The 144,179-nt window shown below is 44.6% G+C and overlaps 1 protein-coding gene across 1 annotated transcript; it reads left to right on the top strand.

The window, feature by feature from the left end:
* Nucleotides 1-37,182: 37,182 nt before the first annotated feature.
* LGR4 (leucine rich repeat containing G protein-coupled receptor 4) lies at nucleotides 37,183-120,170 on the top strand. The gene is made up of 18 exons (XM_073658064.1): nucleotides 37,183-37,639; nucleotides 71,482-71,553; nucleotides 87,721-87,792; nucleotides 88,442-88,513; nucleotides 98,613-98,828; nucleotides 99,106-99,177; nucleotides 105,392-105,460; nucleotides 105,570-105,641; nucleotides 106,173-106,244; nucleotides 107,619-107,687; nucleotides 109,604-109,675; nucleotides 109,762-109,827; nucleotides 109,976-110,047; nucleotides 112,202-112,273; nucleotides 112,714-112,839; nucleotides 115,170-115,291; nucleotides 115,678-115,755; nucleotides 116,671-120,170. The coding sequence occupies exons 1-18, from the start codon at nucleotides 37,434-37,436 to the stop codon at nucleotides 117,945-117,947; spliced, it is 2,877 nt and encodes a 958-aa protein (XP_073514165.1). The 5' UTR covers nucleotides 37,183-37,433; the 3' UTR covers nucleotides 117,948-120,170.
* The last annotated feature ends 24,009 nt before the right edge of the window (nucleotides 120,171-144,179 follow it).

Genomic DNA, 144,179 nt, shown 5'->3' with positions numbered 1-144,179 from the left:
TGATGAGGTTGCGGATGGTCTCCTGTGGGATCTCCTCCCAGACCAGGACTAAAGTATAAGCCAACTCCTGGACAGTCTGTGGTGCAACGTGACGTTTGTGTATAGAGCGAGACATGATGTCCCAGATGTGCTCAATCGGATTCAGGTCTGGGGAACGGGCGGGCCAGTCCATAGCGTCAATGTCTTCATCTTGCAGGAACTGCTGACACACTCCAGCCACATGAGGTCTGGCATTGTCCTGCATTAGGAGGAACCCAGGGTCAACCGCACCAGCATATGGTCTCACAAGGGGTCTGAGGATCTCATCTCGGTACCTAATGGCAGTCAGGCTACCTCTGGCGAGCACATGGAGGGCTGTGCGGCCCTCCAAAGAAATGCCACCCCACACCATTACTGACCCACTGCCAAACCGGTCATGCTGAAGGATGTTGCAGGCAGCAGATCGCTCTCCACGGCGTCTCCAGACTCTGTCACGTCTGTCACATGTGCTCAGTGTGAACCTGCTTTCATCTGTGAAGAGCACAGGGCGCCAGTGGCGACTTTGCCAATCCTGGTGTTCTGTGGCAAATACCAAGCGTCCTGACGGTGTTGGGCTGTGAGCACAGCCTCCATCTGTGGACGTCGGGCCCTCATACCACCCTCATGGAATTGATTTCTAGCCGTTTGGGCAGACACATGCACATTTGCGGCCTGCTGGAGGTCATTTTGCAGGGCTCTGGCCGTGCTCCTCCTGTTCCTCCTTGCACAAAGGCGGAGGTAGCGGTCCTGCTGCTGGGTTGTTGCCCTCCTACGGCCCCCTCCACATCTCCTGGTGTACTGGCCTGTCTCCTGGTAGCGCTTCCAGCCTCTGAACACTACGCTGACAGACACAGCAAACCTTCTTGCCACAGCTAGCATTGATGCGCCATCCTGGATGAGCTGCACTACCTGAGCAACGTCTGTTGGTTGTAGAGTCCGTCTCATGCTACCACGAGTGTGAAAGCACAACCAACATTCAAAAGTGACCAAAACATCAGCCAGAAAGCATTGGTAATGAGATGTGGTCTGTGGTCCCCACCTACAGAACCACTCCTTTATTGAGGGTGTCTTGATAATTGCCAATAATTTCCATCTATTGTCTATTCCATTTGCACAACAGCATGTGAAATTGATTGTCAATCAGTGTTGCTTCCTAAGTGGACAGTTTGATTTCACAGAAGTTTGATTCACTTGGAGTTATATTCTGTTGCTTAAGTGTTCCCTTTATTTTTTTGAGCAGTGTATATATATATATATATATATATATATATATATATATATATATATATATATATATATACAGGGTGGTCCACAAGTAGGTGGACAGAAAGTGTAATAAGGTTATGAAGGGGGAGATTTATCAAACATGGTGTAAAGTGAAACTGGCTCAGTTGCCCTTAGCAACCAATCAGATTCCACTTTTCATTCCTCACAGACTCTTTGGAAAATGAAAGGTGGAATCTGATTGGTTGCTAAGGGCAACTGAGCCAGTTTTACAGATCTAGTTTTCACAGATAGATCTCCCCCAAATCTGTTTTCTTTTCAGATAATTCAGATAACACATAATGGCAAATAATTTAAATACAGATCAAAGAAAATGGATTTTAACAGAGTATTGGAAATCTCAAAATGCTGAAACTGTTAGAGCAAATTGGGTGTAAACATTTGGTACTCAAGCCCCAAAGAGACAAACCATTTACCGCATTTGTGACAAATTCAATGCCTCTGGCTCAATCCTTAATGCTCCAAAAACTGCTCGACCCAAAACTGTCTGTACAGAAGATAATAAACAACTTGTTGCTGAAACATTTGTTCAGAGTCCAAAAAAGTCCACTAGAAGAGCCTCTTTGGAATTGGGAATTTCACGAGCTTCTATCATGCGAATCCTGAAATCTATTGGGTGGAAAGCTTATCGTCCACGTCTAATTCATGGTTTATTAGAGGATGATCCAGACAGGCAGCTGCAATTTAGTGTTTGATAAATCTCCCCCTTCATAACCTTATTACACTTTCTGTCCATCTACTTTTGGACCACCCTGTATGTATATATATATATATATATATATAAAGTACAATGCCAAAGATTTCACTTCTTACATTATATGACTGATATCTATTGTAAATTCCACAATAGCTCAGAAACCTGCTAATCACTCCATACAGAATACTGGCCCCCATAAAATGCTCCATACAGGATACTGGCCCCCATATAATGCTCCATGCAGGATACTGGCCCCCATATAACGCTCCGTACAGAATACTGGCCCCCATATAACACTCCATACAGGCTGTGCACCCACATAATGCTCCATGCAGGCTGCTCCCCCCCACATAATGCCTCATGCAGGCTGCTCCCCCCACATAATGCCCCACGCAGGCTGTTCTCCCCACATAATACCCCACGCAGGCTGTTCCCCTCACATAATGCCCCACGCAGGCTGTTCCCCCTTATAATGCCCCATGCAGGCTGTTCCCCCCATATAATGCCCCACCCAGGCTGTTCTCCCCACATAATGCCCCACGCAGGCTGTTCCCCTCACATAATGCCCCACACAGGCTGTTCCCCCCTTATAATGCCCCATGCAGGCTGTCCCCCCCCCATAATGCCCCATGCAGGATGTCACCCACCCTTATAATGCCCCATGCAGGATGTCACCCCCCTTATAATAATGCCCCATGCATTATGTCACCCCCCCTTATACTGCCCCATGCAGGATGCCACTCCCCCCCTTATAGAGCCCAATGCAGGATGTCATCCCCCTTATAATGCCCAATGCATTATGTCACCCCCCCTTATAATGCCCCATGCAGGATGTCACCCCCCTTATAATGCCCCATGCAGGATGTCATCCCCCTTATAATGCCCCATACAGGATGTCACTTCCCCCCATTTTAATGCCCCATGCAGGATGTCACCCCCCCTCCCTTAAATGCCCCATGCAGGATGTCACTCCCTGCCTTATAATACCCCATGCAGGATGCCACTCCCCTCCTTTTAATGCCCCATGCAGGATGTCACTCCCCCCCTTATAGTGCCCAATGCAGGATGTCACCCCCCTTATAATGCCCAATGCATTATGTCACCCCCCCTTATAATGCCCCATGCATTATGTCACCCCCCCTTATAATGCCCCATGCATTATGTCACTACCCTTATAGTGCCCCATGCAGGATGTCACCCCCCCTTATAATGCCCCATGCAGGATGTCACCCCCCTTATAATGCCCCATGCAGGATGTCATCCCCCTTATAATGCCCCATACAGGATGTCACTTCCCCCCATTTTAATGCCCCATGCAGGATGTCACCCCCCCTCCCTTAAATGCCCCATGCAGGATGTCACTCCCTGCCTTATAATACCCCATGCAGGATGCCACTCCCCTCCTTTTAATGCCCCATGCAGGATGTCACTCCCCCCCTTTTAATGCCCCATGCAAGGCTGTTCCCCCCATATAATGCCCCATGCAGGAAGTCACCCACCCTTATAATGCCCCATGCAGGATGTCACCCCCCTCATAATGCCCCATGCATTATGTCACCCCCCCTTATAATGCCTCATGAATTATGTCACCCCCCTTATAATGGCCCATGCAGGATGTCACCCCCTTATAATGCCCCATGCAAGATGTCATCCCCCTTATAATGCCCCATGCATTATGTCACCCCCCCCTTATAATGCCCTATGCAGGATGTCACCCCCTTTTAATACCCCGTGCAAGATGTCACTTCCCCCCCTTTGATGCCCTATGCAGGATGTCACTACTCCCCTTTTAATGCCCCATGCAGGATGTCACCCCCCTTTTAATGCCCCATGCAGAATGTCACTCCCCCCTTTTAATGTCCCATGCAGGATGTCACCCTCCCTTATAATGCCCCATGCAGGATGTCACCCCCCTTATAATGCCCCATGCAGGATGTCACTCCCCCCTCTTTAATGCCCCGTGCAGGATGCCACTCCCCCCCTTTTAATGCCCCATGCAGGATGTCACTCCCCCCTTTTAATAACCCATGCAGAATGTCACTTCCCCCCCTTTTAATGCTCCATGAAAGATGTCCCCCCCTTTTAATGCCCCATGCAGGCTGCTCCCCCATATAATGCCCCATGCAGGATGTCACCCACCCTTATAATGCCCAACGCAGAATGTCACCCCCCTTGTAATGCCTCATGCATTATGTCAAACCCCCTTATAATGCCCCATGCAGGTGGTCACCCCCTTATAATGCCCCATGCCATTATGTCACCCCCCTTATAATGCCCCATGCAGGATGTCACCCCCTTTATAATGCCCCATGCAGGATGTCACTTCTCCCTCATATAATGCCCCATGCAGGATGTCACCCCCCTTTTAATGCCCCATGCAGGATGTCACTCCCCCCTTTTCAGTGCCCCATGCAGGATGTCACTTCCCCCCTTATAATGCCCCATGCAGGATGTCACTCCCCTCCCCTTATAATGACCCGTGCAGGATGTCACTCCCCCCCCTTTTAATGCCCCATGCAGGATTTCACTCCCCTCCCTTTTAATGTCCCATGCAGGATGTCAGCCCCCCCTTTTAATGCCCCATGCAGGCTGTTCCCCTCATATAATGTCCCATGCAGGATGTCACCCTCCCTTATAATGCCCCATGCAGGATGTCACCCCCTTATAATGCCCCATGCAGGATGTCACAACTCCCCTTTAATGCCCCGTGCAGGATGTCACTCCCCCCCTTTTAATGCCCCATGCAGGATGTCACCCCCCCCTTTTAATTCCCCATGCAGGCTGTTCCCCCCAAATAATGCCCCATGCAGGATGTCACCCACCTTTATAATTCCTCATGCAGGATGTCACCCACCCTTATAAAGTCCCATGGAGGATGTCACCCCCCTTATAATGCCCCATGCAGGATGTCAGTTCCACCCCTTTTAATGTCTCATGCAGAATGTCACCCCCCTTATAATGCCCCATGCAGGATGTCACTTCCCCCCCTTTTAATGCCCCATGCAGGATGTCACTCCCACCCCCCTTTTAATTCCCCATGCAGGCTGTTCCCCCCATATAATGCCCCATGCAGGATGTCACCCCCCTCATAATGCCCCATGCATTATGTCAAACCCCCTTATAATGCCCCATGCAGGATGTCACCCCCCCATTATAATGCCCAATGCAGGATGTCACTTCCCCCTCATATAATGCCCCGTGCAGGATGTCACTTCCCCCCCGCTTAATGCCCCATGCAGGATGTCACCCCCCCTTTTAATGCCACATGCAGAATGTCACTTCCCCCTTTTTAATGCCCCATGCAGGATGTCACCCCCTCCTTTTAATGCCCCATGCAGGATGTCATTTCCCCCCCTTATAATGCTCCATGCAGGATGTCACTCCCCTCCCCTTATAATGCCCCGTGCAGGACTCACTCCCCCCCCTTTTAATGCCCCATGCAGGATGTCACTCCCCCCTTTTAATGCCCCATGCAGGATGTCACTTCCGCCCCCTTTTAATGCCCCATGCAGGATGTCACCCCCCCTTTTAATGCCCCATGCAGGCTGTTTCCCCCATATAATGTCCCACGCAGGATGTCACTTCCCCCTCATATAATGCCCCATTCAGGATGTCACTCCCCCCCTTTTAATGCCCCATGCAGGATGTCACCCCCCCTTTTAATGCCCCATGCAGGCTGTTCCCCCCATATAATGTCCCACGCAGGATGTCACTTCCCCCCCATATAATGCCCCATGCAGGATGTCACTCCCCCCCTTTTAATGCCCCATGCAGGATGTGACTTCCCCCCTTATAATGCCCCATGCAGGATGACACTCCCCCTCCCTTATAATGCCCCATGCAGTATGTCACTCCCGACCCCTTTTAATGCCCCATGCAGGATGTCACCCCCCCTTTTACTGCCCCATGCAGGCTGTTCCCCCCATATAATGCCCCATGCAGGATGTCACCCACCCTTATAATGTCCCATGCAGGATGTCACCCGCCCTTATAATGTCCCTTGTAGGATGTCCCATGCAGGATGTCACCCCCCTTATAATGTGTAAACAAAAAAGGATATAGACGTTCATTTCAATATAATGTATTAATATCCTTTAAACAAAATGAGGAAACCCAAATACACTAAACTATTTCTCATTCCTCATTCTACATTAATAATTTAAATAAGGAGATCAAAGTACTCAGTAAATCTGCTATTTCAAATTTTTATTTATGTTATCACAAGACATACAAACACCCCATAAAATCATGTCAAAAACCCCTTAGACATAGAAAGCCCCAATAAAATTGAGGCAGTGTGGTCAAAAGATATCACTGTAAGCACAAAAAATAAATACAGTTCAGAAAGTAGGGATGTAAGACTCTATCAGTAAAGTTCCAAACCTCTTAGTTTCGTGGGATATGCCCCATGTCCCTGCCATTAGATTATCACAAAACATGTGTAAATAGAATACATACCCGTATATATAAGCCATAAAAATATCATATGACATGTACAGAAAAATACAAATTCTCACATTCTGAGGGATATATTCTCATATGGGATTATCATATAACAATTATAGACAAGGTACAGGTCCTCACAATTTGAGGAAAATATCCTCCTGCACAAGTCATAAGATTATCGTGTAACACATGTAAGTAAAGTATAAATCCTCATGGTTTGAGGGATATCTCCCATATACAAGCCAGTAGAATAATCACAGTGGTTACATCAATTACAGCTTACATATGGAACACATAAGCTAGTACATAAACCCGGGTGCATATCACCAATCATAAGGATCATATCAGAATCCTTATCAGCAATCAAGTGATATCAGCATTATAGTACCCCCAAGGCAGGCATAATACAAACCAATGCCAGAGTGTTATAAGACCACACTGCCTCGTACTCCAACGCGCGTTTCGCGTGCTGCTTCGTCGGGGGGTACAGAGGCAGTGCCACACCTGATATATTTATATAAAGAGAGGAGTGAAGCACACCTGTTATTCCCTCTGTGTATTAGGGCGCACGCATGCCGTCCAGGGCGCGTCGCCATCACTCGGCCGGCGTCCAGGAAGTCGACACGCGCATGCGCGCATATCGGTTCCTGATAGGACGCCAGTCGAGGGAGGCGAGGCCGCCATGACACGTCACGCGCGCGCACCACACCGGGTCCGTGCACACACCATATTAAGTCTGGGCAAAGTTGCCCTCAAACCCTATCCATACATTAACAACACAATTTGGTAATACATAGTAGATGCATCTTTAAGTCCATCACGATGACGTTATCTTTCCACTTGATGATTCACATTTTAACCCATCCTGCATTATTAAAGAAAATAGAAAAGTAATAATATACATTCCAGACGAGCAGAAAGAAAATAATAAATGCAGAGTTCTACATCAGAATGGTATCTACATTGAAATAATTATAGAATTCTCCTGATATTATTATATAGAATGTACATATCATCACAAATAAATATAAAAATATTGTTGTAAAATTATATTAAAGTAAAAAGTCATCTTGATGAAGTATAAAGTATCAATATACATATCTAAGTAGATAAATAATTATATTTCATAAATGGTCGACATCCCTATAATAACCATATTGTAGGTATAAAGATAAATGATCACAATGATCTAAGTGACATATCGAGATAGGAAATATAGATAACCAGGAGTAGCAGCATAGAAGGTACAGTGTAGTGGGACAAGGCATGACCGCAACAGTGCCATCATATTCCATCCCATTAAAAAAGATCACACCAGAAATGGCACAAAGCTCACTGAATCATTTAGGCCCTTCGGTTTAATTGTATCAAGGATAGTGATCCATTTTACTTCAGTTTTATGTAACAGATTTTTAGCATCTCCGCCCCTTGCTCCCAGTCGGATCTGGTCAAATGCTCGAAAACGTAAAAGGCGCCAATTGCAATTATGCAGTTCGCGAAAGTGCTTAGGGATGTTTTTGAGTTTGGCTATTTTCTCCGGGTCTATAATTTTCGCCGCATTTTTTATGTCTCTCAAATGTTCCAAGACTCTCACACGGAGCTCTCTTGATGTTAACCCAACGTAGATTAACTTACATGGGCAAATCGCCCAGTAGATAACGTCAGTAGAGCGGCAAGTTAGCCACTTAAAGATTTTAAAGTTACGAGTATTTTGGGAGTCGTGGAAGGAGAATGCTCTATCTACCTGGGGACAAGCACTGCATGCGCCACATGGGAAACAACCCCATTTAGGTTTTACATGACCAAAATTGAGGCCCCCAGATGCAGGTGGTATATAGTGACTTCTCACTAATATATCATTTAGATTTTTTGATCTTCTAGGGGTCACTAGGGGTCTTGAGGAGATTATGTTTTTTAGGATGGGGTCAGATAAGAGGACAGGCCAGTATCTTGTGAAGATTGCCGACATTTCCCTCCAATGTGTATGGTAGGGTGTAATTAGTCTCACCTGTTCATTTTTTTCTTTTGTTTTCTTCTTCAGAAGTTGATCTCTTGAAGTTACCATTGCTCTAATGTAGCCCTGTTGGATGACATCGGGGTTATAATTACGGACCTTAAATCGTTTTTTTAATTCCCTAGCTTGACCCTCAAAAAGAACATCCGAGGAACATATTCTCCGAGCCCGGAGGAATTGTCCCGTGGGGATTGATTTAATTACCTGAGGGGGATGAGAAGATTTAGCATTTAGTAGCGAATTCACAGCTGTTTTTTTCCGGTAGATGTCAGTTGAAATCTGGCCATCCTTCCCCCTTTTGATATGTAAATCTAAGAAATCTATCTCATCAGGGCTCGAGGAATATGTCAGTCTTATGTTCTGCTTGTTCTGGTTCAATTTGTTAAGGAAACATTCAAGCCGACACTTCTTGCCCTGCCACAGCAGGAAAACATCATCAATGAAGCGGACCCAGAGTTGGACCGCTCCATCCTCATGGTCCGGAAAATTGAGGTAATGTTCCCAATATCCCAGGAAGAGGCACGCATATGAGGGGGCACAAGACGCCCCCATAGCCGTGCCCCTCTCCTGTAGATATATACGATCCTTAAACAGGAAAAAATTGTGTGTAAGGACGTATCGTAGTAAGTGAAGTAACAGTTCAATTAAACGTTGCTCAATGTTGGTTGAGTCCAGAAAGAATTTTGCTGCTGTTAGGCCGTCATTGTGATTGATAGATGTATAAAGGGACTCCACGTCCGCAGTTACCATGATGATGTCCTCCTCTAATGTCATATCCTGCAGTCTCACCAACAAATCTGTTGAGTCCCTGATGTATGATGGTAGATTCTGTACTATTGGTTTAAGATAATAGTCCAGGAATCTACAGACAGGCTCACATAGGCTATTTTTACCGGACACTATGGGGCGCCCGGGTGGTTCAAGAGTATCTTTATGAACCTTCGGGAGAAGGTATAGTGTGGGTATAGTAGGGTTTTTAGTGATTAGGCCTTCATATATGGATTTAGGAATAATATTATGGGCCACCGCGGTTTCCAAGATATTGACCAACTCATTACAGAATTTCAATGTAGGGTTTTGCTCAAGTCTCCGATAACATGAAGTATCAGAGAGTTGTCGAAGGGCCTCTTTTTCATATTTTACAGTTGGCCAAATAACAACATTACCCCCTTTGTCTGCCCTCTTTATGACAATGTCATTCATGGTTCTTAATTCCTTAAGGGCAATCCTTTGTTTGTAATTAAGGTTATCATGAGATCTTTGGCTAGGGAGCGTTCTAAGATCTTGTATTACCAATTTTGTGAAAAGCTCAATTGGGGCACAGGCAGACAAAGGGGGGAAGGCTGTTGATTTTTTCTTACAAAAGGGTGGAAAATTGGGTATGTCTTCCTGCTCTTTAAGTAGGGAGTCCAAGACTGAAATAGCCTCTTTCTCCTCGGCAGTTGCATTGCGACGAAACTCGTCTTGATATTTGGAAAAATGTCTCTTAAGCATTAGTTTACATCCAAAAAGTTGAACGTCTTTAATGGCCGTAAAGCAATCAAAGTTAGCCACTGGTGAAAAGGTCAGCCCCTTTTCAAGTACTTCCAGTTGCTCAATGCTAAAAGCTTTATCAGATAAATTAATTACCTTAAGTTTATCCTGCGTTATCGTTTCTTCCATTGAGGTCCCTGCTTCCTTTTGTAATTCCTGGAGGCTATATAGCGAGTTTCCATTCGCCCTCCTTGTTCTCTTGGATCTGGATCGTCCTCTGAAGTCTGGCGCATGTCCAAAAAATGGACCGCAGAAGAACAATCACTGGAAGACATTGAATCGTGTCTAGATTGGAAATGAGGTTTTTGGGCAGATGGTTGACCATGATGCCATTTATAGACACGTCCATTTTTATAATCAGTTGTATCACGATGGAATTTTTTCATCTTGAATTGTCTAATTTCTTGCTCCCATTTATCCAGATCCTTCATAAGTTCTTTATCTAGAGCATCCCATGCCTCTTTAGACAATGTCTTTTTCAGTTCTTTTTGAATAGTATCAATTTCTATCTCCTGACCGTCCAATTGTTTTTTATCCTGGCCAATTAGAAATTCAAGCATGGTGCGTGAACAATTCTTACTCGCCTCCTCCCATCGTAATTTAAAATTAGCATCGTCTATTGCAAAAGACGGGAATACCTGTATCCGAAGTCCTCTAGGGATAATGTCTTTGCTGAGGTATTGTTCTAGTGAAGCCTTGTTCCACCAGGTTCTGGTGCGCTTATATAGGAGTTTTTTAAGATTATTCTGTAATTCATGACACTGTTGCGATGATGACTCACCCACGGCTGTATCCCCATTACCAAAAATGTCTGTAAGCCTTGTAGACCAATTGGCATCTCGACTACGAAAGTCCATTGCAGAACCTATATCCACCAAAAAGACAATTATTTGTAAACAAAAAAGGATATAGACGTTCATTTCAATATAATGTATTAATATCCTTCAAACAAAATGAGGAAACCCAAATACACTAAACTATTTCTCATTCCTCATTCTACATTAATAATTTAAATAAGGAGATCAAAGTACTCAGTAAATCTGCTATTTCAAATTTTTATTTATGTTATCACAAGACATTCAAACACCCCATAAAATCATGTCAAAAACCCCTTAGACATAGAAAGCCCCAATAAAATTGAGGCAGTGTGGTCAAAAGATATCACTGTAAGCACAAAAAATAAATACAGTTCAGAAAGTAGGGATGTAAGACTCTATCAGTAAAGTTCCAAACCTTAGTTTCGTGGGATATGCCCCATGTCCCTGCCATTAGATTATCACAAAACATGTGTAAATAGAATACATACCCGTATATATAAGCCATAAAAATATCATATGACATGTACAGAAAAATACAAATTCTCACATTCTGAGGGATATATTCTCATATGGGATTATCATATAACATATATAGACAAGGTACAGGTCCTCACAATTTGAGGAAAATATCCTCCTGCACAAGTCATAAGATTATCGTGTAACACATGTAAGTAAAGTATAAATCCTCATGGTTTGAGGGATATCTCCAATATACAAGCCAGTAGAATAATCACAGTGGTTACATCAATTACAGCTTACATATGGAACACATAAGCTAGTACATAAACCCGGGTGCATATCACCAATCATAAGGATCATATCAGAATCCTTATCAGCAATCAAGTGATATCAGCATTATAGTACCCCCAAGGCAGGCATAATACAAACCAATGCCAGAGTGTTATAAGACCACACTGCTTCGTACCCCAACGCGCGTTTCGCGTGCTGCTTCGTCGGGGGGTACAGAGGCAGTGCCACACCTGATATATTTATATAAAGAGAGGAGTGAAGCACACCTGTTATTCCCTCTGTGTATTAGGGCGCACGCATGCCGTCCAGGGCGTGTCGCCATCACTCGGCCGGCGTCCAGGAAGTCGACACGCGCATGCGCGCATATCGGTTCCTGATAGGACGCCAGTCGAGGGAGGCGAGGCCGCCATGACACGCTACGCGCGCGCACCACACCGGGTCCGTGCACACACCATATTAAGTCTGGGCAAAGTTGCCCTCAAACCCTATCCATACATTAACAACACAATTTGGTAATACATAGTAGATGCATCTTTAAGTCCATCACGATGACGTTATCTTTCCACTTGATGATTCACATTTTAACCCATCCTGCATTATTAAAGAAAATAGAAAAGTAATAATATACATTCCAGACGAGCAGAAAGAAAATAATAAATGCAGAGTTCTACATCAGAATGGTATCTACATTGAAATAATTATAGAATTCTCCTGATATTATTATATAGAATGTACATATCATCACAAATAAATATAAAAATATTGTTGTAAAATTATATTAAAGTAAAAAGTCATCTTGATGAAGTATAAAGTATCAATATACATATCTAAGTAGATAAATAATTATATTTCATAAATGGTCGACATCCCTATAATAACCATATTGTATGTATAAAGATAAATGATCACAATGATCTAAGTGACATATCGAGATAGGGAATATAGATAACCAGGAGTAGCAGCATAGAAGGTACAGTGTAGTGGGACAAGGCATGACCGCAACAGTGCCATCATATTCCATCCCATTAAAAAAGATCACACCAGAAATGGCGCAAAGCTCACTGAATCATTTAGGCCCTTCGGTTTAATTGTATCAAGGATAGTGATCCATTTTACTTCAGTTTTATGTAACAGATTTTTAGCATCTCCGCCCCTTGCTCCCAGTCGGATCTGGTCAAATGCTCGAAAACGTAAAAGGCGCCAATTGCAATTATGCAGTTCGCGAAAGTGCTTAGGGATGTTTTTGAGTTTGGCTATTTTCTCCGGGTCTATAATTTTCGCCGCATTTTTTATGTCTCTCAAATGTTCCAAGACTCTCACACGGAGCTCTCTTGATGTTAACCCAACGTAGATTAACTTACATGGGCAAATCGCCCAGTAGATAACGTCAGTAGAGCGGCAAGTTAGCCACTTAAAGATTTTAAAGTTACGAGTATTTTGGGAGTCGTGGAAGGAGAATGCTCTATCTACCTGGGGACAAGCACTGCATGCGCCACATGGGAAACAACCCCATTTAGGTTTTACATGACCAAAATTGAGGCCCCCAGATGCAGGTGGTATATAGTGACTTCTCACTAATATATCATTTAGATTTTTTGATCTTCTAGGGGTCACTTCCCCCCCTTATAATGCCCCATGCAGGATGACACTCCCCCTCCCTTATAATGCCCCATGCAGGATGTAACTCCCGACGCCTTTTAATGCCCCATGCAGGATGTCACCCCCCCCCTTTTACTGCCCCATGCAGGCTGTTCCCCCCATATAATGCCCCATGCAGGATGTCACCCACCCTTATAATGTCCCATGCAGGATGTCACCCGCCCTTATAATGTCCCTTGTAGGATGTCACCCCCCTTATAATGCCCCATGCAGGATGTCACTTCCCCCCCTTTTAATGTCCCATGCAGGATGTCACTTCTGCCCCCTTTTAATGCCCCATGCAGGATGTCACCCCCCCTTTTAATGCCCCATGCAGGCTGTTCCCCCCATATAATGTCCCACGCAGGATGTCACTTCCCCCCCATATAATGCCCCATGCAGGATGTCACTCCCCCCCCTTTTAATGCCCCATGCAGGATGTCACCCCCCCCTTTTAATGCCCCATGCAGGATGTCACTTCCCCCCTTATAATGCCCCATGCAGGATGACACTCCCCCTCCCTTATAATGCCCCATGCAGTATGTCACTCCCGACCCCTTTTAATGCCCCATGCAGGATGTCACCCCCCCCCTTTTACTGCCCCATGCAGGCTGTTCCCCCCATATAATGCCCCCTGCAGGATGTCACCCACCCTTATAATGTCCCATGAAGGATGTCACCCGCCCTTATAATGTCCCTTGTAGGATGTCACCCCCCTTTTAATGTCCCATGCAGGATGTCACCCCCCTTATAATGCCCCATGCAGGATGTCACTTCCCCCCCCTTTTAATGCCCCATGCAGGATGTCACCCCCCTCCCTTATAATGCCCCATGCCTCCATACATTAAAAGAAAAAATCAAACACTCACCTCACTTCTCACTTGCTGCCACTGTTCAGCTCTGGACTCCAGCATCGCCGACGACTCAGGAGAGAGCGCGGTGGAAAGACATTACTGCGCCCTCTGACCTGAGACGTCAAAGTGCAGTAGCCGCGGAAGAGACCAGAGCTGCTGCGGAGGCACGGGGAGAGGTATGTATTGTGCCGGCTGCAGGGGCCCTGAGCAAGCTCTCCTCCACTCACGGGTCCCATAGCGCGGCAGGGTCCCCGACAGCGAGTGGGTCCCCCCACCTGCTCAGGGCCCCGGCGCTTGCCCGGGTGCGCCGGGTGCTGACGCCGGCCCTGCCCTTATCTCACACCTCCACACACCCTTATCTCACACCCCCTGCACCCCATACATCCCCTTATCTAACACCCCATGCACACCTCTATCTCACACCCCCTACACCCCTCTATCTCACACCCCCTGCACTCCCACGCACCCATCTCTCACACCCCCTGCGCCCCCTTATCTCACACCCCCTGCATCCCCACACACACCCTTATCTCACACTCCCTGCACCCCCACACACCCCCTTATCTCACACTCCCTGCACCCCACAGACACGCTTATCTCACACCCCCAGCACCCCACACACCCCCTTATCTCACACCCCTGCACCCCTCTATCTCACACTCCCTGCACCCCCACACACACCCTTATCTCACACTCCCTGCACCCCCACACACACCCTTATCTCACATCCCCTGCACCCCTCTATCTCACACCCCCGGCACCCCCACACTCCCCCTTATCTCACACTCCCTGCACCCCCACACACACCCTTATCTCAAATCCCCTGCACCCCTCTATCTCACACCCCCTGCACCCCACACACCTCTCTCTCACACCCCCTGCACCCCCACACACCCCCTTATCTCACATCCCCTGCACCCCCACATCCTATTATCTCACATCCCCTGCACCCCCACACACCCCTTTATTTCACACACCCTGCACCCCTCTATCTCACACCACCTTATCTCACACCCCTGCACCCCCACACACCCACTTATCTCACACCCCCTGCACTCCTCTATCTCACACACCCTTACCTCACACCCCCTTATCTCACACCCCCTGCACCCCTCTATCTCACACCCCCTGCACCCCCACACACCTCATCTCACCCCCCCTCTTATCTCACACCCCCTACACCCCCTTATCTCACACCCCCTCTTATCTCACACCCCCTTATCTCACACCCCCTGCACCCCCACACACCCCCTTATATCACACCCCCTGCATCCCTCTATCTCACACCCCCTGCACCCCTCTATCTCACACCCCCTGCATCCCTCTATCTCACACCCCCTGCATCCCTCTATCTCACACCCCTAGACACACCCTTATCTCACACCCCCTGCACCCCTCTCACATGCCCTTTTCTCACACCTCCTGCACCCCCACACACCCCTTTATCTCACACCCCCTTATCTCACACCCCCTGCACCCCTCTATCTCACACACCCTGCACCCCCACACACCTCATCTCACCCCCCCTCTTATCTCACATCCCCTGCACCCCCTTATCTCACACCCCCTCTTATCTCACACCCCCTCTTATCTCACACGCCCTGCACCCCCCCACACACCCTTATCTCACAACCCCTGAACCCCAACACACCCCCTGCACCTATCTCACACCCACTTATCTCACACACCCTCTGCACCCCTCTATCTCACATCCCCTGCACCCCTCTATCTCACACCCCCTTATCTCACACCCCCTGCACCCCTCTATCTCACACCCCAAAGCAGGTGAAATTGTGCATTGTGATGAAATATTGGACGGTAGGGCCCATATAGTGTCCTTTCACAGGGGCTTATATAGTGTCCTTGCACAGGGGCTTATATAGTGTACTTGCACAGGGGCTTATATAGTGTCCTTGCACAGGGACTCATATAGTGTCCTTGCACAGCGGCTCATATAGTGTCCTTGCAGAGGGGACCCATATAGTGTCCCTGCACAGGGGCTTATATAGTGTCCTTGCACAGAGGCTCATATAGTGTCCTTGCACAGGGGCTCATATAGTGTCCTTGCACAGGGGCTCATATAGTGTCCATGCACAGGGGTCATATAGTGTCCTTGCACAGGGGCTCATATCGTGTCCTTGCACAGGGGCTCATATAGTGTCCTTGCAGTGGGGACCCATATAGTGTCCTTGAACAGGGGCTCATATAGTGTCCTTGCACAGGAACTCATATAGTGTCCTTGCACAGGAACTCATATAGTGTCCTTGCTCAGGGGCTCATATAGTGTACTTGCAGTGTGGACCCATATAGTGTCCTTGCACAGGGGCTCATATAGTGTCCTTGCAGTGGGGACCCATATAGTGTCCTTGCACAGAGGCTCATATAGTGTCCCTGCAGAGGGGCTCATGTAGTGTCCTTGCACAGGGGCTCATATAGTGTCCAAGAACAGGGGCTCATATAGTGTCCTTGCAGTGGGGACCCATATAGTGTCCTTGCACAGGGGATCATATAGTGTCCCTGCACAGGGGCTCATATAGTGTCCTTGCAGTGGGGACCCATATAGTGTCCTTGCACAGGGGCTCATATAGTGTCCTTGCAGTGGGGACCCATATAGTGTCCTTGCACAGAGGCTCATATAGTGTCCCTGCACAGGGGCTCATATAGTGTCCTTGCACAGGGTCTCATATAGTGTCCCTGCACAGGGGCTCATATAGTGTCCTTGCAGTGGGGACCCATATAGTGTCCTTGCACAGGGGCTCATATAGTGTCCCTGCACAGGGGCTCATATAGTGTCCTTGCAGTGGGGACCCATATAGTGTCCTTGCACAGGGGCTCATATAGTGTCCTTGCAGTGGGGACCCATATAGTGTCCTTGCACAGGGGCTCATATAGTGTCCTTGCACAGGGACTCATATAGTGTCCTTGCACAGGGGCTCATATAGTGTCCTTGCACAGGGGCTCATATAGTGTCCTTGCAGTGGGGACCCATATAGTGTCCTTGCACAGGGGCTCATATAGTGTCCTTGCACAGGGGCTTATATAGTGTACTTGCACAGAGGCTCATATAGTGTCCTTGCACAGAGGCTCATATAGTGTCCCTGCACAGGGGCTCATATAGTGTCCTTGCAGTGGGGACCCATATAGTGTCCTTGCACAGGGGCTCATATAGTGTCCTTGCACAGGGGCTCATATAGTGTCCTTGCACAGAGGCTCATATAGTGTCCCTGCACAGGGGCTCATATAGTGTCATTGCACAGGGGCTCATATAGTGTCCTTGCACAGGGGCTCATATAGTGTCCTAGCACAGAGGCTCATATAGTGTCCTTGCACAGGGGCTCATATAGTGTCCTTGCAGTGGGGACCCATAGAGTGTCCTTGCACAGGGGCTCATATAGTGTCCTTGCACAGAGGCTCATATAGTGTCCCTGCACAGGGGCTCATATAGTGTCCTTGCACAGGGGCTCATATAGTGTCCTTGCATAGGGGCTCATATAGTGTCCTTGCACAGGGGCTCATATAGTGTCCCTGCACAGGGGCTCATATAGTGTCCTTGCACAGGGGCTCATATAGTGTCCTTGCACAGGGGCTCATATAGTGTCCTTGCACAGAGGCTCATATAGTGTCCCTGCACGGGGGCTCATATAGTGTCCTTGCACAGGGGCTCATATAGTGTCCTTGCACAGGGGCTCATAGAGTGTCCTTGCACAGAGGCTCATATAGTGTCCTTGCACAGGGGCTCATATAGTGTCCTTGCAGTGGGCACCCATATAGTGTCCTTCCACAGGGGCTCATATAGTGTCCTTGCACAGGGACTCATATAGTGTCCTTGCACAGGAGCTGATATAGTGTCCTTGCACAGGGGCTCATATAGTGTCCTTGCACAGAGACTCATATAGTGTCCCTGCACAGGGGCTCATATAGTGTCCTTGCACAGAGGCTCATATAGTGTCCTTGCACAGGGGCTCATATAGTGTCCTTGCATAGGGGCTCATATAGTGTCCTTGCAGTGGGCACCCATATAGTGTCCTTGCACAGGGGCTCATATAGTGTCCTTGCACAGGGACTCATATAGTGTCCTTGCACAGAGGCTCATATAGTGTCCCTGCACGGAGGCTCATATAGTGTCCTTGCACAGGGGCTCATATAGTGTCCTTGCACAGGGGCTCATATAGTGTCCCTGCACAGGGGCTCATATAGTGTCCTTGCAGTGGGGACCCATATAGTGTCCTTGCACAGGGGCTCATATAGTGTCCTTGCAGTGGGGACCCATATAGTGTCCTTGCACAGGGGCTCATATAGTGTCCTTGCACAGGGACTCATATAGTGTCCTTGCACAGGGGCTCATATAGTGTCCTTGCACAGGGGCTCATATAGTGTCCTTGCACAGGGGCTCATATAGTGTCCTTGCAGTGGGGACCCATATAGTGTCCTTGCACAGGGGCTCATATAGTGTCCTTGCACAGGGGCTTATATAGTGTCCTTGCACAGAGGCTCATATAGTGTCCCTGCACAGGGGCTCATATAGTGTCCTTGCACAGGGGCTCATATAGTGTCCTTGCAGTGGGGACCCATATAGTGTCCTTGCACAGGGGCTCATATAGTGTCCTTGCACAGGAGCTCATATAGTGTCCTTGCACAGAGGCTCATATAGTGTCCCTGCACAGGGGCTCATATAGTGTCCTTGCACAGGGGCTCATATAGTGTCCTTGCACAGGGGCTGATATAGTGTCCTAGCACAGAGGCTCATATAGTGTCCTTGCACAGGGGCTCATATAGTGTCCTTGCAGTGGGGACCCATAGAGTGTCCTTGCACAGGGGCTCATATAGTGTCCTTGCACAGAGGCTCATATAGTGTCCCTGCACAGGGGCTCATATAGTGTCCTTGCACAGGGGCTCATATAGTGTCCTTGCATAGGGGCTCATATAGTGTCCTTGCACAGGGGCTCATATAGTGTCCTTGCACAGAGGCTCATATAGTGTCCCTGCACAGGGGCTCATATAGTGTCCTTGCACAGGGGCTCATATAGTGTCCTTGCACAGGGGCTCATATAGTGTCCTTGCACAGGGGCTCATATAGTGCCCTTGCACAGAGGCTCATATAGTGTACCTGCACGGGGGCTCATATAGTGTCCTTGCACAGGGGCTCATATAGTGTCCTTGCACAGGGGCTCATATAATGTCCTTGCACAGATGCTCATATAGTGTCCTTGCACAGGGGCTCATATACTGTCCTTGCAGTGGGCACCCATATAGTGTCCTTCCACAGGGGCTCATATAGTGTCCTTGCACAGGGACTCATATAGTGTCCTTGCACAGGGGCTCATATAGTGTCCTTGCACAGGGGCTCATATAGTGTCCTTGCACAGAGGCTCATATAGTGTCCTTGCACAGGGGCTCATATAGTGTCCTTGCAGTGGGCACCCATATAGTGTCCTTCCACAGGGGCTCATATAGTGTCCTTGCACAGGGACTCATATAGTGTCCTTGCACAGGGGCTCATATAGTGTCCTTGCACAGGGGCTCATATAGTGTCCTTGCACAGAGGCTCATATAGTGTCCCTGCACAGGGGCTCATATAGTGTCCTTGCACAGGGGCTCATATAGTGTCCTTGCACAGGGGCTCATATAGTGTCCTTGCACAGGGGCTCATATAGTGTCCTTGCACAGAGGCTCATATAGTGTCCTTGCACAGGGGCTCATATTGTGTCCTTGCACAGGGGCTCATATAGTGTCCTTGCAGTGGGCACCCATATAGTGTCCTTGCACAGGGGCTCATATAGTGTTCTTGCACAGGGGCTCATATAGTGTCCTTGCACAGGGGCTCATATAGTGTCCTTGCACAGGGGCTCATATAGTGTCCTTGCACAGGGGCTCATATAGTGTCCTTGCACAGAGGCTCATATAGTGTCCTTGCACAGGGGCTCATATTGTGTCCTTGCACAGGGGCTCATATAGTGTCCTTGCAGTGGGCACCCATATAGTGTCCTTGCACAGGGGCTCATATAGTGTTCTTGCACAGGGGCTCATATAGTGTCCTTGCACAGGGGCTTATATAGTGTCCTTGCACAGAGGCTCATATAGTGTCCTTGCACAGAGGCTCATATAGTGTCCCTGCACAGGGGCTCATATAGTGTCCTTGCACAGGGGCTCATATAGTGTCCTTGCAGTGGGGACCCATATAGTGTCCTTGCACAGGGGCTCATATAGTGTCCTTGCACAGAGGCTCATATAGTGTCCCTGCACAGGGGCTCATATAGTGTCCTTGCACAGGGGCTCATATAGTGTCCTTGCACAGGGGCTCATATAGTGTCCTTGCACAGAGGCTCATATAGTGTCCTTGCACAGGGACTCATATAGTGTCCTTGCACAGGGGCTCATATAGTGTCCTTGCAGTGGGGACCCATATAGTGTCCTTGCACAGGGGCTCATATAGTGTCCTTGCACAGGGGCTCATATAGTGTCCTTGCACAGGGGCTCATATAGTGTCCTTGCACAGGGGCTCATATAGTGTCCCTGCACAGGGGCTCATATAGTGTCCCTGCACAGGGGCTCATATAGTGTCCTTGCAGTGGGGACCCATATAGTGTCCTTGCACAGGGGCTCATATAGTGTCCCTGCACAGGGGCTCATATAGTGTCCTTGCAGTGGGGACCCATATAGTGTCCTTGCACAGGGGCTCATATAGTGTCCTTGCAGTGGGGATCCATATAGTGTCCTTGCACAGGGGCTCATATAGTGTCCTTGCACAGGGACTCATATAGTGTCCTTGCACAGGGGCTCATATAGTGTCCTTGCACAGAGGCTCATATAGTGTCCTTGCACAGGGGCTCATATAGTGTCCTTGCATAGGGGCTCATAGAGTGTCCTTGCAGTGGGCACCCATATAGTGTCCTTGCACAGGGGCTCATATAGTGTCCTTGCACAGGGACTCATATAGTGTCCTTGCACAGGGGCTCATATAGTGTCCTTGCACAGAGGCTCATATAGTGTCCGTGCACAGGGTCTCATATATTGTCCTTGCACAGGGGCTCATATAGTGTCCCTGCACAGAGGCTCATATAGTGTCCTTGCACAGGGTCTCATATAGTGTCCCTGCACAGGGGCTCATATAGTGTCCTTGCACAGGGGCTCATATAGTGTCCTTGCACAGAGGCTCATATAGTGTCCTTGCACAGGGGCTCATATAGTGTCCTTGCAGTGGGCACCCATATAGTGTCCTTGCACAGGGGCTCATATAGTGTCCTTGCAGTGGGGACCCAGATAGTGTCCTTGAACAGGGGCTCATATAGTGTCCTTGCAGTGGGGCTCATATAGTGTCCTTGCAGTGGGGCTCATATAGTGTCCTTGCAGTGGGGACCCATATAGTGTCCTTGCACAGGGGCTCATATAATGTCCTTGCACAGATGCTCATATAGTGTCCTTGCACAGGGGCTCATATACTGTCCTTGCAGTGGGCACCCATATAGTGTCCTTCCACAGGGTCTCATATAGTGTCCTTGCACAGGGACTCATATAGTGTCCTTGCACAGGGGCTCATATAGTGTCCTTGCACAGGGGCTCATATAGTGTCCTTGCACAGAGGCTCATATAGTGTCCTTGCACAGGGGCTCATATAGTGTCCTTGCAGTGGGCACCCATATAGTGTCCTTCCACAGGGGCTCATATAGTGTCCTTGCACAGGGACTCATATAGTGTCCTTGCACAGGGGCTCATATAGTGTCCTTGCACAGGGGCTCATATAGTGTCCTTGCACAGAGGCTCATATAGTGTCCCTGCACAGGGGCTCATATATTGTCCTTGCACAGGGGCTCATATAGTGTCCTTGCACAGGGGCTCATATAGTGTCCTTGCACAGGGGCTCATATAGTGTCCTTGCACAGAGGCTCATATAGTGTCCTTGCACAGGGGCTCATATTGTGTCCTTGCACAGGGGCTCATATAGTGTCCTTGCAGTGGGCACCCATATAGTGTCCTTGCACAGGGGCTCATATAGTGTTCTTGCACAGGGGCTCATATAGTGTCCTTGCACAGGGGCTTATATAGTGTCCTTGCACAGAGGCTCATATAGTGTCCTTGCACAGAGGCTCATATAGTGTCCCTGCACAGTGGCTCATATAGTGTCCTTGCACAGGGGCTCATATAGTGTCCTTGCAGTGGGGACCCATATAGTGTCCTTGCACAGGGGCTCATATAGTGTCCTTGCACAGAGGCTCATATAGTGTCCCTGCACAGGGGCTCATATAGTGTCCTTGCACAGTGGCTCATATAGTGTCCTTGCACAGGGGCTCATATAGTGTCCTTGCACAGAGGCTCATATAGTGTCCTTGCACAGGGGCTCATATAGTGTCCTTGCACAGGGGCTCATATAGTGTCCTTGCAGTGGGGACCCATATAGTGTCCTTGCACAGGGGCTCATATAGTGTCCTTGCACAGAGGCTCATATAGTGTCCCTGCACAGGGGCTCATATAGTGTCCTTGCACAGGGGCTCATATAGTGTCCTTGCACAGGGGCTCATATAGTGTCCTTGCACAGAGGCTCATATAGTGTCCTTGCACAGGGGCTCATATAGTGTCCTTGCAGTGGGGACCCATTTAGTGTCCTTGCACAGGGGCTCATATAGTGTCCTTGAACAGAGGCTCATATAGTGTCCTTGCACAGAGGCTCATATAGTGTCCCTGCGCAGGGGCTCATATAGTGTCCTTGCACAGGGGCTCATATAGTGTCCTTGCATAGGGGCTCATATAGTGTCCTTGCACAGGGGCTCATATAGTGTCCTTGCACAGAGGCTCATATAGTGTCCCTGCACAGGGGCTCATATAGTGTCCTTGCACAGGGGCTCATATAGTGTCCTTGCACAGTGGCTCATATAGTGTCCTTGCACAGGGGCTCATATAGTGTCCCTGCACAGGGGCTCATATAGTGTCCCTGCACAGGGGCTCATATAGTGTCCTTGCACAGGGGCTCATATAGTGTCCTTGCATAGGGGCTCATATAGTGTCCTTGCACAGGGGCTCATATAGTGTCCTTGCACAGAGGCTCATATAGTGTCCCTGCACAGGGGCTCATATAGTGTCCTTGCACAGGGGCTCATATAGTGTCCTTGCACAGGGGCTCATATAGTGTCCTTGCACAGGGGCTCATATAGTGCCCTTGCACAGAGGCTCATATAGTGTACCTGCACGGGGGCTCATATAGTGTCCTTGCACAGGGGCTCATATAGTGTCCTTGCACAGGGGCTCATATAATGTCCTTGCACAGATGCTCATATAGTGTCCTTGCACAGGGGCTCATATACTGTCCTTGCAGTGGGCACCCATATAGTGTCCTTCCACAGGGGCTCATATAGTGTCCTTGCACAGGGACTCATATAGTGTCCTTGCACAGGGGCTCATATAGTGTCCTTGCACAGGGGCTCATATAGTGTCCTTGCACAGAGGCTCATATAGTGTCCTTGCACAGGGGCTCATATAGTGTCCTTGCAGTGGGCACCCATATAGTGTCCTTCCACAGGGGCTCATATAGTGTCCTTGCACAGGGACTCATATAGTGTCCTTGCACAGGGGCTCATATAGTGTCCTTGCACAGGGGCTCATATAGTGTCCTTGCACAGAGGCTCATATAGTGTCCCTGCACAGGGGCTCATATAGTGTCCTTGCACAGGGGCTCATATAGTGTCCTTGCACAGGGGCTCATATAGTGTCCTTGCACAGAGGCTCATATAGTGTCCCTGCACAGGGGCTCATATAGTGTCCTTGCACAGGGGCTCATATAGTGTCCTTGCACAGGGGCTCATATAGTGTCCTTGCACAGAGGCTCATATAGTGTCCTTGCACAGGGGCTCATATTGTGTCCTTGCACAGGGGCTCATATAGTGTCCTTGCAGTGGGCACCCATATAGTGTCCTTGCACAGGGGCTCATATAGTGTTCTTGCACAGGGGCTCATATAGTGTCCTTGCACAGGGGCTTATATAGTGTCCTTGCACAGAGGCTCATGTAGTGTCCTTGCACAGAGGCTCATATAGTGTCCCTGCACAGGGGCTCATATAGTGTCCTTGCACAGGGGCTCATATAGTGTCCTTGCAGTGGGGACCCATATAGTGTCCTTGCACAGGGGCTCATATAGTGTCCTTGCACAGAGGCTCATATAGTGTCCCTGCACAGGGGCTCATATAGTGTCCTTGCACAGGGGCTCATATAGTGTCCTTGCACAGGGGCTCATATAGTGTCCTTGCACAGAGGCTCATATAGTGTCCTTGCACAGGGACTCATATAGTGTCCTTGCACAGGGGCTCATATAGTGTCCTTGCAGTGGGGACCCATATAGTGTCCTTGCACAGGGGCTCATATAGTGTCCTTGCACAGAGGCTCATATAGTGTCCCTGCACAGGGGCTCATATAGTGTCCTTGCACAGGGGCTCATATAGTGTCCTTGCACAGGGGCTCATATAGTGTCCTTGCACAGAGGCTCATATAGTGTCCTTGCACAGGGGCTCATATAGTGTCCTTGCAGTGGGGACCCATTTAGTGTCCTTGCACAGGGGCTCATATAGTGTCCTTGAACAGAGGCTCATATAGTGTCCTTGCACAGAGGCTCATATAGTGTCCCTGCGCAGGGGCTCATATAGTGTCCTTGCACAGGGGCTCATATAGTGTCCTTGCATAGGGGCTCATATAGTGTCCTTGCACAGGGGCTCATATAGTGTCCTTGCACAGAGGCTCATATAGTGTCCCTGCACAGGGGCTCATATAGTGTCCTTGCACAGGGGCTCATATAGTGTCCTTGCACAGGGGCTCATATAGTGTCCTTGCACAGGGGCTCATATAGTGTCCCTGCACAGGGGCTCATATAGTGTCCCTGCACAGGGGCTCATATAGTGTCCTTGCAGTGGGGACCCATATAGTGTCCTTGCACAGGGGCTCATATAGTGTCCCTGCACAGGGGCTCATATAGTGTCCTTGCAGTGGGGACCCATATAGTGTCCTTGCACAGGGGCTCATATAGTGTCCTTGCAGTGGGGATCCATATAGTGTCCTTGCACAGGGGCTCATATAGTGTCCTTGCACAGGGACTCATATAGTGTCCTTGCACAGGGGCTCATATAGTGTCCTTGCACAGAGGCTCATATAGTGTCCTTGCACAGGGGCTCATATAGTGTCCTTGCATAGGGGCTCATAGAGTGTCCTTGCAGTGGGCACCCATATAGTGTCCTTGCACAGGGGCTCATATAGTGTCCTTGCACAGGGACTCATATAGTGTCCTTGCACAGGGGCTCATATAGTGTCCTTGCACAGAGGCTCATATAGTGTCCGTGCACAGGGTCTCATATATTGTCCTTGCACAGGGGCTCATATAGTGTCCCTGCACAGAGGCTCATATAGTGTCCTTGCACAGGGTCTCATATAGTGTCCCTGCACAGGGGCTCATATAGTGTCCTTGCACAGGGGCTCATATAGTGTCCTTGCACAGAGGCTCATATAGTGTCCTTGAACAGGGGCTCATATAGTGTCCTTGCAGTGGGCACCCATATAGTGTCCTTGCACAGGGGCTCATATAGTGTCCTTGCAGTGGGGACCCAGATAGTGTCCTTGAACAGGGGCTCATATAGTGTCCTTGCAGTGGGGCTCATATAGTGTCCTTGCAGTGGGGCTCATATAGTGTCCTTGCAGTGGGGACCCATATAGTGTCCTTGCACAGGGGCTCATATAATGTCCTTGCACAGATGCTCATATAGTGTCCTTGCACAGGGGCTCATATACTGTCCTTGCAGTGGGCACCCATATAGTGTCCTTCCACAGGGTCTCATATAGTGTCCTTGCACAGGGACTCATATAGTGTCCTTGCACAGGGGCTCATATAGTGTCCTTGCACAGGGGCTCATATAGTGTCCTTGCACAGAGGCTCATATAGTGTCCTTGCACAGGGGCTCATATAGTGTCCTTGCAGTGGGCACCCATATAGTGTCCTTCCACAGGGGCTCATATAGTGTCCTTGCACAGGGACTCATATAGTGTCCTTGCACAGGGGCTCATATAGTGTCCTTGCACAGGGGCTCATATAGTGTCCTTGCACAGAGGCTCATATAGTGTCCCTGCACAGGGGCTCATATATTGTCCTTGCACAGGGGCTCATATAGTGTCCTTGCACAGGGGCTCATATAGTGTCCTTGCACAGGGGCTCATATAGTGTCCTTGCACAGAGGCTCATATAGTGTCCTTGCACAGGGGCTCATATTGTGTCCTTGCACAGGGGCTCATATAGTGTCCTTGCAGTGGGCACCCATATAGTGTCCTTGCACAGGGGCTCATATAGTGTTCTTGCACAGGGGCTCATATAGTGTCCTTGCACAGGGGCTTATATAGTGTCCTTGCACAGAGGCTCATATAGTGTCCTTGCACAGAGGCTCATATAGTGTCCCTGCACAGTGGCTCATATAGTGTCCTTGCACAGGGGCTCATATAGTGTCCTTGCAGTGGGGACCCATATAGTGTCCTTGCACAGGGGCTCATATAGTGTCCTTGCACAGAGGCTCATATAGTGTCCCTGCACAGGGGCTCATATAGTGTCCTTGCACAGTGGCTCATATAGTGTCCTTGCACAGGGGCTCATATAGTGTCCTTGCACAGAGGCTCATATAGTGTCCTTGCACAGGGGCTCATATAGTGTCCTTGCACAGGGGCTCATATAGTGTCCTTGCACAGGGGCTCATATAGTGTCCTTGCACAGAGGCTCATATAGTGTCCCTGCACAGGGGCTCATATAGTGTCCTTGCACAGGGGCTCATATAGTGTCCTTGCACAGGGGCTCATATAGTGTCCTTGCACAGAGGCTCATATAGTGTCCTTGCACAGGGGCTCATATAGTGTCCTTGCAGTGGGGACCCATTTAGTGTCCTTGCACAGGGGCTCATATAGTGTCCTTGAACAGAGGCTCATATAGTGTCCTTGCACAGAGGCTCATATAGTGTCCCTGCGCAGGGGCTCATATAGTGTCCTTGCACAGGGGCTCATATAGTGTCCTTGCATAGGGGCTCATATAGTGTCCTTGCACAGGGGCTCATATAGTGTCCTTGCACAGAGGCTCATATAGTGTCCCTGCACAGGGGCTCATATAGTGTCCTTGCACAGGGGCTCATATAGTGTCCTTGCACAGTGGCTCATATAGTGTCCTTGCACAGGGGCTCATATAGTGTCCCTGCACAGGGGCTCATATAGTGTCCCTGCACAGGGGCTCATATAGTGTCCTTGCAGTGGGGACCCATATAGTGTCCTTGCACAGGGGCTCATATAGTGTCCCTGCACAGGGGCTCATATAGTGTCCTTGCAGTGGGGACCCATATAGTGTCCTTGCACAGGGGCTCATATAGTGTCCTTGCAGTGGGGACCCATATAGTGTCCTTGCACAGGGGCTCATATAGTGTCCTTGCACAGGGACTCATATAGTGTCCTTGCACAGGGGCTCATATAGTGTCCTTGCACAGGGGCTCATATAGTGTCCTTGCACAGGGGCTCATATAGTGTCCTTGCAGTGGGGACCCATATAGTGTCCTTGCACAGGGGCTCATATAGTGTCCTTGCACAGGGGCTTATATAGTGTACTTGCACAGAGGCTCATATAGTGTCCTTGCACAGAGGCTCATATAGTGTCCCTGCACAGGGGCTCATATAGTGTCCTTGCACAGGGGCTCATATAGTGTCCTTGCAGTGGGGACCCATATAGTGTCCTTGCACAGGGGCTCATATAGTGTCCTTGCACAGGGGCTCATATAGTGTCCTTGCACAGAGGCTAATATAGTGTCCCTGCACAGGGGCTCATATAGTGTCCTTGCACAGGGGCTCATATAGTGTCCTTGCACAGGGGCTCATATAGTGTCCTAGCACAGAGGCTCATATAGTGTCCTTGCACAGGGGCTCATATAGTGTCCTTGCAGTGGGCACCCATATAGTGTCCTTGCACAGGGGCTCATATAGTGTCCTTGCAGTGGGGACCCATAGAGTGTCCTTGCACAGGGGCTCATATAGTGTCCTTGCACAGAGGCTCATATAGTGTCCCTGCACAGGAGATCATATAGTGTCCTTGCACAGGGGCTCATATAGTGTCCTTGCATAGGGGCTCATATAGTGTCCTTGCACAGGGGCTCATATAGTGTCTTTGCACAGAGGCTCATATAGTGTCCCTGCACAGGGGCTCATATAGTGTCCTTGCACAGGGGCTCATATAGTGTCCTTGCACAGGGGCTCATATAGTGTCCTTGCACAGAGGCTCATATAGTGTCCCTGCACGGGGGCTCATATAGTGTCCTTGCACAGGGGCTCATATAGTGTCCTTGCACAGGGGCTCATATAGTGTCCTTGCAGTGGGAACCCATATAGTGTCCTTGCACAGGGGCTCATATAGTGTCCTTGCAGTGGGGACCCATATAGTGTCCTTGCACAGGGGCTCATATAGTGTCCTTGCACAGGGACTCATGTAGTGTCCTTGCACAGGGGCTCATATAGTGTCCTTGCACAGGGGCTCATATAGTGTCCTTGCACAGGGGCTCATATAGTGTCCTTGCAGTGGGGACCCATATAGTGTCCTTGCACAGGGGCTCATATAGTGTCCTTGCACAGGGGCTTATATAGTGTACTTGCACAGAGGCTCATATAGTGTCCTTGCACAGAGGCTCATATAGTGTCCCTGCACAGGGGCTCATATAGTGTCCTTGCACAGGGGCTCATATAGTGTCCTTGCAGTGGGGACCCATATAGTGTCCTTGCACAGGGGCTCATATAGTGTCCTTGCACAGGGGCTCATATAGTGTCCTTGCACAGAGGCTAATATAGTGTCCCTGCACAGGGGCTCATATAGTGTCCTTGCACAGGGGCTCATATAGTGTCCTTGCACAGGGGCTCATATAGTGTCCTAGCACAGAGGCTCATATAGTGTCCTTGCACAGGGGCTCATATAGTGTCCTTGCAGTGGGCACCCATATAGTGTCCTTGCACAGGGGCTCATATAGTGTCCTTGCAGTGGGGACCCATAGAGTGTCCTTGCACAGGGGCTCATATAGTGTCCTTGCACAGAGGCTCATATAGTGTCCCTGCACAGGAGATCATATAGTGTCCTTGCACAGGGGCTCATATAGTGTCCTTGCATAGGGGCTCATATAGTGTCCTTGCACAGGGGCTCATATAGTGTCTTTGCACAGAGGCTCATATAGTGTCCCTGCACAGGGGCTCATATAGTGTCCTTGCACAGGGGCTCATATAGTGTCCTTGCACAGGGGCTCATATAGTGTCCTTGCACAGAGGCTCATATAGTGTCCCTGCACGGGGGCTCATATAGTGTCCTTGCACAGGGGCTCATATAGTGTCCTTGCACAGGGGCTCATATAGTGTCCTTGCACAGAGGCTCATATAGTGTCCTTGCACAGGGGCTCATATAGTGTCCTTGCAGTGGGCACCCATATAGTGTCCTTCCACAGGGGCTCATATAGTGTCCTTGCACAGGGACTCATATAGTGTCCTTGCACAGGGGCTCATATAGTGTCCTTGCACAGAGGCTCACATAGTGTCCTTGCACAGGGGCTCATATAGTGTCCTTGCACAGAGGCTCATATAGTGTCCTTGCACAGGGGCTCATATAGTGTCCTTGCACAGGGGCTCATATAGTGTCCTTGCAGTGGGCACCCATATAGTGTCCTTGCACAGGGGCTCATATAGTGTCCTTGCACAGGGGCTCGTATAGTGTCCTTGCACAGGGGCTCGTATAGTGTCCTTGCACAGAGGCTCATATAGTGTCCCTGCACAGGGGCTCATATAGTGTCCTTGCACAGGGGCTTATATAGTGTCCTTGCACAGAGGCTCATATAGTGTCCCTGCACAGGGGCTCATATAGTGTCCTTGCACAGGGGCTCATATAGTGTCCTTGCAGTGGGGACCCATATAGTGTCCTTGCACAGGGGCTCATATAGTGTCCTTGCACAGGGGCTCATATAGTGTCCTTGCACAGAGGCTCATATAGTGTCCCTGCACAGGGGCTCATATAGTGTCCTTGCACAGGGGCTCATATAGTGTCCTTGCACAGAGGCTCATATAGTGTCCTTGCACAGGGGCTCATATAGTGTCCTTGCAGTGGGGACCTATTTAGTGTCCTTGCACAGGGGCTCATATAGTGTCCTTGAACAGAGGCTCATATAGTATCCTTGCACAATGGCTCATATAGTGTCCCTGCACAGGGGCTCATATAGTGTCCTTGCACAGGGGCTCATATAGTGTCCTTGCATAGGGGCTCATATAGTGTCCTTGCACAGGGGCTCATATAATGTCCTTGCACAGAGGCTCATATAGTGTCCCTGCTCAGGGGCTCATATAGTGTCCTTGCACAGGGGCTCATATAGTGTCCTTGCACAGGGGCTCATATAGTGTCCTTGCACAGAGGCTCTTATAGTGTCCCTGCACAGGGGCTCATATAGTGTCCTTGCACATGGGCTCATATAGTGTCCTTGCACAGGGGCTCATATAGTGTCCTTGCACAGAGGCTCATATAGTGTCCTTGCACAGGGGCTCATATAGTGTCCTTGCAGTGGGCACCCATATAGTGTCCTTGCACAGGGGCTCATATAGTGTCCTTGCACAGGGACTCATATATTGTCCTTGCACAGGGGCTCATAGAGTGTCCTTGCACAGGGGCTCATATAGTGTCCTTGCACAGAGGCTCATATAGTGTCCTGCACTGGGGCTCATATAGTGTCCTTGCACAGAGGCTCATATAGTGTCCTTGCACAGGGGCTCATATAGTGTCCTTGCACAGAGGCTCATATAGTGTCCTTGCACAGGGGCTCATATAGTGTCCTTGCAGTGGGCACCCATATAGTGTCCTTGCACAGGGGCTCATATAGTGTCCTTGCACAGGGACTCATATAGTGTCCTTGCACAGGGGCTCATATAGTGTCCTTGCACAGGGGCTCATATAGTGTCCTTGCACAGAGGCTCATATAGTGTCACTGCACAGGGGCTCATATAGTGTCCTTGCACAGAGGCTCATATAGTGTCCTTGCACAGGGGCTCATATAGTGTCCTTGCACAGGGGCTCATATAGTGTCCTTGCAGTGGGGACCCATATAGTGTCCTTGCACTGGGGCTCATATAGTGTCCTTGCACAGAGGCTCATATAGTGTCCCTGCACAGGGGCTCATATAGTGTCCTTGCACAGGGTCTCATATAGTGTCCCTGCACAGGGGCTCATATAGTGTCCTTGCAGTGGGGACCCATATAGTGTCCTTGAACAGGGGCTCATATAGTGTCCTTGCAGTGGGGCTCATATAGTGTCCTTGCAGTGGGGACCCATATAGTGTCCTTGCACAGGGGCTCATATAGTGTCCTTGCACAGGGGCTCATATAGTGTCCCTGCACAGAGGCTCATATAGTGTCCTTGCACAGGGTCTCATATAGTGTCCCTGCACAGGGGCTCATATAGTGTCCTTGCACAGGGGCTCATATAGTGTCCTTGCACAGAGGCTCATATAGTGTCCTTGCACAGGGGCTCATATAGTGTCCTTGCAGTGGGCACCCATATAGTGTCCTTGCACAGGGGCTCATATAGTGTCCTTGCAGTGGGGACCCAGATAGTGTCCTTGAACAGGGGCTCATATAGTGTCCTTGCAGTGGGGCTCATATAGTGTCCTTGCAGTGGGGCTCATATAGTGTCCTTGCAGTGGGGACCCATATAGTGTCCTTGCACAGGGGCTCATATAGTGTCCTTGCACAGGGGCTCATATAGTGTCCCTGCACAGGGGCTCATATAGTGTCCTTGCACAGGGGCTCATATAGTGTCCTTGCACAGAGGCTCACATAGTGTCCTTGCAGTGGGGCTCATATAGTGTCCCTGCACAGGGGCTCATATAGTGTCCTTGAAGTGGGGCTCATATAGTGTCCTTGCAGTGGGGCTCATATAGTGTCCTTGCAGTGGGGCTCATATAGTGTCCTTGCACAGGGGCTCATATAGTGTCCTTGCACAGGGGCTCGTATAGTGTCCTTGCACAGGGGCTCATATAGTGTCCCTGCACAGGGGCTCATATAGTGTCCTTGCAGTGGGGCTCATATAGTGTCCTTGCACAGGGGCTCATATAGTGTCCTTGCAGTGGGGCTCATATAGTGTCCTTGCAGTGGGCACCCATATAGTGTCCTTGCAGTGGGGCTCATATAGTGTCCTTGCACAGGGGCTCATATAGTGTCCTTGCACAGGGGCTCATATAGAGTCCTTGCAGTGGGGCTCATATAGTGTCCTTGCACAGAGGCTCACATAGTGTCCTTGCAGTGGGGCTCATATAGTGTCCTTGCACAGGGGCTCATATAGTGTCCCTGCACAGGGGCTCATATAGTGTCCTTGCAGTGGGGCTCATATAGTGTCCTTGCAGTGGCGCTCATATAGTGTCCTTGCAGTGGGGCTCATATAGTGTCCTTGCACAGGGGCTCATATAGTGTCCTTGCACAGAGGCTCATATAGTGTCCTTGCAGTGGGCACCCATATAGTGTCCTTGCACAGGGGCTCATATAGTGTGCCTGCACAGGGGCTCATATAGTGTCCTTGCACAGGGGCTCATATAGTGTCCCTGCACAGGGGCTCATATAGTGTCCTTGCAGTGGGGCTCATATAGTGTCCTTGCAGTGGGGCTCATATAGTGTCCTTGCAGTGGGGCTCATATAGTGTCCTTGCACAGGGGCTCATATAGTGTCCTTGCACAGAGGCTCATATAGTGTCCTTGCACAGGGGCTCATATAGTGTCCCTGCACAGGGGCTCATATAGTGTCCTTGCAGTGGGGCTCATATAGTGTCCTTGCAGTGGGCACCCATATAGTGTCCTTGGAGTGGGGCTCATATAGTGTCCTTGCACAGGGGCTCATATAGTGTCCTTGCACAGGGGCTCATATAGAGTCCTTGCAGTGGGGCTCATATAGTGTCCTTGCACAGAGGCTCACATAGTGTCCTTGCAGTGGGGCTCATATAGTGTCCTTGCACAGGGGCTCATATAGTGTCCCTGCACAGGGGCTCATATAGTGTCCTTGCAGTGGGGCTCATATAGTGTCCTTGCAGTGGGGCTCATATAGTGTCCTTGCACAGGGGCTCATATAGTGTCCTTGCACAGAGGCTCATATAGTGTCCTTGCAGTGGGCACCCATATAGTGTCCTTGCACAGGGGCTCATATAGTGTCCCTGCACAGGGGCTCATATAGTGTCCTTGCACAGGGGCTCATATAGTGTCCTTGCACAGGGGCTCATATAGTGTCCTTGCACAGAGGCTCATATAGTGTCCCTGCACAGAGGCTCATATAGTGTCCTTGCACAGGGGCTCATATAGTGTCCCTGCACAGAGGCTCATATAGTGTCCCTGCACAGAGGCTCATATAGTGTCCCTGCACAGAGGCTCATATAGTGTCCCTGCACGGGGGCTCATATAGTGTCCTTGCACAGAGGCTCATATAGTGTCCTTGCACAGGGGCTCATATAGTGTCCTTGCACAGAGGCTCATATAGTGTCCTTGCACAGGGGCTCATATAGTGTCCTTGCACAGAGGCTCATATAGTGTCCTTGCACAGGGGCTCATATAGTGTCCTTGCACAGAGGCTCATATAGTGTCCTTGCACAGGGGCTCATATAGTGTCCTTGCAGTGGGCACCCATATAGTGTCCTTGCACAGGGGCTCATATAGTGTCCTTGCACAGGGACTCATATATTGTCCTTGCACAGGGGCTCATAGAGTGTCCTTGCACAGGGGCTCATATAGTGTCCTTGCACAGAGGCTCATATAGTGTCTTGCACTGGGGCTCATATAGTGTCCTTGCACAGAGGCTCATATAGTGTCCTTGCACAGGGGCTCATATAGTGTCCTTGCACAGAGGCTCATATAGTGTCCTTGCACAGGGGCTCATATAGTGTCCTTGCAGTGGGCACCCATATAGTGTCCTTGCACAGGGGCTCATATAGTGTCCTTGCACAGGGACTCATATAGTGTCCTTGCACAGGGGCTCATATAGTGTCCTTGCACAGGGGCTCATATAGTGTCCTTGCACAGAGGCTCATATAGTGTCACTGCACAGGGGCTCATATAGTGTCCTTGCACAGAGGCTCATATAGTGTCCTTGCACAGGGGCTCATATAGTGTCCTTGCACAGGGGCTCATATAGTGTCCTTGCAGTGGGGACCCATATAGTGTCCTTGCACTGGGGCTCATATAGTGTCCTTGCACAGAGGCTCATATAGTGTCCCTGCACAGGGGCTCATATAGTGTCCTTGCACAGGGTCTCATATAGTGTCCCTGCACAGGGGCTCATATAGTGTCCTTGCAGTGGGGACCCATATAGTGTCCTTGAACAGGGGCTCATATAGTGTCCTTGCAGTGGGGCTCATATAGTGTCCTTGCAGTGGGGACCCATATAGTGTCCTTGCACAGGGGCTCATATAGTGTCCTTGCACAGGGGCTCATATAGTGTCCCTGCACAGAGGCTCATATAGTGTCCTTGCACAGGGTCTCATATAGTGTCCCTGCACAGGGGCTCATATAGTGTCCTTGCACAGGGGCTCATATAGTGTCCTTGCACAGAGGCTCATATAGTGTCCTTGCACAGGGGCTCATATAGTGTCCTTGCAGTGGGCACCCATATAGTGTCCTTGCACAGGGGCTCATATAGTGTCCTTGCAGTGGGGACCCAGATAGTGTCCTTGAACAGGGGCTCATATAGTGTCCTTGCAGTGGGGCTCATATAGTGTCCTTGCAGTGGGGCTCATATAGTGTCCTTGCAGTGGGGACCCATATAGTGTCCTTGCACAGGGGCTCATATAGTGTCCTTGCACAGGGGCTCATATAGTGTCCCTGCACAGGGGCTCATATAGTGTCCTTGCACAGGGGCTCATATAGTGTCCTTGCACAGAGGCTCACATAGTGTCCTTGCAGTGGGGCTCATATAGTGTCCCTGCACAGGGGCTCATATAGTGTCCTTGAAGTGGGGCTCATATAGTGTCCTTGCAGTGGGGCTCATATAGTGTCCTTGCAGTGGGGCTCATATAGTGTCCTTGCACAGGGGCTCATATAGTGTCCTTGCACAGGGGCTCGTATAGTGTCCTTGCACAGGGGCTCATATAGTGTCCCTGCACAGGGGCTCATATAGTGTCCTTGCAGTGGGGCTCATATAGTGTCCTTGCACAGGGGCTCATATAGTGTCCTTGCAGTGGGGCTCATATAGTGTCCTTGCAGTGGGCACCCATATAATGTCCTTGCAGTGGGGCTCATATAGTGTCCTTGCACAGGGGCTCATATAGTGTCCTTGCACAGGGGCTCATATAGAGTCCTTGCAGTGGGGCTCATATAGTGTCCTTGCACAGAGGCTCACATAGTGTCCTTGCAGTGGGGCTCATATAGTGTCCTTGCACAGGGGCTCATATAGTGTCCCTGCACAGGGGCTCATATAGTGTCCTTGCAGTGGGGCTCATATAGTGTCCTTGCAGTGGGGCTCATATAGTGTCCTTGCAGTGGGGCTCATATAGTGTCCTTGCACAGGGGCTCATATAGTGTCCTTGCACAGAGGCTCATATAGTGTCCTTGCAGTGGGCACCCATATAGTGTCCTTGCACAGGGGCTCATATAGTGTGCCTGCACAGGGGCTCATATAGTGTCCTTGCACAGGGGCTCATATAGTGTCCCTGCACAGGGGCTCATATAGTGTCCTTGCAGTGGGGCTCATATAGTGTCCTTGCAGTGGGGCTCATATAGTGTCCTTGCAGTGGGGCTCATATAGTGTCCTTGCACAGGGGCTCATATAGTGTCCTTGCACAGAGGCTCATATAGTGTCCTTGCACAGGGGCTCATATAGTGTCCCTGCACAGGGGCTCATATAGTGTCCTTGCAGTGGGGCTCATATAGTGTCCTTGCAGTGGGCACCCATATAGTGTCCTTGGAGTGGGGCTCATATAGTGTCCTTGCACAGGGGCTCATATAGTGTCCTTGCACAGGGGCTCATATAGAGTCCTTGCAGTGGGGCTCATATAGTGTCCTTGCACAGAGGCTCACATAGTGTCCTTGCAGTGGGGCTCATATAGTGTCCTTGCACAGGGGCTCATATAGTGTCCCTGCACAGGGGCTCATATAGTGTCCTTGCAGTGGGGCTCATATAGTGTCCTTGCAGTGGGGCTCATATAGTGTCCTTGCACAGGGGCTCATATAGTGTCCTTGCACAGAGGCTCATATAGTGTCCTTGCAGTGGGCACCCATATAGTGTCCTTGCACAGGGGCTCATATAGTGTCCCTGCACAGGGGCTCATATAGTGTCCTTGCACAGGGGCTCATATAGTGTCCTTGCACAGGGGCTCATATAGTGTCCTTGCACAGAGGCTCATATAGTGTCCCTGCACAGAGGCTCATATAGTGTCCTTGCACAGGGGCTCATATAGTGTCCCTGCACAGAGGCTCATATAGTGTCCCTGCACAGAGGCTCATATAGTGTCCCTGCACAGAGGCTCATATAGTGTCCCTGCACGGGGGCTCATATAGTGTCCTTGCACAGAGGCTCATATAGTGTCCTTGCACAGGGGCTCATATAGTGTCCTTGCACAGAGGCTCATATAGTGTCCTTGCACAGGGGCTCATATAGTGTCCTTGCACAGGGGCTCATATAGTGTCCCTGCACGGGGGCTCATATAGTGTCCTTGCACAGGGGCCTCCTGTCTTTGTCCGCCATTGGATGACAGGTTCCCGTTTACATTACAGCAGTGTAAAAGGTGTATAAATCCACTACTGTATATGTAAAAACCGTAGGACACATAACACAAGCAGTGTGTACACCGCAGAAGTGCCTCATTGCCTTTCTGTGGCTATGTGTGGGACACTGCACCGTATATCCCCGTCCCTCTGTGTTGTCCTTAGCATGGGGAGGCCGGTCGGGCAGTGGCCACCAGTGTGACCGCAGCAGTCAGGGCTCGGTGCACACGGAGCGGACGCCCCCGACTCCCCAGTCACACATCTGACCAGCAGCCCGACCCCTCGTCGTCCCACGGCTCCGCCCCTAACTGTAAGCCAATCAGAGCGCGGGCTGTTGTGCCTGTGCTGAGATTTGCATATGAAAGAATGTCAGCCAATCAGAGCAGCCGTCCTTATTAGCATGCACCTTGGCTCATTAGTATGAGGAGCAGGCAGCGCGCGGCGCCAGGAGGGAGCGGAATGGCTGCAGCGGTTACATTGTGTCCGAGGTCTCAGTGATTGGCGCTGCTGCTGCTGCTGCTGGAGGAGGCGGCGGAGGCGCAGGCTCTTGTTTGTTTAGCGATCGCCTGTGAGGCAGAAGTGCGGACTCCGGGAGCGGGATTGTCACACGGTACAGGACGAGGGGCTCCGGCTGCTGCTGCGGAGGATGACGAGCCGTCCCGGGGGGCTCTGGGCGCCCGGCGCCTTTCTGCTTCTGCTGCTGATCTGCCGCTCTTCAGGTGGGCCCAGCGGGGTCTCCTCACCGCCCCCCTGCCCAGTGCCATGTCGCTGCAACGCGGACAGAGGAGTGGATTGTTCCGGGAGAGGACTGGTGGCCGTGCCCGAGGGGCTGAGCGTGTTCACCAACATGCTGTGAGTATGGCAGGCTGGAGGAGGTGGTGGTGCCCCCAGTACGCTGGTGCGGTGTCTGGTGCCCCCAGTACGCTGGTGCGGTGTCTGGTGCCCCCAGTACGCTGGTGCGGTGTCTGGTGCTGTGAGTATGGCAGGCTGGAGGTGGTGGTGCCCCATCCACCGATGCGATCTCTGGTGCCCCCAGTACGCTGGTGCGGTGTCTGGTGCTGTGAGTATGGCAGGCTGGAGGAGGTGGTGGTGCCCCCCGTACAGTGGTGCGGTGTCTGGTGCCCCCAGTACGTTGGTGCGTTGTCTGGTGCCCCCAGTACGCTGGTGCGGTGTCTGGTGCTGTGAGTATGGCAGGCTGGAGGTGGTGGTGCCCCATCCACCGATGCGATCTCTGGTGCCCCCAGTACGCTGGTGCGGTGTCTGGTGCTGTGAGTATGGCAGGCTGGAGGAGGAGGTGGTGGTGCCCCATCCATCGATTCGATCTCTGGTGCCCCCAGTACGCTGGTGCGGTGTCTGGTGCTGTGAGTATGGCAGGCTGGAGGAGGAGGTGGTGGTGCCCCATCCACCGATGCGATGTCTGGTGCCCCCAGTACGCTGGTGCCGTGTCTGGTGCCCCCAGTACGCTGGTGCCGTGTCTGGTGCCCCCAGTACGCTGGTGCCGTCTCTGGTGCCCCCAGTACGCTGGTGCGGTGGTACAATTGTCAATCTTGACTGCTTCTGATTGATGCTTGGCCATGGAAATACAGAGTTGTGCCCAGTGCTCCACAGAACAATGCCCATTTACAAATGAAAATTTGTTTTGCTTTCTGTAGGGGCACACAGCATGAAGGTGGCACATTGCTGGGCATTGTGTGGCACATGTGACGAGTTTTTTTGTGGGCTTGTAATAGATGGGTTTGGTTGAGTAACCATTGCTATAACTGACCTCAGACGGAGGGTTGGAGTCCGGCCGATCCGTCGTGTGTCAGATCGTCCATATGACCTCTTCAACCATCAGACTGGCAGATCGGAGGGCTAAACCCAGATCTGTGTCAGAGTAGTTGGCTGATCATTTGTGACCCTCGTGTTTCCAACCTGACAGACTGACTCTTTAGCAAGCAGTAGTTTGCCATCTGCTGTAGCCTCTTATTGTTGGTGTATAATTTACAAATGATGATTGGTAAAAATTGGTAATTTAATCCAACTTCTATCTCATGGGCAGTTTATATTGCTTGTTGATGTACAGGTGAGCTGGATGGCATCTACCGAACACTGACCCAGACGTTGAGGTCCATCAGTCATGATCTTTAGGACCACATTGGTACAACCAGACATTGGCACCACGGTCATATCCCGGAGAAGTCAGATGACACTTGTACCGGCATAATGTTTTCATTGATGGTACTATGGGGACAAAGGCCATTGATCCCAGTTCTGGAACTCTTACTTTGTACTATGGGGTACGTCCATATCCCACTAGCTGTACCTTGACTGATTCTCAATCCACGGCCGACCGACCTAAAATAATGATGATGTGTCTTTAAGAATGGATTGTTTTATTGTGGGCTATGGCCCTGTGTTCTTGTACGTGGCGGAGGGTCCCAGTATCGGCAGGAGGAGTTATTGGGGTATGTTTTATTATAGATGCCATAATAAGACTTGGCACCAAGAATAATATTACTACTTCAGTTTCCTCTCTGGCATTAAAATAGATTGGCAATATAAAAGCTGCATTCACTATATTACACAGCCATGGTATCTTGCATCCGTACGTTCCTGTCTGATTCATCAGGTGGTCCAAGTCTTGTGTTAAGATGTGAACAGTCTTATTTGGGTTTTCCTTTTCTGCACATGAGAACTGGATGATGATCCATATCCTCGGCATGGCGTCCCCTGGGGCCGTAAGCAAGAAGCTTAGAAAAGAGCAGAAAAAGTGTTTAAATATAAAAAAGTGTGTATGTATGTATATGTCTAAGTCTAAAATCCTTGTTGACCCCCCTCTCCCTGTTGCAGTACCCCCATCTCCGTTTGTGGCTTGGTCAGTGGTCTCCCCATTACCCGACTTACTAACTAGTTGGGTGACAGCTGCTGTGCGAGCAGTAATGGGGGGAAGAGTGTTAGGTTGTGGATTGTCTTAACCTTATCAAAAAGACAAAGGGGGTATGTGCGTTACTGATGCTATGGTAATGTTATATCCGGTACCTGGTGCAGACGGTGGGCTATCACTGAGACACGAGGAGGCTTTCTGTAGAACACAATATTGTTGAAGTCCTTCTGCGATTGCCCCCGGTGACCCTGCTTCCCACCCAGTTGCTGTGCAGGTGGCTACTTCAGCCAAGCTCTGCAGACCCCCGATAGACAGGAGCACATGGGCGGTGGTATACAGCTATTGTAGACCGTGATTGAATATGTTGTTACTTGGAGAATTCCCACAATTGATCATATCGCAAACTCATCTACTCCTTCTTAGCTTGTTCCAGTCTGATTATTTTTGTTATGGTTTTGTTGTCCCTCGCATCATGGATCTATAGCTATGGGGGACGTTCTGCTCGTGTTTCTTACTTCTGGTGGTGTTGGCTATTTTTCGCTTATTTCTTGTGGTGGTCTATCTGTGTGGTGCTATTCACTGTAGGAAACAATCCAGATACAACCCTCTGAACTGTCACACAAACACTATTATCAGCCTGCCCCTTACAAAGCCATGACCAGTGTCCTGTTTCTTTGCCATACATGTGAATGCTCAGCTTCGCATACAAGAAAGTGTGGTTAATGTTCCTGGACAGAATCTTCCAAACCTCCCAGGCTCTGTCACATCACACAGCCCACTCTCACTCATCTTTTCTGCTCTTTTACATATGAGAAAAAAATCCCTGTTCCACCCATCCTAGTTTGCTGTTCTGGTGATTTTTACAATTCTGGTTGCATCCATTTCTTACATGTTGGTGATGTATGGACAACACACAGACCATTGAGCCGTCCTTTTTCTTCTCTGTCCCACTGACGTGCATTGGCAAGTTTGATCCACAACGAAGATCCAAGCAGGACAGCTCAGTTTTGTTTTTTGTTTTCTTGCAATCTATCACCTCCTTACCCAAGAAAGGCACATTCATTGTAATGGGTCCATGATCTATCCGTAAAATTTTTCAATCACAAGCATATCAAAAGACTGCTGCAGTACACTGCATGTACTAACGTATATACAGACACATCCGATGTGATAGCTTGGGGTCCTGCCGTCTTGACATGGCTGGTGGACACTTGTGAACTGGCCAATTTGTGCGCGAAGTACTTAATTTTAGAAGTATGTTCTGTATGGCAGTAATGCAGTTTACAGTCCACATTTAGGCTTTTAATGTAGCAGATTTTCAGCTTCTATTATGTAAATTAGATTACTTGCGGTTTTTGACTGTGGTTTACATCTCTCGTTGATATATCCTTTAATTAAACCTACTTTGTTTTTTATACTCCCTGGCATTTGTCTTTGACAAAACTTTGACCGTCATGTGTGGATAAACACGTGTTTGGTGTGTTTCCTCTTTGGAAAATATACTAAAACGTGTTTTGTTTTTTTTTGTTTTTTTTGTTTAAACCTGCGGAATTTCCTCATTTATTTCAAGTTTATGGGAAAAATCTGCACAGAAAAATTGTGTCCTCAAGAGAAATTGACAAGTTTTGGACTTGAAACGCGCACTGCAGGTCCGTGTACGCTGTGTAATAAAGAACAGTGGGCATGAGATCTGTATTAATCCCATCCACCTTGCTGCATAGAACTGTAAGACACTGCGTTTTTTTTGTTTTTTTTTTCCATTCATAGCCGCTTGCACCTGTTCACACTTGCTTTATTCTTAGGAGGTGCTAGTCATTTTCTATGGTGTTATTGTAGTGTACCAAAATGTCTGTGTAAAACCAGTGTAAGAGGTATACATTGGAGATCTCCAGATGTCTACATCTGGCAGGAGACTGTGCTGTATCCCACTGTTCAGGCTAATAGGCGGAATTGTAAAATCAGACAGTGCAGCTTGGTTATTTTCCTGCATGTAGTAATTTAGTCAATTCTTCATCTCCAAACAAAAAAGTCAGCCTATCTGAAATGGTACTGGTTTGGCATAGGCAGAGTGTCTGTGAAATGTCCATTTGTCAAGAATTCCAGCTATGTTCAGAGCACACACTGGCAATGCATCTACCAAGCGTATCGCCAATATCGGCGGTGAACAGACATTAATGTGTCTGGGAGACCCCTGACTGTCCCCATGAGACCGATGGTACATTTCATCTTGCTTGGTCCTTTCTTGTGGTGTTACTCTATTATGAGCTGCATGTTGATGGGGATTTGGGAGAAGTAGCTGTTGGCTGGACCGCTGTTCCCCCGTCTGGTGTATGGCCAGCTGGAGCCCTGTGGGGTGGTGGACCGCTGTTCCCCTGTCCGGTGTATGGCCGGCTGGAGCCCTGTGGGGTGGTGGACCGCTGTTCCCCTGTCCGGTGTATGGCCGGCTGGAGCCCTGTGGGGTGGATTTCTAGGTTGTGGCTGACTAAGGTAGTGGGAAATGTTCCATGACTGCTGCTGAACCACAGGGGTCTGTGAAGGAAGGCAATTTTACTGTGACACTTTCTTGGGGCTCTTCTATCTCCTGTGTCAGTTCACTTCCTCCAAGTGCTGTGAAAGAGCATCTATAAAAGCTTCACTTTGTGTCTGTGACATACGGTATACTCACTGATGTGTTTCTGGTGTTTGCACTCGCTGTTGGCTCATGGTGGCATGATATTAAGACTGGCCTCATAAGGGGCACAGACGTTGTGTTACGGCAAATGCAAATTCTTCACCTGAAGATTGCCCAGTCTTTTATATTATTGTATAAATATCTACATTTTTAATGTTTATATGTAGCTATTTCTTTAATCTGTAGGGCCATCTAAAAGAACTGGATAAAATTGTAACCTAGCTGTATGATCTACTACAAGTATTACCATGTCTGAGACCTGGAGTCCATAAATCTACTAACTCTGTGATTCCCAAAGCTTTAGGGCAAACTAGCCCGTTGACTGGAAATGGAGACATGGCAAAGAAAGCGGCTCCAACCTGTTCTGGTCAAACACCAGTTACCAATCTTGCGGACCTCACCGGTGTTCCCTTTTGGCATGGAAAGTTGAGTGGAAGGAAAAAGTGTGGTAATAAAAGGTGCACAAGCAACCGGGATAACCGCAGCCTTGAAACGGTCAAGAAAAGGCCATTCACATATTTGGGTGAGATTCACAAGGAGTGGACTGCTGCTGGAGTCATTGCTTCAAGAGCCACCATACACAGACTAGTCCAGGACATGGGCTACAAGTGTCGCATTCCTTGTGTCAAGCCACTCATGACCAATGGACAACGCCAGCAGCGTCTTACCTGGACCAAGGAGCAAGGAGAAAAAGACCTGGACTGTTGCTCGGTGGTCCAACGTGTTGTTTTCAGATGAAAGTAAATTTTGCATTTCATTTGGAAATCAAGGTCCCAGAGTCTGGAGGAAGAGTGGAGAGGCCACAATCCAAGCTGCTTGAGGTCTAGTGTGAAGTTTCCACAATCAGTGATGGTTTGAGGAGCCATGTCATCTGCTGGTGTAGGTCCACTGTGTTTTATCAAGACCAAAGTCAGCGCAGCCGTCTACCAGGACATTTTAGGGCATTTTATGCTTCCCTCTACCAACAAGCTTTTTGGAGATGGAAATTTCATTCTCCAGCAGGACTTGGCACCTGTTCACACTGCCAAAAAGACCAATACCTGGTTTATAAACAAAGTATCACTGTGCTTGATTGGCCAGCAAACTCGCCTGACCTTAACCCCATAGAGAATCTATTGGGTATTGTCAAGCGGAAGATGAGAAATACCAGACCCAATAATGCAGACGAGCTGAAGGCTGCTATCAAAGCAACCTGGGCTTCCATAACACCTCAGCAGTGCCACAGGCTGATCGCCTCCATGCCACGCCGCATTGATGCAGTAATTGATGCAAAAGGAGCCCCGACCAAGTATTGAGGGCATTTACTGAACATACACTTCAGATTTTAAAAACATTTTTCAAGCTGTTGTTATAAAGTATTCTAATTTACTGACATAATGACTTTTGTGTTTTCATTGGCTGTAAGCCATAATCCTCAACATTAACAGAAATAAACACTTGAAATAGATCACTGTTTGTAATGACTCTATATAATGAGTTTCACTTTTTGTAACTTTTTGACAATATTCTAATTCAGTAAGGTGTGTGTGTATTATTACATTATACCATTTACTACTGCCAGTCAAACTGATCCTTCCCAACTTCTCATCAGACTGCCACTAACCTCTACTGAAGACATTTTATATTGGACATATCTTCTTTCAGTCCATGCAGGAGTCCAAATCCTCACCCTTTTGACTTTGCCAGTGGCCACAGTTTTGTCCGTTAATGGACAGCAATATTGAGACCATTGTACATATTGGATGAATTCTTGGTGACTATCTGTTATCATGGCCGTTGACATTTGTATGAGGGGTCGTGTTTAATTTCAGTATTCCTGATCCTTTGTTCTCGGGGAGATAGACCCCTCTAGCTGTGGCTTATCAGCAGCCTGTTGGGGTTGGTGGATAATGGAAGCGAGCGTTCAGCTGACAGTGATCTGAACTGTGCCCATCTTCATGTCTTACATGTACATGCCATTAGTAGCGCACAGTCTTTAGTTCTGAGTGGAGAACCCATTTGGGTATGTGCACTAAACTTCTTTTAGACACCAGTATACCCGCCAAGTGTTTCAAGCAGAAGCCACCTGGGGTATGGTCGGGTCACTACTTTTAACCATTTGGTGTCTTTGGAAACCTGAAGTGGTTAGAAAAAAAAAAAGCTCAAAAGCCTGAACATAACGAACAGCAAGTTATTTTTGCATTGCAGTGCGCATGTTCATTCCCCCACCAACAGGGTATGCACATCCAGATCAGCGCTCGTGTGGGGCTACTCACAAAGCTCTGCATTTTGACATCTCTTAATGTTTGCCAGACATTGTGCTAATGCACCAAGTGGCAGACAACTGCGAGCCACACAACATAGCTCTGCAAGCAACATGTGGCACCCGAGCCACAGGTTGGGGGACCCCTGCCTAAAGCATTACGCAGACGTCCGTCGATCTTGGACTGCAATGCACAGACTGGCCGCGGGCCTGCCAACCGGATCATGACCACGTCCTATGTCTTGGGCTATGATGGTCGGGAAAGCTGTGGCCAGTCCAAGATGAGACCAAGTTGCACTGACATCTGAATGAGCTCTTCCTAGGCTTACTTCATATCCTATCCGGGCACATCCCAGACCCGTTCATATGGAGCTTTGTCTGTAAATTGGACCAGACTCTGACTTCTATGTTTTTTTTTTTTAGATCTTTGGTATGAATGAACCTATAATATAATATACTGTTAGTTTAAAAAACCCGTGTGGGGTCCTTGTAGGATCAGTGTGTGACATGCTGACCTTGGGTGTTGAATACTTTATGGCTGGCAGCAGAGCCATTCTCTGCATTATATGGCACAATACCTACCAGAGCCTTCCCCCGAGGATACAGCAGAGCTGGCCTTCTCATGGTCAGACGTCTTCTACCCTACCCCGGCTATAAATGAGTTGTTCCTTACCCCAGATGTGATACAGGTCAGCAGTTTGGCAGCAGGGAGACTTTTCTCTTTCCCCCTTTTCTTTCCATTACGAACAGTGCTGTTAATGATCCTGTGGTTTTTGCTCTTTCCATTTCTATGGGTCTCCGCAGCCCAGTAATGCGAGCTCAGACTCTGAATAGAAACCTGAATTCCCTTACTATCTCATAACGAAGCTATGGATTTAGCTGCACAAAAGACGCTTCCATTAAATCTATAATTGGCTGGAAAGTCATCTGGCGGTATTATTGGCTGGTCTTAAATGGGATTTAATGCCTCCATACACAGATCTATGGTATATTGTGTGTTTGGATTGACTTGATATGAAGCCTCCAAGACGACGTTTTATTAGAGTCCAAAACTTGGTGACTGGCATCCTGTGTAGAGGAATTGCCGGCCTGACCATCGGTAATGATTGTAGCTGTTGTCAATCATTCTGAAATTCCTGCAGCTTTTTTTGACAAATTTGCGCAGGAAAAAAACAATAAAAATGCAATAACTACTTAAAGGGGTATTCCCATCTCTACGATCCTATCCCAATATGCAGTAGGTATAATAGCAAATACCTCAAATTAAAAATGTAGTATAGTTCTTCTGATTAGCTATGTCTCTTACCCCATGCGCAGGCATTGCAGCAGCTTTAGTTTCCATAGTTATGACCATTCATACAGTGAGATAGTTGTTAGTAGTTTTAACAATGGAAACCTAAGCTACTGCAATGCCTGTGCATGGGGTAAGCGACATAGCGAATCAGAAGAACTATACTACATTTCTAATTGGATATTATTTATTATTATTATTCACATAGTCTATTGTTACAAGAACAAAGGGATCAACTGTGCAAAATCAGACAGGTCGTGCCGATCTCCCCGGACCGTGTCTTGTCAGGGAAGAGTAGGGAGCCCACCGCCATACACATCCCGGTCAGCAGAGCCCTGACATTAGTACAAGAGCCCCATACACATTAGACTAATGTTGGCCCTGTAGTGTGTAGTCGGTACAGACCGGCTACTGGTTGGGGGAAAGATGCACAAGATGTAAATAACCGGCCCACCCTTTACAGCCACGAGCTGTGGTTCCATCCAAACAAACCAGCTCCAGCTTTAATTAATAAATGACAATATTTTTTAATTTTCATATACATATTTTCTTTTCTAAAGTCCCTATTTATCTAAATAGGCTGTCACTAGAGTAAATGTGTAATGACTGGCTATGAGCCGTTTCTGGAGTAGTCAGTCTTCCCTGGCTGTATACAGGTCCAGTGTATAGTAGGGAGTTGCTATTTAAGCAGTTGTAGTTGCATCTTTTCTTTCTCTGCTCCTGGCACAGATCCTGTGAGCTGTCTCCTGCCATCTTGGGTCCTACCTTGTATTTATCCTGCTCATTCCGTACATCTTATTCTTCACCTTGCTGTGTGTGGTCTTGGCTGACACTTGGCTTTTTTTTTTTTTTTTTAACTCTTGCGATCTGCCATATTGATTCCTCCTGCTAGCAGGTCAGATTAATCTGCACTTTATATACAATGGCCGTGGCTTTAACATCAGGGATTTTCTGGCTTTCTTAAAAGCCTCAGCAACAAAAGGCCGGTGCAGAGAGGCCTTATGTAATTGTGTGTCCTCCTAAACGCTGTATATCTTGGCGATTTCTCCGACTTGGTTGATCACTATTGTAGCAGAGGAATTTCAAGGTAAACAAGCAAGCAGCAACAAGTCAGGCACTCGTCAGCGCTCCACTCGTCAGCCGCTCACCTGGAGAACTCGTCTCCTGCTGTCACGTTCTGTCTATAGTTACTAAGGAGGCGATTGCCGGGATCACACTGCACAAATCTCGCCTGTTCAGTTTTGCTACAAATTTCGTTTTCCATTAAAACAAATCCCCATTCTATATAAATCCTTTATCATTTTCTGCTAATTTTCAAAGCCTTCTATTCAGCTTTGCATGAACAGAAAACGAACATGCTTGCAATGTCCTCCCCAATGCAGTGGTGACCCAGCTTTATTACCGGGGACCCTGACCGCAGAATCATGCTCCCCGAACCAAACATTGGCTGCGTTATTGTAGCCATGTAATCTAAGAAGATACGTGGCGCTCCTATATGGGTGCTCGGGTAGGATTCCACTCCGTATTAAGTAAAATTGAGAACTCAGCACTCCAAAATTTGTTGCAAAAAATTCAAAAGAAAGTCTTTAGTGAATAATATAAATTTGCAAAATTTTAACGTTTAGGCCTGATCAGCTTTCATCAGAACTATAAAATAAACAGAAAAAAATATATGTATGTGTGTCCATAGAATATGTCTACATGTAGTCCATTATGCAAAACAGAAATTTACACAGAATTCAATTTACATGGGGAAAACACTAATTGTCTACAAGGATTATCCATATATTTTTAGTGTAGCCGTGTACCTCACACTGTGAAATACCGACGCATTTCAAGAAAAACCTACTTTGAAAAGCCGTCCAGGGACTATGCGTCTCACGAGAAGTGGCAGGTCTCTGATGTCTTGTCCACCGCACTTCCTATTGCTGAGGGGTCTTTCCCTGTTTGTATAGGGAGAGTGCTGTCAGTCTATGGGAAATGGACAGGGAGAAGCTGCAGCTGGCGGCCTGCCTCTGACTAGTCATCTGCAGAATATATTGGTGCTATATAAATAAAATGATCTGCGATGCATTGTTGTGTACAGGGCTGAGATATCGCTGCCTGTGGCTGGGGCAGCGTGAATTGGCTGACAGGTTCCCTTTAAAGGGAATCTGTCATCCACTGGGCGATATCAGACCTCTACTATGGGCATACAGGTGATAGAAAAGTAAATCTATACTTGCCTGTATGGGCCACAGTAGAGGTCTGATTGCAGAGAAAAGTGTTTTTAAAACCTCCGTTTTCCAGAGGCTTGGTGTTCCCTGGATGCCAAGAAATCCCCACCTATGTGTTTATTCTCCCAAATCCCCACCTATATGCCTAGTTACCATTTCCCTGTAATGTGCAGGGGTGGGGTGGGGGTGGGGGATATGGTAACTAAGCATATAGGCGGGGATTTTGGGGAATAATAAACAGATAGGTGGGGATTTCTTGGCGTCCAGGGGACGCCAAGCCTGTGGAAAAGTGAGTTTTTAAAACCAGATTTCTCTGCAATCAGACCTCTGCTATGGGCCTTACAGGTAAGTGTATATTTACTTTTCTATAACCTGTATGCCCATAGTAGAGGTCTGATATCTCCCAGGGGGTGACAGCTTCCCTTTAAAGTTCTGAATAGCTTTGTCAAACCATGCGGAAATATAGAAGTGTAATAGATATTTTTCTCTGTAAGCAGCCAGATAATCCAGAATATTTGATATGTTAGATTATCGGAATTCTTTTTTTTTTTTTTTTTAAAGTTCTTCTTAAAGGGAACTTGTCACGTCCTAGTTGCCATGTACACTGCCCCTATAGCGTTTTTAGTAACACAATGTGCATCACTAACAAGCTGGTTTCATGACAATCGGTGGTAGTATAATGAAGTTATATCGTTTTATATACTTTGTCCTACCTGCTGTATTCAGTCATAGGGGTGTGATTCGTGATTCTCAGATTCAGTCCTGGGCGGTCGCTGCGTTCAGTTAGTGCTGACGCCACAGGTCACAGCGTGCGCGCTGAAGCTGGTAATCACACAGCCTCAGTGCGCATGCGCCCCTCAAACCTAGCGAATGCCAGGAGCAGTATTCAAATGTGATGGGCGGCGTCGGCACTAACTGAGTTGGGATAGAGCACATTTGCAACAAATTTTGCAACTTTGCTAAAAGTCACAAATGATTATGAATCAGGGGAAAGAATCTGTAAGCCCTAAACCTCACCCACACTGGCAAACTAAAGTATAATAGACCGGCAAACACAGATCTCCTTATAAAAGACACAGAAGGTGATTTTTGGTGCAATAAAAAGTGTAACACACAAAAAACAGGCATAAATGCAATGATGATTCTGGTCCTAAATATTTTATTAATGTTGTCCCCAGCTACACAGATACAAAGTTTACTACTAAATCTGATGCATTGAAAAAAAGAAAAACCGGATTTGCCTCACACAGATAGAAATGTACAATTATCTGCAAATGAGTCTTCTTGCATCACCTGCCTTTATAGTAGGGAATCAGACAATGGGACACAAGGTGCCATGAAATAGTTTGTGCAACTACTACTGTGCCAGAGGCAAACCTGCCACCCAAGTGTTACAGGCCTGTCTGCACAGTATGGCTGTAGCATCTCACCTCCTATCCATATTGTATAGCTATGGGCAGCCTTAGATATTTCTGAATATGTGACTGTCCATTTGGCTTCTGTCCTCTTGGGAAGGATGAAGACATCAAGATAATCATTTGTTAGAAGGAAATGACTTTACAAATGGAACAAAAATGTCCTCGGAGAGCAAGTTTTGTTCTTATACAAACCTGTTCTCCCATCCAAGGGGGTCAGACCTGTCAAAGGCTTTTTGTTCCTGCAGCTCACCTGGTTAGCGAGAAAAATAGTCTAAGGCAGTGTTCCCCAACTCCAATCCTCAAGGCCCACCAACAGGTCATGTTTTCAAGATTTCCTTAGTATTGCCCAGGTGATGGAATTATTGCCTGTGCAGGTGATGGAATTATCCCTCCTGCAATACTAAGGAAATCCTTAAAACATGACCTGCTGGTGGGCCTTGAGGACTGGAGTTGGGGAACCCTGGTCTAAGGCACCACTGTCTGACATTGCTAGATAACTCCAATCACTTGAATTTGAGTGCGCTGTAATACCAGACACAGCCAATAGGCCAGAGTGGCGCACTTCCTGATATAGAGTGCCTGTACAGATATTGTTGCAGTGAGATTATGGCAAGGGCTTCATGAAACTGTGGCTTGAGGTTTTGCAACTATTTTTTAGTCTTCTGATTTAGCTGTAAATAAAACGGACACGTTTCATGTCATGTGTGATGTCAATTGCAAGCACGATGCTTGCGACCAGCGACTGAAAATCCAACCTCTTTGGAAACATTAGGGACCCTGTGTCACAGGAGGCTGCAGTGCGTCACCATAGGAAGTCACTAAATGCGATCTCTCTGCAACACTACAATTTCAGTGTTGTGTGACGTGTAGCTCTAGTTTAATGCAAGAGCGGGATGTGACCAGGAGGCATGTGTCGGCCATGCACAGACTGGGCTACGGCCTGTGGCTTCCTACCCTAGTACATCAGACCCACTGATCAAAGGAAGCCGGCCAGGCTCAGACACACCATTACTCCAATGCAGGTGGGATGTAATGGTGTATCCGCAGCCCCACGTAGGGTCTTACTCCTGCCCCCCATAGTCACTTGTTTGTACGGCTGATGAGGGTGACTGTAAACCTTTTGAGCTGTAGAGCTGTCGTTGTTGGGTTTTGTGAGTGGCTCTATGTCATGGTAAATGGCCGCTTTAATCTTCCCCTCCCCTTCAAAGTTGCCTATAATCGGTGGAGATGAGCTGTGATCAGGGAAGGTCCGAGCACCTCCGCACATGGGGGGCTCAGGGTGGGTACATGCTTCATTATTATAAAGCCTTCCCAAATAACGTGCCCGCAAATGTTTTTTTTTGTGGGACTTGCAATAAATTGTAGTCAAACCTCCAGGAATCTTGTACTGATGACCCCGCACCCACCGCCACCGAGCAGCTTCATGGCTTACCAGGCACGGCTCTACAACGTGTAGTGGCCGGACCTTACCTTTTGGCTTTTTAGGCCACGGCCCCACTATCAGTATTTGGTCAGTATTTTTTCTCAGGAGTGGGAGACAAAACCAGGAATGGGTGATAAATGCAGAATTGGTGACTTGTTTCTATTCTACCTTTTCTCTGATTGTTCCTCACCTGGTTTTGGCTCCCACTGCTGAGAAAAAATACTGATAGTGGGTCGTGGCCTTAGTCTCATTTGCTTAAATGGGACTAAACTGGAAAGGGCTGTGATACAAGATACAGCCATTACTGCTTTACTATTTCTGGCACCCCCACTATGATATTATTGGTGTAGAAAATCCTTGAAAATCCCCTTTTTAAATGCAAAATGTTCTGTAGAGCATACCTCTGTGGGTATGTTCAGATGTTGGGGTTTGTTGGAAAATGTAAGAGATTTATACATTTATTTTCTCTTGATGTCCTAGATATTCTGCAGCTTGTCATTCATCTTCAAAATGTTTGTCTTTCTCTCAATACCACGAAGTTTGAGAGCAAATGTACATGGCTGCAAACGTGAAGATTGAGCCAGATGTGGTGTGCCGGACGGCACGCGCGCACCTGTTCTTGCCGTATGTGTCCTATGCATACGGCGTACACATTCGTCTTGTTGCTGCAGCTCCTTTCTCCTAAGATGCAATTTCTGCTTTGTTTTCGCCTTTCCATAGCCTCTTGGTTACACAGGACTGTCCTGACCCGGGCCCTCAGTAGGAGGCTTATGTGGCTTTGCATTCATTTAGATGTCTTATTTGCAAAGCAAACACATGGCATATTCCATTGCTGCCCATCCTGGCAGAGCCTGGGGCTGGGTGAGAAGGCATGCAGCACTTTCTTACAAGTGGTTACTTAATGTGCCAAGGATTTTGGTACAAAGAGCACTGGCTGTACATGCCATATAGTCTACATTCACACATCAGTTTGTTATTCACTGTGCATTGGTGGTTACTACATAAAAGGCTTCAGGGGGGATTTTCTAATGGCTCAGTGGTCAATACCATGCTACGCCTTTTTTTAAATTTTTTTTTTTTTTTTTTTTTTTTTAATACTTGCGTTTAGTACTGGAGGAAATCCACAGAAAAGTCTTATTCAGGATTCCCATCTATTACAGAGAGCTTGGAACAAATGCAAAAAAGTCGTATTAGCTCTGTAGGGCCTGGGTAGTACATGGACTGCCCATTGATGAGAATGAGAGCTGTGTAATGCTCTTGTTTCCCCAGCAGTGGTGCTACAGGGACAGTGAACACTAGCTGCTGGGCTCCATCCACAGAGCAGCTGATCTTTGGGGTCTCGGCAGTAGAATCTGCTTTTCGTAGGGAACATCCATACATCTATGTGTTACCATTCAAGAGAAACAAAACCGTGGTTTATTTTTATTTATTTTTTATCCATTGGCACTTAACAATGGATCAGTTAAAATGGCAAAATTCAGATAGAACGCTGAAATACAAAGTCTGTCCATAATGTCGTGTTTTTTTTTTTTTTTGTTTTTTTTTTATATACAGATCCCCTTTGGATGGGCTTTAGAACGGTTGTCCAGGCTTTTCACAAGTCTGCAGTCAGTGCATGCTGTGAGGACTCTCCAGTGGCAAGACCCATCAGTTATGTGACCACAAGTATGCAATATGCATACTCCTGGCCACATTCTGACTAGACGTGCATTGCCTTGCTCAATGCAAGTGTATTGAGCAAGGTCGCAGACGTCTAGTCTGAATGTGGTCTTGAGAATGTATATCTCATACTTGCAGTCACCAGTGTCGGAAAAATCTCTCAGCACATGCTGTTTTGGATTCACAATTCTGCAATCACATGGTGACTGCAGACTTTTGTGAGAAGCTTGGACAACCCCTTCAATAGCCAAGTGTCATCTTTAAAACATATGTGAATAGGACATATTCTGGGCTCCATGGACTAGAGACACTGATCTGTTTTTAATTCTGATGTGAAAACTCTGGATAAGAAAAAGCCGACCGCACACGGATGTGTGAATGTAGCCTAACAGGAAAATTTTTTTTAAAGTCGGGTGACCCCCGTTAACAATTTTCCAGATGATGTCTTAAGGGGAGGTTTCCTAGCACCTGAAGTGATCAGATGTTATCCCTGTTGATGGATTTCTGTTTCTAGTGATGACTTGCTATCTGCATTTTCCATTTAGCCCAAATCTAGGTTGGACGAAGTGTCAGGACTCCTTTATTCCAGTCCCCTCCCTCCAGCCCGCCAATTGGCGCCTTGTATTTTACAGCTATTAGAATTGTCAGATTGTGTCAATGTCAAGTCCAGTGGTTGTGAAACGTGCAGTAGCTGTGCTTTGGGAAGGGCAGCATATGGCCACAGGTTATACTGCTGTTTGCTCTGTGCACCATGTGTTCTGCAACCTGTTAATATTTCACGTACGTTGTGTAGGACAAGTGTATCGTGACCTCCCTCTGTCTCCCAGAATGCTGTGCATGTAGTGTGTGTTTTTTTTTTTTTTTTTTGTTTTTTTTTCCTAGTTACTTGTAATTTCCTAATGTCTCCGTCCTCGTGCAGTCAGGAGCTTTCTCCAAGAAGCCTTATAGACAAGGATAGCTCAGCGTGCAGCCAGAACGGTGGACAACCCAATGCCCCCCGATACAAGGCACTGTGTGCGATGGGTGTGACATGGCATCATGACAGACTACACACATTGTAGTGCACCAGCTGTTGTCCATAGGCATGACCGCACTTGTCATGTCACCGATATATATGTCTATTTTATTGTGAAGCGTTGTACAGAGATTGTCATAACATAGAGCTGTGCCTGTCCCCCATGGGGCATACATTAAATTTCATATTAACTTTTCGGTTTATTTGGGAACTTTGGCTCCTCCAACACTACAAAAAGGAACGCCACTCAAATAACCTGAGGATGACCTAAAAATAAAAAGCCTTTCAGATGGTGTCCTTTAGTCAAATTCAAACCCAGCGCAGTAGGATGGTGGCTTCAACCACTGAGCCACCGGCCTGCACTTTGGCCTTCATTTCTCCCAACCATCTACAAGATACTGTCTTATGCTGCCCTATTCAACCAGTCCGAGTCAGTGTGTCATCTTCCCGATGCAGTCTGGCAGTTGTAAGCTGAATTCTAATTGGCTGTTGTGGACTAATGAAGTTCTGAGGCGCTTTTGGTACATGTGGCCTATTATATGGCCACGGTCAATATTTGGTCAGTATTTTCCATCAGTATTTGTAAGCCAGAATCTCAGGAGTGGGTGACAAATACAGAAGTCGTGACGTGTTTCTATTATACTTTTCCTCTGTTCTTGGTTTTGGCTTACAAATACTGAGGTAAAATACTGAAGGTGTGAACGTGGCCTCTAGATGGAAGTTGTAGAGGCACAATGTTCTCCTTGCAGGCAGTATTTCCCCCATTACAATCACATCTCCTCTCTAAGGCTCAGTGAGACATTTCCTCACCATAATTACCTTCCCTGCCCTTTGGCCTTTGTAACATTTGTTTGGAGAAACGTTGTTGCTCCGTGAGCGTCTCCAAACAAGGCAGCGCCCCAGGCCGTCCCCAGCCGTGATTTATGGCTCTCCACAGCGCTGGGCCTCGCTGCCTCACACATTCTGCACCGGCTGTAAACTCCCCTTTGTGAATAGACCACAAGCAAATCAATTTTAGTCAAATATCTACCAAAAGCAAATACCCGGTGTCACGAGGCAAGCGTTCCCCGGCTGCTTCGCTCCCTGCAAATCTTGTTTGAGGCCAATCAAATTTTTATGGCTTCTAATTTTTTGGGGGAGTTGGGATTGATTGGGGCCAAAGGCAGCCTCTTATAGCCTCACTGACAAGAGGCCGACCTGCAGAGCCCTGAATACCAGAGCGCTGGGCATAGACGGGACTTCTCTGTAGCAATATTTAGGGCTTCACAAAGCATTTTTTTATGTTCTGCCTTATTTGTAAGATGAGGTGTGGGTTTTTTTTTCTTAAGCATCATAAGGCCCCCCCAAACAGATTAATTTTATTTTTAAGTTTTTATATTTTGAAGCAACATATGGGTCCCCCGCCTCTGAGGGAATTTGTGAATCCAGACTCGTCACACATTTCAGGCCGTTTATTTGTGCCGATGGCTACATTAAAAGCTGTGGGGAAAAAAAAGTGCCTTCCATTGTTTTATAAGGGGGGAACAACTCCTATCAGACGAGCAGAGATTAAAAAAATAAAGGTTTAGGTCACCCCTTACTTAATAAAGCTACTTATACTCTGAGACTGGGTTCACACTAGCGCATTTCACAGTCCATAGACGGACAGCAAAATGCTCAGACTGACGCCCGGGTCTCTCAACCCAAACTGGCCGCCTCATAGACACACGAGTCTGAAGTCTGGAGACCCACGGTCAGTCCAAATACTGCTGAGCATATACAGACCATGACATACACTCGTGTGAGCCCAGCTATAAGCTGCAGCAACTAGCCACACAAGGATTGGCCCTATCGAATGGGGCTAGTCTGTGTGCAAACCTGTATGGATGTCAGGTTCTCTTCTGATCCGTGTTTGCTGATCAGACTTGGCCACACAAGTCATTGAGATCATGGGAACATGCCAGCGGGAGTAAGATGGTCGTTTTTGAGATTATTATTTTATTTTTTTCAACCTTGTTCTATCGAGTGCTGTCAATTTTTAGTGGCTGAAAGCTTTAGCACTGAGCTGTGTGAAATGTGACTTCTTACTCTATAATTAGCATGTTTGTGGGTTCTTATAAACCCAAGAAACCATATAGGGGTCAATCCAGGCTAAATTGTTTCGCACTCATTTACCCTAGTTCCAGTCTAAGTATAGAGTCATCAAGGTGTTTTGCAACAATTTTCTGGAGTAAAACATTGAAATTCTCAGACTCTGAAGTTTTACAAGAAAACTTTGACTTTTGGCTTTTTTTTAATGGCCTAATCAAACCCCAGCAAATGCATCAAAACCCGCACCCCATGGTCCCCAATGTGATTCCGCAAGTTCTATGCACATGCTGCGGATTTTTCCGCAGCGTTTATGATAAACACGCGAAAAATGCGCGATAAACGCGTGCGGAATTCCGCATGCGTTTTTCCGGGAGAGGACTTGCAGAAATGAAGCAGAAATTTTCTGCTTCATAAATGCAACGTGGGCACATAGCCTTAAACCGATTTGCATGTGTGCAGATGGACAACTTCAGCAACATCATCAGAGGGTGATAACAAGCGGTTCTGACTAATCCAGGGTAATCTAACTTGGGGATCTAATTTTATTATTTTTGCAACTTTTTTTTGTTCTCTACACCCTTTTGTCAAGGATCTAAAAATGTATTTGGAGTCATACCTCCTTGAGTATACGTTTTTGAGCGGCATGTGGATAAATGGACAAGCAAGTGATATTAAGTGCACATGTGTATTCAGGCACAAGTTCACAAGGTGTGTCTTACATCGAAGCATTTCTGGCATCTGCCCTGCTGGTTATTGATGAACTCTTTGCTTATCTAAGGGTAGATTTGTAACAGAGCGCATCATTAGGACGCTGTCCATCTCCAGAAGACCTTCTTCAGAACAAATGTTCTTTATAGAAGCCAAGACAACCCGAACGAAAAAAACAAGTCAAACGATGCAAAAAAAAGTCTATTATTGACTTGGTAACACACTCACTACCTGTAACTCAAATCTCTGTAAGATCAAACTCTATACTCCATGGTAATCGGCTACGAAGAAGGGACCCCCCTGTACTTATCAAAAACCCTACATCATTCATAAATTTTAAGATTAATCCTGGAGCCTAGGAATTGAGAGGACTGTTCCAATGTAAAAAAAAAAATTGAACTTTTATTTGTCAGTATGAACTTTTATTTCAGTATCAAGAGGTGTGTGTGTGTGTGTGTGTGTGTGTGTGTGTGTGTGTGTGTGTGTACAGACCAAAAGTTTGGACACACCTTCTCATTTAAAGATTTTTCTGTATTTTCATAACTATGAAAATTGTACATTCACACTGAAGGCATCAAAACTACGAATTAACACATGTGGAATTATATACTTAACAAAAAAGTGTGAAACAACTGAAAATATGTCTTATATTCTAGGTTCTTCAAAGTAGCCACCTTTTGCTTTGATGCCTGCTTTGCACACTCTTGGCATTCTCTTGATGAGCTTCAAGAGGTAGTCACCGGAAATGGTTTTCACTTCACAGGTGTGCCCTGTCAGGTATAATAAGTGGGATTTCTTGCCTTATAAATGGGGTTGGGACCATCAGTTGTGTTGTGCAGAAGTCTTGTGGATACACAGCTGATAGTCCTACATGAAAATACAGACATTTCTTTAAATGAGGTGTGTCCAAACATTTGGTCTGCACTGTGTATGTAGATAGATATTTTTTTTTTTTTTTTTAAAAATATCTAAGTATTCCCAGAATGAAGCAGTACCCCCCCCCCCCCATGTGCAGACCTTCACTAGGTCAGTTTAGCCTATAAGGGAATGTGAGACTTGCTTAGGCTACAGATAATCTATGTCCTGGTTCTACATTCCCTGGTGTCCTGAGTTGTGGGGGGTATTATGAGAGTTTTTGTAGCCACATTACAAAACTCTGCATACTTCCAGTGTTAAGATGACGTGTCTATGGTGGGATCCCTAGATCATGGTGATCAATTCAAGATGCTCAGGTTAGTATTCCTTCAAAAATAGTATTGACCCATGTAAAAAAAAAAATCACTAGACCTTCTTAAAGGTGATTGAAAACTTTCTTTGAGGGTGTATGGCCAGAGGCTGATCAGTAGCATGTCCCTGTAGGGTTCCAGTGATCATTCACATCTATCGTGTCCATGTGGCTCTTGTGAACATGGAATTGGATGCATGTCTGTCCATGGTGAGAAATTTATGTTCATGGTTTAAAAAAAAAAAAAAAAAAAAAAAAATGTAACTGTGGGTCCTGAGGCTGTTCACACTGGAATGTTGTAGCATTTCTGCCTTTTTTTTTTTTTTATTTTCTTTTTTATATTACTAGAAGGATTGCGCTTTCTTTTTAGGACTATACCATTGCGTCGTAGACTATGGTTTTGTGTTTGCTTAAAGACACCCATGCCAAAATGGAGGCCAATCTGCTCCATTATACAGGAGGAGTGTGTGTGGTGGTGGTGCTGGGGGCCTCGTCTGTCCACACTCTGAATAATAGGATTCAGAATCCTTGATTGCCGTTCTTTTGCCACAGATTGCAGGATCGGACTGTACACAGCCCTTCTGCAGAGCAATGTGTCCCTATGCTGACAGACTCCAAGCAATGTGTAAACAAAACAATGGGGCTTTAGTTAGAATTATAGAGGCAATAAGAGGTAGCCAAAGTGCACATGCCCTTTCTTGCACTGATCCGGTTTTCAGCCTTTATTGCACAGATGCCACCTGTGCGGCCATTGTTTTCGGGAATCCTGTGCCATTGATAGCAGGGATATTGGCTTGTTCACAGGTTTAGTGTAGGTTTGAGCTCATTAGCTGCAGAGAGGTGTTAATCATGCTACTTCCCAGTCATATATACATCAGGACTGACTGAGACTGAAGGGTGACATGTCCCCCAGTGATGGCCCAGAGCTGTTTAGGCCTTGATTTATGTGTGGAAAGTCAACTTTGTTGTTGTCAGCTTTGAGTGAAGAAACCTAACCCCAGCGTTGCTGTAATTTGAAACGATCTTCTGGACTTTTTCACATAGCTATCGCTCAGTAGGTGCGGCGAGCCTTTATCTGATGGTGGAGCCTGCAGTGTAATGTCATAGCCTGCGGCAGTGGTTCTGCTCAGGGGTAATGTAGTATTACACCTGCAGTCCTCATCCGAGGGTCTGCATCTCCACTGTCAACGCTTTGTCGGGGTGTTAGTTAATTAATGAGGTTGTCCAGGATTAGAAACAGCACCACTCCTGACCATAGGCTGTGTCTGGTATTACAGCTTGGCACAATTGAAGTGAATAGAGCTGACCTATGGTCAGGGGTGGTGCTGATGCTGAAAAAGTGGACTTGTTTTTTGTAGTCTTGGACAAAAAAGAAAAAATATTACTTGATGCGTTTAAGACCTTGTGCACATAACCAGTTTCTCGTACGCTTGCTATCTGTGGTTTCTAGATTTGAGTGGTCCGTGGGAAAAAAATCAGACATGTCCAATTTTGGTCTGAGGGGTTGGATCAAAGGATAAAGTGGAGAAACTTTCTGGTATGTGGAGAGAAAAAACAACTGTTGCCACTCTGATCAGTCATAGGTCCACTTTTGACGTGTGTGGCTAAATATCGTGTGAACCTTACCCTACGGTACATTTGTATCTGTCCAAATCATCTGGAATCTTTGCCGCATCCAGATGCAAGGGATTATTAGGACCGTTTTGGCCCACAGGTGATCAATAAAGTATTGTCAAGCTTCATAGTGGTAGAAATGGTAATTTTTGGGTCTTCCAAAATGTACCTCCAGATTTCTATTTCTTTGCTATGGCCGTGTTCCCGCGTAGCAGGAGTGCTGCCTTTTTTGTGTGTAGGAAATGTACAATTAGCTGGCCAATAAAGTGATTCCATGAATACTCTTGCCCACTGTGAGCTGTAAAGACACTGTTTAACTGCGCATGTTTCTCTATATATTTTTCTATGGGGAGTCTGTAAGGAAAAAAAAAAAAACACATGTAAAAAATGCAGTTGCGTTTTTAAGTTCAGGATGAAGGCTTTTCTGTACATAAAGCATTAAAATGCTGCTTCAAATCTGCACACAAAGGCCTCAAAGGGGAAAATGCATAAAAACCCCACATCAACAATCACAGAATTTTTATTGTGGCTGTTGATGCAGAAAAACTGCAACATTGGTGCTAGGTGTGAACGTGGCCTATGTATGAATTAACATCTAGAAATAACTGATATCTGCAGTTAATCACCTGATTGGGTGACGGCAGTGAGGTGAGTGGTGAAGCCTCGGAGCGTAGCCTGCTTGTGAGCATGCTCCAGGTGTACAGGCCGGCATTCCACCGGGTAGATGAGGCGAGCGATGTGTCACACCCTCCAGGAAGAGCCAACCTGTTACCGGCCCGCAAGTCCCCAAACAAAATAGTGCTCACATTACAAGTGTACTACAGTTTTCAGTTTTTTTTTTTTTAATTTCCATATCTGTCATAGAAAGAAATATTCCATCAGAGGTAAGTGGTGTTCAATAATACAGCCTGTTCCTATGACTTCTTGTCCCTGTATGACACTGTCTGATACCTTAAACACTTGATCACCTTGAAAGGGGTTCTCCAGCCATAGGATACATTTGGGATTTGGCAGCCAGTGAGTTAAAAAAAAAAAAAAATAATAATTGAAAAAAGCGTGCGCTTACCACTGCTGCACTCAGATCTGCACTGCTACTTGGCTGACAAAAAATTCCCTAAAAGTCAAAATGTATTATTCCAATGGAAAAAAGATCCAACAAATGTTAAAAACCCACCACAATGAGGAGGTGTACCATCTCCAGTCTACAGATGGGGAAACTATCAGATATATAGAGTAATCTCCACAAGTCCCTAATCATAAGTACTACCTGGCCGTGGAGGATGGCGCCCCTTCTTATCGTAGTCTGTCCCTGTTAAATCCTGGACTACCTAGTTAGGTGTGTGTATAGTGATGCACAGAATACACCTTTCACCAGAGCCAAAACACTAAATATTGCACATAAACAAAAACCCAGATATGTATTCCCAAATAATATGAAGGTGTAATGTGGTCACACAATCAGACATTAGATGAATCCTACTTGTCCCTAAATACTGCACTTCCTCACCCTCGAGGCTGGCACCCTAAAGATAGACGCAAGTGGCGCCCCTACTCAGTGTAGTCTGTCCCTGTTAAGCCCTATAAAAACCTAAAAATAAAGGTGCTTTCATGTCTAAGGCACAATAAGCCCATTATTAGGCCATAATCAAGCATGGGGACATGGGATGTTCCATAGACTAAACACAGAACCAAGAATATCTGGATACAGAGTGGTGAACAGATATGCTATATAATGTCAATATATACCTTTGGTGCACTGCCACTTGGGGATCAGTGATGTCAGACCACCCCTGACCATGGCGCTGCAGCCGCTGATTGGGGGCCTGCACAGTGCTGCTGTCAGATCAGCACAAACTGCTGGAGCGGGAAGCCAAGGGAATTCTTGTATTTTTAACCCCATGGCTGCCTACTGCTGAATTTACTCCCTGATCGGGGAACCCCCCTTTAACATCCTCTTCATAAACCTTAAATCTTATGTAGCAAATTTGTATTCTTCTCATGTTTATCAACGTAGCTTAATTTTTGATGAAACACTCCTAACCATAAAATTTAGTTTTAATTTCTTCACTGCATAAATGCTGATCTTTTACTGCAGGCTGTCATATATTGGTGTTTTCTTTTTAAATATTATAAAGAATTGTGTTACCATATTCTAAAATATGTGTATAAAATCCTACGTATACTCCCTGTTTTTCGAGACCCTTGCAATTTTTCTCCCCTTTCCTTTAAATTCAGCAAAACAGGCGTGTAATTCGTTATTGAGCAGAGCCGGTGGGGGGGCTTTGTGTGCTCCTTAATTAAGGGCTTTGTGTGCCTCCACAAAAGAGGGTGAAGAAAAAGTCTGATTCAAGCCCATTGTTGGCCGTCCCTATTGGCCGGCTTTTCTGGCCGGCTATTGGTGCCCTAAGTGCTTTCTGCACATAACTGACACTTTTGTTCGTGGTTAACGGAGGTGAAAGAAGCCAATTATTGGCTTTTTTTTTTTTTTTTTTTTTTTAATTCTGTGAAAGGCAGCTGCAGAGTGATGGGGAAAAAAAGGCAAATATTCCTGGATTTGTGATTTTTGGCTGAACTAGTTTTTCTTATTTTTATATATTTCTTTTCATACTTTGTTTTTAGATTGAAGAATTATGTTCTATATCTTGAGCCTTGTAGATCTTGAATTAGTGGCCGTGGTATTAGTTTGCTTGTCAAACCAGAATAATGGGGGACTTATAAACCTCATTAATTGTTATACACTGGCAAACCGGGTATGCAAGACTTCCATTATACTTCATCTAAATACTATGTTATATTTTCTCGTTCCCCTCAGTGAAGAACTTAACGTTTCACAATTTTCTGGCTTAAACATGTTGTTTTTGAGTAAAGACAGGCTTGTAATAGAAAAAAAGTGTGCACTGGGTGTACATGGAATTATTCGGGTGAGGGGAACCCTATCTATTACTAGAACCCACAAACTTTCAATTTCATAGGACGTCAGCTTTACGTCTGGATTTTGAGGAGGCACTTATGCGAGGTCAGAAGCTTACAGACTTAAAGGGGTGTGTATAATTAATATATTTATTATATGAATTTTTCTTGCATTAGTCATGGCTGAAGATGAAATATTTTTCCCGGAAAATTATTGCAATTACACAACTTTTGTTATACACGTGTTTTTATTTCCTTTGTGTGTAATTGGAACAACACAAAGAAACAGAGGAAAAAAAAGTCAAATTGGACATAATTTCACGCAAAACCCCTCAAAATGGTCTGGACAAAATTGTTGGCACCTTCCCAAAATTGTTGATAAACAAACAACTTTTGTTTCAAGTATGTGATGCTCGATCAAACGCACCTGTGGCGAGTAACAGGTGTGGGCGATATGAAAATCCCACCTGAAACCAGATAAAAAGGGGAGACATTGACTCTAAGATAACCCAGCTGCTTGTTATTATGCCTGTAAGACCCTGACTGGATCATGGAAGCAACTTTTCCCACCTCTTTCGGTTTCTCCTAAATCTTGGACCCAAAATCAAGTCAATTAAAATTCCTCTCCATAGCATAGTGTTACTGGTGCAGACTTCCTTGGACTTGCATTGGTGACACATACCTGGCATCTAGGACCCGACCTCCTGCTTTCTTATATAATCTATTCATGGATGAGTCTGTACTGCTCCTCCCAGTGTCTTAGATTGGCTGTAGTGCTGACGCCATGTAGACTGCACGGCTGCCAGTAAGTTTGGCTGCTTTACCAGTGTAGATGGCGTGCCCACCTCTGAGCACTGGCTGAAATTTGCTGGTGCATTTGGGGAAGGGGAGTACAGCACTTATTAATAAATAATAGAATTTTCTATTTTTTACATACCAATCTGTACTTTGGGACTAAATTTTAAGTGCAGGGGAAAACCCCTTTTAAAACGGTTTCCCTTGTCTGATTTTTTAAGCTATAGCTCTAAAGCCGTGCAGAAGTAGTAGTGACCACATAACCTCCTAGATGACTCATGTGCCTAATAAGCTAATGCTTGGAGCAAAGTTTTTTGGGAGTTGTTGTTGTGTGTTTTTTTTTTTTTTTTTTTTTTTTTTTTATTGCTGTCACTGGTCAATATCAATGTAAAGGGGACCTTGAAGTGGTCTCAACTGCCTGAGTTTTGTGTGTGTGATGCCAATGGTATGTGGTAGCTACCCATTCTTATCTTCCATAAAATTATACTTTCCTAATTGGACAATTGGCCACTTTTTTTCCTCTTGTCGCTATGCCTTCTTTAGAGTTTTTAGATTTTTTTTTTTGATTTTTTTTTCTCACTTCTTTAGAAATCTTAGAGGCCAAAATCTACTAGTACAATGCATCTAGTTGATGGCTCCAGCCACAGGGCGGATCAGCCAGGTAGTAATTGAGGCTGTGACTTACTCCCCTTGACATTGTTTGCTTTGCACTTTGGCTTGCAGTCTGCTGCTCTGTACACCCTGCACATGCCAATATTTATCTGCTCTTACCATCTCTGCCATCCTGGACACTTGTTAAGCTCTTGGTGAGTCAATAGAAGGCGAGCAAACTGTGGCACACGGGAAGTGGCAGCCAACGGATGTCAAAAGCCACTCTGTTTGGCAGCTGCTCGTGCTTCAGTCTCATGTCATGTGGCTTCTAGTTTGTCTTTACTATAATAATTGCATTGAATTTGTAAGCAATTGTCTGAATGGTTTGAATATTTTCATTGTTGGCCACAAGTAGCAAATTACAAGGTCCACACCTATAGAAGGATTGTCAGTCACACACTTTAAAAGCTAGGGACATCTCTGTTTTACAGGTTATGACCATTTTACTTACTAAAGGTAACTAAGTTTCAAACTTTAAATTCTTTTCTTCATTTACATCCCCCTCATATGCACTTGGCTGACTCCTCCCAAGCTTTCAAATTGTGGCGTTATCCAGGTTTGGCACTCTGACTGCAGACTTGTAAATCCTCACAGTATGCACATTGCATGCTGTCAGGATTTTCTGGTGCCAGCGATATTCATACTCCCATTCCGACTAGCTGTGCACGACCTCGTTCAATTGACTTGTATTGAGCGAGACGTCTAGTCGGAATGTGATGGCCAGGAGTATGCCTATCACATCCTTGCGGTCACTTGACCACCCGCTCCCGATACTAGAGAAGCCTGGCAGTGTGCAATGTGCGTGCTGTGAGAATTCACATGTCTACAGTCACATTTAACATTGCACAGAACTTAATTTTAGTTTGAGTTGGATTTAAGATTTCTGCTTTGAACTTGAACAAAAAAAATTCTGCAGGGTTTTGGTAGAAAATATTGGCGGAAAGTTCATCAGTCCTGAGGTGGCGTAAGGTGGAGGGCGCTATTTAATGCATGTAATTAGTTGAACCAGTTGTATACCACATGCACTTTTTTAATTTTTTGCAAATATTATTAAATGGGGTATCTAGAAACTGCTTTAGTCCAGATTCAGATGACCATCAGCACACTGATTAATAACTGGTGGGAAGCATTTTTTCACACTGACCAGTCGCAGTGTGGAGCTTTAGTACGGCAATCTGGACCTGGCCTTACTCTTGATCTGGTCATTGCAGCTTGATCCTATACACTTGAATGGGGAAGAGTTGTAAACCAAGAACAGCAGCTGCACTGTTTCTGGACAAAATAAAATTACAAAAGTGTGTGCTTTTTTTCTTATTTTGTGTAAAACTCATTTTGTATAGAACATCCCTGTTTCTAAATTGTCGGTCACATCTGAGAAGTATTTAGAAAAGAATCTGGCACTCACTGATAAAGATGATTTCTACTTAAAATCATAAATGTGGTCCAAATTCAGTGTACATATAAGTGACGTTTCAGGCATTTAGACCTTTATCAAAGATGATTGTGCAGCAAAAAAGCAGAATTAAAATAGAACTTTTACTAGATTCATTAAAGGGTTATAAACCAGACGCACACATATAATCTAAAAATACAAAACAGCCCTTACCCCTGTATAGGGAAAATAGCCCTATACAGGGGTATAATAGTGACCACTGCCACTATTTTCCCTATACAGGGGTAAGGGCTGTTTTGTATTTTTATATTATGTGTGCGTCTGGTTTATAACCCTTTAATGAATCAAGTAAAAGTTCTATTTTAATTCTGCTTTTTTGCTGCACAATTGTATTGACTAGCAGTTTTTGGCCTTGGGGCTGTCGTTGTATTTATTGCTTCTAGTTTTCTTTATCAAACACACTCTAAAGTGTGGGACCACGGGGGTAGATGCAGAGAGATGGCGCAGGAGAAAGTGCGACTGATATGTGCAGAAATAAAGTCGCACTGTCTTTCTGCATCTACCGCTGTGGTCCCACACTTTAGGCTATGTTCACACATGTTGGGTTTTTCAGCGTGACAAATCTGCAGCAAAACCCAATCTATGGCAGGAAATCGGCTGCATTAAAAATGCAGATTTTTCTTATATATTTTTTTGTTGTTGTTTTTTGGAGGAGTTCTAATCCTATATGTGACACAGTAGTGAAGTGTGGATCTTTTTTTCATGGAGAGTGTCTTCTCCTCCAGCAATCCTGTAGAGAATCATTTGTAATGGTAAAATCTGTCTTTCCTTTTTTTTCCCCTCTGGGGGTATTTAGTGTTTTTCTTGACCCTCTCTTGCTAGTCTAGTAATGTGAGTCTTATCTTAAATACCTGACCCCTGAATTCATTATCTCCAACCTTTGCAGAAACAGAGTGTGGTGTGAATGGAATACATTCACTGTGGGGCTCACCAGGGTAATGGATCGGGGTGGAGTCCTCCCTTTCACATAAATGGGCATTTAACCCTTGCATAACCAGATGGCAAATATTACTCACTTTATTTTTTTATTTGCACGTGATCTTTTAAAAATACCATTTGTTCTTCTAAGTTGACATTCCTTTATCCACACCACTTTCTCAAGTAGGCTGAGCATACACACCTTTATATACATGTATCCGATTTAATATCTGAGATATTATGATGCAGCAAAGTGCCTGTTGAAGGAGCTGGTCTACACCTCCCATTTTTTTTTATTTTTTTTTTCCGCCTGTGTCTTTGAGGTTACAGAGGTATTGCATTGTTCCTCAAATTCTTTGTTAATAAAGCGCTGATGGAACTTAGTGTGAACATACTTTACTTGTGTGGATTTTGAAGCAGATCTGCTTTACTCTGCCGTGGTTTTTGAGAGGGTCTGCGTATAAAAAAATATATATTTCCCCTAGAGAAGCCCTTATCAGAAAATGACCTATTGTTTCTTTTCTGTTTAATAAAATAAGGTTAAACACTCTTGACTGTATATGTAGTCACAAAGCATAGAGGCTTGTTAGTCAATCAGGAGGAGGCGACTCTGGGTGTGGAGTAGATCTGGAGTGACAGAGGCTGCCATAACTCTTCAGTCTCATTTACATATCTATTCAAACACTGCGCTGATTTCTTAGTAATGGAGGAACAGCCTGACCATGTAAAGGTATTGCTGGACTAAGAGCTACATGTAAATAGTTGTGAGGGGTGAAATCCTGCTGACAGATTCCCTTTTTAAAAATAAAGATAGAGATAGAAATCTAGTAATTTTCACACTGGCTTCTGAGGCTTTTTTAGATGTTGTTTCAAGAAACAAAACATGTAGATAGCCACAAAGGTCAGACCCCGACCTTTATCATTTCAATAATATATAAATAAGTGTCTAATGAGCGTGTGCAAAGGTCACTGAAGAGTGAGAAGGGGAGCTGAGACATCTCCTGTGATTGGTGGAGCCTGTTATCAGCAGGGTATAGCGGTGTAACCTGTCATTGTTGGGCTATGTTCACATGTCCAGTAGGGATGAGTTAGAATGGATCCAGCAGCTATCTGTTGGCAAAAAAGTTGTGTAGATACAACATTTTAGACCATTTTTAAATAACTGATCTCTGCTGGATTTTTTTTTTTTTTTTAACATTGAAGTCTATGGAAAACTGATCCGTTAATTAGGCATCAGTTTTTCTTTCATTAGTAACGGATCTGTTTTTTACTTGCTGGATTCAGTACGCAAAACACAGACCCTGGAGGGGTCTCTGCATGCATGTATGTATAAGGGGAGACCGGGTGGGGAGAAGCTGCCGGGGCCTGGCCTTTCTGACTAGTCACCATGTGGTCACTTTCTGTTGGCTTGCCTTTAAAGGTTATCCCCTATACACAATTCAGTTCAAAGCCTTGGGGTGACATTGGTTATCTAGTGATTGCTGTATGGATTATGCCAATATTAGACTGGTCATGAATGGGAGGTTCTTTCCAGAGTTTCCCAATGCAGCAATGGTAATCATTAACCAATAATACATTTCAAGCAGGTCCAATAAGTTCTTGTACTGTGAGATTTGTGCAGGTTATTTTCGGGATGCAGAGTCCAGGCTTATTTTGGGCTAGCCCGGGGCAATATCATACCATCCTTTTTGTAAATAAATTAATCCCGAAGAGTCTGCTGCCAGGATGCAGGAAACCATCAAAACACAATAACTGCCCCAAGCGCAATAATTACCCCAGTCTTTACAATCTTGTAAAACATATTTTTAGGAAAAAATAATAGTGCCAAATTTATTGCATACTTTCCATTTGAAGACTGTGCTCCTTGTGCTATTTCCGCTCAGAGCTTGACATTTACAAACTGTCATGTCTAATTTAACAGTGGCAAAGTAATACCCGGCTCGCCTACGCGCGGTGTTTTATAAGTTATCTATTCCCAAACTTCTGCCTGTTTTTGTTTTTTTTTTCCTTTTTTTCTTTCTTTCTTTTTGTGACTTGCATTTTTCTTGTCATGTTCTTCTCTTTACAACTTTCTCAATACTATGAAATTATTTTCTAATATGTTATGTCTGTAATTCTGGTAATGCACAGGTATATTCATTTTACTGTTGGCTCAATAGTCTGTATTGAGTATTTGTGATAGAAATTGATTCTCTGAGAGACATATGCATGTTTTGGAAAATAATACCCTGAATATACAGCTTGTGTGTGTATATATAGCACTAATAATAATTTTCTTGCCTTGTTCATACATGGATGGCCAAGGGAAGAGTCTTCCTACAATAAACAATCCATACTGGTATCCTATGGACAATATGCAGCAAAAATAATGTTTCATCATAAAAAGTGCCACATTTGGATGGGTGGTTGGCAGGACGGGCAGAGTCCTTCTAAAATTTGATCATGTAAAACAAATGTAGTTTTGTAGTACTCGTACAAAGGGTTACTGGAGCCCATATAGTCTCCTCACACACTGCTACCAGTCAGTGGTTAGATTGAAGTGGACTTCTCTTTATGATTTGCTGTTCTTAATTATATTGCCATGGAGGTACAATGCTTCATAATTATGGTTGTTTATGGTTACTTTTCTAGGTATAGATCTATGAATATGACTGACCAACTTTTAGATCATACCAATTCTGATTAAATAAGACGTGCGTAGGGGTGGAAGACCATCACCTACAGTCTGTCTTTTAGATTGTGTGCAGTCTTCATGTCACAGACCGGCTCCAGGACAGATGATCATGAAAATGTTAAGAGCATTCTGACTAGGACCATGGCTGTCACAAACAGTAACTTTGTTTAAAGCCCATTGATTATCTACATTTCTAGGGTTATTGGGCTCTGTGGTGTATGGTTTAGCGTTCCTGGTAGTTTTTTTTTTTTTGTTTTTTTTTTATTTATTTTAATTTTCAGCATGAATCGTATGCTTCATCTTTGTCTGGTACACAGTTGAGACTGAATAAAATTTGAGCTCCACAATATATGAATTTTTAAACAAATCAGCCATGTAGGTTTCCACACGGAGAATGCAGGGTTAAGGATTGTTGGTGCTCTTAAAAAAAAATAAAAATAAAAAAAAGGTGAAAAATTAACTAAAATAATTGAAATTGTCCATGTCAATAATTTTGGAGCTTTTTCTAATTTCTTCTGAAATTCTACGTGTGTAGTGTTAAGCTGATTACGGCCAACTGTTTAATACTACCAGTACTATATGAGGTAATGCCAACCCATTATTGCACGTAACTAAACCATTGTTTTGTTTTTTCCCTAAATGATGTTCAGCGTGGTTGTGACTGCATTAGCTGAGAGTGTAAAACGGATATGGCCTAACTTAAAGGATGTGCTTACCCCTCCTATGCACTCCTCCTGAGTAGCCCAACCTCTGAGTTATCATCAATCGAAGTGTAAAATTCACCTTATGGTTCTTTGCACTCTTTTTTTTTTTTCTCCTGTCTGCCAGATTTTTATCTTCTGCCATCTACATCAGTATAGCTGCCTGTGTGGTTTTGCATAATTAACTGTTCTAGCAGAACTCCACTCTTCTTTTGCACTCATCGGCAGTGCAGAACTGTTTGTTCCCTGTTGCTGACATATCAGTGATGTGAAATTATCAATGCTGCTCTTTTGATGCATACAGCAGAAGATAATCCTCTGCAATGTGTCAATGGAGCAGCATTTCACACCATTCTCCCAGCAGCAGGCAGGAAACATAACTCCACTTACTTCAGCCACTGTGTACAACCCAATATCATTCCTTTTAGTCCTCTCTCCCTATCTATCTAGCCTATCTATCTAGCCTATCTATCTAGCCTATCTATCTAGCCTGTCTATCTAGCCTATCTATCTAGCCTGTCTATCTAGCCTGTCTATCTAGCCTGTCTATCTAGCCTATCTATCTAGCCTATCTATCTAGCCTGTCTATCTAGCCTGTCTATCTAGCCTGTCTATCTAGCCTGTCTATCTAGCCTGTCTATCTAGCCTGTCTATCTAGCCTGTCTATCTAGCCTGTCTATCTAGCCTGTCTATCTAGCCTGTCTATCTAGCCTGTCTATCTAGCCTGTCTATCTAGCCTGTCTATCTAGCCTGTCTATCTAGCCTGTCTATCTAGCCTGTCTATCTAGCCTGTCTATCTAGCCTGTCTATCTAGCCTGTCTATCTAGCCTGTCTATCTAGCCTGTCTATCTAGCCTGTCTATCTAGCCTGTCTATCTAGCCTGTCTATCTAGCCTGTCTATCTAGCCTGTCTATCTAGCCTGTCTATCTAGCCTGTCTATCTAGCCTGTCTAGCTAGCCTGTCTAGCTAGCCTGTCTAGCTAGCCTGTCTAGCTAGCCTGTCTAGCTAGCCTGTCTAGCTAGCCTGTCTAGCTAGCCTGTCTAGCTAGCCTGTCTAGCTAGCCTGTCTAGCTAGCCTGTCTAGCTAGCCTGTCTAGCTAGCCTGTCTAGCTAGCCTGTCTAGCTAGCCTGTCTAGCTAGCCTGTCTAGCTAGCCTGTCTAGCTAGCCTGTCTAGCTAGCCTGTCTAGCCTCCTCCCATCCGGCACTCTGCTGCTTTATGGTATGAGCGCTGCTCTGTAATGAAGTCTCTGCCCCTTTTATGTGACAGAATCTGTTATAGTAGAAGCTGTGTTCCAGAAGTGACACTGATGCTGGCAGGAAGCAGCTGGGGAAGCCTGCATTGTACATGATGGACCAGGGCCCCTGTAACTACAGGACGGTTCCAATGGCATCTGGATGGTAAACAGAGCCTGAAGGCTCACCCTTTGGGGGTGATATATACAAGACAAGGCAAACTTAAAAATTCGCTATACTGGCACAAATGAATATAAATGTGTACACTACTCTAAGAACATGTTGTGATTTTTGGGAATAACCCTTTTAAATGTTTTGCTGGAAATGATCGTGAAAGTTCTGACTTGGCACCGTTCTGCTGCTTATGTGGAAACCAAAAATACCAACACATTTAGGTTTTCATGGCACTAAATTCAACACGGCAGCCCTATATTTACTTGCGCTATAAATCATAACTGGATACTAATTTAAGATACTGAACACATGTTTGTCCACAGCTGACCCTGTTCTTATGTTTAGGTTTTTTTCACGGTCCGTAGATTGCTGACATCTAGACTTTGTGTTTTGGGAATGAAAGCCTATTTTAAAAGTGTTGTGTTGGCAACTTTTAAATGGTATCTTTAAAACGTAGATTGACTTTTTGCTAGTATATAAATGTTTGCTTTGTGGTTTCACTTTTGGCAGCTTGGCATGCAGAACCATTCTTCCCATCTCATCAATGGTCACTTCGATCTACACTTATAGATTTGCATATGTTTTGGTTTTATTTCACTTTTAAGGAATTGTCTTGCTTGTGGAAAGAAACACAAAATAATGTACAACTTGGTAATTTTTTTTGGTAATGATTATGTGTATGATCTTTTTTTCTTGATTAAAAGAAATTGTATATCTTGTTTAATTATTTAGATCCTAATAGTTTGTTTTTCACTGTGTATTTTTAGGGATGTCAGCATGAACAACATAACCAAGTTGCCAGAAGGTGCATTTAAAGGCTTACCCTATCTTGTAGAATTGTAAGTATATATGTTTTTATGATACCAGAATTTTTATTTTATTTAGATTGAAACTCTCCCACATTTTACAAGTTTGGTAATGCATGAAGTGCCTACTGCACTGTATTCTTTATCCCTAGGCACTTAATGTACCATAAATAGAATCCTAGAATGTTAAGGCCCCGTCACACATAGCGACGCTACAGCGATCCCGACAACGATACGACCTGTCAGGGATCGTTGCTGCGTCGCTATGTGATCGCTTGTGAGCTGTCAAACAGGCAGGCTCACCAGCGATCAGGGGAGCAGCGACATCGTGGAAAGAATCTTTCCACAATGTCCTGCTCCTGGTTACCAGCCTGCTGAAGCAGGAGCAGGCTGGTAACCATGATAAACAGAGCGTTACTAGGGGCACACACGCACCTAGTAACCCGCTGTTTATCATGGTTACCACTCTGCTACGGTGAGCGGGAGATTACCGCTCACCGTAGCAGAGTGGTAACCATGATAAACAGCGGGTTACTAGGTGCGTGTGTGCCCCTAGTAACGCGCTGTTTATCATGGTTACCAGCCCGATCGCTGGTCCCGCTGGTCACACACAGCGATGTGTGCTGACCAGCGGGAGGGCAACGACCAAAAAATGGTCCAGGACATTTTGTAGCGATCAGCGACCTCACAGCAGGGGCCTGATCGTTGCAAAGTGTCACACATAGCGACATCGCTGGTGAGGTCGCTGTTGCATCACCAAAACCGTGACTCAGCAGCGATCTCGCTATGTGAGACGGGGGGCTTTAGATTTGGACGGGACCTCCAGGGTCATTGTGTCCAACCCCCTGCTCAATGCAGGATTCGCTAAACCATCTCAGACACATGTCTGTCCATCCTCTGTTTTGAAGACTTCCATTGAATGAGAAGTCACCACCTCTCGTGGCCGCCTGTTCCACTCATTGATCACCTTCACTGTCAGTTTTTTTTCTATTTAATCTAGATCTTCTCCCTATAGAAACATAACATACATATAGTTAGAAATTTAAAGTCAAAGCCCTTAAGTATTATTCTTGGTCGAGCAGTAGTTCTTATAAGCTCACGTTTGCCTATTACGTCCTTAAACTGTAATTTTTCTAAATATTGACCCTAAAGGCAACAAATCAGAGCATTAGTTTAATGTCTCAACTCCCCATACACATTAGATGGCTGTTGGGTGAATGATTATTCGAGCGATCATTGGATGAACAGCCATCTCAGCCGAAGCTTCCATACACAGGAGCACTTGCTCAGCCGAGCTCTCCTCTGTTCTTAGAAAGCCACCTACTGACAGAGCGACTGGTGGCTTATCTCCATTCGATTCAGTCCGAAATCGAACATCCTCGAATAACATCTCTCCCGACAGTCAGTCAGCAGGCGCCCACATACACATTAGTGTCGTCGAACCCATCGACATCGGCGGGTTCAGCCAAAATTAGTCAGTCTACGGTCCCCCATACACAAACGTCAGCTGAACCCGCCGATATCTGTGGGCTTGGCTGACAATCTGATGTGCATGGGGGGCCTCCCTTCTCTCCCTTGATGGATGATGTCTGGGAAGATAAAGACATGCCATGTCTGATTTTGGACAGCTGATCATTTTATTCTTGAAAAGATAAGCTTCCGCCATAGTAGTCTGTCAGGCTTTCTCATAGAGACCACGAGTGCTCGACAGCGTGAGCGCTCTGGTGTATGGAGGAGTCAGATAACTGTTGAACCATCTTTCGACAGCAGCCATTTCTATTTGTTTGAGGCCCTTTTTATACTTGTTTTATAAGAGGTGTAATCACGTTTGGAGCAGGCCGAAACATTGGACCTTATTTCTCAAACTAGTAGTAGAATTGCTTCATTTACTATTCGTAGACTCTGTGGATTCTCAACATTACAGGCAGTAACTTTTTTTTTTTTTTTGTTTGTTTCATAAGTGGGTAATAAAATTTCTCCATATGTATCGGCAACTGGATGTACTGAGCCATAGCACTGTCTATGTTGGGCCAATTCTGATTGTTTTGTATTTGTCCATGTGTGTTCAAAATGGCGTAAAACGCAGCTAATTGGTGTTTACACGATCTAAGTGGGTGGGAGCTCTGAACTGCAGGCTGTGTATATGGAAAAGTTTGTAAGATTGCTTTCCCAACTGATTCCAATTAGCCCGTCCTGTCATTGTATTCATACAATGAGAATGTTGCTTCATTCTGTCAAAATCAGATGAAAAATTAGCTTCTTTGATATTTACACAGTGTATAGGAAGCGCACTACAATTAGTGCCACACAAATGGCTAAAATGTGATTTTCTGTTTTTCTATACTTTCAAGGACGAGAGCCTTCTCGGCCATGGATGGTGTTAATGTAAGCTGGACTGGTGTGACCTAGTTAGAGCATTTGGAAGTATCATACAACAAGTTGTGAGAAATCCACTTTCATGCATAACAAAGGGTGTGACAAGGGTGGAATTCTTAATTAGCACCTTATTAGTGGAACAAATCTCTGAGCACATTGAGTTGTTGGAGGAAGCAAAAGATGTAATGTACTGGTTATTATATTAACTTAACGGGGTGGTCTCTTTTAGGAAACCCAACTTGTACAGTACATCTTATTAGAGAGTTTTCACCCTTTTTTTTTTTTTTTTTTTTAAAGTGAACCTGTTGTTTAATACAAACTGCGGGCAGCATTAATCAGATCCTGGCTGCATAATTGCAGCCAGATATACACTGCTCAAAAAATAAAGGGAACACTTAAACAACAGAATATAACTCCAAGTGAATCAAACTTCTGTGAAATCAAACTGTCCACTTAGGAAGCAACACTGATTGACAATCAATTTCACATGCTGTTGTGCAAATGGAATAGACAATAGATGGAAATTATTGTCAATTATCAAGGCACCCTCAATAAAGGAGTGGTTCTGCAGGGGGGACCACAGACCACATCTCAGTACCAATGCTTTCTGGCTGATTTGGTCACTTTTGAATGTTGGTTGTGCTTTCACACTCGTGGTGGCATGAGACGGACTCTACAACCCACAGAAGTTGCTCAGGTAGTGCAGCTCATCCAGGATGGCACATCAATGCGAGCTGTGGCAAGAAGGTTTGCTGTGTCTGTCAGCGTAGTGTCCAGAGGCAGAAGGCGCTACCAGGAGACAGGCCAGTACACCAGGCGACGTGGAGGGGGCCTTAGGAGGGCAACAACCCAGCAGCAGGACCGCTACCTCCGCCTTTGTGCAAGGAGGAACAGGAGGAGCACTGCCAGAGCCCTGCAAAATGACCTCCAGCGGTCAACAAATGTGCATGTGTCTGCACAAACGGTTAGAAACCGACTCCATGAGGGTGGTATGAGGGCCCGACGTCCACAGATGGGGCTTGTGCTCACAGCCCAACACTGTCAGGACGCTTGGCATTTGCTACAGAACACCAGGATTGACAAAGTCGCCACTGGCGCCCTGTGCTCTTCACAGATGAAAGCAGGTTCACACTGAGCACATGTGACAGACGTGACAGAGTCTGGAGACGCCGTGGAGAGCGATCTGCTGCCTGCAACATCCTTCAGCATGACCTTTTTGGCAGTGGGTCCGTAATGGTGTGGGGTGGCATTTCTTTGGAGGGCCGCACAGCCCTCCATGTGCTCGCCAGAGGTAGCCTGACTGCCGTTGGGTAACGAGATGAGATCCTCAGGCCTCTTGTGAGACCATATGCTGGTGCGGTTGGTCCTGGGTTCCTCCTAATGCAGGACAATGCCAGACCTCATGTGGCTGGAGTGTGTCAGCAGTTCCTGCAAGATGAAGGCATTGAAGCTATGGACTGGCCCGCCCGCTCCCCAGACCTGAATCCGATTGAGCACATCTGGGACATCATGTCTCGCTCCATGCACCACAGACTGTCCAGGAGTTGGCAGATGCTTTAGTCCAGGTCTGGGAGGAGATCCCACAGGAGACCATCTGCAACCTAATCAGGAGCATTCCCACGCATTGTAGGGAGGTCATACAGGCACGTGGAGGCCATACACAATACTGAGCCTCATTTTGCCTTGTTTTAAGGACATTACATCAAAGTTGGATCAGCCTGTAGTGTGTTTTCCCACTTTAATTTTGGGGGTGACTCCAAATCCAGGCCTCCATTGGTTAATAAATTTGATTTCCATTGATGATTTTTGTGTGATTTTGTTGTCGGCACATCCAACTTTGTACAGAACAAAGTATTCAATGAGAAGATTTCATTCATTCAGATCTAGGATGTGTTATTTCAATGTTCCCTTTATTTTTTTTGAGCAGTGTATATTATATTTTATTTTTTCTGAAACGCTCTAAGTTTATCTCCTCTGAAATGCTAAAGATCTCTGGCCGTCTCTTCCCAGCGCTGCTGCAGGTGATTTCCAAGTCTTTCCCTATGTACACATGACGGAGACCGCTGGGGGCTGCAACAAACTATACTGGTCTCCGGCTATGATCCCCGACTGGATTTTTAAAGTCTCCTTTCTATGAAATGGAGCAATCATGCCGCTAGAATCTGATTCTTGTCCTCACTTTGGGCATCATGAATGAGATGACCAGTTTGCTTTAAAGAAAACATTTCCCATATGCCCAGTCCATTGGAAAAAACAAGCTGTGCTTTACTTCCCTGAGCTCCGCAGTCACCCATGCTGCCTCGGTCTCCGTTGTTTGGCTGCAGCAGAAACATCTGGACAACATCTCTGCAGCCAATCTGTGAGCTAAGCGGCTCTGTCCATGTAGACTGGACAAGCTGGTCACAGAGCTCAGTGATTGACTGCAGCGGTGCAACATCTCTGGAGCCAAACAGAAACTGCAGCAGCATCTGAGACACTTGCTTGTGTCGAGGAGGGTAAGTTAAGTGCAGTATTGTGTGTTTTTTAAGAATGAACTGTGCATGTAGGGAGGTGTTTTCTGTAAAGAGACAATCCCTTCCAATAAAAGTAGGTCCTCTGTTCAGGATCCTTACAGTACTTCTTGGCCATAGTGGAGAGCGGTTACAGAGTGTATCTCTGTGGACGACCCGTCCTGCATGATACCAACAAGTCACTTATATTGTTACCACAATGTAATGCTTAGTTTCTCCCTTGGTGGCGCTGCTGGGAAATAAAACACTAATTGCAAGGCTTGTTCACAAATTACAGCTAATCGCTGGAGATGCTTACAAGGGCGCACTGTCCAACCTGCTAATTACAAAGTGAATAACCCATCCTAATCTGTCTGCATTTGGGAATTCTTTATTTCTGTAGTGTGCTTCCCTCTTTACATATCGAATACATTATTGATGACCATCTAAACCACCCAGAATAGATTTAACTCTTTGCTGATCCAATACTTAAGCATTGATGATAGCATACTCCCAGTTAGTATGGGGCTGCCATTCAGATACAACAAAAAAAATTTGGGGCGTTTTAAGGATGTGAGCACAAGTTTAAGTATTTGCAGCCGATTTTTCTGCAGGTAAACTGTACGCTTTGATGCTTTTTTACTTGCATGTTTTTATCATTCATTTTAGGAGAAAAACGTTTTTTTTTTTTAATCTGCATAATGTCAATTCTCTGTTTTTGCAGCAAGCAAACCTTTGCTTCGAATCCATAGGGAAAAAATAAGCAGCATGTTCATGAGAATTCAGAAATCTCATTCAGTTTGCTGGTACTGTAAAACACATCAGAAAAACACCGCATGTGAACAAAGCCCTAAAGGTTCTGTTTTACTTTTTGAACTCTATCAGTTATAAATGATTTTACATGAAATTGGTCTCCTTCTCTAAATATTACTTATGTCCTGATACTGCGTTACAGCCTGTACCCGCGTTAATTGTTTGGGTATTTCTGCCCTGAAGCCTGTAGAATTGACTGGAGCACTGGACAGGCAGTAAGATAAGTACAAGATGTACAATGTATTCAAAAAAGGAATAACTGTATGAGCTGGAAAAGGATGTCTGAAGGTGGAGTTACATTTTAAGCTAGTCACCCTGTCGTTGGGCCTTTTTAATGGCTGACTCTAATATGACTCATAAGTTTTTTCTTTTTTTTTTTTTTTTTCCATCCTATAAAAAGTTGTCTATATTTAAGGCTCAGCAGACCAGCTCGTCCTGTCACTTTAATAGCAGTGTTTACCACCCGTCATGTTCTTCTATCTCCTCTCGGTAAGGTGTGGATCATGAAATGTGGCCAAACGCAAAAAGTTTCTTTTGGCTTTCCAACCACCGTCCTACTCCTTGGCTAGCGTGTGCCTCCTGACTGCAGCACAACTCCTGGTGGTCCTGCAGCCTCACAGACATCCGGTAAATTGCTTCCAGATGAGTCTCTTGGGCAGACAATAGAGAAATGTTAAAAGCTTTTTTAGATTGCAACATGCAGTCATTTAATGGACTCTTGGCAGGTTATTGATTCGGCACATACTTTCTACTTTTATCTTTAGTAACTCTGATAACTTGGCAGGTTTGAGACCTTCTGCGTTACCAGCTCCATCTTTACCGGTACTTGATGTTACCTGTACAACTCCTCTCAGCAGATCTTAACACCCAATTTCCCCCAAACTGTTGTCTCCAAGTCAGTGCCTCCAAAGTTAAAAGATGATTTCCATCCCATAGAGGTTGATGGAGATACAAACGAGAACAGGACCCTGAAACAGCTAAATAGAACCGGTCCCGAATTTGCGCAGCCACAGTCCATTCATTGTCTATGGGACTACCAGAGTTTGCCAAATACAACGCTCATTTATTGCCCACAGTTCTAATGATGGGAATAACCTTCTAAATGACATTTGGCTCTGCAAAAACGTACTAAAAGGAGTTGTCTCGAATGGGCAACTCCTCTCTATGGACCTTGTTTGTCAAGTGACCAAAGACTAGGATGTCACTGCTTCCTATCCTGCGGGGGACTGCTGGAGCCTTAGGGTTATTTTCTTCTTTTGTCTGATTTAACCCCTTTAAGTGATCTGAGCTGGATATTCTGGAGATCTTTGATTAATTATATGATTCAGAGCTGTGTTGTAGAAGTCATTAGCATATCTGGTTAGGTTTCTCCCTCCCGTGTGACGTATGACATTTCCGCCTTTCTTTCTGGGCTATTCTTTATCTTTTAATATGTCACCTGTTCTCAGTATAACTTTTGGTGTGTTGGACATGAACTAGAATTAATCCTTCAACACCTAGGGTGATTAAAACCTGATTAAACCTATTCATCATAAATGTACTATAAAGAAAGAACCATTGAGGAGCCCGCAGCATGAAATGCTGAAACCCTTGGTAGAATTTTTGGACCTGAAATAGTTTAGTTCTTATCAAGCATCCTAATCTGTAGGTTTAGTAACCTCAGTGAGCTCCAGACACCTACAGGGAAGGTGTTAATTCGGTCCATCCAGGTTCTCTCAACCTACCAGGTGTTATGATGGTGCCTGCAATGTTTGCCTTCAGTTTTGCAATATGTGCACAGCGATTTCTGCCCTACATAAGGACAAGTGTGTACTTATTACATGCTCCTACGCTTTACACCTTCAACTTGTGTTTTTTCTGAACACTAAATAGATCTTTACTCCATACCTGCCAGGTGCCTACATGTCATGTTCTCCTAATGCTTTCCATCTTGGAGCACAAAACAAGGTGGGGCTACTTTAAAAGGGATTACCACACAGAGAACAGGTTCAGCATTGCTTTAGTGGTGTCATTTTTCCTGTAAAATTGAAATAGCATTTGTACCCTGAACTGTGTAAATTTAATGTGTAACTATCATTTACAATAACATATATGTATATGTATATATATGTATATATATATATATATATATATATATATATATATATATATATATATATATATATATATATATATATATATATATATATATGTATTATTACCACCTTTTTGTGCGGGGTGGGTGGGGTTAGGGGTTGTTCTGGGTCTCGAGTCACCCACAGATCGCTCTAAAGACTACAAAACAGCATGGCTCAGCACCTGCATGAGACTTTTCTGTGGATCTGTACACCTCTGTGTGCTCACTTATGCAGGAGCTCAGTGGTGTACATATCCACAGAATAGTCTCATGCAGCTGCTGAGGGCTTCTGCCTCCAGAACTGTGCTTGCCTGTATAATCCCTTGAGCTAGCAATGGGGAGCGGGGGGGGGGGGGTGGGAGCCTCAGGACCTGGGCCCCTGCTGATCTAAATAATAGCTACACTTTAAAGATATCACATCAGTCCCGCCATTTCATGTTGCCTTCATTTTTCATCTTTTTTTCAGTGGAAGCTAATTGCACATCTGGTTTTATAAAGAAACCTGCAAAGCACAGGTCCTGAACCTAGAACCCCAGTGCACCAAGGGAATGGTGAAAAATGCTGAGCCAGCGTACTGGAGCATTATGAATATGTTGCTAATATGTATTAACAGTATGGTTGCCCCAATTTAACGGTTAGTGTAGATGGCAAAAATTGTTGGTCAAATTTTGCACATAATATATTTGGAACCTCATGCAAGTCCGGTTCAACACTTCTCCTTATGACACTTCATGGTTGACTTGCATTTATATCAATACATTGCAACCAAAAAGTACACGTCTCTACACGTTTTATCGCTCCTTAAAGCGCCACTCCAGCTTTTTTCACAGACCTCATTTGGATGGGGCTATTGTACCAATGTTTAAAGTGGATACACACACACACACTCGCTCCCTCCAGTCTTTCCAAAGGGCCTAGGAAGATGTCTTTCTAGAAAACCACAATTATTTGTATTGACCTTTTTAATAAACTATTGACTGGACCTTTTCTCTTCCTCTGATTTCAACAGACGAAAAATGTTGTTAGATTTTTCTTCCCAAAACCTAAAACCCCGGCTACAGTTTTGCTATTCCCCATTCGTAGTCCAGCAAATTGCTCAGCTGGGTAGCTGCAAAAATCATATTGACACTTAAGTGTTTTATTACAGTAGAGCTCCAGTTTCCACATGGGGTTATACATGTAATCAGTCTATTGGATGTCAAGGAAAAGATAGGGTTACTAATTTTCAAAAATCACTTTCCAATTTTGTTTTTTCAATCTAATTTAAAGGCTTAATCTACATTTGCAGTCTTTTTTTTTTTTTTTTTTTACCCTTATGATTTTTAATAAACTAACTGCAAAATTTCATTTTGGATGAACTTGAGCAATAAAGGTAAAAGTACCGACCATATGTTTTATGGCTGTAATATTAAGAAAATGTCTGGCTGCCACAGACTTGTGATTTTACTAAATTTAACATATTGGCAAAAAAAGCCTGAGTATCCCTGATGGCAGGGGATCTTCCCAGCTCTAATCCTTCAGCATCCTTTACGTAGCGGTTACCGGTCAGTAACCGCTCAAATGATGTTACCGATCAGTAGCTACTGAGTAAATGATCAGGCAGCGCTGGTTTAGTTCAAAGCACAAGATTTCATGCAAACACAAGAGATGGCTGTAGAGGCTTGTGGGATGCCGCTCTATGTGCTGGGATTCCTCCAGCCAAATGCTTGGACCCGACTTTAGCTTGAAAGTAGAGTCCTTTAGTCTGCAACTAAGGACACATGTTTGTTTTTGCAAATGTGTTTTATTTAGTTAAGTTTCTTTTAAGAAAACCATTGGCAGCAACAGACTTGTGATCTATCAGCCTGCAGATACAAGGTTAATCTACAGGCTATTACCGTAACGATGCTGTCCGGCAACCTTGCTGAAAGTGAATCGACCTCCTCCCGGGAGCTGCTGGCTTTCAGTCAGAGGCGTGCCAAGCGCAGCTACAGTCAGCGCTCCCAGCATTTTGTGGGGTGGCTGTAAGCACGCCCCGACACTTGTTTTGATACCTCACTCACTCTGCACAGATGCAATGCTATTTGCTGGGGTGTACTTACAGCTGACGCTCAGTGTGTACTCAGCGGTAACGGTAGTCGCTCAAGGCACTCCTCTACTGAAAGCCAGCGGCTCCCAGGGGAAATAAAGTTAATTTTTTTTTCCCCGGTAGCCACACTTTAAGCTGCAGGTTAATAGCGCTGTAATGCTGTCTCGCTACTTTACTTAGTCATCTCCCCAAATGTTATTACACTGTAGATATGACAAGTTCCCTTTAAATAAAAAGGCAGCCACAGATGTGTAATTTTTAATGACAGACCTTTTATCAAAACTGACTTGTTTCAGAGCAGTAGTAATTGGTCAGTCCTGCAAGTGGGGCGGTGTCAATCCTGCAGTGCACTGCCTGTCAATCATCTCATAATTACTGGAAGTAAGATGATCCCAACTTCAGTGAGTTTTTACCAATATCACATCTTTTGTGTAATTCACTGTAAGGATCCAGGTGACATACCATACCTGTACATGTGGCCACTGTAAGGATCCAGGCGACATCATACCATACCTGTACATGTGGCCACTGTAAGGATCCAGGTGACATACCATACCTGTACATGTGGCAACTGTAAGGATCCAGGCGACATCATACCATACCTGTACATGTGGCCACTGTAAGGATCCAGGCGACATCATACCATACCTGTACATGTGGCCACTGTAAGGATCCAGGCGACATCATACCATACCTGTACATGTGGCCACTGTAAGGATCCAGGTGACATACCATACCTGTACATGTGGCAACTGTAAGGATCCAGGCGACATCATACCATACCTGTACATGTGGCCACTGTAAGGATCCAGGCGACATCATACCATACCTGTACATGTGGCCACTGTAAGGATCCAGGCGACATCATACCATACCTGTACATGTGGCCACTGTAAGGATCCAGGTGACATACCATACCTGTACATGTGGCAACTGGTAAGGGTGTAATGATTACAGTTATGGGGTAGCCCTTTAAGTGATCACTTTTGTGAACATTCTTGTGACAATCAGCCCACATATATAATTGCCCCACAATTGGGTATTATCCATGAGCTAATCCATGAGCTACGGATATAAGTTTGCAGGTAATGTCTTGATGTTAAAAGTTTAATATGTCACTTAAAAAAAAAAAAAAAAAAAAGAAAACAAAAAAAAACTGCAGCCTGCAGGCTAAGTGTCTCCTCTTCCATTTCCTCAATCCTGGAGGCATTATTTATATCATCTGAAGAGCTTGTGTCTAGTGCTAATAGTGCACATCCCCTCCCCGCCTCTAATTATGAGGTTCTTGACCCTTATAAGCAGTAAGTCCGTCAACTGCCCACGAATATTTGGCAGGCATGTTAGAAAAACCTTTTGCATACTCGGCCAGTTGTATCCTGTTTCCTGGAAGATTGCCAAAGTGAGGAGAAGCGGATGCTGGTGCATGGCTCTTCTGTTAGTGGGTTTAGCAGGCTGAGTAAACAGGAGTTGCCTTGAGGTAGGCCATTCACATCTACTTCAAGTCACGCAACGGTTCTTGATCTCCGTATGTCCCACCCTCACAATCACGTGGTGCCATGGTTTAAATGTGTATATTCTGAATTACTTCCATCTCTATATCCACACTGTTATGTCTAGAGCCAAAGTATAGTCTGATCCCAGCGATGGAAAATAGGATCTTAATATTTATATTTGCATCTCGGGGCCCCCCCCCCCCCAAAAAAAAAGTTTCTTTAAAAAAAAAAAAAAAAAAAAGAGAAGGAGCAATGGGAGTTATAGGAGGACAGATGGTTGTAGTATGTGCAAAAATACGTTACCCAAAAATATATAGAAAGTGGATTCTGCTAATGATTGCTACAGACTATGATAAAAGCCTTATTTCTGCCATGAGTGGAGAATTCTGATCCTGGTTACGTAGGCCCACATATTCAAAAGCCTGCTGGAGTGAAATACACCATATTTAGAGATGCACACTTCCTTACAGCATCATGTACGCCTGCAAAAAGCTAGTGTAGACTTCAGCCATGGTTAACGCCAGTGTAGTGTAAATGACAGCATGTGTTTATCCACAGGCTGCCCATTGTGCTAAAAAATAACTTAAAAAAAACTTGCTATTTTTTTTTTTTTTTTTAGGCTAGCATTTTGTGTTTAAGACGCTAGCACTTAAAGGGGTATTCCAATCTCCAAATTCCTATCCCAATATGTAATAGGTATTTGCTAATATTACACCTCCAATTAGAAATGTAGTGTAGTTTTCTGATTAGCTATGTCTCTTTCCTCATGTGCAGGCATTGCAGGATCTTGGGTATCCATGGTTACGACCATTATGGTTACAACCACTAGCAACTGTCACTATATTAATGGTCGTAACCATGGATACCTAAGGTCCTGCAATGCCCGCACACGAGGAAAGACATAGCAAATCAGAAAAACTATACTACATTTCTATTTATAGGTATTTGCTAATGATTATTATTACACTACATATTGGGATAGGATTTTGGAGATGGGAGTACCCCTTTAATTTATATCCTTTATTTTATTAAACTGCAATGAAACAAAAGACTGTTTTAGGTCACTTATTTAGTAACCTTATTTTTTTTATTTTACAAAATATCCTGAAATATCTCCATGTCAGAACATAATGGTGCACATTAATGAAGGTTCTCTGCACCATAATTGTGGTTTTAAATGATAAAAAAAAGCCCAAAGATGTTGGAAAGAGCAAAAATTTGATTTTCTTTTTATACCACAATTATGATGCAGAGACCTTCATTAAAGGGTATCTGTCAGCAGTTTTTTTTTTTTTTTTTTTGCTGTGTAATCTGAAGACAACAGGAGATTGGGGCTGAGACAGTTTCAGTGATATTGTGTGCTGTTTATATACATTTAAGGTTTTATCACCAAGAGGTTCACTGCCCTACAACTCATGGGACTGTTAGATGAACACTCCCCGTTCTCTGAACTGCTCACTGTCATTATATAATGTACATAGAGAGCCTGGTGTTGGCGGGGGCAGCTTTCTGAGCTCTAAAACATCTGAAAACTCTTTGTATCACAATTGCTGCACCCAGTAAACTAAGTGACACATCAATGGAATCAGGGTCTCTCGTCCTAAAACGTGCTGCTCTCAGATGAAGTAGTAAAAATCTGGTGACAGATTCCCTTGCATGTGCTCCGTTCTGCTCTAACATGGAGAGATATTGTAGGGCAGAATGTTTTAAAACAAAAAATATTGGTAAGTATGCTTCCTAAACAGTACATAGTCGAAAACCATTTTTGTTGTTTGTTTAATAAAGTAATGTACACTGTGCTATTGTCTTAGAACAAAAAAAGTTTTTGTTTTTTTTTGTTTTTTTTTCCAAGCATCTTTAGTAACTTTTTAACAGGCTTCATGTGAATCCAGCCTGAAGGTGTCCTCAACTATTCTTATTATTCCGAAGAAGGAGGGGGGAAAAAAGGTTGGACTTCCAGGGAGACGGCACAACACTAAGTGTGTGCACGCCCTAGTGCCCACTGTAGCCATGACTAAGGGCCACAAAATCTGCCCGTGGGATATCAAGAGGTATAGGGTTTGTTTGAATAATTATACTTGCAATTATTTTGAGTTGCAAAATATTAATTTACCTCCCAAAAGAAACAATTATTCAAAGCTTTTACAAGATCGTCAGCCACTATAGGAGATAGAAACCTGGCAATTAGGTGGAAATCCATATATTTTTGGAAACTTTGTCTCCTCTATAACCAGCTTTGGGGACACAGTCCAATCTATGGACTTTAAACTTTACACTGGACCGGATCAGGCAATTTGTGGTGTACTTGTCCTGTTACCATAGTGCAGATAGGGGCTGCTAAGTGCCAGATGTAAAAGCAATTATGAGCACATCCCCTTTGTAATAGCCATGTAAATTGTGAAGATCTGGCCTGAGACGTACCCTGGGAGCCCCCACGTCTTCACAGGGAAAGGAAGCGTTCAGCTTGTGCTCAGCTTACCGTGTAAAGCGATCTGGTGTTGGCAGCCTGGTGGTGGGGATTACTAGGTGTGCCACATTTTAGCACTTGTCTGATTCTGCATTCAAGAAGGGGCTTGTGATATTTAAGCCGTGGTGCAAGGAAAGGTTGGACCACACAGAAAATGTTTATCGAGAAGTAAGACTAGCAGAAGAAAACTAGCCAAGATGAAGGGACGCCGCAAGATACATGCACATCGAGAAGTGATTATGGTGTTAGTTGATCTTCGTAGATTGCCAGAATCTGTATGATTTATCCTCCTTGGTGTCTGTTAGACCATGGCCAAGCCTCTATCTTGATTGCTAGCTTTCATCTTGCATGTTATTCCTTTGTGATCGGCTATGAATCCCATGTTGTCAGTACAGCACCACATAACAAGCTAGAGCCAGTACCATCTTTATTTGCTGTGATGACACTGATTCTCCTTCCCTCCATATTCTTCTAAATAAGCTAATAAGTATTCAGTAAGGAAGACTGAACTGTGATCTCCTGCAGTATAACTGTGACTGGCACTGCGCAGTCATCATCATGATCTTTTGATAAGAACTTCTGCCTCCACTGTGGAGCAGTATGGTGATAGATTCCATGTAATTGCATCATACAGCTCTATTGCCCGAAATCCTGACCCCCCTTCAGAGAGCATAAAGCCAAGTTACGTAGTACATGGTTACAACAGGTGGAAAAAACTGATTTTCAACTTGGTGATTGTAAAGGATCTTGGGTCATGTGAGCACATGACCTAATTTGAAGAGATATTTTACACATAAATTACTTTTTTAAAATGTAAAAATGAATCTGATATATTTTAGTAGAGCGTGCATTGGTTTGGCTGAAGTCACACCAGTGTTAGTGCACATGAAAATGATAAACTTTGTAATATTTTATTAGAGAGCTGCTTTGCTGCTCCTGGATTGATCTTTCAATCTCCATATTTTCAGTTGGCGGGTATAATGTCTTCAGTGATCACAGACTTTCCCATTACTGAGATAGGAGCAGACTGTTGGTGCTTGAGTTCTGTGGAGAACTTGCAGCAGAATGTCTATTACAAAGTTGCTTATTTTCAGGTCTAGTATTGATTTCTTTAAAAAGAATAACTATCTTTTTAATTTTTATTAAAGGGGTTGTCCTCTACTTTTATATTGTTGGCCTATACTTGGTCATTAATACCAGATCTGTGGGTGTGCGACATCCGCCACCCCTGCTGATCCGCTGTTCCTGGCGCCAGCAGCCGCCAGATGTGCTTGGATGTGGAGCAGAAGAGCACAGCTCCACCAACTGTATAGTGGCCGCAGAGGAGTACTGCGGATCCACTTCCATGAATTTAAATGGGGGCGGATGTCTGTACCTGGCTACAGCTACTATGCAGTTGATGGAACTGTGCAGCTCTTCAATTGATCACATCCGGCTCCCACCAGCATCGGGAACAGTTAATCTGTAAGGGATGTGGGGTGTTGCAACCTCTACCAATCTGGTATTGGTGACCTGTCCCAAGACTAGACCAAGTGCCAGAGAACTTTTTTAAGGTGAACATGTGCAGCTGCATGTGTTTTTAATATAGAGGGCACAAAAAAAATAAATGTGTGAAATTTGATTATTTTTCAATAGTTTGTGGAATGAGCTCTGTGTAATGGGACCCCTGTTGGCATACATTTGCCCTGTAAAGTGTATAGGCACATGTAGAAGTCCCTTTCCATTTCCCACGTTCCATGGTGTACATTCAGTAGTCTATTCATGACTCGACCACGAGTCCTGTGATTCCGTGGGGTCTATAAATCTCAGTTCAGCAGGTAGTTTTATGGCTGAACCAGGTCTTCCACTTTTAGTGTTTTTATAAAAGAAAAAACCTGTATAAATAATTGATTTTTTTTTATTAAATGCACTAAGTGGAGAAACTGAGGGAGGTGGGGGGGGGGGTTGATACCTGCCTTTCTGAAAGCAAAGTGACATGTCAGGTTATTTATTTTCTTATGATTGTTTTATTATAATTGGGATCATTAAATGCCTTCTTGCCAGTTGAAGTTCAATATTTGCTTGGCAAATTCTGAATAATGAGCCCCTTTAGATAAAGCGCCATAATGAAAAACCGAGTGCGAGTTCAGCCGAACACTGCAGGGAAAAACTGAAGAGTCCTTGTCGTTGTAGGAGCGGTCCTGATTGGCGCTTCCCAGGTCTAATTATTCTACAATGTCTCTTTTGCCATTTACTGTTGAGATATAATAAGTTGGATGTTTTTGACAATCAATTAGTGACATCCAAACTTTTATTGTTTTTGTGAGCTCATTATTTAAAGTTAAAATTTTTGTTGGAAAAATTTTTTTGAGTCTCAATTATCACAATTTTTCTTCCAGACGGCTGGCGGGCAATGACCTCTCTTTCATCCATCCCATGGCCTTGTCTGGCCTGAGAGAACTCAAAGTTCTGTAAGTAATTGTGCAGTTTTGTTAGTAATTACATGCCTGCCCTGCTCTGTCAGCACAGCAAGCCTCTTTAACCCTCATAGGCCCAGGGGAAATTGGTTGTCCTCCTGTGACTCTGCACCCTCCTCTTCACTAATGTTTAGTATTTGGACTTCTGGGCTGTAACTGTTGCGATCCTTGGCTTCCAATAATCTATGTGCAGGTGATATCTTTCCAAGCTCAGTATGGTAACATTCTCCTGGGCATCTTGTGCTTACGATGGGCACTTTCTGGCATCTGTCAAGTGTTTTGGGGGTCTAGGAATCCATTGGCTGAATGTAATGGGAGCATACACTAAATCTATTCTGCACACGCGGTGTAAGTGCCTTCTGCTCTGATCTCCCACCAGATGCCGGAGCAATCTCCATTTTATCCTTGATATGGTAGATGTACTCATTCACATAAAATATCTTTGATTGGCCATGCACATGGATAATGTAGCACTGTGAATGGCGTGTGCCTTTCCTGCCTCTTAAATGTTTAGTAAAGTTGATTAAAAGTTGGTGTCATTCGAGGACATTTGCGCCTTTCCAATGACACACGACAAACCTTTCATGAAATGTTTGCTCTAATGTTAATTATCTACCCCACATTTATTTTTTGTTTTTTGTAGAACTCTTCAAAACAACCAGCTGAAGACTGTCCCAAGTGATGCTCTGAAGGTCCTGGGATCTCTTCAATCCCTGTAAGTGGTTTTCTTACTGGTGTTTAGCAGATGTTTTAATATATGATGTGAACAGTGCCCAATATGTGTTGTTTTTTTTTTTGTTTGTTTGAATTTATTTTTATTGGAAAGGTAAAAAAAACAATCGTATTCCCTGACATTTATCTGATGGAAGGCTGTGTTGTATGCCAGTATACAGACAGTGGTTTCCATCACCCATTGTAACAAAAATCTTATATAGTGCCGATCTTTGTCTATATGACACATTGATGCATGCCGGCCGTGCAAAGGGACGCTCTTACCGTACATCTATCGGATCTATAGGGGCCCTATGGATATATACGATGCAAACTCCAGGAGCTTTCCCAGCACATCCTAAGTGTAGTCACGTAACGTGATTTTGGCAAAACCTTAGGTTTGTTTCATATGCTGGCATATTAAGTTGATATTGTGCAGAGGAAGCGATAGTACTTTGGTTTCACTTTTTTTGGTATTAAGATCTTTGAAAGAGAGAGCGAGTAATCCACTGCTAAAATTATACAGAAGTCTAGACTCCGCTAATTAAACATTTGCCATCGGTAGCCCATAAGGCATTAGCTCTGCTTTGTGAGGACACTTAATTTTAGAGTGACTGCTTGTAAATCCCATGATTTAGAGGTCAGCCTCTTCATTGTGGAAAGTGAGTGTGTAGTGTTGGTTGTTGTGGTGGCAGCACAAATAACACCGGGTGCAGCTGCAGAAGTCTGGATTTAGGCTGCCGTAGAATAAATAAATGTTACAACTCTCGTGGACTGGTAGCCTTTCCCATTTTAGAATGTACATTTAAAGTATGGAAGAGGCTTGTGAGGTTTCCAGACCGACTAAACGCTATAATTTAATTTATGCAAAGATCTATTTCAGTGATCCCCACAGCTATCATTGCTGTGTGTGTTTTGAAACTTCTACAATCCAAGTCAGACGCTGTAACCGGCAGCTGTGGGTGCAGGTTATATTAAACAGCGTCTTCCTGTGCCTTAGTGCAGAATTCATACACTGTTTTCTGAAAGTGTTAACACTTAATAAAATCAGCTCAGTTCCTCTATAACAAATCACAACATATAAAATTTAAGTTTTTTTTATGGGAAAATATTCACTATAACTTGTATCAAATAAATTTTAACGAGTCCAGTGGGCGGTCTTGCTCAGTAATTGACAGCATTTCCAGTATCTGTGTAAATTGGGCAGCTCTGTGGCTCAGTGGTTGCAGTGCTGGGGTTCTGGTTTCGAATCCCACCAAGGACTTTGTACGTTGCGTGGGTTTCCTCCCACACACCAAAACTATGCTGATAGGGAATTTGGCTAGTGAGCCCTAATGAGGACCGTGAGGATGTTTATAAAAAGATGTGGAATTAATGGTGCAACATAAGTAAAGTAAGTAGCTGTAAGTCGCAGAGTAGGACCGCCTGCTGGACTCCAATGGCCGGGAAGAGCAGAGTAGGACCGCCTGCTGGACTCCAATGGCCAGGAAGAGCAGAGTAGGACCGCCCGCTGGACTCCAATGGCCGGGAAGAGCAGAGTAGGACCGCCCGCTGGACTCCAATGGCCGGGAAGAGCAGAGTAGGACCGCCCGCTGGACTCCAATGGCCGGGAAGAGCAGAGTAGGACCGCCCGCTGGACTCCAATGGCCGGGAAGAGCAGAGTAGGACCGCCCGCTGGACTCCAATGGCCGGGAAGAGCAGAGTAGGACCGCCCGCTGGACTCCAATGGCCGGGAAGAGCAGAGTAGGACCGCCCGCTGGACTCCAATGGCCGGGAAGAGCAGAGTAGGACCGCCCGCTGGACTCCAATGGCCGGGAAGAGCAGAGTAGGACCGCCCGCTGGACTCCAATGGCCGGGAAGAGCAGAGTAGGACCGCCCGCTGGACTCCAATGGCCGGGAAGAGCGGAGACTTTAAATCAATAAATTACGTTATACTGAACGGTTCCCCATAAAAATAGATCACTGATTATCTCCTCTTACTCTCTCTATTAGAGATTTTAAGTGTGACCTATTTCCTTTAAATCCAATTTACTCTTATATTCATATCCATTGGTAGTAGATATAAACTTATGTTCATGGCTGTTGTAATACTAGAAGCCATATAACGTTTTTTTTTTTTTTTTGTGACAAGATATTTGCATATCATAGGTTTCTATAAAATAAAATCTGGAAGATATTCGGCCGTAAATAATCTGGCATGTCATAGATATGTGTCAGAAATTACATTAATTGGCTGCATGAGATTTGACAACCACCACATTTCAGCAGGAGATGCAGCAATGTTGAGTTCATACATTCTTAAGAAGCTTTCAGAGATTTCCTGTGAATAAAGATTATTTTAACCCCATGACATGGTAGACCATGGTCCCCTGTCATGCTGGTGCCCCCGCCGCTCTTCGTTCACTTGGCTCTAGCAATGTGTCACCTTGACTTTGGCCGCAGTGACTTGTCAGCCCACTAACCTCACCATTGCCTCCAATAACTGGCTGCAGTGATCTACTGTCAAAACCTCACATTATTCCTGTAGCAAAATAAACAAAGCCGGTAGGGGGCTGGGATTTGTTGGCCTCGGATTGGTAAATTGAGAATTTACTCCTCTTGTTCTTTATATCTTTTTGTCCGCTGCTTGTACAGCTATTTAATTGGGTTAAAAACCTCTTTCTAGATACCAAGGGATTTGAGTGATGTGCCCATGGACCTCACTAATGTGATTCTCTTACATGTTCACACTTGGGTGGGTTTTCTCTAAATTATGGTAATAGTCAAGTTAATGGGATTGAGGCATTTGCATGTATCGAGTGTTTATATAAATTCTGAATGCTCGTGTTGTGTAAGACATAGATAATTTACTTTGGGTATGAGGGAACGCGTGGAGTCAATATTTTCATGCTGTCCTCCTATCCAAACACCTTGACATCCCTGGTATCCAACGAGAACGTGTCCTGATGAAAGGTGCTCTTGTTTAGAACGAGACACTGCTTTTATGTTAACAGGCCTATGTTGAGCCAACTTTTTTCAAGTTGGTAGGTTTGGCACATTGGGTCGTGTTCCACAAGACCTACCAGGTCGTCGGAGCTAAACCAAATCCTCCCAGAGGTCTCCATGTTTGCACAGTACTGAGCCGCCTGCCAAGCAACAGCCATAGAGTACACAATGGAAATGACTGAACTTACTTTCAATTTAACTCTTCCATTTGTTTTTGGAGAGCAAATAAAATGAGACACAGAATTACACACACCAAACTTGGCCAATGGCAGAAGCGTTATGATTTATTCCAATAAAATTCCAGCAATTTAGTCGGATCGTAGCGCTGCAGTCACTTTTATGAATACATGCTTTGAACTACCCATGATATATATGGCTGCCTTTTTTTTGTAGTGTATTTTTCTGTATTTAGGAGACAAGCCATTCATGAAAACTGTTTTCTATTCTTAGCGTTGGCTTCAATGGACAATATGCTGCATGAAACATCACTAACTATGGAGATCCTGTAATATGGTGTTTTTTTAATGTTAACCTATGTTCACACATTACTTTTTTTTTTATGCAAATTTTTAGCTGCGTTTTACAGTACCAGCAAAGTCTGAGATTTCCGAAATCTCATGCACACCTTGTTTTTTTTCCCTTAACAGTTTTGTCAAAGAGCTGCATTTTTTTGCAAAATGGAGCATATCACTTTTTCAGCGTTTTTCACCCATTGAAGGCAATGGGTAGTGCAAAGATTCAGATATCGGGTTTTGCTGCCAAAATCTGAGGAAGTTGAATCGGGTTATTTTTTTTTTTTATGCACTAAACTTTATCACCATGTACACTGACAAAAACGCAGTAAAAAAAAAGCAGCAAAACCTGCTTTTTTTGATGTTGCTGCTTTACTGCCAAGAGCAGGTTTTGCCTGCAGAAAAGAACGCATCAAAAACGCACCGTGTGAACATAGCCTTACACTGTAGGGAAAACAGACATAGAAACTGTGCTGCTGTTGCTTTGAGGTCCTCTAGTAGGCTAGTCTACAGTTTTTGGGATGGATATGATTTGGCAAGCACAGAAGCCTGGCTAGTATGTAGTATTTTATTAGTTCAAGAAGGGGACAAGTCTTTTTATAGTGATGGTCTCTTGTGGTTTTTCCAGAGACAACTTTTTTTTTTTTGTAATTTTTAAAGGAAACCTATCCATTGATTTATACCACATAGACAACCACCAATGCTTCAGGCTATTAACCAGTGTTGAATGGTTCCAAGGGAGCATGTTATTTTGGGGACTTGTAGAGTTGATTGACCATGGATGGACCACAACCTCATTTACTAACACCAGGCTATGGAGCTCCATCTTGCTTGTCTGTAGTTACGGCACTTTGTTGATGTTTGAGTTTATCCCACCGGAAAATCCTCTTTTTGATCTTCAGGGGAGGTTTATGAATGTGGAATAAGAAGACAGAGGGACAGGTATATGCTCGTTCACTTTTGACGAAGCCTGGGGCCTTTTGTATCCCGAGATATTTTAATGCACCTCTGTTTAAATACTCCTTTCTCCTGTGAAGGCAAAAATGATTCATCAATTCGGGCTTATTTATTTGCATTAGGTAAGAAGCATGCAGGTGTCATTACGTAAGGCGAGTCATGTCCCAGGTCACTGCTTTGCATCAACAGTGTATTTTGAGAATATCTCTCTTGGCTTGTAAAAATAATTCTGACGCATCCATAAGCCTTCCAGCAATGTGTCAGCGTGACATAAGGGTTGATGTGAAGGGAATTAGTCTTCTACATGGTCTACCCTTTAGGATAGTGAGGAATGCAAAGTTATCATTATGCCTGTCTTGGTTATTTACTATCAGAGTATGGATCTTTGGATGGCGGGAGGTGTAGTCTCTAAATCCAATTGCCATACCAGATTACATTTTTTTTTTTAAACATTTTATAGGATGTTGTATGGCTACATGGTTCATGACTAGCTTCTAGGATGGAGAATAGGAGAAAATGGGTGAAAATTAGTTTATTTTGCTTTGAGAAATTATTTTTCCCAGATTTTAAGAGACATCAGCCCATCAGATTCTATTGTGCAAAGTGGCACCAGAGGAGACTGGTCCCATAGGGCTCAATATAAAGAGGTGTCCATTCAGCCGAGCCAAGCAGTCATGGTAATGGTAAAAATAATTGAACTCTGAACTCTGCTCTCTGTGATGCCCTCTGCTGTGGCTGTGGCTGATGCCACCAATCAATGAAGAGAATCCCTGGCACTCGCATTATAATGCTTAACCAGATTCTATGGTTTGTGCAAATAAAAGTGAACATGGCAATATCTATATATTATCAGGGTGTGTTTTTAGCCTTTGACAATAGCTAATTGCCACAAACCTGTCTCTTGAGTTATAAAGGCACTCGTACCCCTCTGATATCGGTCATTTATCAGATGTCATTTTAAATGTGCCTACCGAGTCCTAATGAATGACATCGGTCGGGGGTGGGTGCTTTTATAACACAGATGTACACATGATATTCAGCAGTTGTCACAGGCTTTGGATGGGCCGAAACACATCCTAATATATGGATATTGCAATGGTCACTTTGTATATGTGAATGGCTTGACATTTGGTCAAGTTTTAGAACGTGAGTGCCAGAAATTCTTCTTATTGATGGTAATGGCAGAGTCTGAGGAGATAATCTATCCTCCCATGGCTATGACCTCCTTCCACAAGAAGCTTACAAATGAGGCTCTGCTCAGATATTCAATTTTTCTTTTCCAATTTTACAATAAGTGATCTATTGCACCAGAGGCACCATACCGATTATGGGGTCAACCTGTCACTCGCCCAATAAAAACTTGCACGCAGACTTTTTTTTTTTTTCTCCATTTATAAAAAAAAAACAAGAAAAACCCCCAAACCCTTCCTTATAATAATCAATGGTGGCCCTTCCGCTGCCCTTTGCCTTATCGATCGATGCAACTGATCACTTATTAAACTTCTCTGCTCCTAAAATGGCACAATGGGGATGTTGGGATGGACATGTGAACAGAACCTTAGACAAATGTTTTTTTGACAGCCCATAAATCGTATCCGTTTTACACTCGCGATAAGATGGATGACAAGTCTGCAACCGGAGGCGACTCTTCAATTTACCTCAAAAAAAGAAGAAAAACCACCAGGTCTACAGCTGTTTCCCAGATTTCGTATGTCCGCCGTGTCAGGTCGGATAATGCAGTCATCAGCTTTTGTTTTTCTTTTTGAAGAAAATGACGACTGTTGCCCGTTCCATCTTCATTTCTCTGCTGACAGTAAGGCAGATTGGAGATCTGTAAATGATCTCTGGGCGCTTTGTTTTGAGAAGCCTAATGCTTGGGCCGTGCGGCCATTAATCACCGGGCTGACAGGAAAGTGCAGGTGTTTTCTGTGTAACTAGGAGGAAGCCTGTCACTTAGACGTGTAGCCTGGGTCTGCCACAGGGGCAGCAGCCCAAGGGTCCTCCTTCACCCTCTTCAGGCCGGAGGGCTCTACCATGCTCTTTGTTCTCATGCATAACTTCATCATTTCCCAGTTCAAAGTATCCCGTAACTGAGGATTAATTAAAACATCCAGTGAAATGTGATCGCCTAGGTGGGGCGCTGGTTTAAAGCTTACCCTTTGTTATAAATGTGGCTGTGATCTTGCTGAATGATGATGATTTAGGTTCTGTGCGATTGATGTTATTTAGGCTCCAAAACACATATAAACAGGCTGTTGTGAAGCCGAGATGAAGCGCCAGGGCAGGCCGGGTCCTGATGGACATGTTTGTAGGACGCTCCTTTGAAGTTAGTAACCGATGCTGACAGCGTCCGCTTTATTGGGCTGAACATGAAGGTAATTTCACGCTGCGAATTCCCTGCACGGTTACCGCATGTGCCTGGAAAGTTCCTGGCACATAAGCAAAAAATGCCTATAGGCTCCCATTACTCTGATGGGCCAAAATTATTCTCTTTGGCACACATTGGGGGTGCCATCATATTATTTATTAATAATAATATTTAATTAAAAAAAAAAATATATATATTTTTTTAGTTTGGATATTGTAGCAACCTGCAATCTTCATTTCTTTTTTTTTTGTAAGGTGTTTTCACTTGATTAAAATACTTGCATTTTTTTTTATTTCCTAATGAATGTCAAAAACGGGAAAAAATCGCCCAATAAAACACTTGTGCGTTAATAATAAAAAAATAAAACACTGCTTGAAAATAAAATGTTCATAAACGTGTACAGAACACAACTAAGACAAATGCCTTGGGACAAAAAAAGACAAAACGCCAGTGTTTCTTGAAGTTTTCATTGGTGTTGAATCCCTGGGGGGAGGGGAGGAGGGGGGGATTGGGTGATCATACTCTTAGGGAGGAGTCAGACAGATGGCTGTATAACTCTGACAAGGATCGCAAGGCAATGCTCGGACTGGCCATCGGCTCTCTCATCCCGGGCGTGACCATTGCATAGAAATATATGTGCTGTCCCGCTTGGGTCGCGAGAGCAGACAGCCAGTGCGAGCATTGCGTTGCAATCCCTCTGCGTTATATGGCCGTCAGTCTCTTCCCTTCGTGTTCAGAATTAGTAGAGCCGGATCACCCATTGATGGCTGGAGCACACAGTGACTAGGAGTGTTTTTCACTCTGGAGGACTGGTGGTCTGTGCTTTAAATGGACATTGCATTGGTTCTCAGTGGACTCCATGTAATACGTGACTTCTCCTGCACTGCGCAGGCGCTGCAAAGGCAAATTAGGCACTTCTTCCTGGGTTTTCTTCATCGGTTATAGTCGATCACTCTAGTTCATTCAAAAACACGTATAATATGTAAAACTGGTCTTTGTGAAAAATGATCATGTGGACTACACCATTGTCCTGCTATCAACGTTCAACTTGAATAATATTTCAGCATGCACTAGTCTGATCCTTTTTGGGATCCATCGTCCATAAAACTCAATGTCATACGGACACCATCCTATGGCATCCGCATTATGGATCCAGTGCAATTAGTAACATAGGAAACATAGAAGTTGTTAAATTGTTGATGTAAAAACAGAGCCGTGGATGACAATACAGATGAACATTCTTTTAGTGTTTTTTTTCATTTAGATAAAAAAAAAAAGAAAACACAACTTAGAAATTTTCTTATCATCTGATCTGACCTAACCTAAAGTCGCAAAAGTGGAGATGTTACTATTCAACAACTTACTAGTTATTAACTATGGTCTCAACCTGTCAATCTCCAGTATCCTGGGATCTAAAGATGGCCATTGATGAAGAGGTCCCATGCGCTATTCCTTTTTTGTGATATTCAGCAGTTACATGTTCTTGTGGGGTGTGCAGCTTTAATGAGATCTCCCTATCAGGGTAGTAAACCTGCAGTGCATGGTGACCAAGCACAAGGTCTGGTACAATACGACGCCAGTATTGTAATGAGATGCAATCTATGTACAGCGCCGTCACTTCTTGTATGTTTTATGCTAAGATTTGTGTCTTCATGCCTGTAACTATTCTATAACACCAGCCTTAATGTTTATATGGTCGATACTTGTAATTGTATGTCCCCTCTGTGACGTGCCAGGTAGAGTAGTCCAGTACGGTATTAGATCTAATTGTAAGGTTTCTAACAATTTGTTCTCTTCAGAGAGGAAGAGTACTAGAAACCTAGTGCCACCTATAGGAAGTAGCAATCCTAAAAGTCACTAAAGACTCTCTAACGAGCCTTATCACATGACTTAGGATAAAAGCCAGAACCAGAAACTCAATTTGCAGACACTGTGTTTCGGGGTAAGTGTCTGCAAATTGAGATTCTGGTTCTGGCTTTTATCCTAATTCATGCGACAAGGCTCGTTAGAGAGTTGATGGTGACTTTTAGGATTGCTACTTCCTATAGAGGGCACTAGGTTTCTAGTCCTCTACCTCTCTGAAGAGACAATTTGCATATTTCCCAGAGGAGCATTGTGGCTTTAGTCTCCTAACCTTGACATGTTTAACATGTCACTCTCCGCAAGGAGAAACGTTACCTCTTGGATAACCATTAGTGATTAAACATTAGAAGTAGGAAAAAAAGCACAAAAATCAATTGATGTTGACTTGTATACCAAATCTTTTATAGGTAAACATAAATTCTAATTTCTGTCCGTCTGCTGTTCATTGGCATGAAATCTAATATTCCCTGTTATCAGCCATTTCCATCTCTGCTGAAGAGCTTCTTTGATTATTTGTCAGTTAACTGTCAAGATTTAATACATTAGTTAAGTAATGACTGATCTGTAGATCTCGCTGTCTCTTGCATGTAGTAATTTAGGTCCTCATGAACGTTAGACTAATATCGGCCAAATTCACCAATATTGATGGGTTTGGTTGATGGTCTAATGTGCATGGGGGCCTTCTAACTGTACCCAGAGTATAAATAGATCAGTAGTCCAAAATCTGTCATTTCTGATCCTTCTGTCCCTGACACCTAAGAGATGAGCCACCACCAGACAGGTCTGATAGGGGCTCTCTGATGGAGAACACAGGAGCGCTTGGACAAGCGAGCTTCTATGTATGGAGCAGTTGAGCAATATGGCTGCCGGCTGAAATATCAGCCGGACTCTCATTAAACCAGCAACTATCTAATCTACTGTGTCTTTTTTTTATGATTCCAGAAGTTGCGATTCAGTGTTTGATTGCAAAGTCCTCACAATGAATGACATGAAGGCAACACTGACTGAATGCTGCTGTAAATGGTCCTACCGTCTACTTTGGGATGTTGCTCCATAAAACTCTGTATATAGTTCATAACTACAGCATTATTCCCCCAGGCTGGCGGTTGGCTCGCACTTCTAAAGTGGCTCTTTACAGTGTTAGCATGCTACCAAATAGCTCCCTGCATCTCCGCTTCCACGCTCCATGTACAGAGAGGGTACATTATTAGATGCACGTGTATGCTCCTCCTATATATTACAGCCAAAGCACATATTTATATAAACCTATGCACCGTTTCCTTTAATATATATAGTATGCCATGTGTACTCTTTAACTTGCCAATTTTTTTTTAAGCACTTAAAGTATTTATTTCATGGCTTCCTGTCCGGTAAACTTGCACTGAACTATTCTGATGAATTGAATGTCTCTTTTGCAGGCGACTAGATGCGAACCACATTGTCAGCGTGCCAGATGACAGCTTCGAGGGTCTTGTGCAGCTCCGGCATCTATGGCTGGATGACAACAGCTTAACGGAGGTGCCTGTTCGTCCACTCAGCAATCTCCCATCCCTTCAGGCCTTAACACTGGCGCTAAACAAAATCACGCACATACCAGATTATGCCTTCTCCAATCTCTCCAGCCTGGTAGTTTTGTAAGTAATTACTAATAGAAGTATTTAGGGAGTTGCTATACAAGTTATAGATGTATAGAATATATACAGGAAACAAATGTGCATCGCTCATTAATTCTCTCATATTTTCTTCGTCTTTCACTCTCTTCCTCTTGGTCTCTGCTTGCGCTGTGTTCCCCTCGCTTGCGCAGTCTTGCACTCACCGATCTAGATTGTATTCTTGTTAGATCTATAAGCAGTAAAGTGATTTGGAGGTCTGCAGTTACTTTGTCTTCAAATATTCAATCATCATTTCCAGACACCTTCACAACAACAAAATCAAAACTCTTGGAGCTCACTGCTTTGATGGCCTGGATAGTCTGGAGGCGCTGTAAGTACATTCACTATTTAGCTTGTCGTTCTGTAATTTTTACCTGTCAGCTTGTGTTTATTTCCCAATGGCAGGACAGGGGCGTGGCTGGGCGTAATCTTTCATTATAGATCTGTTACTTGATGGTTTAGGACTCCAGGGACGAGTTTCATCACTAGAGCCATTACTTTAGCATTCTCTTTAAGGCGATGTGCCCACGTTGCGGAAATGAAGCAGAAAATTTCTGCTTCATTTCCGCATGTCCTCTCCCGGAAAAACGCATGCGGAATTCCGCACACGTTTATCACGTGTTTTTCGCGCGTTTTCGACATGCGGAATTGCCTTGCGTTTTTTCATGCATTGAATAAGGCAATTCCGCATGCGGAAATGCAAAATTAATGAACATGCTGCGGATTTGTGAACGCAGCATAAACGCTGCGGAAAAATCCGCAGCATGGGCATAGAACTTGCGGATTCTCATTGGGGACCATGGGATGCGGATTAACAAGCGTTTTACAAGCGTTTACGTTGTGGAAAATCCGCATCAAAAACGCTTGTAATCCGCAACGTGGGCACGCAGCCTAAAATGCTGGAAGAGATGGCTGACTTTCTAGAAGACCTTTCTTGGTTTTCTTAGGGAGGCCATAGACTACTGTTTCACCGTTGGGTTTGTTAGGGAAGCCATAGACCCAGGGCTGTGAAGTCGTTGTCGTGGAGTCTGTATAAAATGGACCAACTCCGACTCCTAAAATATATAATAAATTCGGTACAGCAAGTTTATGGGGAATATTTTTTCATAAGAATTTGGGAAAGTTATGAAATGTCCTATAAATGTCTGTCCTATTCCTGATCTAAGGGTCTAGACTTTTAGCTGAGATGAATCTGTGCTGCAGTAAATTTATCACTTAAACATCAGCCATGTATGAGGGAGTCGGTGGCATGGAAATTGAGGAGGAGGAGTTGTAGTCGGAGGTTTGGCTTACCGACTCCATAGACCAGGGTTCCCCAACTCCAGTCCTCAAGGCCCACCAACAGGTCATGTTTTCAGGATTTCCTTAGTATTGCACAGGTGATGTAACTATTGCCTGTGCTGATGATGGAATTATCACCTGTGCAATACTAAGGAAATCCTGAAAACATGACCTGTTGGTGGGCCTTGAGGACTGGAGTTGGGGAACCCTGCCATAGACCACTGTTTCACCGTTGGTTTTGTTAGGGAGGCATGAGATTTCAAAACCTCTAGTTTTTCTCTGCTTTGTAAAAGCAGAATAGGATTTTATTTGGCTGTAGTGTGTATCCTACACCCTTACTCAGCGATGAGGTCTCATGTCCTTATGGTAATAGAGCAATACTGTGTCAATAACAGATCTGCAATGTATTGTACTGCAGAATAGACTCGCACACTACCAGACTACAACCTCCAGTACTGTTCTCCTTGGCTCATGAATCAGGAGCATCAGGACTGACTATTACACAAGTGGAATATTAGGAAGGGAAAATGGTATGGAACAGTGTAGCAATTCACATTTCTGAAAGCAGCCATGTTTTTTAATTCTGGACAATCCGTTTAAAGTTGCAGTAATCTGTGCAGCATTATTAGAAGTGTAACCTTGCCGCACTGGGTGCTTCCTGTGTGCAAATCTGACTAAGGGCTACATCTGCATGGGGTTTGTGTGTTCTCTTCTTGTTTGGGTCAATTTTTCTTGTTTGAAGATCGTTTTTTTATGATCATGTCACTTTATTGGCTGCAATTGTGTTGGACCATAGCAAAGTGCCATCATAAAATTATCTATAGTTTAAAGTAGTCTTCTGTGTTCTATGTATTTTTTCAAAAAATATTGGCAAATTTTTTATATATATATATATATATATATATATATATATATATATATATATATATATATATATATATATATATATATATATATATATATATATATATATATATATATATATATATATATATATATAAATAATATAATACTACATTATTTATTGAAAAAATATAATTGGTAATCTTGCAATTTTCACACTGGCTACTGGTGCTCTTAAAACCCTCCTGAAAAAAGGGCAGAATGAGTCTAAGTAGGCTTCATGTCGTTAGAGACAGGATTACAATGACTGTTAACACCTCTGTATACAGCAGATTACACAGGATCCACTAATAACAATAGGTGATGTCACAGCTCCCCTGCTCCCACTCCCTTCACAATGCCCCTTGCACATGCTCATTAGACACAATTATGGGATCAGAAGTCTGCCATTGTGGCTAATGTTCACGTGTTATTTTCTGAAAGCCCCAATGGCCAGTGTGAAAACTGAAGATTTGTTTATTTTTAACACCGTTGTGTGGGGGGAAAAAAGTTTAACGTAAAAATCTGATGTCAACAATAGGCCAGTTTCTGATGGCTTCCCTTTAAAGCACACCAAAAATGTGATTCCACCTTGCAATAGCGAATACTTTATAAGATTGTTTTCCTTTTATTAAATTCTCCCTAATGTACATGTGTGACAGAAATAAGACTGTGTGATCCGTATTGCTGTGAATGGTGAATTTATGTACAGCGCTGCACAATATGTTGGTGCCATTCAAGAAATGAAGACCTTATCCTGTGGTTTATCCAAACCAAAGTTTGATATGTACCCTTTGCTTACCCCACCATCATGTCTGCTTCCTTGTAGCTTTGCTGTATCAGATGTTACACGTCAGGCTGAGGCACATTTGTTCCTCTTGACTTGTTAAACATAAAGGTATCTATCTTTCCTTCCGTCCCTGATCCCGTGCAGCCTCCGTTACTGCCGTCGCCTCACACGGAAGCCGGTGGGTTGTGTGGAGGATGCAGAACATTTATTACTTCTGAAAACTATAACAGCCCAAGCCTTTGTCAATCTGTGTAACCGCAGCCATGGCAGAAAGTCACACAGCGGAGGCGGGTAGAAGACAATCAGGGGGATGTTCTCCTGATCCAAGATTATACTGGGCATGAAGGACGCCATGTGTGCAGATGTAGATCTGACTTTCCTATTTTATATTAGGGGTAGGGCATGCCTAGGAGGCTCTTTAAGAATTAGACATTCCTTTTTATGACTTTGGGTATTGTATTAGCTCTTTCCTACATATTGCAAGGAAAGAAGTGTAGTGGGACTTGTTAGAAAGCGGGGCATCCCATGGCTAGAACCCCTCTCGGTGAGGTATAGCCACCATTCACCGAGGGGCAGCTGTTCTTGCTGATCACTGAGGGTTTCAGAAGCCAGACCTCTGCCCATCAGATACTCACCAGGCAGCTTATTTTCGGATGGGGTGTGATGGTCAGCGGTTGAGCACTTGGCCCTACTTTTGACAGTAATCTGATCGGTGTCTCCACACAGGTTTCCACAAAAATTATTGGAAGTCTCAAACTGTAAGGGTTTAAATAGCCTGCAGCGCCTCCACAGGGGAAATGGCAAATACCTGGTGCCCACTCCCATCACTAGGCTGTTATTCTAATACAGGACTGGTTCTCCGAACTGAAAAACACTTTATTCTAGCCAAGAGGTGAGGTCCTGAGCAGAGGACACTCTTCCAGATATGACCATTGTTTTTCTAACCTAAACAACCCTTCTAAGGGGCTTCTCACTGTCCTTCTGATCCATGATCATGCATTGACAGCTACTTTCATGCCATTTATGAGCTCTTGGGGTACTTAACTCATTCTGCAACAGTCCTGAGTCAACTAAGAACCAGTCATTGAGCTTTCTTTGACCGAGAGACCATAACGCATATCTCAGATCCTCTTGGCTTACTTTAAAAGCTCAACTCAATTTTAATATAGTCCTAAATCAGATGAGCGGAGCTCAGGATATAAGATGTATAGTGTACATCAAAACTAGCTCACTGACCAATTCTCAGCTAATGGGGCTGTCTGGTCTCAGAGCAAAAGTTTGCAGTCACTCACTCTGACTGCAAGCTGCTGAATCGTGACAGTGTGCTATGTGCACACCGACACTATTCCCTTGTATTTCCTGTGTCGGTGGGTGGTCACTTGACCGCAGCATGTAATTTGTATAGCTGCAATCATGTCAGCTGGTCTCATCCATGGCACTAGCCATACATGTGGCCACGTGACCACCCACACAGGGAATACTGCCAAATCGTGACAGTGTGTGATGTGCACAGTGACTGCAGACTTTTCTTCGGAGTCTGGACAACCCCTTATCCTGCAGAAAGCAATAGACATTGCAGCATAGCGGCTGTAGAAGGGAAATGGTGGTTTGTTTTTTTTAAATAAAACCCAATTGCTAAAATTTTGATTTTTAAAAAAATTGTATTTAAGTAAACCCTATATCCTACTAGATTGAGAGATCCTGAATCAGATTCAGCAAATTGTAACCTAGACCCTTATTTCCCGGTTTATGGATGTAACTTCTTTGCTGTTGCTATTTGTCAGGGTAGGTAATGTCAGAACGATAACTTCTAGAAATGCCCTTTTATGTATGGCAACGGGATGGGCCAAGTTATAGGTTCCTCTATATTAATAGCCGGGATGATCCGTGCAAGTGAAGCGTCTTGGGCGAATGGCCAAATACTGATAGTGTTGTGTTTTTTTGTTTTTTCCTTTTCACTCCCCTCTATGTGGGTGGGAGCTGGGGCAAGTATAAAGGGAGGGAAATGGGAAAATAAACACAGGAAAAATACATTTGTGTGAATAAATAAACCTTATTACCCCCCTGCATTATATGTGCTGGATGCCTGTGCGCTGTGTAGATAGGTGGGTGATGCCGCTCGGCTCCTGATGGCTTTTGCTCGCTCGCCTTTCTTGCCCAGTAGAATATTTCGGCAGTCTCCGTCCTGGTTTCTCCTTTCCTATACAGCACATGGAGCTGCTGGACTGAGCTGACCCCTGGCCATTGTTTTGCTGGATCAGATATAAACTGCACACTGAAGGAAGTAATTAAAGATGGAAAGACAAATAGTGTGGTATAACCAGGGGATAAAGGATACCACAGATTTTCGTTTACACGCCAGCCGTTCCACTGTGTTTTAGGCGGATGTGTATGAGAATAATATGCCTTTTGTTTTTCTAGTCAGTATATATTTAGTATATCGTCACTTTGTCTGTTTGCCTTACTATTTTTATTGTCCCGAGCAAGAAAGTGAAGCCATCATCCGTAAATGACCTATTGTTTAAGTCGGGTTTGTCTTAGAGTTGCCAACATTTTTTTTATTTTTTATTTTATTTTATTTTTTTTAAATGTTTTTTTTTTTTCCCTTCACATCTTGTCACACTGGTCCAGACTCCTACTCCTTGTGTTTACAGCAGTTTTGTTATCATCAGAGACAGGATTACAATGACCAGTAACACCTCAATACATAGCTGATAACACAGGCTCCACCAATCACAACAGGTGATGTCACAGCTTCCCTGCTCCTCCTCCCTTCACAATGACCTTTGCACATGCTCATTAGATGCTTCAATAGAAAAGATAGGGTTGGGATCTGACTATTGAGGCTGTGTACATGGAGTGTTTCCTGAAACAATAGGAAGTCAGAGTTACAAACCGCAGCCAATGTGAAAATTACAAGATTTTCAAATTTTTATTTATGCAAATGGCACGTTTTATTTTGAATGTGATGTGCTTAAATAATCTATATCTATCTAAATAAAAATCTATATATAAATGAAAATATCTATCTAAATAGATATATATGCTCAGCGGAGCCGATGGTGCATAGCGGATGGGAGGAATAGCGGTTTTGCTCACAACTATCTAGTGCCTATGTCACTGGACTTCATTATAGTGTCCACCATCTTAATAGCAAGGGTAAAGATATCATTTAAACTACGTTCACACAATGCATTTTTGCAGCTTTGTTTATGCAAATTAAAACCTGGCTTTTTTGTTTCATTGATTTCTATGAATGAAAAAACAGAGTGTAAAAACACTGCAAGAAAAGAAAGTGTTTTTCCCAGTATTTTTGTAGGGTCTTTGGTGAATTAAACTACCTTTTATTAAACATGTACTGTAGACAGAGCACACGTGTAATCCACACCTGAAAAATGGGCTTTTTGAACTCGGCGTTTTTTTCTGCCAAGAGAGCAGGTTTTGACTTTAGAAAAAAATGCTGTGTGTGAACTGGGCTGCTAACTGAGACCCAATGTCTCAGACCTGGTTAGATGACATCCTAATATCAGGTTTTCCTTTGTATTAATAGGTACTCACAGCTTTAATTGTGAGTTTTCTTATGTAATTTTAGTGACCTGAACTACAATAACCTTGTGGAGTTCCCTGATGTGATAAAGTCGCTGAGGAATCTAAAGGAACTGTAAGTACTGCGCTCCCGTCTACGGGACAGCTGACGATCTGATGGTGTTGTGTCTGCAGTCTCTGTGATATTGGCTCTGCTCTAAAATGTCTCCGTGTTGTGTATTTAGGGGCTTCCACAGCAACTCCATTACTACCATTCCTGATGGAGCCTTTGAGAAAAACCCTTTACTAAAAAGCATGTAAGTAGCTGCGGTGCGGGCACAACCTGCCGCTCACCCAGACTCCGTCCTGTACCGCCGACTTTATAGCTTAATGTTTAATTGGGGTTTCATAATAAAGTTGAGCAACCAGTCCACCCATGCCAAGTGCTGTGTGCTTGTATAAGACGTATCACACGTGGTGTGCTTAGATACAGTGTCTGCAGCCTAGCAGATGTTATCAGCTCTCGAAATTTGTCACCAATCATACAGGTTAACCCTTTCCAACCTGGGACTTTTGTATTTGATATTTTCAATACATGGGACAATTTATCTCTGCAATTGTTATGATTTAGTCCAGTAGTACTGGTGAGCCCCAGCCAGCACCACTTGTGCCAGGACCTGTAGTCGGAGTCTGTAGTACAATGTCCCATTTCAGCGTCCTCTGATGGAAGGAATAAAGGCCATACTGGGGTGTGCGGGGTCTCCACTTCTGAAGAGCCGCAGGTTGCAGACTCGTGTTCTATATTCTTATTAACAGTTGAGTTGATGGATTTTTTTTTCCTTTTTCAGACAACTTTATGATAATCCCTTGTCTTTCGTTGGGAATTCGGCTTTTCAGAACTTATCAGACCTGCGCTTCTTGTAAGTACTTGTCTACCCTTTACTAGGACGTGTGAAGTGAGATGCGTGACACAGCTGTAGTGACTCCGTCTGCCTTCTGTTACTGCTGCTTGACTTTACATTCACCCCATGACCTCTGTAAAGGTTGAGTTAAAGGGATTTTCTAGTTGTATGAAAATAAAGCTTAATCAGATGGTAGAAAATGATGAAAACCGATGATAAGGAAAAGTGGAGCCGCTGCCCATGGCAGCCAATTAGATTACTGCTTAACCTTTTCCAAGAGACCTCTGAGAAATGAGGTTTCCCTTCACGACCAGAGATTCCAGCAGTACTTTTCTTTTGCACCAGTTTTGATAATTTTGAAAACAAGGAGATAAAACAGATTTAAGTGGTGACTAGGAAGGTGCAACTGACTTCCCATATTAGCAACAGGTTTACAGTCTATCGGCAAGTTCAGCTGCCATTAGTGTAATGTGTATGGGGCATTCACGCTCCTAAAGCCCCCGTCTCACATAGCGAGATCGCTGCTGTGTCACGGTTTTGGTGACGCAACAGCGACATCACCAGCGATGTCGCTATGTGTGACACTTTGCAACGATCATGTCCCTGCTGTGAGGTCGCTGATCGCTGCAAAGTGTCCTGGACCATTTTTTGGTCGTTGCCCTCCCGCTGGTCAGCACACATCGCTGTGTGTGACCAGCGGGAGCAGCGATCAGGCTGGTAACCATGGTAAACATCGGGTTACTAGGGGCACACGCGCACCTAGTAACCCGTTGTTTATCATGGTTACGAGCCTGCTAAAGTGAGCGGTAACCTCCCGCTCACTGTAGCAGAGTGGTAACCATGATAAACAACGGGTTACTAGGTGCGCGTGTGCCCCTAGTAACCCGATGTTTACCATGGTTACCAGCCTGCTCCTGCTTCAGCAGGCTAGTAACCAGGAGCAGGACATCGTGGAAAGATTCTTTCCACGATGTCGCTGCTCCCCTGATCGTTGGTGAGCCTGCCTGTTTGACAGCTCACCAGCGACCACATAGCGACGCAGCAACAGTCCCTGACAGGTCGTATCGTTGTCGGGATCGTTGCAGCGTTGCTAAGTGTGACGGGGCCTTTACAGATGAGCACACTCCTCGCTTGTATCCAGTCTGCCATTCTCTGAGATGGTCACAATCAGCCCAGTATTTCATTCTTCATGTCATCTGGCTCAGTATGGGAGAGGCTCCCTGATGCCCCATATGTCTCATGTGCAACGATCACATTTTATTTTCCAGCAACCATTGCTCCAACCAGTAAATGTTTAAAAATCTTCAATTGCTGTTTAATAATTGCATAGATTTATATACAGTAGGTATAACTGTCAAGCTGTTGCTAATGACGCCTTTCTTCTTTCACAAGGGTTATCAGAGGAGCGTCTGATATCCAGTGGTTTCCAAACCTGACGGGAACAATTAATCTGGAAAGTCTGTGAGTGTTTCTTTTTAATTCACTGTTTTGTGTTTTGTTTCTCTCCTCCGCCATGTAAGCTCAACTCCTCTTACTATCTTGGATCAGGCCCTCTCTTTACCTAGGCCTGAACATGTAATCAGGCCTCTTCTCCAGTTACATCCAAAGCTGCATTTATATTTGTACTGGCTGCTTCCTAATCCATCACCATTGTACTGACAGACCAGAGCACACAAATTGTAGTGTTTTAGGTATTGCTAATGTTCAATGACTGGTCTAACAGGAACCGGTCACCTCATTCCCCCTGCCCAAACATTTCAGATAAAACTATTGATCCATAGGAACCATTGCTGAAAACCAAGCTAGTCCGGCTCCACACCTAGGTGATTGATTGACACGATGCTTGCTATGCAAGAGACCTGTCAATCACCTATAGACTTGTAAAGCATATTCTGTCTGACCTGCCGGAGAATTTCAGGGACAAATATACCTGGCTGCATTTGCGCAGTCAGAATCTGATTCTTGGTGCCTGAAGTTTTGCCAGTATGAATCCGGTAACGGGTTACCTTTTTAAAGGGACTCTGTCTGCACAGAATGACTCTTCAAACCAAGCACATGCACTCCATGCTCTGTAGAGGGGCCAATCCTTTAAATACACCTTCTTACCTGGTTGTTTTCCGTCTATCTTTGCCCTTCTTTGACAGCTCTGGCTTCATAGAGCCAATCAGGGGGGTGGATATTGAGGGAAGATGTATATAAATGATTGGTCCCACCATGCTGCACCGAGCGGTGGGACTTGGTTTGAACAGTCATCCTGTGACAGTCCCTTTAAATGCTAACCCTCCTGCAGACCATGCCTGTAAAGGTGGTGGTGGGGGAATATAATTTTATAAGGACAGGGGAGTGGAGGAGGAAAATGAGGAGGGAGGGGCGGGTCTGCATAGTAAAAGAATTGTACAGAAATAGGAAAAGTCTTGTCATTGCCCCCAGGAGCAGCGCTGCATGTGTCCATGGGTTGTGACTGGTATTACAGCTCAGCCCCAATGAAGTGAATGCAGATACAAAACCAGACACATCGTGCACAACAGTCGTACTGTTTATAGAAGAAGCAGACACATTTCTTTGCTAATCCTGGATTGCCTTTACAAAGGAGCTAGTTATAAATAAATATATATTATTTTTTTTTACTTGTTATAAATGCCGCTGTTCTCCTGAATCTGGCATGATTTGTTTATTCCTGAAATACAGCCCTTTTTTTTCCCTGTATATAAGTATAGTCTTTCTAGCCAACTGAGCATAGTCCTCAATATGACTCCTATATAGAAGACTACACCCACTTGGCTTTAAAAAATAAATAAACTTGCATACAGGAAAGAGAAGGCAATATCTCTGGAACCAGATCTCACACTTTGCACTGACGAAGGGCAGTACCCCAAAACAGTGTCTGCAAATTGAGATTCTGGTTCTGGCTTTTATCCCAAGTCATGTGATAAGGCTCGTTAGAGAGTCGATAGTGACTTTTAGGATTGCTACTTTCCTGTAGGTGGCACTAGAGTTCTAGTCCTCTTCCTCTCTGAAGAGACCATTTGCATATTTCCCAGAGGAGCATTGCGGCTTAAGTCTCCTCACCTTGACATGCTTAACACGTCACTCTCCGCAAGGAGAAATCTTAACCCTTGGATCCTCTGTTTTCCCTTCTAATTCTGAACTTTTATTGGAAGTCAGTATATTGCTATGTATTTTTTAATGCAGCTTTATATGTGACTAATGTAGAGAGATTTCTGAAAAAAACATTTTAATCACCCGACTTCAAAATGAGCCATTGAGCGGTGCTAAGCGTTGTTTGCTGCATTCAGCAATGTTGCCCTTCTCAGCGTCTTCTCCCTTATCTAATCTCTACATCTCACCTCCATACACTTCTCTTCTATGTTGTACAGGACCTTGACAGGCACCAAGATAAGAAGCATCCCACTGAACTTGTGCCAGGAGCAGAAGATGCTGCGGTCTCTGTGAGTCCAGATCTGCCGTCTGCTGCTGCTTCTAACCGCCACTTCTTCTTTCATCTTCCTTTCAATACATTTGTTCTTTCTTCCAGGGACCTCTCCTACAATGAGATTACATCCCTGACCGGACTGAAGGACTGCGGCTTGCTGGAAGAAGTGTAAGGAGCAATGGATCTGAATGATGTGGCTACTTATATTCTGTATTCCTGTGAATTCTTTTATCTGTGTCGAGTGCATCATGTGTTACACCGTTCTCTTATCTGCGGTTAGAATTATCTTATTAATATATATTTTGTTTCTTTATAGTTCCCTACAGCACAATCAAATCACAGAGGTTCAAAACGAGTCTTTGCAAGGCCTGACCTCCCTCCGCATGCTGTGAGTACTTGGATACCACTATTCTCTTTTAGGATTTTTTTTTTTACCAGGAAAAATAAAAATGTGCTTCACGTCAGAGCATGCTCCCAATGTATTCCTAAATGAAAATGTGAATAAAGGGTAACATTCATTTTATTTCTTAAATCGATAGTACACCTGAAAATAAGCAACTTTGTAATATATCTTATCAGAGAAATCCTCTTCTTTCTCTGCCAAAATTGATCAGTCATTATTAAAATTCTAAATTCTTAAATACAGGAAAAATATATATATCTTTGTGCAGTGTTAGTCAGTAGATAAAAAAATATTTAGATTTGGGAGTCCTCGGTGGTTGATACCTTTTTAATGGCTAACTGAAAAGATGGTAACAAATTGCAAGCTTTCGAGACTACACAGGTCTCATCAGGCGCAGTAGGCATATACCTGATGACTAGGCCTGTGTAGTCTCGAAAGCTTGCAATTTGTTACCTTTTTAATGGCTAACTGAAAAGATGGTATCAACCACCGAGGACTCTCAAATCTAAATATTTTTCATTTCTGAGAAAATCTGTTTTCACAAAGAAGATATGGATTACAAAGTTTCTTATTTTCATTTGTACTATTGATTTATGAAATTAAAAATAAAAATGATGGGTACACCAAGTCTATTCCAGGTTCTTACATCAGACACATAACGACAATGGTATCAAGAAAAAAATGTATATCACGCTATATGCCTACACATATCACTCTGACAATATCCAAAAAGGCAAGCAAAAAAACAAACAAACAAGGGCTTGCTGCCTGTAATATTCTTCATTCCAGTTCTAGGCAGGGCTGTGAAGTCGTTGTCGTGGAGTTGGTATAAAATGGACCGACTCCAACTCCTAAAATATATAATGAATTGGGTACAGTAGTTCAATTCAGTTTGTGGGGAATATTTTTTATAAGAATTTGGGAAAGTTATGAAATGTTCTATTCCTGATCTAAGGGTCTAGACTTTTAGCAGAGATGAATCTGTGCTGCAGTAAATGTATCACTTAATTTCCATGACGCCGACTCCCTCATACATGGCTCATGTTTGAGGAGTCGGAGGTTTGGCTTACTGACTCCACAGCCCTGGTGCTAGGTCATCTTGAGAACTCTTTTTAGGCTTTGTTGAATTGTGAAAAATAATATACAGTTAGGTCCAGAAATATTTGCACAGTGACCGAATCGTTGTGATATCGGCTCTGCAGGCCAGTCTTTTTGATTTGAAATGAAACAACTGAGATGCATTTGAAGTGCAAACATTCAGGTTTAATTAAAGGAGTTGAACAAAAATCCTTTGAAACATTTAGGAATTGCAACCAATTTTCTACAAAACCTCCTCATTTTAGGGGCTCAAAAGTAATTGGGTAAATTAACTTAAATACAATGTTAATTTTCAATACTTTGTAGAGAATCCTTTGCAGGCAATTGCTGCCTGAATCTGGAAGCCATGGACGTCACCAAACGCTGGGTTTCCTCCTTTGTGCTGCTTTGCCGCCTTTACTGCAGTGACTTCAGTTGTTGCTTTTTTGTGGGTCTTTCTACTTTAAGTTTTGTCTTTAAGCTTGTGAAATGCTGCTCTATGGGGATGAGATCTGGTGATTGACTCGACCATTGCAGAATATTCCTCTTCTTTGCCTTAAACTGCAGTATTTTTTTCCCATTGTGGATTTGAGGGCCTGTTACAGATTCTAAAATCTACACCATGAATCAGAGCTAGCCTGAGCAATTGCAGCCAGGTATGTCTTTCTGTGAAATTCTACGGAAGGTCTAAATAAAGAGTTTGGAAAGCCAGGGTTCATACGGAGAGGCCTGACTAGTCTGGCGGTATCCCTGGCTGGCCTCTCTCGTGTACATTAGGAGAGACTTGTCAATCAATTGGGACAGGGAGAATCCGGGCCGGAGGCTGCACCAGACTAGTCAGGTCTTTCCCTATAGTCCTTTGCTAGCGCTGCAAACTATATTTTCTCTGAACTGCCACAACATGAATGCAGGAAGATGTTCTCTTTAAACAGTGGATTTCCATTGATCCTAATGGTTGGTTATTATGGTTACAGGGACAACCAACATTAAATGCTGACTCTTTGTCCTTCCAAGATGTAATCCTGCATAAAGTCTAAGTCTGCTTGTGTTTGTCTTTCTCAGGGACCTCAGTAGAAACTCTATCAGCCGGTTCCATGGTGACTCTTTCAGCACTCTGACGTCTATATCTAGACTGTAAGTGACCAGTCTGACCACCACTCCTTCATCCTACAAAACTATGACTCTAATGCATCTTAATACATTTCCCCTCTCACTTTGTTTGCTCTTTCAATTACCATATACAGTAATCTGTCTTTGTATGCTAAGAGGATTTACCACCTTGAAGTATTTAATAAGATTATATCCCCCCAGGGTAATCGCCAGAAATCAGCGCAATTTACCGTTGAAATAACAAATGTGCTTTGAAAGGGCATTTTAGTCAGACTAAGATTTTTGTGGCGTTAGAAAGAAATGTCAAGTGCATGTGCTGAGCTGACTGTCGTAATCAGTCAGTATTAAACGACTCGGTTACCTAATGAGAAAAACCCAGACCGCTGGCGCCCAAAGTGCCAAAGCTGTGTATTTTTGTCTTTCTTTTTTTTTCTTCTGATTATTTTGACTGTTGATATTTTCAGAGACCTGAGTTTTAATCAGTTGTCGTCATTTCCAACTGGAGGACTTCATGGGTTAACTCAGCTGAAACTCACAGGAAATCCAACGTTCAGAGACTCGCTGTTCGCTAAGGACTTCCTCAAGCTTCAGTAAGTGATGCTCTGTATTACGATGGTACTCTATAAATGCGCACATCATTTTCACTGCTCTAATATGGTTCGTAACTTTTCTTTAGACTTTTACACATGGTCTTGTAGCAGCAAATGAATCTATATGTGATCAGTGGGGTCCTGACCCATGAGACCCCCAACAAGCAGCATAAAAAAGTACTGTGGTGCTTCATTGTTTGTCCAGGTGAGTTTGGCTATGCCCGGTAGTGATGCTCAGCCAGCTAAAGAGAGGAGTACTGAGCTGCCGTACTAGACACTGCCACCCACCATGCACTTTCTTCTGGCTGGATAAACAATGAAGGGCCCCTGTGTTCTGCTGACTGGCAGAAATGTTGAAGGTCAGGCAACCAATCGCTATACATAGTTGGCCGATCCTGAGGATTGGCTATTGATTGATTGAATTACTTTGATGGCTAACTTATATATCTTGTAAGGCTGTGTGCCCACTATGCGTTTTTTAAGCGTTTCCGCAGCTTCAATTCTGCTGCAGAAACGCTTAAACGCTTGGTAGAAGGTCTGCTATGTTCCCCAATGATGATCCGCATGTGCTGTGCATATGCTGCGGAAATTTCCGCTGCGGATTATCATTGCGGAAAAATCCGCAGCACTACGAATTATTTTGCGGAAACGCGGCATTTTCGCCGCTATTGACTTACATTGGAACGTATGGATTACGCATCACTGGATATGTAGATGCGGAATCCATGCGTTTCAATGTGCGGGATGGTACCTGGGTTTGGAGAAGAGGAGACTCTCCTCCGGACCCGGGTACCATAGTACCTGTTAAAAAAAAGAATAAAATAAAAAATATACATTATACTCACCTTCTGATGGCCCCCGGAGTCCTTGTCTTGGCTTGCCGGCAAATTGCGGTAGACTAAAGGACCTGCGCTGACGTCATTTAGTCATGTGACGGGTCAAGCGACCGCTGACGTCGGCAGGTCCTTAAATCCACCGCGAGCTGCCGGCAAGCCGAGACAAGGACACCGGGGGCTATCAGAAGGCAAGTATATATTTTATTTTTTACCATTCTTTCGGTCACAGTATATAAATTCATGCCGGTTGCATGGATTTATATAGTGTGACCAAGTTGTCAAGCACTTTCCAAGTGATGCTAAAATCGCTTGGAAAGCGCTTGTCAATCCGCGTGCGGAAATGTATGTGAAGAACGCTTCACTTCCGCATGTGCAATCCGCATGCATTTTCTGCCAGGGAGATGCGGAAACTCTCAGGAAAAATCCGGAGCATTTCTGCATCGCGTGGGCACATAGCCTAACGTGTCATAGACCAGTGTGTTAATACTGAATCTGTCATATTCCGTTCATTTAATAGGGGTCTCAGGTCTTGGATTAAGAGTGCAAACCCGCTTTGGCATAATGCAGAGATTTATATACCTACAAGCTACAGAACTTAATTAAAGGGGCATTTTCGTGTAATATCACTGATCCACTGGTTAGCTGCTGAATGTTGGATTGGGGCTTCTACTTTTCATTCCTTCCTCACATCTGCACTCTGATAGATTATATTCGTGTCAGAGAGCACATCTCCCTTTCTCACTGCATAAACTTCTGAGGACTCGTTTAGATGGAGTCAGTAATCTGGTAGAGAGTTCATTAGCATTCTCATTCGTTGACTATCGTCATGTGTAAATCTCTCAGCTTTCACTGTACAAACGAGCAAAATGCTTAGTCATTGGATCGTATGATGAGGAGGAGGAGGAGGATGGATGAGGAGGAGGATACCATTATATGTAGCACATAACCTGTGTAAACAGGAGCGGTACTGCTGATAATACAGCTGTTCTGTGTGTATAGAATATCATTGTAAACCATCCTTCTGTGTCCATAGGCTTCTAGTCGACCTGTCTAATTAGACCAATAAACCACCTCTGACTTGTATGTAGCCAAGTGACTTTAGTTTAATGGCTGCCTCTAAATGGTCCCTTCCTCTCCATAATTGGCTAAAGGGGTGAAGACTGCGATCCCCGTCAGTGATCAGTCTGAACACCACAATTTACCCAGTGTATAGGTCAGGTTTTCTGCTTAAATGCCTCATTGTATCAAAGGAAGAAAAAAAAAAAAAAGCTCAACTTCTGGAGTGTCGGCCCATTTCACTATAGAAGTTGTGATGTTTGACAAGCCATATGTCTGCTCTGTGTATTCTGAGGGTACATTGTAATGAAACATGCAATGCCCAGTTTTCCGTGGGTTACAATGAATACATTTTTATTCATCCTTTCTTATTTTAACCCTTGCATACTTGATGAAGTGAACATGTTGACTCTGTTTAATTCCCCCTCTTTGCTTCAGGTCGGTGTCTGTTCCTTACGCTTATCAGTGTTGTGCATTTTCCGCGTGTGACTCTTATGTGACCTCCACTGTGGAAGACGATGGGTCAAAGTACCAGAAGCTTTTGCTGGATCACGAGAAAGGTATTTGCCCAAATGTGTTTGTAAAAAAAAAAAAATCTAACATAAACAAGTATCAATTTGCAGTCTGGATAGGCACTAATTTGTGATCAGTGAGAATTTGACCCACTGGATCCACCCTTCTGTTCCAAGTGATATGCCTGTGGTTTTAGGGTGAGTGCCACATCCCTTTCATGGTTTTCATGGGCACAGTGCTGTACATATAACTGTGACTACCAGGTACTGCAGCTCAGGCCGGATCATGTAAAGTAGCCACAGTGACCGGCAAAGCCCCTATGTGGGGACACGGCTATAAGAGCAGACCCCCTTTAAGAATACTAACACTTCTCATGTAGCACATTGGAATGAGATTGTCTGCGGAGTAAGGACAAATGTACCCTCTCACATAGGTGCCATTGAGGATTACATGATATCAGAGGAGGTTAAAGACCATGTGCAAACCGTTGTTCACTGCAATCCTTCTACAGGTAAGTGCCATTTAGATTGTCCTCTAATGTTGTGCATTCGTGTTGTAGATCTCACTTATAGTGATCACTTCTCTCTAGGCAGAACCTAAGAGTCGGGTGCATTACTTTCTAGATGCCCCACTCTACACTTGGCCGGGGAGGGGAGAGTCTGTTAGCCCTATACATGGCAGTCCAATTTTATAATTTGTGAATATGGGTGACTTTTTTAAAAGGGGGTTCTCACAATTTGAAGTAATCCACTACCTATGGGATAGGGGATAATTTTCTGATTGCTGGGGGTCTGACCACTGGGACCCCCACTGATCCTGGGAACTGGGGCTCTGAAGATCTCCATATGGGTCGTGCAGTGGTTGATCATGCACACCGTCGCCCACAATCATTCTTAATGGAACCGCTGGATATAGCCGACCACTGCACTTGGCTAGGCTTCAGCACTCCCATAAGAGTGCGTTAAGCCGCAGTGCATATGATCAACCACCACACCATTCACACTGGGCTCTTCAAGGCCTCGATTCCCTTGATCTGGGGTTTCCCAATAGTCGGACCTCCAGCGATCAGGACGTTGTCTTCCATCCTGGGGATAGGGAATAATTTCTAAACTTGTGAACGCCCCTCTAAGGTATATGCGGAAGAAGATGATTACTGCAACACCTCAAGAATGTAAATTAGGCCAATTATCAAGTCATTATTTTGATCAAGCTAAAAACTCTAGCAAGATAGTCAGCTTGTGTCAGAGTACGACTGATCTGGTCATTGGTAAGTCTAGGATGAATGACCAGAATGCATAAGGATTCCAGCTATAGTTACTGTAGTCACTTTTTCACCCACCTCCCCAAAGTTGCACTCCCTTTCCCTAGATATATACCACTTGGACATCACCTGACCGTCTAATTTTCCTATACTTTGTTTTTTTAGGTGCTTTTAAACCCTGTGAATTCCTCCTTGGCAGCTGGATGATTCGGCTCACTGTATGGTTCATCTTTCTGCTAGCTGTCCTCTTCAACGTCATTGTCATCATGACCATGTTTGCTTCCTGCTCCACTATGTCCTCCTCCAAGCTGTTTGTAGGTCTCATCGCCGTCTCCAATCTCTTCATGGGCATCTATACAGGAATTCTGACTGTATTGGACACTGCCTCTTGGGGACAGTTTGCAGAGTTTGGCATCTGGTGGGAAACTGGCAGTGGATGTAAAGTGGCTGGGTTCCTTGCAATTTTCTCTTCAGAGAGTGCCATTTTCTTCTTGACCTTGGCAGCCATTGAACGGAGCTTGTCTGCAAAGGATATCATTAAGAAGGAAAAGAGCCAACATTTAAAGAAATTTCAGATTGCCTCAGTCGTTGCTCTGTTTCTTGCAATAGGAACGGGATGTCTGCCATTGTTTCACGTTGGAGAATTTTCTTCTTCTCCTCTGTGTTTGCCTTTCCCAACAGGAGAGGCACCATCTTTAGGTTTTACAGTTACACTAGTTCTTCTAAACTCCTTGGCATTTTTGGTGATGGTTATAACCTATACAAAACTATATTGCACTTTGGAGAAAGAAGACCTCTCTGAGAATGCAGAGTCCAGCATGATCAAACATGTCGCCTGGCTCATCTTCACCAATTGCATCTTCTTCTGCCCCGTCGCCTTCTTTTCATTTGCACCACTCATCACTGCAATATCCATAACCCCTGAAATCATGAAGTCCGTGACTTTGATATTTTTTCCTTTGCCAGCCTGCCTCAACCCTGTGCTGTATGTGTTTTTCAACCCCAAGTTTAAGGAAGACTGGAAGCTGCTCCGGTGGCACTTGACCAAGAGACGTGGCTCCGTTGCAGTCGCGACTAATGCCCAGAGGGGATGTGTGACTCAGGATTTTTACTATGACTTTGGAATGTATTCTCACCTACAAGGCAACTATGCAGTGTGTGACTACTGTGAGTCTGTCCTCCTAAAGAATCCTCCACCTTGTAAACACTTAATAAAGTCTCACAGTTGTCCAACATTGGCCGTGGTGCCCTGCCATCGGTCAGAAAACTACTGGTCAGACATTGGGACTCAGTCTGCCCACTCGGACTGCGCAGATGAGGAAGATTCATTTGTGTCCGATAGCTCTGACCAGATCCAGGCATGTGGTCGAGCCTGCTTCTACCAGAGTCGTGGCTTCCCATTGGTTCGTTATGCATACAATATACCAAGAATGAAGGACTGAACAGATGATGATGGACCTGTTCATAGGGAATGTAGTTGTGGTCGAAGAGCACAATCCATTACCGACCGAACATCAAAGGGAGCACTTTTATATAAGCATGTCACTTATAAGAAGGGAAGACGACAAGGGATGTCAGGACTCTTAAACACAACCCTTTGTTGTCTACGGGGCGGTGTATTTTGCACTGCAAGCAGTTACATGCCTGTGCAGGAGACAAGTCTAAAGACTGACTGTTTGGACTACAAATAATATGTAAACCAAAATTTTCCCTGCAATTGTTTTGTTATGTCTGTCTTCTAATCTACGTAACTTGTCATTTTCTACAGTGTGATGTCTGTGTGTTAAATCGGCCAAGTCGCTCCGTGCTGATATTGAGGTAACCTCATTGTATGAAGACAGCTGTTAATGGTCTTCTTCAGCAAAGTTGCCTCTGTTTTGTAGCTCAAGATAACTTGGTGCAGGGCCTAAAAGGGACACTGTCTGTAATCCGAAGTGTGATTTTAATATGTCTGTATGGAAGACTACAGCAGGTCTATCCCCACCAGCAGTGCCATGAAACCCCATGACATGCGCTGGCGCCCAAGTGGGACTAGATCTAGCAGAAGTGTGATCTAAATGAACCGCTGTCCTGTAGGTAAGCATAGACCAAAAATAAAATTACAGTATTATTGAATGGGATAACACTTACAAGGGCTAGAAATGCTAGTGACTGTAATTGGTTTCCTAGTAGTAGAGAATAGTGCTGGTTGCCCACCATGCATGAGCTGTATACACTTATGATCCATGTGGCTTTTTGGGGATCTCCAGTATGTGACAGATACAGCAGCTACATATTGCAAACATTACGTTTTGTAGCAATCCTGACCTAATGATGTGAGACAATATTACTTGTGCCTTATTAATGATCCTGGGGGTCCCTATTGGGCACCCATATCGTGGTCTTAGCCATCTGTTCTTACAATACTTTTTCAGCATATCAGATGATGACCTGATAACTTTCACTTAGGGCCTTTCTATGATGGAACAGTTTACCATACCAGGGTCCGGGTGCTTAGTGGAAAGACACAAAACCTAGCACAAAGAAAGAAAAGGACCTGCAGAAGGTGCCTATATGTACTATATGGAAAGCGGTTTCCATACAATTGTAAAACCTACTGTCTGTAGACTCCTCCGTGGCTGCACATTGTTTCTGTGAACACTGCCAAAATGTATACAAACTGCATAGAATCTACCACAACTCTTGTAGCACCTTGGTAAGTTATAAAGCACATCTCCTATCTTGGCATCCAGACTTCACTTTTTATTCCCTCTAGGTAAAAAAAGGGACAACTATTTAGGGTAGTTTTCACCTAGGAACCAAGCAGCTAATGTCCATTTCCACTTTTGACGATGCTGCAAGAAAATTGAAGTATTACACAGCGCCCATTAAAATGAATCTGATTTCTTCATAGTGCATAGACTCATCCGGTCCTTCAGAGATGGAGGCGCTATCTGTACCTGCTGTGGCTTATAAAGGAGTCCTAAACAGGGACCCCTTTATTAACTGAAAATACCCTGATGGCATATTTGGAAATGGGTTTTCAGATCGGGCAACACTTTCACGATCACTTTCACAGTTTCACAATCCTGTTTTTTAGCACTTAATTCTAATAAATCTAATTGAATTTTTTTCACATGAATTCTACATTTTTAGCCTCAGTCTTTAAATAAGTGGTAAATATACAGATTGCTTTTTTTTTAAATTTTTTTGAGGACATTTCTTTCTGGCTCTAATTGTTTAGATGTGTAATCGGTGCACACAAATGGCACGATTTGTTAAAGCCCTTATTTCTCCCCATGATGCACCCTCTTTCCCCTCCTTTGTTTTAGAGACATTCCGATCTTAACCTTGAAGCTAGATTGAAGTTTTACAAATCAAGCTGTATATAGTGAGCATATTTTTTTATCTTTCTATTCTAAATTATTTGATAGAGCACAAGGTTGGGATGTATAGCTTCAGTTTTTTATTTTGTCAATTAAAGCTACCTCCTTTAAACTATATTGGCTGCCAGTAGCAGAATGAATCAGTTTATATACTTTTCCTTGCCTTGTAAATAAGCTCTTTTGTACATAGCTGCTGTACAAGTTCTTGTATATTAATCATGGGAGGGGTTTTACTCTGTAATATTGTAATTTTTGTTTTTATATGAAAAGCTTTTAACAAGTAAAGAATTATTTCCATTTTGTGTGTTCTCTTCTTGGGTGCAGTGTAATGATCTGGTCACACTTGATTTGTTTAGGTATGTATTTAACAAGACCCTCATGGCAGAATCCAGAGATTGGTGATATTCTGAGCTTATGGCATAAATATGTTGAAGACTGTGCACATTGTCGATTAACCTGTTTCATTTGGGGCTGCTGCAGGACCCTTTATTGCCCCCTAAACACTTGGCAATGCTCTGAGATTTCTGTTGAAAATTTTAGGCCACACTTTTTCAGCGGCGATAAGACACCACCTGCGTACAAGCATGGGGCTGTTACTAGAAAATGGTGTTTTCCAGGATATTAAAGGGTTTGCTTTTGAGCCGTTCCTGGCATGTGACATACTGGTGTGTACAATTGTACAATGCAGGCTTAGGAGTGGAGCTTGCTCTATACATGGAAAGTGCTGGATGTGTTATACAGCCAACATCTGCCTCTGACATATGTGAATGGTGCTAGCAGGTTCAAGTCCCTCTATGGGACTTTAAAAATAAACAAAAGTAAAATAAAATAAAACCAGACTTTTACAGACCGATGTGGGTTGTGTGGCTTTTTTATTTTTTTTTTTATTTTACCTAAAGGGCAATATTGGGTTTATTTACCTTCACCAACAAAATTGAAGAAACCATGATCTAAAAGTCAAATTTACTACAAAATGGTACTAATAACATTTTCAGCTCACACTGGAAAAATAAACAAGCCCTCCAATTGCTCCACTGATAGAAAAATAAAGAGGTATTGGTCTAAAAAAAAAAAAGTCAACACAAACCAAATTTTATTAAAGTTTACGGTTTGTTAGGCATTTTCTATTTTACTGTATATAAAAAACAAATGTACCTTTTGGCCACCGGCTTAATCCTACTGATCCACAGACTAAACTTACCAGGTCATTTTTACTCTACATAGAATGCCATAAAGATGAAACCGGAGCAAATTAATATTTTCACTATTTCAAACCAATTTGAATTTTTTTTTTTCTCTACTTTTTTGATGCATCATATGGTAAAGTAAATGGTGACATTCAAAACCACATTTCATCCTGCAGAAAATAAGCCCTCCTTTGTGGAAAGTACAAAAAGTAAGATTGGCTGCAACGGGAAGAGGTTAAATGAGATGTATTGAGAGCTAGATTTCATTGTTGTATTAAAGGGAATCTGTAGGATCACCTCTCCTAAGCCATCTATATGGGCATATCTGTCCTAGAAAGCCGACCAAAATCATATCTTGATATGTGGTCCAATACCTTATTCCAGAGAAATCTACATTTTTCTTATAAATGAGATGTTCAGGACTAGGGGCCGGATACTGATCTGCATGAGAATCTGCCTCCAAAGATTATTATAAATGAAAGGGGAGATACCAGTGTGAGACATGTAACTAATACAGAGCAGCAGAACTGAATTTTGTCTCCTCCACTATTAGTATTTGGTCAGTATTTTTTCTCAGGAGTGGGAGCCAAAGCCAGGAATGGGTGATAAATGCAGAATTGGTGACTTGTTTCTATTCTACCTTTTCTCTGATTGTTCCTCACCCGGTTTTGGCTCCCACTCCTGAGAAAAAATACTGTCCGAATACTGATAGTGAGGCCATGGCTTTACAAACATTTGCTGCATCTATCACAGCTCTGCTCCATTGCAACCCTGTCTGCCTATAAGATGGACATGGAGAGGAACCTGCAGCTGTGTCAAGTATCATCTCACACAGCTCTGCAGTTAGATCTGGAGAGCAAAGAGCGGTTGTTACATGGCTCACACTGATAAGGTCCCCTTTTATTTATAATAAGCTCTGGAGGCAGATTTTCATGCAGATCCGTATCCGGCCCATAGTCCTGATCAGCTCATTTTACATATAAGAAAAACATGGATATATCTGGAATAAGACATCAGATAGCCTGATGTATGCAATCATTTTCTTCAGCTTCCTATGACCTACATATACCCGTATTGATGGCTAAAGGGTTGATCCTACTGACAGATTCTCTTTTTCAGGCCACGGCCCCACTATCAGTATTCTGACAGTATTTTTTCTCAGGAGTGGGAGCCAAAACCAGGTGAGGAACAATCAGAGAAAAAGTATAATAGAAACAAGTCACCAATTCTGCATTTATCACCCACTCCTGGTTTTGGCTCCCACTCCTGAGAAAAATACTAACCAAATACTGATGGTGGGGCTGTGGGCAATGGGTTGTTGCCAGAATCTGGTTCCCTATTTGCACTCCCATCTTTCACCACTGCTTGATCACAAATACTGGTGCAGAGGTATGTGATTGTCGCATGTGTCTTTTAATACATGTGACAGATCCAATCCATGTTTTTATCTAAAGGTAGCATTTTTTATAGTTGTCCCTCGTGTTTCCAGTCATACTGACCCTGGTTTCTTTCCAGATTGTCAATAGGCAAACCTATATTTCAGCTGTTAACAATGCCCACTTTGCAGGTGCATATATTAGCGGATAAACATGACTTGTGCCTTCCAGATTTATTTCATGCTCTACTAGAGCATAGGTACGAGCAATTTATAAAATGTTCATTTATTTAACATGTAATGGTGTGTATAGCCATAATACAACTGGCCAAGATCAAACCAGACTGGGATTGTTCACTTGTCCTCGTCAGACCTTGTTCTTCCAGTCCTATCTTGACTCCCACAACCAAGGTATTTATTTTTTTACTCAATTATATTTTTTTTAATTGTAAATCTTAATGAAAAGTTCACTTACTGATAAAATATTAGGACCTATAAAAACAAACCTTTTATACCAAGTAGTCAAAGAACCAAGCGGAATATGATGAGCCTTCCATTGCTGTAAACTATTAGAAGAAGCAGGATTTACCCGATGGGTTACATTTGCATTGCACAGGGTCTGTCTAGCAATGTTTTTATGAAGGTGGTTATTTCCAGGATCCCTTCTTATCCCATCTTTATATACAGGGTAGGCCATTTATATGGATACACCTAAATAAAATGGGAATGGTTGGTGATATCAATTTCCTGTTTGTGGCACATTAGTATATGGGAGGGGGAAAACTTTTCCAGATGGGTGGTGACCATGGTGGCCATTTTGAAGTTGGCCATTTTGGATCCAACTTTATTTTTTTCAATGGGAAGAGGGTCATGTGACACATCAGACTTATTGAGAATTTCATAAGAAGAAAAATGGTGTGCTTGGTTTTAACGTAATTTTATTCTTTCATGAGTTATTTACAAGTTTCTCTGTTAACCTCTGCGACATGTCAATGGCTGTAAACACATGAAGAATGGATAGAAATTGTGTTGATGGGTGGCTGCCGTGGTCACCACCCATCTGGAAAAGTTTTCCCCCTCCCATATCCTATAATGTGCCACAAACAAAGTTAATATCACCAACCATTCCCATTTTATTTAGGTGTATCCATATAAATGGCCCACCCTGTAGTTTACCTGCAACAAGAAGTTCAATGGCAGTATATGTGTGTATTCAATAAGTTGTATAACCAGTTCACAGTGGTGTATTATACATATTTTCATCTATTCTTTAAAAAAAAAAGTGACGTGGTTTCAGATATTTTTACATGTGAAATAAAGGCAAATTTTCATCAGTATTTTAGGTCATATTTTTTTTATCAGTGGTTGGTCAGTGTACCCAATTTTACCTGAATTTTCTCGTATGCGAAACAAAGTTGTAAAGCTTCTCCTAACCTGTCAAAATCTAAATGTCCGTGAATTTCATGGATCCTTAGACTTTAATATGAGACTAGGTCCGTTACTCAAGTCTATATTGGACATGTCGTTTTTTTTTCTTTTTTTATGACCATGTGTTCATTAAAAAAAGTCAGTCTTGTACAGCCCCATAGACTATAAGGTTGCGTTCCCACAATGAACTTTTAGTGCATTTTTGATGTTGCAGAATTTCTACACATATTATTTAAGTTGGGTTACTTGTGGGTTTTTTTTTTTGTTTGTTTTTTTATTGCGGGTTTTTTTGGCTGGGGATTTTCTGCATCTAATGTAAGTCTGTGGGGAAAAGTTGCACAAAGAAACTCTGCGTACCTGCAAAAGAAATTGACATACTGCAGATTTGGAAAAACACACCGCAGGTCAGTTTACGCATCGTTAAGACGCACAATGGGCATGAGATATCTATAGATCCCATCCACTTTTCAGGAACTGTAATTTAGATGCTCTATTTTTGACGCAGTGAAAACCAGAGCGTCAAAAACGCAACAAAAGCTCATCGTGTGAACGTAGCCTAATGGATAGGTATTCTCTATGAAAAAAAATTGTGTGTCTGATCTAGTAGCTGGTCTGTATAGCAGTAATGCAGCATCGAATTCATCCATTAAATGTTTGCCTATATCTTGGAAGAGAACGTGACTGGGCAGAGAATGCGAGTGGTGGCTCCTCATTGACACCATATACACAGTACAGATTAGTTCTCTCCATTGCAAATCAATGAGGAAGGATGTAGATGACTAAGTTCTTTGCGAACACGTTGGGAGAGCTCTATATGATCGATATGACATACATATTGAGCATGCACTTTATAGGGGTTGTACAAGTTTAAAATACCACGTCTTGCTTTACACACACCCTGTTCACAGCAATATCGGATACAAATGTGTGTACTAGGGTCTCTAATTCTGTATAGCCCTTTTGAGTAATAAATTCAAGAAACTATGGCAAATATTAGAAGATTACTCCTTTGGGTGATTTTTTTTTTTTTTTTTGCTGGATGAGCCCTGGAAGAGGGGCTGATACAAGGTGTCCATTGCTTGGGTTTACTGTAATCCGCTGGCTAAAGTGCTTAATTTTCCTGCAGCGCCACCGAGGGAACAAGATATGACACCGTTGCTACTGACATCATTGGGAGGCAGACGGCTGTCTCTGATCTGGATAATTGGTGGCCTTTTGTGATCATTGGTGTTCGCTTAATCCCTGCAGGACTGAACATTATTATTATTTTTTTTCCGTGCTGTCACATTCAAAGAGCTGTAATATTTTCTTTTTTACTTTGACATAACCATGTGAGGGCTTTTTTTTTTGTATTTATCAGTGGCACCAGTTTTGGTTACATATAGCTTTATTGACTCTTGTGCGAAGGTATAGTAAAAAAAAAACAAAACAGCAATTCTGGCATTTTTAATTTTTTTTATATCATTCACCATGCTGCACAAATAAGGTGTTATCTTCATTTTATGGGTCAGTCTGATTGAGGATCCCACATTTATATTTTATTACTTGTACATCAAATACACTGTTTGAAATAGAAAGAAATGATTTTATTTTTTTTATCACCATATTCCGAGAGCAAGAGCATTTAAATGGTTTTCTGTCAGCAGGGCAAGATGTAGTTTTCATTGCTATCATTTTGTATGGTACAGAAAAAAATTAGTTTTATTCAAAGTCTCACCCTCGATAATTGTTACACATAATGATCTGTAAAATCCTTTAAAAAAAATTGTTTCTTTTCGTTGAGTTTAAAAGGTGGCTTAATGTCCTCAATCTCAGCCCTTGAACACTTAATAGCCATTAAAATAGAATTTGGATAGTTTTAACATAGAGCAGTAATAAGGACCGCACCGCTCCTTGAAACTCTCTACCATTTGCTAAGAATATATAATATTATTAATATTAGATTATATTTCCTGCTAGTAAACTTGCCAGATTACAGACAACTTTCAGTATTATTTACTGCTTTAGGTAAATCTAATCTCTAAATATTCCCGCAGAAGCCTACATCACTCCCATTGTGTCTTTTACTGTCTAATTAAATTTTTGCCTGAAATTCACTTGCAAATTACTATTATAAATTAAAGTAAGTGTTGATGAGTGATATTAGAGTGATTTACAGCAACTAGGGTAAAGTGAAGTTTGTCATTTGACCCGACCAGTAGTAACACTTGTACAAAGGCTGGTGCATGCGTCCTCCTGCAACAGAAACTACAGAAACAACTACAGAGTTCGCCGTGTAGGCACCACATTCACCAGCTAATTATTGCAAGCGTGTTTGATAAATTGTGTCCGGCATCAACAGGTCCAAATATAAAAGTTGTTCGAGAGATTTTCGGCTGCCTGGAATCAGCTGGATAAAGCCAAGTTTTCGGCTGGAATGGAAGATGACATAGTTTCAACTGAGCTAGGTCCACTTAAGGAGTGTCTAGTTGAATTTTGCACTAACCAGCTTGCACCATCCAAGAAATGATTACAAGGAATTGTTAACACTGGCGCTCATGTTCTTTGGTTCGCTGGCAAAACGAGACGTACACATCAACACTCCAGGCACCTACCATCGGGCCCGGTGGATGGTCACAGTGATATACGCTCTGAAGATCTTCATGTTTCGTTACCAATTTTGTTTGAGTTGTAGACTCCCTCCGTCAATTTTGCACTGTCCGCTTATACTTGAAGGCTTGGAACCTCTCTCAGATCTCGGCCACATCACTGCGAAATGACTTGACATTACTGCAAGAACTTGTAGCATACAAAGGAATCAATGCGCCTGTTGCTCAGACCGCAATAAAAACTTTCCACAGACACCTGTAGTACCTCAGTGAGATTATGGGGGGGGTCTGGCTTTTTTTTTTGACAGTGAGGTTCCAACAGCAGAAAAGGTTGAGATGGTTCTGGCTCTGCAGAAGGAAGGCAGCGAAGTCTGCTCAACTCGCGTGCAGCTTGCCGAAGACCTTGTGTCACACAAGAAGCTTCATTACTTCATGTCGTCCAACACAAAAAAACTGTTTGTTGCGCTGGAAATAAACCAAGATTTTCTTCATCAAGATCCTTGTGTGTGGTATACCAATGAAAGTTACATCGATGCATCATCAAGTCGCCGGATTGAAAATCGTGATTGATGCCGCCGAGCACTCCATTACACTCATGAGTAGATTCAATTCATCACTGAACGCTCAAGACCAGAATCCGTTTATTCTCCAGTGTGTGGAGAAGCATCGCCATGACTATCCTGAACCAAATAAAGTGTGTTTCGCTAAAAAAAAGTGAAACTACTGTAAAACTGTACATTTACTTTACTGCAAGACATTTATTACAAATAATTGTTAGTTTTGTGATGATTGAGCCACCAGTAAACAATGTTACAATGTTACTAAACTTTGTGTATGTTACAGTCACACCAAAGGGAATTATTCCCAGGGGTGAAAACTAAAAATTTACACAAAAATGTTTTGACTGCCAGCCTAATATATTTATATATTTATTTTTTTCAACTCCTCTTTAGAATAATTGACACTTTTTATTCTGTTGATCCAAAAATGTATTGTATACCAAATTGATAGTTTTTTTTTATGTTTTACATTTTCACAGAAAAACTTTAAACAATATACTTTTTTTTTGTTGATCACTATATTCTCAAACTCCAAAATCTTTTACTTTTCTGTAGAAAGCTGTCCCATAAAAAAACAAGCCCAAAAACAAACTATAGTTTTTACTGGCTTAATTTCTGGGTTAATAAAACTTTTATTATCACCTTTTAGTCCATCTTTTTGCACCAAGGATAAAGAAAAAAATCTGAAATTGTGTTAATATATATTTTTTACGGTGTTCATCATGCAAGTATAATTAATATACTACCTTTATTCTGCAGCTTGCTACCATTTTTATATTTATATATTTTTGGGGGGTGGGGGTAATCATATTCTGAGAACTATAACTTCATTGTTTTGTTTACAGAGCTGTGTAGAGGGCTGTCATTTTTTATCAGTACTATTATGGTGTGCATATGAATTTTATTCCTTTTTTTGCAGGCTGCATAAATATAAAAAGTAATTATGGCATTGTTTTTCAATCATCTTTTTGTGCTGTTCACCGTCTGAGAAATAACATTGATGCAAATCATATTTCTCTGCCAAATTTGAGCTCTTTGCCAAATTCGGATCTCTGCAGATATGGGTACCTCCACCTTTAATCCCTTATTGACATAGGACATACTGGTACATCCTATATCATGTGCCTGTGTATGGACGTCGGGCATCACGGGAGACCATAATTTTAGCTATGTATTGCAATAGTGTAGTATCATAATGTATAGCGCAAGGTACCAGATGACAGCAGGTTCAAGTCCCTGGAAGGTGTCTAAAAATGTGAATCTTCTCCCTCTTATAAAAATAAGGAAGCATATTGGTAGCATCCGTAAAAGTCTGATTTATCAAAATATAAAATTAATTAACCAACATGGGAAAGTCGTAAAGAGAAAAAAATGGAAAATCCCCAGCTCATGAAGGGGTGAAGGCAGTGGGATCCCTAATGGTAGTGGCCTCCTTTAGCTGGAGAATGTGCCCTCCTGCCACCCTGCAAAAATATTCAGGAAGGGCTTGAAGAACAAAGGGTTCAAGGTGTGGATTTGGCCTCCAAATTCCCCAGATCTCAATCAGAGCACTTGTGGGACGTGATGGAAAAACAAGTCTGATCCATGGAGGCCGCACCTCATAACTTACAGGACTTAAAGGATCTGCTGTGATCGTCGTGGTGCCAGATACCACAGGACACCGTCACAGGTCTGGCGGAGGCCATGCCTCAACATGTCGGCAATTTTAGCAGCATTGGGCAGGTGGTTTTATTGTTATGACTGATCGGTGGATGACTCCATTGTGATTAAATGAGGGATCACATTAAATCCAGAAATATTTGATATTATATTTTGAAAGAAGGCTTTTATTGCTGATACCAGAAAATCACATTTGCAATAAGATTTGCATTCAGCATCATACATGTGTGAGGTTATGTGATGTTACACTGCAGCATTGTAGAAATTTTATAGTGGAAAATATGAATTTCTGCAATGTGGTATCACATCCACCATATCCGCAGTCTGAGTCACTAAGAGCTGCAGCCACTCACCTGATGCTAAAAGAAGGATCGGGCAGCTCAGGAAACGGCAGAAGACAGCCACCAGTATACAGTGCATGCGCTCTACACACTATACATTACTGATAACTAACGGAGAGTGAAAAGTCCGCTGGAATGGGACTTTAACAACTCTTGAGTATCGACTGTGGTGTCTGGACCAGCCGAGGTCTCCTGACATGAGCTGTTCTAATAAGGATATATGAGGCTGTCGGACCGTGAATGTCTGAAGTGTAAATCCTCGCCATAGGGAATATGCATATGACCTAATGTTTCCGGCAACAGATCTGCCATCTTTTTCCTGGCCAGACCACTTCAAGACAACGCAGACAGTCTTTATCCTGAGCTTTGGTGTAGCTTTTTGTGGCCAGCATCTTTTCTCTATACTTTCCACTACAGTGACGATCGGCTTTCCAAACCCTAAAGCAGTTAAAAGAAGTAACACGAGAGACTGAACCTGTGCACAGCAAGATCATTTTTACATTGCTGTGCATTAAGTTCCATTTTTTACAGCGTTTTTTCAGGCAAGTTCAGAATGACTGAAAAACACGTTGTGTGCACCATCTTACTCAGAGAAATAGCTACTATCTTTTACCTTACCCATTTCAAGCTTCAGTAAATGGATCTCAGCTGTGAGTATGGTGGTGTGAACTCTCTGGTGTATTTATTAAAGCACCACTTCAGCTGATGTTTTTTCAGCGCTGGAGTGGCGCTTTAAATATAAGCCCCCGGTCATATACTCACCCTCCGGCGTCTTCACTTTTTACCAACTCTGCTTGGGTCCCCCGCGCCATCTTGTGAGCACAGCTTCTGATTGGCCGAAAGTCACAAGCTCTCAATACAAGTCTATTTAAGCCAGAACGAGAGTCTCATAGACTTGTATTGAATAATGACCTACACGCAGCTCCATGAAACACTGCAGCTTCCGGCAGGTCACTTTCTGCTGGAGACCGACGGGAGTGGTGGTGAAAACAGATGAAAACGCTGAAAGGTGAGTATGAGACAAGGGGCAAGGGACTTACATTTAAATTGCCACTCCAGGGGTGCAATAAAAAAAAATTGCGGAAGTGGTGTTTCAAAGGGGCAGTGCACTCGTAGAATGTGAACAATACTGGCCCGTGACTCCTGCCTATCAGAGCCCACAATGCTCCAATAAGCACCATGTACCACCCGTGTTTCTGCCCAGTACTGCAGACCCATAAACCATTATTTACCTCCCGTAAGACCCTGTAGATACATTGTTGGCTCCTGAGGACATGTATGCTATATAGAATTCAGAACATTGAAGATTCAGTTACTTCTTTTGGGGTTTGCTAGACACAGCTTTGTACCTGTGAGCACAGGAATTACACACCCACATAGATGCACCGGCGCCAGTGTGACTTACTCTATATTGTTTAGTGTTTTAAGAAATAAAAGTTAACAATGTTTGACAGCTGAACTAATTGTCTTAAGACACTTTAGTATATGCAGTTTGTGGGAACATTTCTTAAAAGATTATCAGTTTTAATGAGAAGCATAACAGGGGCTTAAGGAACGATTCCTTCACGTTATCCCAGGAAAGCCTTTGAGTTTGTCAGTTATCGTTTTAACATGTTAATTACCAGTACGTTGTGATCTGACCTGAAATACCTTTGTTTTATTGCTTCTGAGAAAGATAAAAAAAAATTCATTCTTGTTACACATTGTATTTTATAGAAGGAAATCTGTCATCATAGCCGATTCTAGCATAAAGCCTTAGGTAGTGTTCGTCTTTTTTCTGGAATGCCATCTTTCAATTTTGTACTATTCTATACATGTTTTCGGTAGTAATATTATGATTTCCATTTTGTTCTCCGCAGTATAGATATTTATACAACACAGGCTTATTATATGCTGTCATATGGAGAACTCTCCTCGGCCTCATTGGACAAGGGCTTTTTGTTAGCCAACAATATTATTCTAGTCATCAAAAATACTGAACACCTATTAAAGAGGTTATTTAAGGGTCTATATGTGTCTCATCACATTGCACTTTCTCCTCTCTAATGGCCACCATTGATAAATAGAAACACAGAACCACCATCCCTTCTCTCACTGCATCGAATCATCGCAAGAAAGTCAAGAAAACTGTCTAAGGGTATGAGCAGACACTTCTGAATAAAAAAGGTGACTCTTGGCAGGAAAAATGCCGCAAAAAAATACGCATGTTTTTGATGCATTTTTTCCCCATTCATTAATGCTGCAAAATTGCTGAAAGGATTGACATGCTGCAAATCTGAAACTGCATAAAAAAAGGAAAAAATAAGTAATGCGTGCATGAGACTTCAGAAATCTCAATCACTTTGCTGTTACCGTAAAATGCTGTTTTTTGTGGCAAAAACGAGTGAGAAAAATGCAACTTGTGAACATATCCTAACAGAACAAAGAAAGGGTTCCCCAGCAGGACATTACCTAAAGCATCACACTACCCTTACTGGCTTGTCTTCTTTGCTTAGTGCATCCTGATGCCATCTCATCCCCAAGGCGCATATAAACCAGGCTGTCCACATAATTTTAAAGAAAATTTAATTGTCAGACTCAGCCACCTTCTTCCATTGCTCCATGGCCCAGTTCTGATGATTAAGTGCCCATTGTAGGCACTTTGAGCACTAGACAGGAGCTAGCCTGGACACTTTAATTGGTCTGAGGATGCATAGCCATATTCACAAAAAGCCTCAATAAACTGTGTTCTAATACTTCCATCATAGCCAGTAGAGATGAGCAAAAAGATTCACACTATCTGATAGAGCGCCCACTTTGGTACGCTTCGGACCAGGGCAGTGCAAACTTCGGTGACGGAACTCGAATGCCGGCAATCACGGCACCTCTTACAATTACTAGGTCCCTGAAACATCATGACATTGTGTGGGCCTAGTAGTCTCAAGAGGCGTGTGAATATTTATATACATTGAAGTCCTCTTAGCTATTATACTTCATTATCATTTGTCTCAAAGTAAGATATTTGCACCTTGAAAGTGGTGGGCATGTTGTGCACAGTACCGGCCAAAAGTTCTGTCGCATCAGTTCATGCTATGGTTTTCTTTATTCTTATTGAAATGTGTACATTGTAGATTCTGACTGATTGCAGCAAAACCACGAAGAAACACATGGAGAAAAAGGATAAAGAAACGTGTGATGCAAACTAGAATATGTGTCACCCCGGGGCCCAGAAGTGTTTTTGCAAATACCTTGCAGTGCCTTTTCTGCCTCTGAGCGGCGCTATCGGTGGCCATTCAGAGGCATCACGTGACCTGCCACTGATGTCACGTCAAGTGAGGCGTGACATCAGGGACGCGCTTCCCACGGTGGACGCTGGGCTGTGGGCTGTGGGCAGGGTCACCCCGTGTCTCACACCCAGCATCCACCGTGCGTTTTCCCAGTGAATGAGGAGAGGGAGAGCGTGTGGTGGATGCTGGGTGTGACGTGCAGGTTAACCCCACCCACAACCCTGCAGCCACCGGTGGAATGCGGAAGAGGGACCCTCGGCTGCAGCCTGGACTTGCTCTTATGAGGACAACCACAGGAAAAGAAGACCAAAAATTACCTCTGCTGCAGAGGATAAGCTCATCAGATTTACCGGCCTCAGAAAACACAAATTGACAAATTTACAGCGCCTCGCATCACAGCCCTCATAATTAATGCATGGACATCAAGTAGAAGACAAATCTCAATGTCAGTTGTTCAGTGGAGACTGCGAGGAGCAGGCTTTTATGGTCGAATTACTGCAAAGAGGAGGAGACTTGTTTTGGCCAAGCAACAGAAGAACTGGACATTAAATCAGTGGAATTCTGTACTGTGGTCTGAGGAGGCAAAATTTGAGATTTTTATACCAGCCACCATGTCTTTGTGACATGCAGAGAAGATGAGCGGATGGTTTCTACATGTGTGTTCCCCACTGTGAAGCATTGAGGGGGAAGTGTGATGGTAGGGGGGCATTTTGCAGGTGCCAATGTTTATAATTTATTCCAAATTCAATGCGCACTTACCCAGCATGCCAACCACAGCATTCTGCAGTGACATGCCATCTCATCTGGTTTGCACTTAGTGGGTCCATCATCTGTGTTGCAACAGGACAATGACCTAAAACACACCTCAAGGCTTATGGAAGGGTTAAATATCAAAGAGAGGGATGGAGTGGTGTGTCAGATGACATGACCTCCACAATTACCTGAACTCACCCCAATTGGGTTGGTTTTGGTTGCGTTAGACCTCAGAGTGGAGGCAAATCAGGCAATAATCACTCTGGGAACTCCTTCAAAATTGTTGGAAAGCCATTCCAGGTGACAACCTGATGAATCTACTTGACAGAATGCCAAGGGTGTGTAAAGCTGTCATCAGAGTAAAAGGGAGAGACTTTGAGGAATCTAAGATTTAACACACATTCTGGTTTGTTTCACACACTCTTTGCTTCCAAATTTTTAGCTTTGAGATTTTGCTGTCCTCAGACTGAATCTACAATGTGCATTTTCCAATGAGAACAAGGAAAACCATTGCATGAACAGACGTGTCCAAACTTTTAACTAGTACTGTAAGTCAAATGGTACAAATCCCCAAAAATTATATTTTAATTCCAGCTTTCACCCCATGGGGAGAGGTGGATTTTCTCAAGCCATCATAGTCTAACATAGATAACCTGCAGCATTGGCGTCTGTGCCTCCTGCCGGGCAGAGACGCCGTTCCCCGCACTGCCGCGGTCCTGGTCCGGCGTCCCCCCGCTCTCCTGCTGCTGTGGCGCGCACTGCGCGCAGCTTCACGGGCACTGTGCTTAGGGCGCGCGCTCCCTCCCTCTTGAAGGGGCCGCGCGCGCCGTCCTAAAGAGTCCCCGGGCAATGGCCGGAGGACTTCCCCTATATAAGGCACCTCCTCCAAAATTTAGGTGCCTGTGCAAGGTTGTTGTTCTGTGTGCTAACACTTGCTTCAGCCCTCAGGTCCCGCTGCCTGTCAGTCCTGCCCGCCAGTCTGCCTGTCAGTCCTGCCCACCAGTCTGTCTACAGTCCAGCCCGCCAGCCTGTCAATACTTCTGCCAGCCAGCCTGCTTACCTGGAAGCACCTGCCAGTTACCGGCCGTGCCCGCCAGCCTGCTTACCTGGAAGCACCTCCCAGTTACCTGCCGTGCCCACCAGCCTGCTTACCTGGAAGCACCTTCCAGTTACCTGTCGTGCCCACCAGCTCGCCTACCCGGAGCACCCGTCTGGCTATCTGCCGAACCAGCCTGCTTATCTACCCGGACCACCCGTCAGCCTCCCTGCCGTGCTCATCCGCTGTACCGGTCAGTTCCTGCCATCTGACCCGTGGGAGTCACCTGCTCTCACAAGGTCGGTCCCAGAGTGGCACCTGGTCCCCCTGCTCAGTCCCTCCCTGGTTCACGGAGTCGATTGAGCCGCCGTGCGACATAGGTCAGTGTAGCACCCTGAGGATTCGGCTGCTACAGGAGTATTGCACCTCAACCCAGAGGTGTGATATTCCACTCCCGGGTAAGGATGGAGTGTGGAACTGAGCTCAGATAGACTGCATGCACTACATACATCCCATTTCAGAGGAGCAGGCCGACGGTACTCCCACTTAGAAATGTGCAGGTACAACCGAGCCTGTTCCTGGCTGGAGTGGGAGGGGGGTGGTACATCCCATGTAGTGTAGGGGCAGATAGGGGGAGCAGTCTGGGTAGTGATAGGAGCTCATTGGGTGCTGGTCACCTGAGCTCACACATAGAGGGATATATAAGGAGGGCACCAACTAGAATCAGGGTCAGACGCAGAGGACAAGTCAGACGCAGAGAGTCAGTCAGCTGCAGAGGACAAGTCTGATGCAGAGAGCAGGAAACAGCAGCCCTGGAGAGAGAGAGAGTGGAGCAGAGAAAGACCCAGAGGGGGAAGACTGAAGGGACCCAAGAACCCAAATTAGAGCACCGGGTGAGGAGTCAGCATCAGGGTACCGGAACCCAAGCTGGTGGGGGCAAAAACAATCCCCAGCCAGAGACCGGAGACCGTGGGCAGTGTCTGTCACGGTCACCCACCACATTCACCCCGAAGGCACACCACATGCAGGGTCAGGGAACCCAGGGCCAAGGGTGTCCCAAAAGAAGGCCCGAGGGAGCTGGACCTAGGTGAATCCCTGGTGGGGACGGCTGAAGAAAGGACAGAGGGAGAGCTCAGGGCCACGCTCCGGACTTGTTTGGGGGTTGGCTGGATCCAGGACCTGGTGGACGCAGCACGGCTCGGGTGGTCACTAGCAGCTGGAGTGACCGAAACATCAGCAGTAAGTAAACTCCCTTAACTGCACAACCCGAGTCTGTCTTCATTGCCGGCTGCACCGCACCACCACAACCCCCATCCTCTGCGCCTGTCCCCTCTGAGGCTATACCCCTCCCGTTGGGGGTTATCCCGCCAAGCTGCGCATCCACCATCAGCCTCAGCGGACCCTGCTGCAGCGGCGGCCACAGTGACCGCATCACAACGGGTGGCGTAGTCGACACAAAAGAACTTTAGTAACATCTGTAAAGCTGCCACATAACACTGAGCTTGACGCCCTGGGCACGGGGCCGGGTCACAGCCGCTCGGAGACTACAACCCCCCATCTGATCCGGTGCCGGGTATTCCCCTCAAAAAGGAATATGTCCCAGGGGGCGCGTCAACTTTGGCGTAGTCGGCAGGATTACGTGCCCGCAACACCCGGGTACTGCGTGCCTGAAGAAAAGTGCAAGTTTACCTCAGAAAGAAGTCTCCCGCCAGTTCCGGAGGGTCCACGCCATCGGACTCCATCACCAGTCGTTTCCCGCCGATTGTCCGCCATTTCCAACTTGTTCCCGCCATCTGCAGAGTTTCCCGCCACTGGGCGACGATTCCCGCCAAAACCGCAGATTTCCCGCCTTGGAAGAGCAGCGGACGCCATTATGGGCGTGCCAAAGGAGGGCAAGAGGCCACCTCCCATCGTGGGCCGGGACAGAAAATGGCGCCAAAAGTGGAAACCGCCCCCACCAACAGAGACTGTGATGCTGGAGGTGTCTGTCAGCGTGAAAGAACTCCCCCTGGAGCTGACAGTCACCGAGTTGCCCCGGGACCGCCCTCGAAGTGAGAGGAGACGAAAGAGAAGAACAAAGATGGGTGTCGCTTGGAGGAGTCTGGAGCGAGCGCACCCGGAGGCAAGAGGTCTAACAAGGAGTAGCGGAGGAGCTCACCCGGAGATGGAGAGAAAGCAGAACAGCACCGGCCCGCTGGCCAGGAGTCTGCTAGAGACCGAGGAAGGAGGGCAGAGCAGCACCGGCCCGCTGGCCAGGAGCCTGCCGGAAGCCGAGCAGAGCAGCACCGACCCGATGGTCAGGAGCCTGCTAGAGTCCACAACCCCGCTAGGTCTAGCGGAGATCCTAGCGCAGCTCCCCCGAGACCGGGAGTGTGCACAGACTGCCCTGGAGGGCCTCGCACGGAGGATGGCCCGGGTACAGCGCGAGATACTGGCGGAGTGGAGCCGGGAGATGACCCAGCAAGCTGAGACCAGTCAACGGAGCACGCTACCCTGGAAGAGGAAGCAGACCGCCTCTGAGGATGGCGCGGGAGGACCCAAGGTCGGAGACGGCGCTGAGAAGGGAGCCGAACGTATGGAGGCAGGTAAAGGGGACGCCTATACCCCAAGCCGAGAAACCGCCCACCTGCCCCAGCTCCCCGTCGCAGAGCCCGAAAGTCCCCCTGCTGTGCCCGAAACCGCCATGTCACCGCTAATGACTAGGCCCCAACCGGAAGCCGCCGCCGCGACCCCTGTGACGTCACACGCCTCGACCCCGAGCGTGACCAAGCAGGAAGTACCACCAGCCTGGTCGCAGGGCCTAGAATTCCCGGGCGTCGCATCACCAACAGCGCCCCCTACCTCCGCGGAGCCTCCGGCCTGGTCGCAAGGCCAGGTAGCACAGGGCGCCGCCGTATTTACGGTGCCCTTCACCTTCCAGATACCCCAGGCCTGGCCGCAAGGCCCGGGCAACCCGGGCGCTAACACCACCGCGCCCATAGCCAGAGGACCCGGACGGGTCTGAAGCAACACCATATCAAGAAAGAGCAGGAGGAAGACGCCGTTGAGTGCGGCCGAGAAGCGATGTAAATAGTTACCCAATCGGGGTATAAAGGAACTGAAACTGGAACTGTTGCTGCTGCTAAAATAGTCCCCGTTGGGACCAGTGAACTGTTTTGCCCGTTAACCCCTTCATCCTACAGGCTGAGGACTGTGAGCAGCCATTCCCTTTCCTCTAACTGGCCGAGGACTGAGAGCGGCCAACTTCCAACTTCCCTGTATATAGTTGCGCGTCCTAAAGCGCCCCCTACCGGTTTTATAGGAAAACCAGTTTTTCTAAGAGACTGTCGCACTTTTCCCGGACACACGTTGCACAGTGTCCGGAGGAGGAACCTGAAACAAGAGACGACGAGAATGTTTATATGAAAAGTTTTATATATATAATGTTTTATATGTTTTATTATGTTTATATGAAAAAAAAAAAAATTTTGTATGTTTTGGTGTTATTTATGTCTTACAGCCCGAGGACGTGCTGTGATTTACCAGGGGGGAATGTAGCACCCTGAGGATTCGGCTGCTACAGGAGTATTGCACCTCAACCCAGAGGTGTGATATTCCACTCCCGGGTAAGGATGGAGTGTGGAACTGTGCTCAGATAGACTGCATGCACTACATACATCCCATTTCAGAGGAGCAGGCCGACGGTACTCCCACTTAGAAATGTGCAGGTACAACCGAGCCTGTTCCTGGCTGGAGTGGGAGGGGGGTGGTACATCCCATGTAGTGTAGGGGCAGATAGGGGGAGCAGTCTGGGTAGTGATAGGAGCTCATTGGGTGCTGGTCACCTGAGCTCACACATAGAGGGATATATAAGGAGGGCACCAACTAGAATCAGGGTCAGACGCAGAGGACAAGTCAGACGCAGAGAGTCAGTCAGCTGCAGAGGACAAGTCTGATGCAGAGAGCAGGAAACAGCAGCCTTGGAGAGAGAGAGAGTGGAGCAGAGAAAGACCCAGAGGGGGAAGACTGAAGGGACCCAAGAACCCAAATTAGAGCACCGGGTGAGGAGTCAGCATCAGGGTACCGGAACCCAAGCTGGTGGGGGCAAAAACAATCCCCAGCCAGAGACCGGAGACCGTGGGCAGTGTCTGTCACGGTCACCCACCACATTCACCCCGAAGGCACACCACATGCAGGGTCAGGGAACCCAGGGCCAAGGGTGTCCCAAAAGAAGGCCCGAGGGAGCTGGACCTAGGTGAATCCCTGGTGGGGACGGCTGAAGAAAGGACAGAGGGAGAGCTCAGGGCCACGCTCCGGACTTGTTTGGGGGTTGGCTGGATCCAGGACCTGGTGGACGCAGCACGGCTCGGGTGGTCACTAGCAGCTGGAGTGACCGAAACATCAGCAGTAAGTAAACTCCCTTAACTGCACAACCCGAGTCTGTCTTCATTGCCGGCTGCACCGCACCACCACAACCCCCATCCTCTGCGCCTGTCCCCTCTGAGGCTATACCCCTCCCGTTGGGGGTTATCCCGCCAAGCTGCGCATCCACCATCAGCCTCAGCGGACCCTGCTGCAGCGGCGGCCACAGTGACCGCATCACAACGGGTGGCGTAGTCGACACAAAAGAACTTTAGTAACATCTGTAAAGCTGCCACATAACACTGAGCTTGACGCCCTGGGCACGGGGCCGGGTCACAGCCGCTCGGAGACTACAACCCCCCATCTGATCCGGTGCCGGGTATTCCCCTCAAAAAGGAATATGTCCCAGGGGGCGCGTCATCAGGCCGAGTAGGCACTTAGTCACACCCCTCTGGTCCCTCCTTGCACCGAAGCACAGAGGTTCTATCACCCGGACCCGTAACATAACCATTCCTCATTCTAAGTTTCTCAGATGTCTCGGTCTTTTTCCATTCTATTGGGTATTCACACTGAATCGGATTCACTGAAAACATACTTAATTTATTTAATAATGCAGGAAGGAGTCTTTAAAGGGGTATGCACATCTCCAAGATCCTATTCCAATATGTAGTAGGTGTAATAATAATATTAGCAAATACCTCTAATTAGAAATGTAGTATAGTTCTTCTCATTCGCTATGTTGCTTACCCCATGTGCAGGGCATTGCAGTAGCTTAGGCATCCATGGTTATGACCACTAACAACTAACTAACTGTCACTATATGAGTGGTCATAACCATGGATACCTAAGCTACTGCAATGCCCTGCGCATGGATAAGAGACATAGCTTATCAGAAGAACTATACTACATTTATAATTGGAGGTATTTGCTAATATTATTATTATTACACCTACTACATATTGGGATAGAACCCTGGAGATGGGAAGACCCCTTTAAGGCCACATTAAGATGTCTGTTTGTCATGTACATGTTCTATCCGTGGTTATAATCTATGGAGCTGTTCACATGTCTGTGATTTTTATTTTTGCAAACCAGGTGTCCACAAAAAAATCACGGAAATATGTCAGTTTTTGATCCGCGTCAGAGATCAAAATTACCCATACAAGTCTGAGGGTCCAGAAAAATCACTGATAGCACAGAGATGGCATCAGGGTACACTCCATATGCTGTCCATGAGTAACATTGTAATGAATAGAAAAAGCTCTGCACTTTATTTCTTTAAAAATAAAACCTAGTATAAAAACAATGAGCAAATACCCTCCAGCAGTGGTGGCGAACCTATGGCATGCGTGCCAGAGGCGGAACGCACAGCCCTACCTGTGGGCACGTGTGCCGTCTCCTCAGCCTGCGCACCGTCCCATCAGGCTGCGCGCATATTGAGGAGGATGAGGGTGGTGGTGGAAGCGCCGATGCTAGTGCTGAGGGAATGGCGGGCGGACTGAGGAGACGATGCGCATGCAAAGGAGAGTGGTGGCGGCGCTACATGCACACAGGTAGGACTGTGATATAGTACCTACAGACTACAGAGGACAATATCTAACTTCTTATCTACTTTAGGTTTCCTGATTAAAATTTTTAGATAAATGTTCTGGGCAGGCTCATGAAGTGCCGTTTTAATGCAGTATTTAGCCTAAAGCACATGTCAAACTCTGGCCCGCAGGGTGAGTATATTAGGTTCACAACGCCGGGCAGGTCATCCGCTCGGCATCACACTTTCAACTACTGTATATCGGCATCCTAGATGCCGATACAGCTGAAAGCAATAATGGTGTAAGGAGCGTCAGCTGACACTCCCTCTCCCATCACTTCCCCTCTGCGTCTGACGTCTCAGCACAGTGGGCGCGATGACGTCATTATAACGTGCCCACTGTACCGAGATGTGCATATCTGAAGACCCCATGAAGAAGCTGGAGCAGTGGGTGAACGGGCAGAGGTGGGTAGTTTTTTATGTGGGATCATTACACTGTATGGAGGACTATGTGGGTCTTTTATACAGTATGGAGCACTATGTGGGACCATTATACTGTATGGAGGACTATGTGGGGCCATTATACTGTATGGAGCACTATGTGGGGCCATTATACTGTATTGAAGACTATGTGAGGCCTATTATACTGTATGGAGCACTATGTGGGGCCATTATTCTGTATGGAGCATTATATGGGGACTATTATACTGTATGGAGGACTATGTGGGGCCTATTATACTGTATGGTGGACTATGTAGGGCCATTATACTGTATGGACGACTATGTGAGGCCTATTTTACTGTATGGAGCATTATATGGGGACTATTATACTGTATGGAGGACTATGTGGGGCCTATTATACTGTATGGAGCACTATGTGGGGCCATCATTCTGTATGGAGCATTATATGGGGACTATTATACTGCATGGAGGACTATGTGGAGCCCATTATTCTGTATGGAGGACTATGTGGGGCCATTATTCTGTATGGAGCACAATGTGAGGCCTATTTTACTGTATGGAGGACTATGGTGGGCTCATTATTCTGTATGGAGGACTATGTGGGGCCTATTTTACTGTATGGAGGACTATGCTGGGCCCATTATTTTGTATGGAGGACTATGTGGGGCCATTATACTGTATGGAGCAGTAAGTGGGACCATTACACTGTATGGAGGACTATGTGGGGCCATTATACAGTATGGAGGACTATGTGGGGCCCAATACACTGTATGGAGGAGTATTTAGGGTCCATAATACTGTATGGAGGACTATGTAGGGCCCAATACACTGTATGGAGGACTATTTGGGGTCCATAATACTGTATGGAGGACTATGTGGGGTCCAATACACTGTACGGAGGACTATTTGGGGTCCATTATACTGTATGGAGGACTATATGAGGCCCATTCCACTGCATTTAGGGCTATGTGGGGCCATTATACTGTATGGAGGATATGTGGAGATTACAGTTGGAGAATCATACTGTGATGAGGTCACCATTCTTTGTTGGGGGATTGAGGGAGAGGGGTACAGTAGGGGTACATCATACTGTGCGTGTGGAGGAATTCACTGTGGGGTATTATACTGTGTTTGGGGGCACATTTGTTTGCATCATACTTTATTATCTGTTTTATTCAAGGTTTTTTTATCCTTTGTTATTACATATATAAATTAGTCCCTATTCTTTTTACTGCTCTTACATAACATATTATATTATTCCAATATAATTCCAAAAGTTAATCATTTTATTTGATAAGAAAAACCTTCCTCAATTGTAGAAATTTTTCAATAAATATCAAGGTTGGCCCGCGACTTTGTCCAAGCTTTTGTCCCTCTGTGTATTTGACTTTGACATCCCTGGCTTAAAGGGTTATTCTCATCATGATAAAGGGTTACAATTGAAAAGAGGTTGTAAAAACAAACAACTTTGCGATTTTACTTTTGATTAAAAACCCTCCATTCTCAAGAACAGACCTCCTCTGCAATCAGTGGCTAGTATCTTAGGCTCGGAGTGCAGCGATTACAAGCTCTTTGCTATAGACTCTGACAGTTCGCTCAGCATTAGACCCGGCTGTCAGTCAGTGCCAGAGGCGCGGTTACAGCCGTCGCTCTCTATACACAGAGCGGTGAATGAACCCGCGCCAGCGCCACCCCTATGACTGAAAAAGCGAGGCTGTCGGGGGAAATAAAGTTAATTTCCTCCCGGCAGCGGGGGTCTAAGTGCCGATGTTGGGCAGGTTCAGAACTCTATTAATCTGCAGATTAACCCCATACCTGCAGGTTAATAGTGTTTTTTCATGTGATAGGTTCCCTATAATGGCCACAGTGAGAAGTTCTACCTTTACACTGCACTTATACCAACCGGTGTGCCAACCCAGTTTTGCTTTAGTTCCTTGTACTTTGTACAAATGGGTGTGTGGCCCCTCTTTTTGGCACAAGGCACCTATTCCTGTAGTCATAGTCTACTGATAAAACACTGTTTTTAGTGAAAACGCACACAACCTAGTAAGTGACACATCACTGGAATCAGGGTCTCAGCCCCTACATCATGCTTCTTTCAGATTACATATCAAAACCTGCTGACAGATTCCCTTTTACTACTTTTGACATACATGTACGTCAAAGTTAGTGTCCCTGCCTTTGATGTGGGCTCGATTTAATCAGCCATCAAGTGCCTCTCACAGCTGCTGGTGGAATGGTGCTCCGCCCAAGGCTGTTAACTAGTTAAATCTTGCTGTCAATCACTGACAGAAAGTATTTAACATACGATGGCCGGAAGTGTGTCATTCATCCGCCCATCAGAGGCGCCCCTGTCAGCTGATGGGCTGTCATGGCAGCTGGGGGTCTGCTGATGACCCCCATGCCTTTTATTATGAGCCTCCTGTGAACGCTGGCTCTTGGCTGGCAATCATAGGGGATTGTGAGTTCTGCTATACATAGCAGTGCTGAAGCCCAAACATAGCTTCCAGTCTCCTAAGGGGACTATTGAAGACAGGAAAAAGTTGTTGAAAAAAAGTTTTTCAAAATATGAAAAAATAATAAAAACACAAATTCAAATCACCCACCAAATATATATTTGGTACTGCTGCGTTCAGAAATGTACACTCTATCAAAATTTAAAATATATTAATCCAATCAGTAAATGGTGTAACAAGAAAAAAAAAAAATAGCCAGAATTATGTTTTTTGCTGCCGCAATATTGCAATAAGAGGCGATCAAAACACCGTATATACACCCAAATGGTATCAACAAAAAAGGCAGCTCAGGGTGTAAAAAATAAGCCGCCACATAATGGCAACAAAAATAAAATAATGTTTTTACAAATTTTCAATTTTTTTTCACCACCTAAATAAAAAAAAACTATCCATGTTTGGTATCTGTGTACTTGTACTGACGTGGAGAATCATATTGCCAGGTTAATTTTACCAAATAGTGAACATGGTAAATAAAAAACCCAAAAAACAATTGTGGAATTGCACTTTTTTTTGCTATTTCAACGCATTTGGAATTTTTTCCTGTTTTCCAGTACACTATATGGTAAAATCAATGGTGTCTTTCAAAAGTACAACTTGTCCCGCAAAAACAAGGCCTCATATGTGACCACAAAAATAAGAAAAAAGTTATGGCTCTTGAAAGAAAGGGAGGAAAAAAACGAAAACAGGAAATCAGGTAATGAAGGTGCTAAAGGGTTTTTCCAGTACTTTGATAATAATATGGGATTGGCAGAGGCCAGATGTGAACAGTACATGGAGTGGAGCACCACCGCTCTATACACTGGTTAGTGCCCGCTCCGGGACACCTCTATCAGCTCCAGTTCAGACAGTACAGTCCTAAAGTTTTGAAATTGATACAAATTTTGGTTTTCAAAATGTTTACTGCTTCAGTGATTTTAGATATTTGAGTCAGATGCTTCTGTGGTCACTGAAGTACAATTATCAGCATTTCATAAGTTTTTCCACTTTATTGCCAAATACAGGTGCTTCTCAAAAAATTAGAATATTATCAAAAAGTTAATTTATTTCAGTTCTTCAATACAAAAAGTGAAACTCATATATTATACGGAGTCATTACAAACTGAGTGATCTATTTCAAGTGTTTATTTCTGTTAATGTTTATGATTATGGCTTACAGCCAAAGAAAACATAAAAGTCTTTATCTCAGTAAATTAGAATAATTAATAAAAAACACCTGCAAAGGCTTCCTAAGCGTTTAAAAAGGTCCCTTAGTCTGTTTCAGTAGGCTCC

This window comes from Phyllobates terribilis, unplaced genomic scaffold (genome assembly GCF_046119375.1).
Source record: "Phyllobates terribilis strain yellow unplaced genomic scaffold, ASM4611937v1 Scaffold_13__5_contigs__length_258822181, whole genome shotgun sequence".
Classification (NCBI taxonomy): domain Eukaryota; kingdom Metazoa; phylum Chordata; class Amphibia; order Anura; family Dendrobatidae; genus Phyllobates; species Phyllobates terribilis.
Note: the sequence above shows the minus strand (reverse complement) of the source record. Positions and strands in the feature narration are given on the sequence as shown.

Bases quoted from the DNA above. Each gene is read 5' to 3' on its own strand.
- LGR4 (XM_073658064.1), top strand. From the start codon at position 37,434: ATGACGAGCCGTCCCGGGGGGCTCTGGGCGCCCGGCGCCTTTCTGCTT. The intron at 87,793-88,441 runs GTAAGTAATTGT...TGTTTTTTGTAG, and splicing joins CTGAGAGAACTCAAAGTTCT to AACTCTTCAAAACAACCAGC. The intron at 106,245-107,618 runs GTAAGTACTTGT...TTCTTTCACAAG, and splicing joins TTATCAGACCTGCGCTTCTT to GGTTATCAGAGGAGCGTCTG.